The sequence below is a fragment of the Epinephelus lanceolatus genome, chromosome 6 (assembly GCF_041903045.1).
Source record: "Epinephelus lanceolatus isolate andai-2023 chromosome 6, ASM4190304v1, whole genome shotgun sequence".
Classification (NCBI taxonomy): Eukaryota; Metazoa; Chordata; class Actinopteri; order Perciformes; family Serranidae; genus Epinephelus; species Epinephelus lanceolatus.
Genome location: NC_135739.1, coordinates 16,439,129 through 16,583,307, shown reverse-complemented (window position 1 = coordinate 16,583,307; position 144,179 = coordinate 16,439,129). Strand labels below are relative to the sequence as shown.

At 42.5% G+C, this 144,179-nt stretch overlaps 1 protein-coding gene across 1 annotated transcript; it reads right to left on the bottom strand.

Moving 5' to 3' along the window:
• Positions 1-34,065: 34,065 nt before the first annotated feature.
• Positions 34,066-119,833, bottom strand: trabd2b (TraB domain containing 2B). The gene is made up of 7 exons (XM_033621010.2): positions 119,576-119,833; positions 116,310-116,879; positions 74,206-74,352; positions 65,936-66,110; positions 39,796-39,892; positions 35,865-36,143; positions 34,066-34,584 (listed from the first exon to the last, which is right to left on the bottom strand). The coding sequence occupies exons 1-7, from the start codon at positions 119,687-119,689 to the stop codon at positions 34,350-34,352; spliced, it is 1,617 nt and encodes a 538-aa protein (XP_033476901.2). The 5' UTR covers positions 119,690-119,833; the 3' UTR covers positions 34,066-34,349.
• Positions 119,834-144,179: the final 24,346 nt, after the last annotated feature.

Genomic DNA, 144,179 nt, shown 5'->3' with positions numbered 1-144,179 from the left:
CCGCATGCTCTTGGCTTCGCTGACTAGAAACGTCTGTAATAATTGGTGAGCCGCCTCCACATTAACACGAAGCACACACAGAGAGGGGGAGTGGAGGAAGAAAAAAAAAACCTGCATCTCCTCTTGACTGCTTTCCCACGGCCATGATGAAAACAGGTAGCCTAGGCCAACACAGATGCTGCGCAGTTAGAGGAGGATTGTGGGAGTTGTGTGAACATTTGCGTGTGAAAATTTGTAGACGTGAAGTTTCATAATGAGGGTAATTTTCTGACATTTTAATTTGGACCTGGTTTTGCATAGAAGTTTTGTAACCTACAAAGTGAGGAGTTTTCTGCTGTGAGCTGACAGCAGGACTTTACATGGTAGTATCAACATTAGCATGTGGTAGGCAGGTGTATTATAGAGAGGAAGCAAACATCCTGTGCTAATATATTTCTGAATTTTTTTTTTCTTTAAATATTGGGTGTAAAATACATTGGGGTTACATATTATCTTTAAAGTGCAGATTTAAACCGATAATAGGCTACATGGTAATATGATGGATTGTGTTTACTTTTTTACATTGCTCTTGAATCCTCAGATAAATGAATAAAGAAAGAGATATAGGATATAGGAACTTAATTTGCTTTTATGAAAAGGTGTAGATTTCAGGGGGGAAGCACGGGACACATCCCCTCAGTATTTAGATGTATTTGTGCCCCCCAGTAAGAACATGAAAGTACAACAGGATCTTTATTTTGACAAATTTAAAGACATTTACATCATAAATTGATGCAGCAAATGCACATATTGTTGCATGGGAAATAACCAGAATGCAAGGACAGGTATTTATTCATTTAATTTTGTGGAGGACCCATAAACTCCCAATTTCATGTGTCCCCCTCAGTGTTAAAACAAAATCCACACCTTTGCTTTTATTAAATATATTTGTATGTTTGTTTTTAGGACCCACAGCATTGCCCCAACTTCGCATTTCTGCCAGTAAAGGTTTGAATTTAGATGCACAATTTTGTCTTTGGTTGCTTGCAACTCCTCTTTGATCCAACCTTTTCAGACTGAGCTACTCACCAGCTGTCGCTGAGTCACAGTGTCCTCTGCTTAGTTAATCGATAGGCCTAGTCGGCTAATTCATTGTTAATATGTCCATTGATCAGGTGTCCTCTGGGAGCAGATAGAGAAACAGCATTTAAGCCTAGTTCAACTAACCTTAAGTAAGACATCAAATAAATACCATCAAGTGATATTGCCATGCTGAGCCATGCCATTACAACTGACTGAATGGATTATAGCTTCATTAAGAAACAATATGTTGCTTCTAAATGTTGTTGTAACTATGCGACAGTTATTACTGTGAAGAAGTATTTAATACTATTAAAGTGATTTTAAAGGTTTCAAAAATATATTTATAAGTAAGCTTTATTGCATTTTCGTGTTCATATCAAGATGGCATAGCAGAAAATATGATTTTGTGTTTCCACATGCGTTCATAATGGATTACAAATATGTCAACATTTATTTCACATCTGACCCAAATATCCTGCCTCCCAAACCTCATCTGATTTTAATAAATCGCATCAAAATGAAAACACCGGTTACAAAACCATGAGCTTTTATTGAGTTAACAAGTTAAATTCCCCCACCCCCCTCCATCCTCCATCCTACATCCTCCACACTCTCAGGCTGAGGAGAATTTTCAGGACAAAAGAAACATTTAGTGTCTGCTTGTTTATTCCTGTGCTCGCTCTGTATTTATTCACTCCTGTCACTCATCTTTTTTTTTTTTTTCCCCTCTCTCAGCCTCGCTCTCCCCTGCGGCTTTCTCTCACACACAGGCGGTGTGATGGCGCTGCAGCAGAGAGAGAAAGATCTGGGTGACCATCTGAAACCAATTATGGCGGCGCTGCAGCCACCCAGAAACTCAGTGACGGATGGGGATCTTGTATTTATAGCCGGGGTAATTGGCAACACTCAGACACACACACATAACACGCGCGCACACACTACACGAGGAAGTACAAAGAAATAGACACTTTTGAACGTACACACACAAGGCACAGTTTGTGTTTACACTCTGGGATAGACATCACACACACAGAGACACGCATGCACAGGCCTCACAGGCAGCATGAAAGGTGCACACTCCCTCAGTGCATGTCTGTCTTGCAGGCAAAGTGACGCAGCCAGAGTATGAATCAAAGTCCTTTGTCATGGGAAGACAAATAAGGCTCAGGAATGGCCAGAGAGGCATGTTTGTGTTTTCCACGGTCTAATCAGAGCTGATGTTTACAGCCGATACTGCAGTCAGGACAGGGGTAGAACATCTCAGCTATCTGTCTCAGCCTGTCAACGCGTCAAACCTGCATGTGAAAACATATACAAAACACATCTGCCTCTTGTTAGGCACCATAAATGGCTGCCATGTGGTCTGCTGATAAATAGGCCAGTCTATTTATTGGAGCTCAACAAATTGGCTACAAACACTGACAAGGAATTGAAGAACTATAAATATTGGGACGTGATGAAATCGTTAAACGTGCTGCAGGTACTTTACGAGGGGTGCCACTCCTTTGCCTTTTTTATGCAGTTGGAGGTATTTCTTTTGACTGCTTTCTTCTTTCACACACCGCCTTGTTAAATAGGTGGGGGGACAATGGCACTCTCACACTGAGCAGGTCCAGGGCTGAGTGTGTGTGTGTGTGTGTGTGGAAGGCTTGGCCGCACTAAAGCTGAGCAGATCCGCCACTTGAGAACGATAAAGAGCCCTGTTACACCCGAACTCTCAGAGAGACGTAACCAGAAATTCCTGAATGAATCGGCAACAGACAAGCCCTAAACCCCGTGTAATTACATATTTGGAGTTTATCGGGGTTTATGCGAAAATGCACAAGTTTCCCTTCCCTGGTGGTCCTTAAACACATCCATATGTTTCCATTTCTGCTCCTCCCTCTGCTCTCTCTCTCTCTTTCTCTCTCCCTTTCTCTCTGTCTCTCTTTTCCCCCCTCCTTTATCTTCCACCTCCTATTTTCCCTCCATGAAAAATGGCTGCGGCGTACAGATGGATGATATGACCCGTTGGAGTGGTGTTTTCCTATTGTTAAGTTGTTGTTGACTCTCTAGACTCACAGTGTGACAGATCCAGTTTGGTGTTTTGGAGTGTGTCAAGGCCATCAGCACCGGGCCAGAGCTCTTGGTGGAGCTGTGTGCAAACAGAGGAAGCCGCAGCCTGTCCACATCGCACAGACTGGAACACACACACAAATCTGGGGAGGCCTTCTATCGTGTGTGGCCCAGTTTTTTTTTCTTCATTTCTTTTCCTCCCCGTCTGCGTCTTTCTCTCCTCCTCTCTCGCTCTTTGCTTCTCCCTGCTTGAGAAAACTGATCTGTTTTAAAACACGTGCTAAATATTACCATATTTACATTTTCCTGTTTCAAGAAGGCAGCAAAGGGGGAGTGTATGGTGTGGATTTTTCTTTTCTTTTTTTTTTCAGTGGAAAGGTCTCAGTCCGGGGTTAGGCTCTGTTTGAAACTTTAAACCTTTTTCATGCTTATTTGTTTTATGATTCTGCAGGGCACTGTGTTTACACTAAGAGTGCAACATCTGGATTAGATAATTTGTTGGGAATTAACCGAGCCCGAATGCTTATCGACCTCATCTGATTACATCTGTTTGATGTTTGCTGCTTTTCCTTTTTCAGCGTTCATTATTTTGCAGCCGGCTCACCGGTATTCAGTTTTTGCTGTACATTTTTGTTTGATGTCTTTTTAGACAAATAGAGGATTAACATTGTACAGCATTAATCCTGCTTCTAATCAGCGGCAGCAACAGGCACTCCATGCGCTGTCCCATCTCTCCAGTCACAGCAGTGCAGGCTTTTCCATAATGGCTTATTCCCAATTAAATCCCACTAGTTATGTTTGACTTTTCATTGACGCAAGAGGCTGCTGAAGTGGACATGTCAGCAACATTTCCCGCCATGGTTTTGCATTGCATTAAGAGGACACAGCAACTGGTTAAATCCTCAGCTCACGTCAAATAATACTCCACACCCTGATGACGTTAATAGAATTACATAAAATGCATATAACAACTAATGAAATATCACAAAATACAATGGACTTGTGACTCATAATGACTCTGAAGCAGCTGTAAAACCCAAGGAAGGATCTATTAGTCATTGTCAATACTTTCATCAGGATTGTGTCAGCGTTTACACTTGTAATAACTGTTTCTCCATTCTGTTTCTCTGTCCTCTCCTTTTTCATTCTTCCCTCATTCCTCATGTTTCTCTCTCCCTTAATCACTGTCTTTTATGTATATTTTATTAGCTGCAACCAGCAGCGAGGATACTTCACTCTGTCACACAGTTTGTGAGCTGGCTGTCCCAAATAGTTCAACAAACTTGACACAGCCATTAGGACTGTTTGAGCCTAATTGCTCTGCCACTTTAAGTTTTATTGGGGCTTTTAAGCGTAGTATTGCAACACTAGAAAACTCTAATCCTCAGTGAGGCAGTTAAGCACCAAACTGGTTGCATCTTCACTATTTATTTAGTGTTTGATGGAGGATTGGAAATCCTTCAGCTGTATAACTATTTCTCTGTTATCTTTGGGTGTGGTAAAGCAGGATGGGTATTGGAAAATATTTTATTTCTATTAGCATGACTGCTTTATGGCAATATCCTCCTGAGACCCAAAGTTTGTCTGGTATGCATTTTTAATTTCTCCAAGCTATTTGGGATTAGTAGGACCTTATATGCATATAAAAATTAACATTGTCAAGGATAATGAAGTCCCAAAGTCCTTAAACAAGACGTCAATTAAGTCCCAACGTCCTCAAATGAGACCGTAATAAAGTCCCAATGTTACTGTTGCTAAAATGGCTAACATTTGTATGGCATACTACAAACATTATTAATCATAAATAAACAAGTTTCAACCATAAAATCTGATCAGGTTTTGGACCTTGTCCACTTTTGTTTCAGGGTCGGCTGCAGACTGACTTGGTAGACATACCATCTCGTTTTTACATGGATTAGTGTATGGTGGTCTTAGTACCACTAGATGGTGCAAAGAAGTGTCCACGAATGAGGACAACAGGTCTAACTTAAGCAGAAATAAGTACAAGGTCCCATAAACCTAAAATGAAATGTCCTCATATAAGGACACAGGGTCTCAGGAGGATAATGGCTTAATATGGCTGTTGCATCAAAGTCATGAAATAACTTGATTTAGTTAGTTAAGGAGTAGCCAAAGACATTAACCTCTGTGTTTGTCTTTTGGTTTCTAAAAATCAGTTTCCAGAAAATTCACTGTATTGCAATACATGTTGATACTGTGGTGGAAGATTTTATCCATAACCTCTGGTCATGGTTATGTTTAGACAACAAAGCTCCTTTGTTAGGCTTTGAAAAACCATTATCTTTTGGGTTAAAATAAGTTCATAATGTGGCACAGTCTCCTGGGTGAAAGTCTGTTTGTTTGACCCATCTGCCTCCCATCCCTAATGCCAAAGGGTGCCTTTAGCGTCAGTTTCACATGCCAAGGGCTGTGGCAAAGCGTCTCTATTTGACAACCTGGGAATGAGAATGAGCTGAAATTGTAACTTGACTTAAATAATGGCTTGATGAACACTTTAAAAGGGAGCTATTATGATCTTTTTCAGGTTAATACTTGTAGTTAAGGTTTCTACTAGAACATGTTTACATCCTTAAATGTAAAAAATACACTTTAATTTCCTCATCTTTGCTGAAACACCTGTGTTCAACCTCTTTTGAAAAGACTGTTTTAGTACTTTTCTCTTTAAGCCCTCCTCCCAAAAAAAGCTCTGTCTGCTTTGATTTGTCGGTGTTTCCGGGTCTTATGCATCTTGGCGTCTCTGAACCATCACCACAGCCTTGTAAACACAACTGGACATGCTCCAGCAGGAATATGATCCAAAATCGGGAAAAATCAAACATCACTGGCAACAAAGACGACGTTTTCCTGACATTAGCATGTAGCTTCATGTAGCAGTGTTAGCTACATAAAATAACCACTCTGGAGCGGATGACCATATAAAGAAATCTGTCACGATCTGACATCAGCTTGTCACCAAAGTAGAGCAAAATGTTGGAAACAGAGTGTTCAGAAGGTCTGAAACCTGTAGTTTTTACTCACAGGGATTGCTTTTACATATGTCTACCTCATTATTTGAACTTAGTAACATTACATATATAACAAAACTAAACATACATAAGTCCCCTTTAGAGAAGGGTTTCTCGACAGAAAGCTAATGGACACAATAGGACATTTATTTCTGGCTCTTATCCATGCTACTGACTCTATCTGACTAAAACAAGTCCCCCCTGGCCTCTATCGGGTTTTTATCTCCTTTCTGCGATCCATTACAAAGCTGCCTTCAGTCCCCTGGGTGATCTGCCCTGTCCCCTCTAATCTGGCCGAGCTGCTGTGATTCCATCACTCCTGTGGAACCACACAGAAAGATTAGTCAGACTCTACGTACAACAGATGTGTCCAACACTTGATTTGTGTGTGTTTTATTGACTCTGGCCATCTGTTAATACAGTTGCTGGTTCCTCCTCATGTGTTTGTTGATGCACACAGACAGGGGAGCTGAGTGCCAGAAGAAACATTCAGCAAAGGAGAGATGAGAGATAGAAAGACAGGGAGAGGGAGAGAATGGAGTTGGAGGTAGGAGGGTAATATTTCATAAAAGACTGCTGGTTTAAGTGTTAACCTGCGACCTGCTGTATTCCTGCATATAGAACAGAAGCGTTTGTCCATGTTTTTGGTAAAGTTGGAGCATTGATTCAGGGTAGCACACAAGCGGCGTACGTTGATGAATGAGTCTCAGATGTTCGGTGCTTTCACAAAACAGTAAGAGCTTAAATTCCTTCACTAGGAGGAAAGTGAAAGATTGCTTTAGATATCTGAAATTCCTCACGGTACCATTCCTTAGATTCCCTCGCAACACTGAAGGCGCATAAGGAGCAGTTGCTGTCAGCATTCCTTGGATTGTCCATTTGTGTGTGTATATCTGCGCATGTATGTGCCTGTGCATGCTTATACGCATTGCAGGAATTTCTGGCCATGCAAAAGGATGATAATGCCTAACAGTTGCAGTCACTTGTGTTGGGTTGTTGTTTTCTTGGACATTCCACCCGACTCCTTGTCTTCCTCCTTTCTGTGTCACTCCTCCTCACAGTCTTCACTCCCATGGTGTCTTTTTCCCCTCTCCTCCTGTCTCACATAACATTTGTACGAATGCCTTGGAAGCCAGAGAGCTTATGAAAACTTTTGCCTCACATTAATTATCCCCTGTCTTACTAAAATGCCTAAAAGGTGAGACAGATTACATCTTAAAGCTTAACCTACTCACTCAGCAAGAATTACATCATTTAGTCATCTCAATCTGAGACAATATTTTTACTCTTTCATCCGTCCTCCACTCGCTGGCTGCCTCTTTCCCCACATTCCTCCCACACGTCTCCTGTGAAGCTGCCCGTTTGCCCACTGAATGGAAAGTTAAGAGCGGTCTGCTTTTAGCTGCCTCGCTCTTCATGACAGTGGTAATGTTGCTTCTCGCTACCCTCTCTGCCATGTCATGATGATGTGATTTCTTGACTCAGGCGTCACTGGGCCAGTTGAAACCCCAGAACTCCATGTGAACCTGCTGAAAGGGAGGTGGCTCCCAGCCTGGGTAAACACAGTGTGAGGGGGAGCCAGGGACACAGCCTGTTGGTCCTAAATGTGGAGGAAAAATGTCCAATAACTGGTCCTGTGGGGAGCGAGCAGGGCCAAGGCTAACCCTTACACAGACTCACTGGGAGCAGGCATAAGAGTGAAGTTGGACCACAGCTGCTCTGAGGGACGTATAGGTAACAGACAGGATTTAGGCCCGGGTCTTGCAAACAGGAAATCATTTTCCAGGGGGCAGTATCCCCTTTGCGAGGCAGCAAAGTTCAACTCACTTCTAAGTCTACCTACCAAGTACGTTTTCTTAAAAATAAAATTTGAAAATAACCATAAAATTGCTGCAATAACCTATAAGGAAGTTATTCTGGATTAAGTGCATGTTATCATTTAATGAATTGCAGTTTTAAGTTACATGTTAAACTGAGAACAAATTGACCCCAACTCTACAAGGGAGACATTTGAGCTTTACATGGACATGCACTGCTACTTATGTATCCGCCCTTTGTTCTGTACATTCATCCCTCTGAAGAGGTATGGATATCGTCCTTTATGCTTTTTACCTCATTGACTCTCAGTTCCCCCTTCAACTCTGACCGTTGAAGGTTTAAGCACAGTCCAGGCAAGCAGCAGGGGTTCGTGGGAGAAAAAAAGTCACACACAGAGAGAACACTGTACTCAGCACAGAGCTGGAGGTGTTAACAGTAGTTGTGTCTATGTGAGGGATAACATAGCCAGACTTGGGTCAGATATTCAGAAGTAATTCTTGTTGCATATTTTAATCTGCATGAAGTGTTACGTGGACTGGGTTTACCCACTCAGAATAACTCAGATGGTATCAGGAAGATAAGTATACTTAATTGACTTTCAAAGAGTTCTTTATGCTTGTCTAACTTGTTGGCACTGCCTGGAGCAATAACCTCCACCCACACAGCACCTGCAGGATTTAACCATATATCCATGTGGACAGGTATATGAAATTCAAGCAGTGTTTATTTTTATCCACCAGTGCAATGTATCCTCATACAGGATACGTATGATATCTTCTGACAACGCACAAGCAAGGGTTCGTACGATATCTAATGAATTAGCGCCCCCAGGAATGGTGTCCTTTTAAGTTCTTAATGTAAAGTTGTGTGAGTTAGGTTTAGGCAGTTTAAGTTATGTAGGTTAGGTTTAGGGAAAGAAACGTGGTTGGGTGTCATCACATTACGTGCTTAAAGTAAAGTTATGCACATTTAGGCATACTCCTATCAGTGTATTGGTCACATGATCCTTCTCGATTACATGGGTTAGGTATAGGCAAATTTAGTTATGTAGGTTAGATATAGGCAAATAAAGTTACATAGGTTTAGGCAAATAAAGTTCTGTAGGTTAGGTTTAGGAAAAGAAACATGGTTGGGTGTTTAGGTATAGGCAAATAAAGTTATGTAGGTTATGTTTAGGAAAAGAAACATGGCTGGATCTTTAGGTATAGGCAAATAAAGTTACATAGGTTAGGTTTAGGAAAGTAAAGTTATGTAGGTTAGGTTCAGGAAAAGAAACATGGTTGGATGTTTAGGTGTAGGCATATAAAGTTTCGTAGATTATGTTTAGGAAAAGAAACATGACGAAAATAAATCAAAGTTCACTTGGTCTGACATGAGACCTGAACACCAGTCTCCCAGGCGGAAAGTCCTGTGTTTGTTTGACCCATTCACCACCCCAACACATCTCTTTACACAGACTTTCGCTCTATATTCTAATTCCTTCTTTACTCCTGTAAGCATATTGGTCACATGATCGCAGCCTTCTCGATTACATGGGTTAGGTATAGGCAAATTAAGTTATGTAGGTTAGGTTTAGGAAAAGAAACATGGCTAGATCTTCAGGTATAGGCAAATAAAGTTACATAGGTTAGGTTTAGGAAAGTAAAGTTATCTAAGTTAGGTTTAGGAAAAGAAACATGGTTGGGTGTTTAGGTGTAGGCAAATAAAGTTACGTAGGTTAGGTTTAGGCAAATAAAGTTATGTAGGTTAGGTTTAGGAAAAGAAACATGGTTGGGTATTTAGGTGTAGGCAAATAAAGTTACGTAGGTTGGGTTTAGCCAAATAAACTTCTGTAGGTTATATTTAGGAAACGAAACATGACGAAAAACTAAACTCAAAGTTCACTTGGTTTGACATGAGACCTGAACACCAGTCTCCTAGGAGGAAAGTCCTGTGTTTGTTTGACCCATCCACCCAACATGTCTCTTTACGCAGACTTTCGCTCTATATTCTAATTCCTTCTTTACTCCTGTCAGCGTATTGGTCACGTAATCGCAGCCTTCTCGATTACATGGGTTAGGTATAGGCAAATAAAGTTACGTAGGTTAGGTTTAGGAAAGTAAAGGTATCTAGGTTAGGTTTAGGAAAAGAAACATGGTTGGTTATTTAGGTGTAGGCAAATAAAGTTACGTAGGCTGGGTTTAGGCAAATAAACTTCTGTAGGTTATGTTTAGGAAAAGAAACATGACGAACCCTTATTTGGTTTGACATGAGACCTGAACACCAGTCTCCTAGGGGAAAGTCCTGTGTTTGTTTGACCAATCCACCACCCCAACATGTCTCCTTACGCAGACTTTTGCTCTTTATTCTAATTCCTTCTTTACTCCTGTCAGCGCATTGGTCATGTGATGCTAGTTACACTGGAGTGGTGTTGAGCGTGTCATTTTAATTTTAACAATGCATCAAGTAATGGTTGAAAATGATCTGCATTTTATTCTCTGAGACCTGTTACCAGGCACTGACGGCATGTTAAATATATTGAAGTCATCCACTCTCCCCACACCGGGCCACCTTTTTTCTTTACCGTTGTGTTTCCAGGAAATTAAACCCTTTTGAACTTGTTCTGGTTCAGCCCCATGGCCACTTGCTGCATGTCCCACCCCAGTTCTACCTCACAACCTCTGGGAAGCAGTTAATGCTTTAATTGGCACTTAATTAGTTAATTGACCCCAGTGTTGTCGGGAAGGGGGGGTAACGGGGGGATGGGGGCTCGGGGGCACAGGTGAGGGTGGAGAGGATTGGCCCAAGGTGCTTCCTGTGTCACATCACCAGTGGAGGTACCCATCAACCCCTTTGAACTGGGACACAAACACTGGAAACACTTTCATCGGGCCGATGTGTCATCACAGCCGGGTCCCATGTATATGTATGGGACTGTCTGAAAATATACAAAGTCCAATTTGCCTGGGACAGGCCAACCTCAGGATAATGAATCACATGTGATGTGTATCTGATATGCAGCCTGAGTCATCACCAGATGTTTCAACAGGATTACTTCCAGTTCTGGAGAAGAACAGTGGATTTTTAAAGAGAAACCAACAACGCACCATCAAGAAAGACAAAGAAAAGAAGTCAACAAACATTGGCCACTACGATAAGAGTTTATAAAAATTCAGTACTGGAATGCACTTGGTGCCTCCTGAAGGCAGACCAAAGTGTTTCTTATATCTATAATTGGGGGTACACATGCCAAATGAGAGGAGTTTTGAGGTCAAGTACAGAAGAGGAAGTAACTTGGGCACCAGACCTTCAGATAAAAGCTTACAGGTGGAACCAAGTACAGTCCTACATATGTAAGCAAGCTGTGGTGCTTGTTTGTTCTGGTGTCTGTTTGTATGTGGAAAATGCAGCTCCCAGCGCATAATGTGTTTGCTCAGTCGAAGCATAGCATGTACTCTGGATAACATTCCCTGTCTCTTTCACTTGGCAAAAATACATATGAACCTGTGTGAATTTGTGAACCCATGTGCAAACCTCAGGACACTGACATAACCACACAAACAGAGAAAGCACGCACAAAGGCTTGTTGTTTCTCTGTAGTTCACTCACAAATGCAAAAATAAATCAGAGCTAAAATTTGCCTCAGGTCTCATCCTGCTTGCTGTTTCCTTAGAAATTAATAACAGTTTTAGGGGGAGCTGGATCTGTGTGTGAATCTGCGTGTGGGTTCCTGCATTTGCCCCCGTGTGTTTGCACCCATGTGTGTGCATCAGAGAGGGACGCCCAGCAGGCAGTGTTGTTGTAGGTGAGGGTGAGGAGCCCCCTGATGGGCAGCTGTGGCAGAGAGGCCAGCTTTGATCAAAGGCCCAAGGAGAGGAGGAGGAGGAAGGAGGGGAGAGCAGCAGGCTGTCCGGAGGAGAGAAGAGGTGAAGCAGGGCCGCAGAATGGGGGATGACGGTGTCCTTAAGCCTATGGTGGGACCCTCCCAACAACCAAGGAAAAACACCTGCTTCTCTGCTACCACCACTGAATCACACTCCTGTGGCAGCACTGAAATAGTGTAACTTGCACAAAATAGTGCCGAAAGTCTGAATTAATTTACCTTTGTAACATTTGGAGCAAAGCAAATCTGGCTCTGTTTCTACGTTAGATTTCCTCCTCTTGGTGAGATGAAAAAAAGGGGGATGCATGCTGCGGAGTTTTCCAAATAACTGAATAATGTATTTATTCAATAGGCTCTGGGCAGTGTATTGATTGTCGACAGATTGAGTTACGCAGGGAATCTGTGGGAAGTCTCGCAAAAGGAGACGACCTAACCAAGGGCATGTGTGCAAGGAGCCGTGTGGCCAGACAAATGTATTCAGACTGAATTCATGTCGCTTAGGTCATTCTGGCTTCACATTTTCCCTGAGGGAGACGTATTTAATTTAGGCCCTCGGTTCTTTTTGCTTTAATAATCTTACTTTATTTCTGTTTTTTGTTTTTTTTTTTTAAAGTAAATGAATAAAGACACCCGGACATTAAATAAGACACTGCTGTAAATTTTAATATTTTTTTTTTTTTTTATTTTATTTAATATTGTCTTAGGTCGACCATTTACAGCAAATTGTGCCACACTGGAAATTCCGCGAGGCTCCTGAGCTGAGAAATTATATATTAAAAAAAAAAAAAAAAAAGAAAAAAAAAAAAGAAAGAAATAAACTCATAGAAGTAGACTTTGAAACACGAGGTCGCAGTGTCGACACCAGCCAGTTTTCTGTGCCAAGCACAACTGCAAACATCCCTCCAAATCCAGGCTTCACTGGGCTTGACGCACACTGAGAAAATGTAATTTGATGAAATAAATTAATTCCAGTTCGCCACTTAGGCGGACCTCAGCTGCTCTGTCATGGAGCTCATGCTGTAAGAAAACATTTGGAAGAATTTGTTAGTTTTAAGGCACCATTTCCTACTTTGGATACTGAATTTTTAAATAATAATACCGAAAAAAGGTTTTATTATGAATGATAATAATGATTATTATGCTTATGTTATTTTAGCCCTACTAATTTAGTGTAGTGTAGTGCAATTTAGTTTTTCCTTATTTTTTTTCGAATAAATATTAAATATATTTAGATAAATGAATGGTCTGCTCAATTAATCCCCCATTTGGATTTGATTGTTATTATTAACTCAAGCAAATTACAGTAATAAAATAAAGATTTTTTTTAAGTCTTGCAGAATTATGTAATGTATTATGTTATATTGTGGCCCATGACTCGCTCTCAGCGTCAGTGACTGTGGAAATGGAGAACATGTGTTTCAGCTTTGACTTGCATGATGCAGCTTTCATGCCGTTGCGCGCTGGGTACAATGATGGACAATTATTTTCTTAACCTCTGCATTCACCTGCATAATGTTGTTTTTTTTTCTGCTTTACAATAAATGGCGTTTAAGTATGGATAAAGACGGATTAGGGGGTAGAATTGTTTTTAAAGAAGAGAATGTAGCCCGGCCTCTGCTGGACCTTGAAAATAGGTGTTAAATAGTCAGATCGGTCTTTGCTGGCAGGAGAAATGCTGAATGCGAGAGTTAACTTATGACAAATGAGGTGGGGGTGCTGGTGTGTGCAGCCTGGCAGCAGGCACACATAAAGGCTGTGATTTACCTTCCAGATCCACGCGTGTCATTGCGCTTTGGAGACGGACTCAGATAGGGACGTGCCAATCATTTGGCTTCATCTTTGGCTCTGAGTTAATTTGGATTTTACCGAAACAAACATCGTTATTATTAGGGTCAAGAAAAGTGCCCTAATTCTGCACAAAACGAAATCCCCGCATTATTTTAATATTGTACAAAATTACAATATTGAGAATGGATGCGTGACTAAACGGCGTGTTATGATGCAGCGTGTATTTCCAGGGTTCTTCTTCATTGATGCTAAAACGGACATTGACTTCCGTGATATAATTATGGCCGTGTTGATCTCCAGAGAGAAAAGAATGACGCTTGTTGGGCCACAAGCCCGAGCCTGCTGCTCTGCATGCAATGGGAAACGCTGGCCCCGTGCAGAGCTGTTTAGTGTGGTTTCAGAGGAGTACCGATGCCATATGCGCTGTCTGTCCTGCATGATGCATGTGCGCCTTGTGGGGTATACTAAAAAAGAAAAACAACAATTAGACATGAATGTGTGTGTCCAAACAAACGAATCAAAGGCCCCGTTGTGTTTGTGGGAAGATGACTGGTGGGGGAGAGATCTCCCCCCCGTCTCTCTTTCTCTCTGGGCTGACCCCACGTTTGAGTCCTGCGGTGCGAGGCCGAGACACACAGATGGGCTGCAGTCTCTCTTTCTGTCGCTCCCCTCTCACTCTTTCATTATCTGTCTTTTACTCCCACTTCAATTCAGATGAATTCACTTTAATTCAACTCAATAACTCAATTCAGATCTTCCGCAGGGACTGTTTTCTGCCTCAAATGCTCGTGTGAATTAAGAAAAATAAAATATCCGTGTGTGTCTATAATGAAGCAGAGAAGATAAAACGTGCGTAAAAGCATCTTCCTGTCTGCCTCCTGCCCACAACAAACACACAGCAGTAAGTCGGTCCCCGCCTGAATGTCCCAGACAAGCAAAAATACAGTGCTGTTATGGTTTTTCCTGCAGACACGTGAGGATGTGGTTGCACTCCATCAAATATAATAACAGGACCCAAACAACCTGTCATGCTTAGGTCATAATGTCCAAAAACAATATGACGCGTGATGATTTACTTAACTTGCTGCAAAATAGAAAATCTAGCAAGAATAAAAAATAAACAACAACGATGACAAGATGTAATTAACCATGGGGGAAATAAATCTAATTTCAGAGAATATTTAATATCCCTTGTTGGTTTATAAAAATAGAAAACTGCTTTCTGCTCCATGTTGAAGAGGCTACTAATTTCTGTTTTGTGTGATTTATAGTTATTTGAATTCATGTACAGTCATTTCACTCTGGGTTGTGACACAGTCGCTGATTTGAAGTTATTGTAAAGCAATAAACATGCGTTGTTCACAAACTCGCACTTGAGACGTGTGAAGTCTGCGCACAGCTTGTGTGGGCCCGCAGCGGTGGAAAACCTCATGTCCGTTTAGCTCCGCTGTCCCCGACACCAAACTGTCTGAGCCTCAGCCACGGTTTCTGTCCCTCTCACAACCTCCCAAGCTGCTCGGAGATGATATAAAGCTCCAGAAGTACACGGAGCCTGAATAGACCGTGGGGCCAACAAAGCCATGGAGCCGTGGGGCCCCGGCCGTGCGGGGTCTGTGTTTGCAAGCCTCCGGTGGTTGAGACGAGGCGGTGCGTGGGGGTGGGGCTGGGGGGGTCCCACTGCATTAGGCAGTAATAGGTTTGGGATGACTTAAACGATTTGTTGACTGGGACAATAAATCTGTTGTGTGTTTCTTGGCATGCTGAGGGGAGGATTACAAGTTGTCACACAAAGGAATGCAAATTGCAAGCCAAACTCTCCGAGAGGCCTGTGGAGTAGCCAGCTATTTAGAGCATTTGTGCGGATCTGTGCTTCTCTCTCTCACTATTTTATGTTTCTCTATTAGTCCTAATAACTGTGAAGGGCCTGAGAGTAGCCACTGTATTCATCCCAAATCAATGGCTTTCCCGCACCAGGCCCTATAGACCTCCGCATTTGCATTCCATCGAGTGAGATGACCAGCAGGACAATTGGCGTTAAGTCTCTTTCAGGCGGCCAAATGGAAATCTTGAATCCTAAATGACATTTTCTCTCGGCCCTTTTTTATAAAATCCACTTTCCATATTATGATTTTTTTCGGTAGAGTTTCTCACTGGTTGAACCATGAGGAGGCCAGAGGTGAAATTCAATTAATATATATTATTTCATTATTTATAGAAACATATATTTATATAGCCTACATATATAATTCTTCGCATGTTTTATTTATTTATTGTATTATTTAATATGTAATTTATATACTTTTAAATAGTTAATATTTATTTCTAGGCATAGGTGCAAAATATTGGGGGGGGTGCAAGGGGCATGTCCACCTTAATATGTTTTTTTATTAAAGTAGCAGACAAGGTCATAGCCATGGAGTCAACATTGTGGGGGCCAAATCTGCCCAGGCCCCCCCCCCCAGAAAAAAATTTAAAGTTTAAAAACTCATGTCCTGCTGTATATTATTTATTCTAAGCAAGCTCAAGCATACAGGGACGTAGTATACCATATCATAGTAGTATATAACAGTATAACAGTAGTAGTTGTAGTTTTTTTTTTCTTGTTTTTTTCCTCCACATTTTTATCAATATATTTTTGAATATTAGGGGGAATGTGTCTCCTCCAATTTGTATTTTACTTGCTGCCTTGGTAGCAAAGGACATTTTTTGACAGACCTGAAGACATTTACACCATAAACTGATGCAGAAGAGGCACAAACTTGTGCTTAAAATTCACCAGAACGCAGGAAATTAAGTGTTTGATGCTCAAGATTTTTTGGGCCCACCCCAGTAAAAACATTAAAGTAGCAGACAAGGCCGTAGCCATGGAGTCAATATTGTGGGGGCCAAATCTGGCAAGGGGTCCACCCCCCTGAAAAAAATTCAAAGTTAAAAAAAACTTGTGTCCTACTGTATTATAGTATTTATCAAAAGCAAGTGCAGCTCAAGTATACAACAGCTATACAGTATACTGTATGAATATGCAATAAATAAAAGCAAGGCTACAACTGTCGACATAAATTACATATGCAGTGAAACATAAACGATTGACACTTTACTCAGACTTAATGCATGAAGTAATAATAATTGCATTATAAATTAAAGTGATTTTAAAGTAATTGCCAGATAGTCCACATAACATAATAAACTCATTAGTTGAATTCGCCCATGAGCCATGTTGGGGTATGGCAACACCACTTGTACAAACCACATGCAGAATGGCAGCACACATTTATACTAGAATCAGTATTAATAATAATGGCAATTTGCTCAGTTTATTTGTGATTCTGGTGACATTTGCCAATGATAATTTCAGAAAGTGGAATTATTAGTCAAGATTTTATTGGTTTAAAAGGCTCAGTAGATGACATAACCTATATACATATATATATATATATATATATATATATATATATATATATATATATATATATATATATATATATATAGCATACATTTTTCTTTATGTACAGGAGTCCACCTCCATATTACAAAAAATACATGCCTTGTATGCTTGTATGCCCAAGAAATATGACCAAATAAGTCTAGGAAAAAAGAGAAGGAAACAAACAATAGATAACATGTCACACATATGTCCTCATGCATCACTCTATAGGGTCACATCATCAAGCAAGTTCATAATTATGTAGGCTTATTTTCCATTTTGATATGAGTCCATAATCAGTCCTGAGGAGATACTCCTTTCTCCTGATCGCCATTTATTCTACTGAGCACATTCATAAGATGCAGTTTCCACCATTGCATTAAAGTATTCTTTCAATTCTGGGGCCTTGTTTGCATTATTATCAATATATTTTGAAATATTAAGGAGGATGTGTCTCCCCCAGTTTGTATTTTACTTGCTTGGACTTTTTTGACAAAGCTGAGGTGATTTGCATCATACATTGACGCAGAAAAGGCACAAGTTTGCTTCAAATTCAGCAGAATGCAGGAAATTAAGTGTTTGATGCTCATTTTTTTCTGTCAGAGGACCCCCCGTTTCATAATGTCCCCCCACCAATGTTGAAACATGACCTACGCCCGTGTTCCTGGAGTCATTTCTCACTTTTGGTTCCGGCTTTACCCTTTAATGGTTTCACTGAGGCTGAGTTTGCAGTTCTCAGTCCTCTCTGCACAGAGCAGCAGTCTGTCTTCATTCATACCTCCTCCTAGCGACTGCAGGCTGAAGTACAGGGACAATAGCTTCCGAAATTAGAGCCCATCAGCAATAACAGCAGGTCGACCCGCGATTGCATGAACAGTAGCGGGATTATTCTCTGCGACGTGTCTCACAAGACAACGCCGGACTGCAGGCCTATTTTGTCTCAGTGCTGCTGCAGGTTAAATCTGGACTGCCGGTCTGTGCGCCAACTTTCTGTCAGGCAGCAGAAAGCAGATGCCTGAGGCCGGGCGGACCAAACCGCAGGACACGGATCAGCACGGAGATAGCGGAATTATTCCTCTCAAATCTCAGCAGCAGTCGCTCTGACCTACCGCTACCAGAGCTGAGAGAAATTACAGACGGCTGAAGCTGCCGGGTCGAGTTACTGGGTTCTGCATCATGCAAGCATCCTGACACAAAGTCATGCTGAAAGTCGCAATGAATTCCATAAAACATCCCTGCAAATTTGATTTACACCTAAATGTCTGACTATTTCTCTGTCAGGCTTTGCAAGGCATTGTGAACAGGCCTAAATCAGAGCATCAGCATGATTTATAATTAATTTCTGCAAGTGTGACATCACAAGTAGCCTAGGTTTCATCAACAATAATATTATTGCCAATTATGAGCAATAAATAAATACACTCAAGGCAACTTTATCAGCCCATTCAACAAAAATGAAAGCAATAGACCAATTATAGTTTAGACTTTTTGTAGTTTCAGTGCTCAGATATCTACATTTGCATACAGTAGATGGTTTAAAACAAACAGCAGACCGATAGAAAAAATATTTGAAGTATCTAAAAATCACATGCAGCTTTATGCATATACAGTGTGTCTGTTATTTCACAATGTGGTGAGACCACAGCGCCGGGTCGTGCACAGTGTTTAATCGGGACAATATTCTGTTCCAGGTTTTAATCTTGTAAGTTGAAGCTGCTTCAGAGGCCGATCACCTGATTCCTGTAATGAGCTCTGATGGTTGATTCATAACTGTGATTGCAGGAGTCAGTTTCATGTTTTCGCTGAGCGGAGGGTTGTTTTAATTGGCAATCAGTCTGGAAAGTGTGCATACACTCACACACATTATATTACACACACTTCTAGTTCGTCCAAATGCATGGACACACACACACACACACACCGCTACCACACAAAGACCCTACAATACTCAGAATTCATAATGCCTTGTTTTGCTCAAGGTTACCGTACCTATTTGCCTTCTCCCCCCGCTCCTTTACACTGCCTGCACAGCAGAGATAGTTTAATTAAAGAACAACATTATCTTAGGGCAGCTGCACTCCTTGCAGTGAGGAATGCCTTGTTTTCAGTGCTGTGTCAGGAGAGAGAAAGAAGGCATGCCACCTACACTAACTGCCGCTTGCCCTCTAGCCTATATGGCCCGTGCTCTCTCAATAGCTTTTAATGGTGCGATTGTAAAACATCCTGTCACATGAGGGAGTTACAATGATGTTTTACAGCCCCCAGCTTTCAAAGATGAGCCATAATATTGCCCTCCGTAACTTTTAAAACAGGCTCGGTGTGTGTAAAGAGTTGCATAACGCAGAGGACCATTATTTTTAAATGCACACTTCAAGACGGAGTATGTGTGTCCTGATGTGTATCATAAAGTGGGTACTTAAACACAAGGCCGCTGATATGGACATGCTGCACATATGGGCCTGACCACACTTACAGGATGACTACCAGCTCACACTCATGAGTTTATACATAGCAGAGTTAGAAGGAGAGATATTATCCAGACTGAGGAAATATTTGGAGCATTTTTGTACATGGTCAGACATGAGCACAGGCAGACAAGGTTAGGGGGGAAAATGGAAGAAATTGAGTCACCTCTGATCACCTCATCTTGTAAAAAATTATTTTACCAGGACAAATGCTTTTGAATCCACTGGTTATTTATTTACTTTCCATTATCCCCCCCCCCTGTGTGTTGAATGCTGATCTGTTGGCCAGGTGAAGCCCTGTCGGCCACATGATGTGTGAGGCCAGCCGAGAGGGCGGGCCGTTTAAACAAGATTTTTTTTCCACTAATCAACACGATTGTAACCCCTGCAGAACAAAGGCATGAATATCCATTTCCAAGGAAAAGGGTGAGTGCCCTCTCCATGCCCCCCTCACCCTCCTCACCCCTCGGTGTACTGTACTCGTTACCCTGGTAACCCCATGGGCAGAATGCAGATCAGGGGGACCAACGAAGCGGCCTCTTGTCTCCCCTCACAATTCACCCTGATGATGACTAACACTTTTGTTCATGGAGAGGGCAGGTGGGAGTTACAATACGCTTCAAATCATTGCCCACCCGAGATCGCCCCTTTACTCTCCCTCTCTAACCCCCCCATCCGCATCTTTCTTCCTCTTTTCCTTTCTTTTCATCTCTCCAACACATTCTCTCTTTCTTTAACTCGATCTTTCCGTTTGTGAATAATACATTTTTCTTTTTTTATGTCCCTTTTTTGTTCATCCTCCCACTCAGGGATGACAGTGAGTCTCGCAGCAGACGTGGCGGTGGTTTGCGAGAGGTCAGTGTTATCTAAACAGACCCATTGGGCTATTTGCTATAGCACCCTCCATCAGGCAGGAAGCTCTGAGGAATCAGCCCATCACTTCAATCAGCCACGACAGCATACAATGAATTTATAATGGCCGGAGCAGGGTGAGGAATGAAATCAGAGAGAGACAGAGACGGGGAGGGGTTGGGGAGGACAAAAGAGCAAAAAAGATGGAGAGTAAAAGAGAGAGGAGCCAGAGGAGAGTCTGTGTCAATGACCACTATGTGGGGGAGTGGGTTGTTTGTTTGTGGTCTGAAACAAACAAGTGATTGTTGAAAGTGAGGAGATGGACTGTGACCGTGTTTGACAGTGAACTGTACAGTATACATGTGTGTGCAAGGTTACGTCCATTCATGTGTGCTGTACATGCTTGCCTGTATACAGAGTTTTTATTTATGTGTACAAATATACACGTAGCATGTCGAAGCGGTTCACATGCGTGTACATGTGTGCGCACGAATGTGTTTATTGGCCTGTGTGCAAAGAGAGGTAGTAATCTTATCGCTGTTCAGAGGGTAAGTACATGTGACAGTAGATATATACACAACTCTTGATCAATATCTTGATAGATTGTCAGATAATGACTCTTCAGGCAGATATGGACAATTGCTTCAATATGTATGTTTTCCTGGCTTGTGTGCAGACAGCTTGGCTAAGGGCCACCATCCACAATTCGCGGTCCAAAAGCCGAGTACGGTCCAGTCTGGACTTGGACTGACTGACTGCAGCCGGCCCCTAACTCCCCAGCACAGCCTCTGCCCTTTGACCACATTAACCGGCGCAGGCAGACTCATCTCTCAGTCTTCTCTTATCACCTGGAATCAAACATTAAAAGAGGGAGGGAGTCGGAGTTACTCATAAAGTCAAAGAAATATGGGAACTTGGAAGGGGGAGAGGGGAGATAAAGACAGTGAGAGGCAGAGAGTGGATTACAAAAAACTAAAATGATATCAAAAGCTGAAAAGTTAAAGCAAGTAAGAGAAGGTAGACGTGAGGATTGGTTTGAAGGCAAAAGCAGGTTATATGAAGCACAAAAAAGAGAACAAGCACGACATAAAGCAACACCACGCCATGTCACCTCGTCCTATGAGCTGTCGCTTCTTGCCCCTTCATTTCCGTGTTCTAAAACGAGCGGGGCGGAGTTCAGCTGTAGGCAAACAGGCCGTTTTACGAGTACCATTCCGCAATTACCTGTTACCTTGACTGTCGTGGTTTTAAGAGCGGCCTGGCCTTGGAGTTACCTGGATACACCTGGAGGAGAGCGATAAAAATAGCCGGGGGTATTAGAAACACAGGGTGGGGAGTGATCTCCCTATCTGAGCAGCCACAGTCTGCCCCCAAAATTATATCTGTCTGTCTGCTGTGCTACGACTGCTGGCGCCCACACACACCTCGCCTATCTGTCTGTCAGCCTGCCTGTCTGTGTGTCTGTCTGACTCTGTGTGTGTGTGTGTGTGTGTACTAATAAAGCCAAGTTGTCTCAGCTAAGCCTATATATGTCTCTCAGCCACCCTCTCTTCCGTGCACACACACTTGAAGATTTCAGGCAGGTGGTTTGCTGATAGTGATGGGTAGGAAAATATTTGATGTCCCCAGCTTGGCCGTTTAACATTCTCACCCTGTGCTCTGACCTTAAAGAGTGTGCATGCATGCATACAGCGTGCGTGGGTTTGTGTGTGTGTGTGTGTGTGTGTGTGTGTGTATTGTGTGCTTGTGTGGATCAGCGCAGTGCATAGCTGTGTGTTTGTTCGCTTAGCTTTTAGCCCTAGTTAGCCGGTCAGACCCCCACAATCCTATTCAGACACACATACATGCGCCGTCCTATTAGCAGGACTTATCAAAGCCCATTTGACCTCCACCTTCTCCCTGACCTCTAGGAGGTGGAGGTCAGAGAGGCGAAAGTGTGTGTGTGTGTGTGTGTGTGTGTATGTGTGTGTGTGACAGGATGGGGGGCTGCTCTGCTGTCTGACTGAGAGCAAACACTGATGGTCAAACACACGGCCTCCTCCACCCCCCATGTATTCGCTCTCCGTCCTCCTCAGCAACAAGCAGTGCAGCATGTCACATCACCTGTTTTTATGTGTCAAGTATACCAGTAAAATTTCACTTTTTATTGCACATGAAATATATGTTAAAGGGACAGTTCACCTCAAAACCAAACACATATTTTTCCTCTTACCTGTAGTGCTGTTTATCAGTCTAGATTGTTCTGGTGTGAGTTGCCGAGTGTTGGAGATAACGGCCTAGAGATGTCTGCCTTCTCTCAATATAGTGAAACTAGGCACTTTGTTTGTGGTGCTCTAAGCGCCAAAAAATACATTTGAAAAACTCAACAGCATGTCTCTTTCTAGAAATCGTAACACACTTAATCAAGATAATGCACAGACCTTGTTGTGAGCAGTTTCATGTAGAAACTTTTTTCTTTCTACTAGGTGTGGGGGAAAAAATCAATACAGCATGATATATTTTGCATAGTGATATTGTATCGATACACAGACGCCAAGAATCAATCTTTTGTTATATACATTATTTTTACATAATTTTTGCAAACACACATTTTAATACAGCTTTTGGTACTAGAATAATAAAATCAGTTGCTTTTTCGGTCCATTAGATGGTGCTGATGGGGGTTTTTTCCTGGTGAGGACGACAGAGGTCTCAATCAGTGGCATTTAGCAGGAAGTTCATCAAAACAAAGATGGCAGCACTGGAAAAAGAAATCAGAAATGGGCCGTTGGCATTTAAATCAAACGATACATTTTTAACACGGATTGAAAGATCTCATTTTGCTGCTATGAAAATGACTAAAGTCAGATGAACAGACTGAAAACTTTACCTTATGAGGTCAAACTGATGTTGGCAAAGTTTTCCTTTGGGGAAATAATTTGCAGTTAGAAAAAAAGATAATAAATCGCGATCTCGCAATACTCAGCATATCGTGACCTAAGTATCTTGATAATATTGTATTATGTGTCCTCTTGGGATTCCCACCCCTACTTTCTACCAAACTGCTCCCGCCTAAGATATCACCGCGCAGAAAGAAGCGTGCATCTACTGCTAGCTCACCTAGCAACATTGGGCTAGCTAGCTTAGCCCAGGTGGACACCATTAATTTTAACATCTTGCGCTGTCACAAAAATTAGCCTCTCATCCAGGAGTAGATGCACACTTCCTTCTGCCTGGTTAACAGGTGTAGTAGTCCCTATATCAGTCCCTTTTGCTGGCTTTTTTGGGATTATTGTGGTCTAAAATAACTTATGTCACAACAGCTTTTTTTAATGTTGTTTAATGTTTAATGTTTTTAGGCGTTTTTTTGTTTTGTTTTTCGTACAATTTATTAAAAATCAAAGGCAGCTTGTTCCAGTAAGAATAAAACCACACTGTTCTGAGTTTATTCACTCTAACTTACCTTGACTCTGTCAGTGCTTGCAATAGCAAGAATATCAAGAAGCAGCAGCCTCTGTCGTGATGATTTGTCTTGACTGCTGTTAATGCATTTCAGCCATTCTCTGGATGTGTTTTGGTAGGAAAGTGTTTGTCATTTAATGACTTTTGTGTGTATTCTACCACAATGTTGCACGTGGTGCAAAACAGTTTACCCCCACTTTTGTGCAGAACATCAGGGAGTTGCCTTGCATGGTCTTTAGCAGTAATTTTTGGTTTTAAATGTGAGACATTTGTGCTATACATGTCTGTATCCTCACAACCAGAAACAAGGAAGTGAGTTTGGTGACATTGTGTGGGAAACTGCTATGATTGGTGAAATGCGATTGGAGGTTTTTGCAGGATTGGTTGAATTTGCGTTAATTGTTGTGAGTGTGACATTGCTCCATCATGGAGAGGCTGCTTTATTGTACCTAACTGTAGGTAACTGTATCATAGCATCTTCCAAGAACTGCTTTCCCCACTTTAGCAACAGATTTCATACTGTCTGACCAAACTTGGCCTCTGGAAGTGTTTTATAATGGTTTTAGCTTTATTATCCATTCTTCACGGTTGCAAAACATTAAGTTATGATAACAACAGTAAGATCTAATTTATACTGACAGGCTCTGCTCCCAGCCATGCTGTGCATTTCACATTCTTCCTCTGTGCCATCTCTGCTCCGTCTCCCTGTTTCTCTTATGGGACGTCTCTGTCTGTATCTGCAGAGAGACCACTAGCGCTCCAAAGCCAAATTGTCTCTCATTCCTCCAACAAACCTACCGCCAAATTTACCATGCATCCAAGCCTGCCCCACTCACCAGCTTCCAGCCCAATCATGCAGCCATTTCCGTTTGTCAAAACAGTAACTGACGATATATCAAGTTGTGGTCCCTCTCTTGTGAACTTTGATTTGTTTCCCTGGGTAATATCTAAAACTGTTGGAGCTCGACTGGAAAATACAAGCATATTGCTCAAATTTCCATTGTATAAACTTTAAACATAATATGTTCCTTTTAAACGTCTTACCTCCCACAATCAAGTTACCAGTTTTTCCACAAATGGAGCTTCTGAGGAGTTCGATAGAGCCAAATGTTTGTGCTGCAGAGTCAGTTTTGCTTTCCAGATTGGGTGAATTTCAAATCAGGAAAAAATATCTGCTGCTGCAAAGAAAGGGGCCTAAGTTAGAGCCACAGAGCACGGCACATAGAGTACTCTCTTTGGAGGTCTTTTTTTTCCACACTCCTCCATCCTGTGTTCCTCAGCAGACAGGGTCTTGTATTGAAAGGGAACAATAGGCTTCTTAATCAGCAGACCTTTCCCCCTCGCCAGTTCCTGGGTCAACTGATGGCCCACACTGCTTTGTCGCAAGTGAACGGCATAAAATATATGTTTATGAAAAGGAGAATTAATCACAGTGGGTATCTTTGGATAAAGTCATATTTGTTGTTTTTTATACCCTTTCTCCCGCTCTGTCTAGGAGGGCTTTCATGTGGCTGTAATTACCATATTTCATTAGCGTGTGGAGTGTCACCGCTGGAGCATCAAAGCGGTTGGCTCTTCGCATGTGCGGCAACCACTGCCAGGGAAGTACACAACTATCTGTTTTTTTCCCAGAATAAATTCGCCCGCGCCTGTTTTTGAGTGCACTCTCTCCCTCAAGCTGCTGTCGATATCAAAGAGAACCCATTCCGCATGTGAAGTGCCCCTTGTGCAGAATAATAAAGCAGTGCATCATGGCAAAAAACTGTGAAACACAACACTCTCACCACCATCCTTCAATGCACACACAAGGACACACACGCACATATACACATGGACACACAAGCACACATGGTATTCCTCTCTCCTTTGTACCTACTTTGCTCTCCTTGGTACACATTCGCTCCTTCTACCTCTGCACTCGAAAACAAACTATTTTGCTTCACTGCATGTTGGAATAGAGAAACCAGCGGTGCAACACATCTGTATCTATTATTCTCATACTTTAAATGAAGGTTTTTTTCCAGGACAATATGCATGCAGTTTGTATTTGCAACAATACATAAGAATCTTTGGGAATGATGCTAGGATTATCTTTGTATTTTTATTATTATAATCCCATTACAAAAAGGTAAAAACTAACCATGAATAGTGACATAACCACAACCTGACGCAGCTTATGCCTCTGTCCCGTTGTCTATAAACTAAAAACATATCAAAGAGCTGTACTGTTGCATTGGTTCACATACTCATTTAATACAAATAATAATATTCATTTGTATAGCACTTATCTTAACAAAGTGTTGTATAAAGTGCATAAAAATAAGACAAAATAATACAATATTTCTGTAAGAGCTTAAGAAAATAGTGTGTATTGGGGCAAAAACAAAAGGAAATATAACACAAAAGTTACAAATCACAAAAGGCATTAAAAGGGAAAGCTTTCCTATAAAAATATGTTTTATAGGAAAGACAATAATCCACTAAGACAGACACTAAGACAGACAACTAAGACAGAATAAACATGGAGCTGTGTACATGCTCAGTGATGTTCTACAGAGACTGCAAATGCACTGACAGACTTTTTCAGAACAAACAATACCGGTCATGGTCATTGTAATGTAAGAATGAGTCACCCAATGCATCATAATGGCCGCTGTATGTGCTTTAATAGAGCAAATCAACAAAGAATCACTTCCAGGAAGACAACTGGCATTTGATTTGAGTTGCAGAGATATGTGAAATCTGTAAACTTGTTTATTCTCAGCTGTAACTGTAACGTTAAAGATATTTGCCGAACATGGTGGTCAGATCTGTCTGAGGTTTCTGCTGTGCTAATTTTGTGCACTGTGTTGCTTTGCTAGCCACCAAATCTAGCGGCACGGAAGCTAAGCAGTGTACAGCTGCTGCAAAACATATTGTAGCCACTTTAAGAATAAAAAGGTGGCTATATTTAAAATATTTTCTCCGCTCGACCTTACACTAACCAATCGAGGCAGCAGTAGACCAGCAACTCCTCTGTTCTGCTAAGTAAAATTACTGCTTCTGTCAATGGAGTCTGGTGACTTTGAGATATCGGCTTCAGTTCCCCATTGGAAAGAGTTGTCGAGGTAAAGCAGTGAAAAATTTGATATAAATTGATTCTTTTTAGGTGGCTAAAAACCAATCAACTGATGTGAAGTTTGCTCATTCTATATGTGACACTGGGGTTTTACCCAGAAGTCACTGTAAACCAACATTATGATCATGTCTATAGTTTCTGGATAACACTGGGGTTAAATGGCATTGAGTTCCCAGCTATGTTAGGTTGTAGCTACATGGGCAAATGTGCTATGCAAGTATTAATAGAAATTTATTGCTAGTTCACAGAATTGACAAAAATTAGAAATAAAATAAAACCAGCTTTATCCTCAGATTATTATTGCCCATTTTGGTTTTAATTATCAGGACCAGGCTCATTTCCACACTGAATGTAATTACGCAAAATCAAAACCACACAGTCCAACATGACCTCTTTTTTATGAGCAGATCTTTGATATGCCTTCACCAGACGCCGTCTTGCCTCAGAGACTTGCACCTGACCTGTGTTAAAGCACCACAAGGCCACAGCTCAATCCTCCGGCTCAAAGCCACACATCTTCAGGGGGACCGGGACAATGGGAGAGAATAATGTCTCAACCAGCACAAACACTGATGAGCTGCAAGTTAGCAGAGCTCGCCAAACAGCACCGCTTTGCCTCTCGCTATCAGCAGGATTATCTAAAGGCAGAGGAGCTATCAGCTGCGGGGCTAAACACACTTTTGTTTTCCCAGAGCTTTATGGCTGCCCTCGGCTAGACAGAGAATCAAAGCTCTCGGTGAAATGTGGGGTAACGTCCACCACACAGGACATGGTTAGGGTAGACAGACGCTCCCAGTAACTCATAATTACAGATCCAGTGTTAAAAGATGACGTTTGGTAAACATCCCTCAGCAACAACCAGACAGAGCCGCCACTCCTCTGCGTGGCTTTTAGTGCACACATGTGTCGCCACAATAGATCTGATTAGCTGAGAGACAATGCGTCGCTGCTGTGAATGTGAAAGTCGTGTGTTGTGTTGGGCCCCCGTGATGACAAACTCCTCGGCGTGTTATTGCTGTGATCAGCGTGCGCGCTGCAGCTCAACAATCAAAGCGACACACACTTGAAATGCTCTTAAAGGCTCCAGCTGCCTGAGATCGATGTTCACCTTGGCTCCGGTGACTTTCAGTCTCTGTGAGGTATCGATCAAAGACGAGGCGAAGACGCAGAAATGTGAAAACACTTCTCCACTTGTGTGTCTTTGTGCATTTCCTCTTCTTTTTTTAGTGATTTTTTTGCACCACATTTTTCACAATCATTGTAAAGGAGGATGTGATAATAGCTTCTAGGTGCGAGACCTTGGAGGGAAGATAACAAATGATCCCTTATCTTGCTCCTGTTTCTTCCTCCCCATCGAGTCAGTGACTTACTGAGAGCACCTTAACGGTCTCTCGGGGCAAACACAGCAGTTTGATTCTTAATCCTTTAACCAGAGGTGATTTTTAACAACTTCCTGGTCCCCTTTCAGTCAAGTCAATGGGTCTGAAGCCTGATCCACTGCAGGCTTCCTCAGGCCCAGTAAGCCTTAACCTTGGAGCACCCCCCCCCCCCCCCCCCCCAAGAGGCCCAGGCCAACAGGGAAGGAGATGGAGGGGGGGAAGGCAGGCCAGGGGGTGGCGGAGGTGTGTGGAGAAACCAAGGACCTGCCACATTATATGCTTTAACATGACTGGCAAATCCAGCACGGTTAAACAAACTTAACCTTCATTTGTGAAACGGTGCAAATCAAAGGGCAAAAAACGACTTGTGCAAGTAATTACCACCGGGGGAGAGCAACAGGGCAAAGGAAGGATGGAGGGGAGAGGGGGGAGGGGAGGGGAGGGTGGGATGAGGCAAGGCAGCGGTGGTGGTCGGTCTCAGGGACAGCCAGGCGTTAACAGGTTGAATGGAAGGAAATGGGAATCATTTAAGGCAAGGGGCATTTTTAATGAGTTTGCTCAGAAATTGATTTTCCACTGTAATCTTTTATTTATATGCGGCTGGCGGCGTGTCCCCAGCAGAGTGAGGGTCAGCCCTCAGAGCGCCCTGTCAAGGCCCCCACTCCTTCAAACAACACCCCAAAGTCCAGGGAAAATGGTATTCTAGCTAAGGCAAATATTGTCCTGTCTCGGCTTAAGGGGCGAAAAAGCTGTTTGTTCTAAAAAACTTGCTCCTCGCTGCTTTTTTTTTTTTTCTCCCCACGTTTAAGAGGAGGCTGTTTAAGACGGGAAGGCTCTCTTGAAAGATAAGTGTAAAGTTAAAACCGAAAGAAAATTTGCTCTGTAATTATTTATACAGTTTAATTAATATTAATCAGAAGCATTTAATTACAGCATCTTAAGAGGTTTCGGTAGCATCTTACCAGTTTAAAGCTGTTTCAAAATGACTGTACTTAAGACACATATTTGGTTTATTCACTTTATTTGTACTGATTAATTTTGTCACATCAATCCAGTTAGTTCACCCTCCAAAAATAGCCCATGTTTAATGTATGTGGTTGATTATTTTTATTTGCTCTGCTCTGTTGAAATATTGAAATGGATGTTTTGAATTTTTATTGTTTCATGAAACTGTTTGCTTAAGACATCCACACGCTGCAGTCAGTATAATGAATCTTGATTTAAGCCTAACCCTTAACATACGCTGTTTAGTTGATAAATTTAAATGACTTAGACAAACAGAAAAGATTAAAACAACTCTTGATCCCATGTCATAAATGTGGGAGTGAAATGAGCCATAATGCTCCTTCCATTCTGTTATAAATTATTACGCAATCAGACATGAAATAACATCTCTTGTTCTGAAAGTGATAAGAAATGTGAACTGAATTTGCACAAGATATAATATATTATGTATATAATAACTGTTTTGAATAAGTGAAATTTTCTTGTAAAAACACAACCTAAAATATTATTAAATGTTTCTGTTTCTTTGATATTTTGTGACCATGATTGCAAACGTTGCAAAATATGTGTGGTTAATTTAAAGAAATAAGTAGTTTTTTTATTCAATTAAAATTTGTTAAATATTTGTGAATGTATTTCTGACCATAGTTTTTGTTGTAATTTCAAAATACAACATAAACACTATCTGTGATTTTGTGGACTACAAAGTTTGAATCTGATCAGCAGGTCCAGTTTTCATCCGTACGATTAAATATTATTTATTGGGTTGATTATCATGTGACATTTATTGTGTATTTTCTGATTAAAGTATAAACATTTTAATTTAGATATGGTATCCAAAAAGCAAAGCCTTCCTCTGTTGCTGCATGTGCTCAGTCTCAGGCTCTGGTCATGAGGCCTTTACACAGTTTCAGACAGCACACTGTGCACTATGAGCCATCGTTGAAGTTATTCTTTGACTGTGGCGCCACTTAGTGGTAAAAGTGCGAACTGCAGCAGTGCAACGCATTACGTGTGTTTACTTTTGTATTTAAGTTTTGTGAGTGGTCACTATGTTGACATTATAATACATGTTCAACACGTGAATATACTTGTGTACAAGAATAAAAATGTGCTTTTAATAGTTCAACTGGAGCACCTTGGGGTCACATGTTGTCAATACGTGTTAAAGAGAGTCTAAATTATTTTCCTGCAGATTGTTTGATGTGTCTTAAAACCATAAATACTAAGCTGTGTGACTGTAATCTTGATATCCAGGGGTAGTTTTAGGGTTCTCATCCCCTTCAGGCTCCCAAAAGGGAAAATATGCACTATTATCACAATACTGCAGATACTGTTAAAATTCATTTAAAAGCCCAGTCCCACTTAAACTTAAAATTAATCCACATGAGTATTGTTTTAACAGGGTAAAGTGGTGTTGTGTTGGTATGCTGGGTGTTGTAATCCTTTAGTATCGCAACTGTCTCTCGGATGCTTTGTCTATCAGAGTTAGATGAAATGAATCATTCATAATTATGTTATCTGAAGCCCAATTTTTATACAAGTAATATTCATACTGGTTCAAATGAACAATTTGATTATTTCCCAATCTTTGCTGAGCAACTGTTTTATGTGAAAGAAATTAAAGGCCTGTCCCATACGGACGCCTGTCCCAAATATAGGCTCATTGACTTCAGTGATTTAAGCAAATAATAATTGAAGTTTTATGGTAATCTAACCCTTTTATAACCATGTAATTAAAGCCTGCTGAGAAACAGTTTACTCCAATGAGTCAGATTGTATTTTTAAACGAAACCACGCTGATGTTTTGTTTCTGCTTTTTCTCCAGGGTGTTACTGCAGTTATGTCAACATCTAGACATCTAACAGTGAGTACACAGTATACTAACCTGCTTTTGCCCCATTTACCCCATTTTTACAGTAAATCATCAGCTCTTTTACTAAAAGAAAGCTACTTTGTTGATGTAATATAAAAAGATCAGACGAATGTTCACTAGAATCATAATATTATTTATCATACGATCAACCCATCAAAAGTTACTTTACTATTCAGGCCAATTTTCATTTTGGCCCTTGTTAGTAAACTGAAACCTTGAAGGTTAAGTGATACTTTTTCTCATAGTGAACATAACTTCAAAAGTGTGGAGATTGTACAAATTTAATTATCAATCATCAATCACTTGAAATGAAATTCATCATCAGAGCGGAACTCCGCCATGCAGACTCAGTTGTCTTCAGACTAAGATCGTTGCATCAGCAGAATGACCTTGTTCCCTCTGCAGACACACTGAACACAATCACAGCAACAAAGCCCTCCGCCTGTCACTGATATTGTTATTGTGCAGTCATAGAATAAGCTGCTTTTATGCTTTCAGTACACTCTCAGTTCAACTTGGTTTTGACCTTGAACGGTTACAGACTGGGCGCTAAATTGTCATCAGTTCAAAAGATTCGGGGTAAAATGTGGAGTTAGTCAGTAGCCTGCTGATAATGGTCCATCGGAGAAGTTTCTGGTTTCTGGCTCTGGTTTCAGAGCTCTTCATTGCACTGAAATTTTGAGCCCTGACCACTTCATTTCCTGCACTCTGGTGAACTTTAATGCACCAATGTATGGTAGAAATTATTCATGTAAAGAAAAAAACAAAATTCAGTTGCCAGGTGTCAATTCAACATATAAAAATATAATGGAATATAATGCAGTTAGGCTCTGAGCAATCTGTATTGCTTTCAAAAATGTATTCTCCTGTAGATTAACGTTTCTCATTTCATGCTAAATTATTTCAGTTAATTTTGAACCTCTATATGTGTTGTCATGTTCACAGAAAGAGAACAGAAAACTTAGACAAGATGAAGCTGTGTCTTTTTTTATTATTATTTTAAAGCTGTTTTTAAAGAGTCAGTAGGTTAGGGGAGATTTTTTTCCTTTTTGCTTAGCTTACTTTTTTTGGCCAATGCACCTTCTTTTCTTCTATACTTACACTGTATTGCATGTTTTGGTATTGTGTTAACAAACCTTTATCTAGGTGTTCACATCTGCTAGTTAACATTTCTTGGTGCAAGCTATTTTTTAGAACATTTTCAATAGATAAGTATGAAATTATACATTATTATTATGCTTTTAAAAAGTGAAGGCAACAAAATTGGCCATTTTAAAAATGTGATGGGGACATGTCCCCAGCATCTCCAATATAAATGACACCTTTCACATCTTAAACTCCTCATATCACTGTACACTCTCAAGGAAAAGCCTCTCACTTTACATGTGCCCTTATTAAACCTTTTTCACTGCATTTGTCAAATCAGATCATCAAATCAATCACATTTATTTGTCACATAGACAGCCATGTACAGCATAGCGTGTAGTGAAATTCCCTTGTGCCTAGTAGCTCCAGAAAGCTACTGACAAATACAAAAAGTAGAATATAGTACTGTAGATTAGAATATTTGATAAAAGAAACTAGGAATTCACGATAATATCGGCACATTATCGGTACTGGCCATGAGAATCACCCAATGTCCTTTTTCTTATTTTGCACAATGAATAAATATTACATACATTAAAAATGACTGTATTTCATGTCTTCATCTGCTGGTGGGCCATCATGATAACAGCATGCATGTATGATATAATGTTAATTTCACTGCAGAAGAGACTTGATGATCACTAAAATCAGGTGGGGAAAAAGCAGATTTATCAATATTGGTATTGGTTATCGGCCAAATGAGTTGGTGTATGTCAGCATATTGGATTTTGGCAAAAAATCCAATATGGTGCATTCCTAAAAGAAACAATAAAACAATATAGCATTATGCTTCTGAAAATTGAAACCTGCAATATATGACAGGTGGATGAATTATTACATTGAATAATATGTACAACTTTTTTCTAAACCTTTTCACTCTTGAGGTCTGATGACTTTGACTGTATGGTGCATTACCCTGAGTGGTATTTCTCTAATGCCACTGTAGCACTTCATAGTTGTATAGGCTCAAATTGGCGAGCGGTGTTTTCTTACTTTCAGCCAGCAGGTGGCAGATGGAGATCACCTGTTGCACGTTTCTCTTTCTATACTCTATGTTCAACTAAAATGCTGTTAACTCGCAAATTGTGTTTTCAGTATGTGATTTATGTGTATTTATTGTATGCAAGAGTTGTTAACTCACAGTCTAACATAATGTACATTCACTTTTGTTGCTTATTTATTTAATTTTTACAATCTAAAAAAGCATTAACATGTTAAACAAAGCATGAATCATAAGCTTTATGATTTGCCAACATGAAATGCACACACGTCACTAAATTTATTTAAACTGTTGTTATTAAAATAGTGGCTGGCCCTCTCTAGGAAGCTGTGGATGATTCTATTTTGCCTCCAACATTTGGCCATGAACCTCCCAAATGTTTTCTCCACCAGAGAGAAAGAAATCTTTGCACACTTGATTAGTTTTCAAATTTTATTTTTGTCATTTATCTTCAAAAAGCAAGAAAATATACTCTTTTCTTCCAGAAATAATAAATATACAATATTTCTTTATGAACAAAATGCACAATTTACAAAAAAAGTGGCAACTGAGTGCTCCACCTCCTACACAGTTCTGTTTGACTGTATGCATTCAACTCATTTATCACAGAGTTATAACTGCTATTAGTACGTCCTACTCTCATTATTAATGTCTTATTTTTCTATACAGTATTACAGTTTTCATTAGGTAGAAAGTTCCACCACACAAACTCTTCTTAATTACAGGTCTTCATTGTGCTATGTGTTTGTTATTCTACCATAATACTTTCACAAGGTTTGAAGACTCCACAGTCAGTTCATTGCTTGTGTCGTGGCTGAGAGCTTATTCCACACATTTTGAGACAAGTTTGTAAAGACATCAGCCGGCTGGAGCTGATCCCTCCCTGTGGGTGGAGGCTGACAGCAGAGTCAGCCGTTGTTCCTCCATCTCTTTCCTGCATGTGTTGATGGTCATTCCTTGTTTATCAGGTGCATTCCACTGCTCTGGTATGGAGGCAGTAGTGTCTGTCTGTGAGATAACGCTGTCTTGTGGTCACGAGGTGAACAGCATGTGTGATAACAGCCAGGCTAAAATACAGGACAGTGTGAGAATGCTGTGGACTGAGGCCGGCTGGGCTGAGCTGGGGTTGGGCGGAGGGGAGGAAGCTGGACTGGGATGTCTCTCTGTGGCGTAGATCTCCACCCGTTGGTGCTGCTCTTGGTGGGTCAGCGGAGGCTCCACTGTCACATAGCCATTGATTATCCTCACGTTAGGTGGTGGAGTCGTGCTGGAGTAAAGGGGACACAAGAAATCAGGGTTTAACTCAAATACTTGAACATATCTAATACATTCTGAGGCAACCTAACCAATAGTGGTTTTCGACTTCCCCTGACACACACAGATCTTACTTTAAATTTTATTCATCATATATCTATGTTCAGGTCTTCCTTGACACGAATATCACCCAAGCAGCTACTTACAAAAAACTTAACAACATGTAAAGTTACTGTATTAAGCTGAATATCTTTTGAAAAGCTGAAAATAAGTGGTGTTTTCTTTCTATGTAAAAAAGCGACTTGTTGTCTGTGTTGGATTATAATGATCCGTTATATATACATACCTCCGCTTAGTGTCTTAATATGCTTGACACAGCTTTACATGCCTCCTTGATCCACGATACAGTATTATCACGATACATTATTATTACGATTTTAAATATGTTTTGATATGCCCTCTATTGCGATAAAATATATATCAGAATATGTTGTGGTTTATTACCTTTTTTTAACTGTAAAATTGTCCTCAAAGGAAAACTTTGTCAACATCTGTTTTATCTAATAAGATCAAGTTTTCGGTTTGTTCATCTCACATCAGCCATTTTTCTCGCAGCAGCAAAATGTGTCTGTGTCTGTGTGAATGAATGCAATTGGTTATATTATTCCAGGCTACCTAAAGTTTAATTTGTATTTGTAATATTAATAATTCATCTACTAAAAAAACAAAAGAAAAACAATACTTAGCACTGTATGGCGATAAAATATTGTGATACTATGCTGTATCGATTTTCTCCCCCACCCCTACTACCTGTGTGTCTTTATCACGCATAAAAGAATTAGACAATTCTCTTTGCTTTCTCAGTTTCTCATTATGTTATCTGTTCCAAATGCCCAGGCGGAAATTGGCAAAAAAGGGCATTAATGTATTCTGCACCCTCGGCATGATATATGTTGCAGAATGACTTGAAACCCAAGGCATTAATTTCGTTAAATGCTTTAAAAGCCTGGAGGTAGACTGCTCAAGATGTCAATTTTTAATTCACCTGGTTACGAAACCTGCTCTTTTAAACTTCTCATTTGAGTTGTGTGTTCCTTTTGCTTTACTTCCTTTTTATTTAGTCTCTTTTTTTTCTGCTTGTAACTGTGTGTTTTTATTTATGCTGCTGCCTGTCTTGGCCAGGTCTCTCTTGAAAAACATATTCCCAAACTCAGTGGGACTTCCTGGTTACATAAAAAAATACATTAAATAAAAAAAATCAATATAGTAAACAGATTATAATCGGTATCTCACCTATCCCCAATGCGAACCCACAGGTCACTGAAGAGGCGGGGCCTCCCGTGGCCGCGGTGAGCTTTGCGAGGCCGCTTGTGTCGTCCAAATTCCTCCAGCTGGCTCAGGCTGTCGGGGAGCAGAATGTGAGGCAGCTCCTCGTCTCCGAGGCCAGGCATGTTCTCCGGTTCGCCCAGCTCCATCTCTGAAGGACTGGTCGACCAGCTGTCAGGAGATGCTGTGGTGGTGTCGGTGCTCTCCTCGCTGGGCTGCGCTGCAGGCTTTTGAGCTGGATCATGCCTGGAGCAGAAAAAAACAGATAGAGAGGATATAGAGTCAGTTTACACTCAGCCCACTCTGGGTTTTATTTTTGGCTAAATGAATCCTGAGCATCACTGAAACCTTTGACTTATAGATGGAAAACATGCTTCCTTTGTGTCTCTGAGCTGATCGTATTAGACTGTTCCACTTTTCAAATGTTATTGTTCGTGGTTTCGGACCAGTCTCTTACTTCCCACTTACATCTCTTGACTTGAATCAAAGACATGACTACCACATAGGATGCCTTGCCCCATAAACGCCGCACTGAGTGGCAGAAATACCCAGCAGGCAACTTTAGAGGAAGTTGTAACTCTTGTGGCCGTACTGTAACGTCAAAACTGACATCTGCCCGAAGCAGACCACCCAGAATCGCCGGCCGCTCCTCAAAAACTTTTGCCGTGCTCCTCTTTCTTCCTCCCATTACTCATACTTTCTCCTTTCTTGTTCTTTTCCTGTCAGTATGGCTCGCATGTAACTTTGCGTTTGAAGGTAGGACATCAAAAAGAACTAAATGTATTCATCATTTAGAGGTCCAGTGTGTAGAATTTAGGGGGATATATTGGCAGAAATGTAATATTATACACCAATCAGCCAAAACATTAAAACCATTGGAGGGTGAAGTGAATCACATCATCTTGTTACAATTCAGTGTTCTGCTGGGAAATCTTGGGTCCTGGCATTTATGTGGATGCCACATAAAGCGCTCCACCCACCCAAACAAAAAATTCCCCGATGGCAGTGACCCTCTTTTCAGGACAATGTGTCGTGCCACATTGCAAAAACTGCTCAGGAATGGCATGAAAAACATGACAACGAGCTAAAGGCCAAGACCTGGCTTTGAAATTCCCCATATTCCAATCTGACCAAGTGTTTGTGGGACATGCCTGTACCCCAGAAGTACCCTGATCCTCGATAGGGCCTCCTTGGATTGAACTAGGCTCCTACCTATCAAGGCATGGACACAGGTTCTTGGGGGTGTCCTGAGGTGTCTGGCACCAGGGTGTTGTTGGCAGATCCTTTGAGTCCTGTGGGTTGTAGGGTGTCCCACGAATGCTCTATCACATTGGGATTTGGGGCTCTTTGTCACATTTCTCTGGCCATTCCTGAGTACTTTCTGTGGTGTGGCATGGCACATTGTTTTGCTGATAGGTGGAGCATGTCACATGGCATCTACATGATTGCCAGGACCCAAGGTTTCCTAGAAGAACATTGTGTTGTAATGAGATGATCAATGGTTTTAATGTTGTGGCTGATCAGTGTATAATAAGTATGCTTCCTTTAGTGTATAATCACCTGAAAATATGAATTGTTGTGTTTTCGTTACCTCAGTATAAACCATTTATATCTACATAGGGAGCAGGTCCTCATCCAAAGAGTCGCCATGTTGCTACAGTAGTCCACAACGGACAAACCAGACACTAGCTTTAGATAGGGCCATTCGTGTTTTCAATTAGTAGTTAGCAGCCTCTCCTCAACAAGCATCATTGAGAAAACACTTATTTTAACGTGAAACAGCTTTATTCAGTGGTTTTACTGTGTTATATCACTGGGTCTGTTTGTGTTGGAGAGAAAGAGACCTCTGTGGATAATTCTCCTCTCATTAAAAACCTGAATGTCTGGATCTGAAGTTGTCAGAGAAAAAAGGTGAGCACATATTAAAAGGTGCTGGGCTAGTAGCCCCCCTTGAACAAACTGAACAGCATTGGAGAAACACTGATTTATAAAGTTAAACTGCTTCAATCAGTGTTTTCATTGGTTTAAATCACCTAGTCCATTTGTTTCAGAGAGGGAGAAACCTCTGCGGATAATTCAGCTCCTGATAAAAACCTCCTGAACACTGAAGGAATCCTTAACCAGGAGTTCATGCTTGGCACATAGGAGAAGTTTAAGCTGCCTGCAATCTGCAATCCTCACCGTTAGATGCCACTCAATCCTACACACTGCTCCTTGAAAGGAGTTACATGGAAACAAACAGTAGAAAGTTCAGAATTTTCTGTGCTCATGTTAAACTTTTTTACCATTTCACATTGCTAAACATGATATGATGGATCATAGGATGGATCATAGTCATGATTTCCACAGCTCACTCATAATTACCATACTCATTTTGTCCCTCCGGTGATCATAAATCCGATGGTCTGCACTTCTACTTCCACAGACATGAAAACCCCCCTCAGTCAGGGTGATGATAGCTCCAGGCCTGCGGTCAAGCTACTGTGGAGCCAAACCCACCTCCAGTCTGCTCTGTCTGTCAGTCATATAATCGCTCTTTGAGACCTTTTGCCAGTCGGTCCGAAACACTCCAGGTCTGAGGCTGTCATAAACACCTCTCATTCAGCCATCTTGTGGTGTTTTTCCTCGCCTGTCATGTCACCTTGTATCAGGGAGCTAAAAGTGGTTGTGCACACGTGTAAGTGTGTGGTCGCGTGGTCGTGTGTGCAAGCGTACGCAAGTGTTTTGTGACCACAGTAAGGCAGTCCACTTGTCAGCTTTTAAACCAGAACCACTGGCTAAAGCCCACAACTCTGCAAACAGGGCGGAGGGAGATAGAGAGTTTACAGCTGTAGTGTGCAAGGGAGAAGTTTGTAAAAGGCTGGATGGATGGATGGGGATGCATTTAGTGTTTTTAAAGGGATGCCCCTTGTTGTTTCCATTTTAACCCTGATTCAAGTGGCTTTTGTTACTTTTTTATGGGCCCATGGATCAACCCCCTAGGTGAGACGGGAGCTGCTCTGTGCCAAGGAATGGCACACACACACACACACACACACACACACGCAAGCACACACACACACTGAGATATTAAGAGGGCTTGTGGAAGGTTTTTGTGGAGAACTACTGCAGGACGCCAAGCCTCTGTGTGAGTTTAAGTGTGTGTACAACCCCGCTCCTTGGCACTGTGCATCCCTCCACTCACCCTGCATACACATGCACATGTGTGTGTTTACCAGTGGTACCAGTGGCTGCTGAGAAGAGGCAGAACCACCACTGGCAGCTTGCCTTTGGCAGGCAGGGGAGGGAGGGAGGGAGCAGGGGAGGAAGGTGAGGGAGTTGATGAGGTATCAAAGGATTCCTGCATAGCTTAGCTTTATTTGTTACAGAGCACAATTTGGACCGTATCTGCGTTGCACTTCAATAAATCTACCGAGGTTAAATAGCTCGACTCAAGAGAGACTAAGACGGATGTGGACTGGCTGAGTCTTTTCTCGTTTTGATGGGCTCTGTTGATGGATGTCCACATGTATCTGCATGCCTGCCAAGTACTAAGAGAGCACAAATGCTCTGTTTCACAGTCCATATTACCATAACATTATTAGTGTGATGCTAGCACAAACTCTTTGTCTTTTTCCATTCATCATCTTGTCAGGATCTCAACTGTAACCTGTGAATGATTACTGCGCAAAACAAAAATAATACATCTGTTCTACTGTATTATCAACCTTGTCAGTTTGGTGATGTCAAACAATCTCTGTAATTTTCTCATCAGACATATATATAATTAGTAACCCAAGCAATCATCTTCGCTTTTATGTTTTTCCACAACAGATTTTTTGTTTGTTTCTTTGTAACCACGGTACTTCAATCAAATGACATGCTCTGTCATCTCTTACACTCTGCTCTGCTTACTCACTCTGTGACTGGCTCTTGGTGATCAGGTGGCACATGGACGATCTCGTAGCCCTCCTGCCTCAGGATGTCCAGCACGCTGTGGTTCCCCAGGAAGTGACCTAAGAGTAGACAAAAGGCCAAAAGTCAGAACAGATCTAAGAGAAACGAGACAGAGTTAAAGCCTTTTTTAATTTTTTTGCAGAGCGTGCATTTGGTCTGTATGACTAAACATAACCTGGAAAACATTCTGATGCTAACAACAGCAACTTAAAGGAACAGTTCACCGCAAATTCATAAAAAGATATTCTCCTCTTACCTGTAGTGCTCTTTATCAATCTAGATTGTTTTGGTGTGAACTACTGACTGTTGGAGATATCGTCCGTAGAGATGTCTGACTTCTCGCAAATATAATGGAACCAGATAGAACTCGGCTTGTGGTGCGTTTCAAAATACATTTGAAAAAATCAACAGCAGTCTCTCTTCCCAGAAATCAAGACTCAGATACTCAAGATAATCCACAGAGCTAGCTATGAGCAGTTTCATGTAGAAAAACAATTTTCTTTCTACTGAACTACACCTGCTAACCGTATCACTGCGCAGAAGGAAGTGTGCATCTACTCATGGACGAGAGGCTTATGCTCATGACAGTGTGTGATGTAATCATTAATGGCATCCTCCTCGGCTGAGCTGTAATGTTAGCTAGCTCAATGGTGCAACGTGAGTCTGTGCAGTGATAAGGTTGGTGAGTGTAGTTCAGTAGAAAGAAAATAGTTCCTACATGAAACTGCTCACAACAAGGTGTGTGGATGATCTTGAGTATCTTGGTCACGATTTCTGCAAAGAGACATTGCTGTTGAGTTTTCAAATGTATTTTTTTGACGCTTTGAGCACCACAACCCGAGTACCATCTGGTTCCATTATACTGGAGAGAAGGCAGACATCTCTATGGCTGATATCTCCAACACTCTGCAACTCACACCAAAACAATCTAGACTGATAAACAGCACTATGAGTGACAGGAAAAAATATGCATTTTTGATTTGGGGTGAACTGTCCCTTTAAAGCCAGTTTTTTGTTAGCATGCATTTTGTCTGTTTGACTAAATATGACCTGGAAAAATGTTTTGATGCAAATAACAGACACTCAAGTGTATCTTTAAACAGGATCAACACCAGATACACCCAACATTTAGTCAACTGCCCCAACCAAAGACAATATTTTTCCATCATAGGTCCAGGGATACTTTTATGTAGCAGCAGATGCAGTCCTGCTGTAAACAGAAGTGAGAAACAGAGTTGTGGAGAATCTGTGAGATAACAAGGACTATTCAAATTGTTGCTCTGTAATGATGTCGGCACTCAACCTCCAGCCCCCTCTCCACCCCTCTTTCCTTCACCTTGTATATGATTCCTTCAGACTGACATCAAACATGCAGGCCCCAGCCCCACGCTGATAAAAGCTTTTTTTATTTCTCCCATCAGCCGATAATCCTGCGTGTCACTCAACCCAGCAATAAGCTGTAATGTAGCTTGACATCACCCCCACTACACACACACACACACACACACACACACACACACGCATACCCTAACAGAAAGAATTCATATTTGTGCACATGCAAAAATTTGCACACGCTCAGGAATTCGCACACTCACACACCTCAGCTCTCTCCTGCAGCTTATTAACAACACGTTGACAATATTCAAGCCTCTCGCTGGCTTTTTTTTTTTTTTTTTGTCGGGGGCCTTCTGCTCCCACTCAGCTCCTCACCCCCCTGCCAATTTTATCATTATAATGTTCCTGATCATTCCTGAGAGTCAAAGAAAGAGGCACGCGGTCTTACACTTTCTTGGCAGCCGAGTTCAAAGGCAGCGCTGGGATAGGCTGCGGAGTGAGAGGAGGCTTCTAACAACAGAGTGTCGGCGAGATCAGATGGGATTACACAGAGGGGAGAGTGTGAGGTTTTTGTCTGAGTGGAGGTGGGTGTACGTATTTGTGTGTGTGTGTGTGTGTGTGTGTGTTCCTGTTTTTCTATACTTAAGCAGACTTAATGTCCTCACAAGTGCAGAAGTGTGGATGTATTTCTCATGCCTGTTTTCTTAAATAATTTTCCAGGGTTAGGGAACTTAAACTGAAACATAAGGCAGTGACAGCTACAAGTGATTCTGTCAATGCAACAGAAAACAGAGTTCAAATTAAATCTCTTGATAGAAACAATAACCACAAAATAAAGTCATGGATTGCCTTGAAATATGGTACACACTTTCATGTCCCCCTGAGGATGAATTATAATAACTTTGGTGATCCCTTAACATTTTCTCTAGCGCTACCATCAGGCCAAAATTTCAATTTGTCCAGTACCTGCAAAACTAATGACATCCTCATCAGCCTCAGCTGTATTTTGTATAAAGTGCCCATCAGAGACTGTATTAAAGATGGACTTAGTTTAGTTCAGTTGATTGACATTAATCATTTACAAGAAATGAAATCATGGTTGCACCAGATTTAGCGAAATGCTAATTTCTCTCTGTAGTCCTACACATAACAAGTGGACGCATTAAATAAAAATAAAATTCAAGGTGCATTGCAGACTACAGTAGATAGAAGATTAGTCTGTATAATGCAGTATTAAAACATAATGATATATGAGAAAATGGCTGCTAAAATCTATACACTCAAAAAAGTCCCACTACACAAATACCTACTTAATTACTACCAATAATAACTCTTCTCTCCTCTCGCACATTCTTCTCTCTTTTCTTTCATCCCTTTCTCCCTAACAAGACTCCGGGGCCAAAGTCAGCTCATTCAGTGACCGCATGCTGACAGATTCAACCACCCTCATATCTGTGTCAAGCAGCTATTTCATTAATTTCTGCAGGCTGGGGGCAGAGAAGAACACCTCCTGTGTGTTCAGCTGGGTGTGAGGTCAAGCTGCCTGTTTGATGTGCTGACTTGATTTCCTCCGCTCTGCTGTCATGCATAACACACACAGACCGAGCAGTTTGTGTGTGTGTGTGTTTGTTTGTTTGTGTGATTTAAATTGTAGTTTTCCTTCACAGCCGGCAGACGACCACATGTTTTTCATTTCTAAGACACACCTGCTGTAAATCTGACATCCTTAAAGCATTCAATTTGCTGAGTATCCCCTTCAGTTTGTTGTTTTCGGGATTCTGTAAACACGCACCCACTTCTTAAACAACCTACTGAATCCACAAACAAGCAGGCCAGCAATGCAAACACTTTTGTCTGCAACGCAGGGCTAAAAAAAGACACACATAAACTACAAAGGCTGCAGACATGCACTTACGCTCACTTGCCTCCTCACACACACACAAGCAAACTGTCATTCTCAGGGTGAAAACCACCACTTCTCAAATGTTGGAAACTTGATGTTTGAACTTAAATTGAGGGATTGCACAGTTCCCCATGAGTGGGCACAATTTGTCAAACAAAAACAAAAATGTTTATCTTTCTTCCTCAAAATTTGGACTCATGGAAGAGGTTTATTCGCTTTTCATCTGACAACAGTGGCATGTGTATTGTTTGTCTCTGTGTGTTTTTGTGGGTCATCCCTGTGTGTGGGTGAGTGATTGGGTACAGAGATAATAGCTCTTTCCATACAGATGATTGTGTGTGTATGTGTGTGTGTGTGTGTGGGGGGGGGCGGGGGGAGGGGGGGCTGGGCTAGTGTGTTTGTTTTTGGAATATCCAAACAGTAAACAGTGTGGTGCTTCTGAAGCAGGGAGCAGGCCCAACAAACAGCTGCGTTAGCCAAGACGTAATGAGAGGTCAGATGACTACTAATCGCTCCCCTGCTGTACGTTGAGCTCGTAGGCTTACTGCACTGGTAGTACGCTGCAAAACATGCCGCTGATGTGTAGGAAACACTTACAAGTTACTTATAGTAGTATTCTGTGACATTTTGTATACAACTAAAGGTCTGTGGAAAGCTGTGATATCTTCTGGTGTCTGAGTAGCATTTCAAATCCTCTTACGGACAGGAAGTCATGTGCCTAAACTGAACGAAAACGCCAAAACCAGGGATGTAGGATTTGTTTCATCTTTTAGGGGGGGCACATATTAATCCTCCCTGGTTGACTGACGTTATGAATTCTCAGCAACTTTTTTTTCCACGAGCTTTGACCATCCGAAATCACAAAGTACGTGATCCGCATCGGGAGGGAAAACCACCCTCACCAACCGACTGATCAAGAACCTGCCGAACTGTTGTGTGGTACATCAGGATGACCTCTTAAAGCCCCAAGATCAGATTGAAGTTGCTGAAGATGGCTTTAAGCAGCACTATGTCATCACTGCTCTGCACATGGACGCCATAATGAGTACGGTCTATGCATGGTTGGACAACCTGGTGAAGTTTGAGAAGTCTTACGGTGTCAATAACACCCTGGATACTGAGATCATCCCAACGTCTGACCATAAGGAGGAAGGAACTCACATCCTTATTGTAGAGGGCTTTACACCTACAGGCCTTTGTTCAATGTGCTCAACCAACCAACCAACCAACGTTACTTTAGTTCCATCCCGTACCCCCCTGGCCTCTTTGACGACCATGTCTGGCCCATGTATTTGAAACAAAACAAGATTTTGGGTGTCAAACACTTAATGTCCTGCATTCTGGTGAATTTTTATGCACCAATTTTCTGCATCAAGTCATGGTGGAAATGTCATGGCACTTCCTGCTTCAATTGTGTATAGTTGCTTCTTTCTCTTTCCTTTTGATGGCAGATGCAGCCATTGTTTTTGAGGTTGCATAATGCTACCACCCACTTTACCAGGCATTACCACTGTAGGCCTACGTCTATGAGTTGCATTCTAGCAGTACATCTAAATAAAGTCCTCTTATGTTTTTTATCAGTGGAGACAATTGCACATGTTCTAAATATTGAGAGAGACATGTCCCCTGTGTCCCTTCCAAAATCTACGCTAGTTCATCTAAAACAATTAGAAGAACAATGGAAGTTATTATGAACAAAGGAAAATACAATGCAGGAACATATGCAGTGTCTAAATGCCATACTACTAATTATATTCAGTATGTGCTTTGTACTGTACTTTTTCTGTTTTCTACTAACTAACTTTAATAGCACACTGACCACATGACTTTGGAAGGCCTCTGCCAATTAAACTTTACAACAAGAGGGCAAAATGTTATTCCAAATATATATATTTTTTCCTTGGGCTGCATCACCATTAGCACATTGTTTTGATATTTTGCAGCTGTGAGCGCTTCCTCTATTTCCATGGTTAATGTTTTTATGGTTATGTTCAGGCACTCACTCAGAGCCCCTGGATAAGGTTAGGGGAAGATCACGGTCTTGATTAAATACTGAAAAAGTAAAAAGTCACTTGAAGCACGAGGCGGGATGTGTTTACTTACTCACTTATGTTAAATCAGAACCACAATCTTTCCCTAACCTTAATCAAAGAGAGTTTGTTGTCTGAACCTAACAGCACACTGGACTCAGGATGCTTTGTCTGACAATGGTTTAGAGGGACAATAAATCAACAGGGCAAGTGATTTTAAAGGGACAGGTCACCCCAAAATAAAAAATTGATATTTTTCCTTTTACCTGTGGTGGTATTTTTCCAACACATTCTCACTCCGACCTCATCACAAATTGACATTTGGTCATAGACTCTCCATGTCCACATATGACATACAGGGTACCCTGGGTGCGTTGGTTGTTGAGGTTCTGGGACACCGTGTCAACCTCTGCCTGTTACATGCATTGTCTTCTTTCAAAATACACTTCTTTTCACAGGAAAAGTAATGTTTACCTACTGTCTCTTTTAAAATATACACACTATGTTGGTACAACACTGCGAATTGACGTTTTTTTTCCTTCAATAACAAACAAACATGGTTGGCTTTAGGCAACAAAAGCAAAAGCTCTCTCAGGTGAAAGTCAGTGTTTGTTGGACCCATCGACCACCCCTGCCGCCTGCCCCAGACGGACTTTGCCGCCTTAACTTTCATCCTTGTCCTGCTGCATTCCCCCCTGACACCGCCAGGCGCCATTGAACTATAACGGCAACTGGCCACGTATCATGCTGAGTTAAAGGACTCCTTTTTCCTTGGTTTCTGATGCTGCAAGTCACTGCCCAAGCGCTGGATTTTAATGACTTTTGAGTGAGACCAGACTTATTTATCAGTCTGGAATGATTTGGTGTGGGTTGCTGAGTGTTGGAGATATCGGCTGAAGAAATGAATGCCTTCTGTCAAATATAGATGCCACTCGGCTTGTGGTGCTTAAGGCCCAAAAACATACATTTCAAAAGCTCAACAGCAATGTCTCTTTCCAGAAACCGTGACTTTCTTTCTCAAGATAATCCACAGATCTTGTTGTGAGCATGTTTTAAATGTAGGGACTATTTTCTTTCTACTGAACTATGCCCGTCAACTGTATCCCCATGTAGAAGGAAGCGTGCATCAACTGCTAGCTCACCTAGCTAATGTTACAGCTCAGCTGGGCTTAACACCAGCCCTGAGTAGATGCATGCTTGCGTCTGTGTGGTGATACGGTTGGCGGGTGTAGTTTGGTAGAAAGAAAGTAGTTCCTACATTAAACTGTGAACAACAAGGTCTGTGGATAATTTTCAGTAATGGGGTCATGATTCCTGGAAAGAGACATTGCTGACGAGTTTTTCCAATGTAATTTTTGGTGCTTTGCGCACCTCAAGTTAAGTGCGGTCTAGTTCCATTATATTTGAGAGAAGGCAGACATCTCTACGGCCAGTATTTCCAACACTCAACAATCTAGGTTAATAAATAGCACAACAGGTAAGAGGAAAATATGTATTTTTCATTTAGGGGTGAACTGTTCCTTTAAGTACTGACTCCCTTGAGTATGCTTTAGTATTATTTACATTGTGAGCTATGTTCAAAACGTACTTATATTAGTACGGAATTGGGACCAAGCGTCAGTATCATCATCATGTTCATCACTGTGTTTATTCTGCCGAGTGATCTGTGGTTGAGTTTAAGACTGAAGCAACATAACTTGTGGTAATGTGGCTTCGAACCACTTACAGCCACTTTCACATATCACCCAGCCCTCCGGTCTTTCTTGCTGCTTTGCTGTCATCGCTCTAATAAAGCAGATATACTTTAAATATTTTCTTTGCTGAAAAAAAAAAAGATTGAGGAGCAACCATGACTTTTTGCAGTGTGTACACTACCTTACAGGGTGTTTCCCCTCCTGTGGCTCCTGAGAGCAGAGTTAATGACCCAGCTACTCCTCTGTTTAATAACCTTTCCATCCTGATTTCCACTTACAGTAGCGACTTAATGTACTCCACTTCTCCCCCTGTCTGTCTGTGTTTACTGTAGCCACCTCTTGTCTCAGGCGTATCTCTTTATCTGTCTGGCTTTCCAGACTTAATCATGTCTTTTTAGAGCGTCTGTGCTCGTCTGGTTGTCACCACGGCTCTGTCTTCCATCCTCTGTTTGTCTTTATGTCTCAGTTTTTCCTCTCGTCTCTGTCCATGCAAGGTTGTGTATGATGGCAGTAGTGTTTGTTGCAAAAGGAGGTGTTGCAGCCTGTCTCTCACTGGTTGCCAACTGGGTTCGACTCCAGCCATGTCAGCACCTCTTTACTCACACCCAGCATGGGCCTGCACTCCTTCTATCTCTAGCCTCTTCTTCCACTCTCCATTACCATGCCTCTGTTTATGTCTACTCATCCTTTCCTTTCTACGTCCCTCTGGACAACTTCTGAAGTGCAAAGACAAGCTGGTAGTACAGCAGGGTAAGAATGGAAACAGAGAGCCAGTAAGCACTGGAGATCGGTCCAAAAAAAAAAAGAAAACTCACAGGAAGAGAATTATGTTATTTTTCATTTTTGCGCAAACAAATGTGTTTGCAATTACACTGTGTAAACAATGGATCAACTGATGTGCGCTTGTGGTTTAAAAACATCCCACATGGCTTGCAAGCAGACCACCTCATATGAAAATTGCAATCAGAGCACAAACCGTAAGAAAACTAAGAGAGAAAACACGAGGGGGGAAGTACAAGCGGGCATTTTCGCGGTGGATTGTGTGAATAGGATGCAGACATAATAGCCAGATATGGAGAATGGCTCGAGGGAGCGAACAGAGGTGAAGGAGGAGGAAAGATGGAAAGCGTGATCGGAGGGTGAGGATTGCACTGACGTACATCCTCCACCCAGCCAGAATGCATGCTGGGTGCTGTTGCTACATTTAAGGTCCAAACAAACACAAGCTGGTGCCCTCCAGCCATTTGAACAACAGATGAAAGAGAGATGAGAAGATGATGGAAAAAGAGAGAGGGAGAGAGAATACAGTGAAGAGAGAACCGAGAGGAAAAATAAAATTGACTTTATAGTTGACAGGGGTGTGTTCTTCTTTAGATTTGTTTGGAAATGCGTTCCAGTGTGAGTGTGTGCACGCTGAGGTGATGGGGAAAATTCCTCTCATCTCCATGTGTTTCTGTGTGTGTAGGTGTCAAATGGGTGACAAATTAGAGGAAAAACTAACATGTAAGGTGTTGGACCACCATCAGCCACCAGAGCAGCTTCAGCTCTTTTTTGCTCCAGGTCTCTAAAATCAAGTGGGGTGATCAACGCAATTCTTTCCTAAAATACTCCCTCATTTAGTGGTGGTGGAGAACACTGCCTACCACGTCAGTGTAAGATCTCCCTTGGTCATTTAATTGACCTGTTTGCGAAATCCTGCCCCTAAACGGAGACTGTCTAATAATACCTTAGCACTATATCTCACTTTAGCCAGCCTGCATCCTCCACATGCTGAAACAGTATGATACTCTCAGTGTTTGAAGGGTGGTGTTATTTTAAAAACTAAAAACATTAGCTGCCTGTCAAATTGCATACTTTTTCTTTTATGCTTTCAGTGTGTCTGCAGCTGCCCTTACAACATCCTTTCTGTGGCATGGAGTATGCATACAACTGGGTCATACTACTTTGTTATAACATTGGACCCTTAACTTTGAACCTCTTGCTCATGAATCTGTCGCAGTTCATAGTGTGAAATTTGAATTAAAAAGAAAAGTAAGCGATTTGGAATGAAGCAGGTCTTAACTTTATTACTTAACGGTACTTTGCAGAAACAACAATACACCATTTGCCGTGCTCACCAGAGATGGAGGTTGACCCAGAGAGCTCTGCTGTTGATACTTTTAAATGTATGTAGTTTTAAAGGTAGGGTTTGGAGGATTTTCCAGTTGCTGTTTGTAAACACACATTCAAATTCGGCCCCTCCTATCAGGCTCAACTCTCCCGGGTGTACGGAGCCCGGAGGTACGGAAGAAGGCTTCACAGAAGAGGTTCAGGCAAGGCTTGCGCTGGTGCACGCTCGGACACGCTCGGGCACGGCACCTGCGCTCTCTCATTGGCTGGGGAAATCTCCGCCCAGAAGCGGTCCGAGCTCACAAAAACATCAAAATACAGTTAAAGGGCAGGAGCTCTGCAAACAGAGTCACCACCACACATGAGTAGAAGCCCATAGGTGATGATTAAGCAGGATTTCATTTGTATATGTCTATATTTTGTTTTGTTTGAAAATCATCCAGATCCTACCTTTAACTTTAAGTTATAATTGATTGAAAAGTTAAAAAAATTAAATTACCCTCAGGGATTAATAAAGTATATCTTCTTCATATTACACCTTTGCCAGAAGCCTACAAGTATGGTAGCATGGGTATTGTAACATACCATGATTGTTAACCTGGTCCAACATAAGCTGCAATCGATAGCATGCCCATCTTACCAGCTTACTACCAACAATAGTATTCACAAACTAAATGGGCACATCATTAACTAACTGCATTGTTTTGTGGGGTTAAAGGTTACGCTAAAGAAATGCCTGTCTAGGACTAAAATATCCAGCCTGCGGGAGTGAAAATGCTCCTATATTAGAATTTAAAAGACCAAAACCAGCTCTGTCCTTCCCTTGAACTGGTTTAGTTTTAAGGTTTAAACTCCAGCAGCTCCAGCCAAACTTTAAAATTTTCTATTTAACAGCTGTGATTTCAGCCAACAAAATCATTTATCATCAGCTGGAAATAAGAAGCCTGTTCTTGTGTACTTCTAAAATTGAAGTCCTATTGTTTTAAAGTTTTCTGCGAGCGTTAAATTTGCAACTGTTGTCAGTGGAAAGAGCACATGTGCCATCAGAGAACAAAAAGCTTTGCAGGTGTAGCATCTATAACAAAGTGGGATGGGGCTCAGTGAAGGGAAAGTTGGGTTGAAGTCTCTGAACGCATCGGCTATCGTGATGATGATATGGCCTCTTGGGGCAATGGCCAATATTTCTGATTCCGCGCACTGCTTGCTCAGCATCACAATTTACAGTTACACTAACATTTTGTTCCTTCTGGACCATCGTCAAGAGTATTTTACATTTACTGCATCAATCTGAAATAGATAACTGACAGTAAGTGATAGTGACATTTGTGCCATCTGTCACATTATATTCCACTTATTAAAGCCACAGTGTGTAGGAATTTCTCCCATCTAACATTGAAATCATATATTGCATTCAAACAGATGGCGCACTCTAGCGCCTCACTGTTTCAAACACGTATTGCAACAACTGTAGCCGCTGTGTACCAAAAAGCTATGATAACACTGATGAAACCATGTCATCCGATACTACATGGAGTATTCATTCAGGCTCCTACACAGACACACGTGACGCGAGTTGACAAACCCCCTCCTCACCATGCTGGCTGTGTTTACAATGTAGGACTGTTGGGGCGGATGTAAATTGAAACAAACCAATCACGTCTTGTCCTTTGACAAGTGGCTCAACCTCACACACCTCATCCCTCTCCTCGCATTACTGCGCTGCTAACAGCTGTTAGTGGCCAGCAGCACTACTGCCGCATAACAAAGTCCCACTATTTGAGCATAATGCAGGATCATGTATTATGCAGCATCACGGGAGACGGAATCCTTGTCGCCAAGAAAGTGCAAAAGGGACTCAAAAAGGCAGCGTGACCGGCGAGTTAAAAAAACAAGGGTCAGCATTGGGGTTGCCTTTCCCAGGTGGAGAGAGCTGCTGAAGGAGAAAGGTAATACAATCACAGGCCAGCGGCTAACAGCGGCTAACAGCTAACAGCGGCGCAGTGATGCGAGGAGAGGGATGAGGCTGTTAGCGACTGGCCGCTAACAGCGGCTAACAGCCAACAGCGGCGCTGGCCTGTGATTGCATTACCATTCTCCCTCAGCAGCTCTCTCCACCTGGGAAAGGCTACCCCGATGTGGGCCTTAGTTTTTTTAATTCGCCGGTCACGCTGCCTTTTCTATTCCCTTTTGCGCTTTCTTGGCGACAAGGATTCCGTCTCCCATGATGCTGCATATGCATGATCCTGCATTATGCTCAAAGAGTGGGACTTTGTTTCAAATTTGCCAGGGTAGTAGCGAAGCGCCTCTTGCTCCTCTCCTTCGGCTCCTCAGTCACGCAGTGCTGGCCCGGCTCTCAACGAAAACGCCGAAGGCGGTGCTGTATGTCCCTTGCTGGCGGGTGTATTCTCAAGATGGCGAAACGTAATGGAACCCCACAGACGACTTACCCGCACAATGTACAAACAAATCCGAAATTCTCCTTTTACGAGAATAAGTCAGATTATTGGTGGAGGTAATAGTACACCAGTGATGACATATTTATGAATCAATTTTTGTCAATAAACAACTGAAAATGTTACACAATGTCCCTTTAAGAAGAATGCTCATCTTATGAATGAACATATCGACCTTGCAGCTTTCATAAATCATGTACTATAAGTAGGTCTATAAGAACCCAAGATCCCTTTCAACACCCCGTGCCACGTTATCATATCATTTAATCCTTTGGGGTTCTGGTGTAGCCAGCAAATATCTGTTCAAGACCTCCTCTTCTGTCTGCTGGTCATTGTTTACAGTTTCATCATCAGCTGGAGACAGGCAGTCCAGACAACATTTCGGCTAATCTCAATAAACAGATATCTGCAAATGAATGCAGATGAATTAGGGGAAAGAAAGCTAATTAAAAGCTTAATTGTTGTCAGACGATAGCCGATGGGCTGTGAGATTGCATTTCAGCCAATGCATTCCACCTGTTTTGCTCTTTGAAGGGACTGTTTGCCTGCATGTATCCAGAGCCTGCCCAAATGGTCAATATAACTCTGACTACTAACGGAAACCAGAATCTTGTCCCGTCAGAGTCTGCACGCTTATGATCTGTTTACAGAGAATACTCAGGTTAAGATCTGGTGGTCATCAAATAGTTGAGTGACTCCTCATGCCTTGTATGGAAGCATCTACTTTGTAATGATTCAGTTAAGTCATTGAGCTTTTTCTTTTCTTTTCTCACCCGTTAAATTGGCAAACCAGTGTTGTTGTCTGCTTGTAGCAGCAGATGCACGTGTCTATTTGTGTACCTATGTTTGGTCTAAGTCTTTGTCTTATGCTGCGTAGCACCACCACGCTTCAGTAGAACAACATATGAGTAATGCCACAAAGATTTTAATAGGCCCAGCATCCCCGCGCCTTGCTGTGCATTTCCATTTCCAGTTTTACAATACTGGGATCCCTCTATAAATCACACAGCGGCTTTTGGATTAACAGAGCTGAGCCAGAGAAACAACTACCCACGGCACTTCAGAAATACTTGAACCATTGCCTTAAAAATGGAGCACCACTTTCACTTAATGTGTAAATCTAACAAGGCAGGACAGTAAATTCCACCTCTCAGCTCAGCTCTGGGTTTGTCGCAGGGGAATAATGCTGGAGTCTTGTCCCCCACCTCACCCTCACACATCTCACTCATTCCTCATCTCCATAATGACTTCACTTCCTATGCATGCGGCACGACGTCCGTCTGTCTCCTTGCACCATACTGAGGTGACAGCTGTTGACGGGGCCGTTCACGTCCAAGTTATAGTTAACGTTCTGGTCAAATACGAAGATCAAGAGAGTTGGGAGGGGATCGGATCCAGAGGCTGACTGCTGCGTGCGGTGGGCCTGACACTGGTCCATGTCAGAAAGGCTGGAGGGCTGGGCTCAGTGGTTCAGTGTTAGAAGCTTTAAAGTGATTCCCCACGTTTAAATATTTAGACTGTGTGAGCTTGCCGCTGCAGTCTGCAAAGCTCTCATGGTGGGCAGAGAGAAAGTGGGTGAGGTGAGGGAAAAACAGATGGGTGCAGAGAGGGAAAGAGAGAAAGTGGAGCAGGAGTACAAAGGCACAAAGAAATGCAGAGAGGAAGGGAGGTGAGCTGAGTGGGGCGGACAAAGTTTAGTGGAAATTGCCCCCATTGTTTGTTTTTGTTCCCGTCAGCTGCGGTCTTTACCATTTCTCCCTGCTGGGATGAGAGGAGTATAGTAAGCAGCTGGCCAATAGTGAGGAAAGACACACACACATTGTACATGTGATGGAAGAAGCCTTGGTATCCTAATGGAGCTCTGTCTCATGGCGGTCTTTATCTCTCTCATCTCATTCTTGCTCTGTCGGTTCATTTCCTCTCCTCCACCCTTCAGTTAAAGTTGCAGTTTAGACAGAGGCACATTGAGTTTACATGTGAGCGAGTAGAAAATATCCACAGGTCTCCTTTCATTACAAAATATAAACGCTTACATGCATTTCCTTGTTTATGTGTCTTTAAGGAGCACATACTTGAGCGCATGTGTTGATGACGTGGTGTGTGTGTTGCTGGTATACATTACGCAGACATGCTGCCCAGCAGGCATGAGCTCAGAGATAAGACTAAGTGTGTAGGCATGTGATTGTGTAGGTTGCTCATGGTATGTATGTGAATGCTTGTGTGCAAATGTGAGTGTTGCGTTTTTGAGTGTGCACTGATGTGCGCTGGCAGAAACCACAGTTTCACATCAGTTGTTTCGCAGGACCAGAGGCCGGCTGGTTTTCATTCTTACCTTTTAATCAGGGTCTGATATACACCTGGGACACCAGGTGAATGCAATTAACTACCAAGTACGAAAAACAGTCCAGCAGAACTATAGAAACTAAGAGGTGAACTTTGCATTGTTGTACTTTGGTCTCAACAGTTTTTGTCTGTGTGCATGTAGGGCAACGTTAATGCCAAAAAAAAGATCAAAGCAAGCAAGACTACAGCATTAATGTGTTGATGAAACGTAGCATTACGCATATTGGCTCTAAAAAGGCTGGGATGTTCTTTCAGTTGCTAATGAAGTGTGTAATCTTTCAACAAGCTAATGAGCTGTGTTGATTTCATTAGAGGGAGGAATTCAACCAGTGTAAGAGTTACCACAAGACGTTTTCACGCAACCTCACAGTTATACTCCTGAACATTTATAATATGACATAACCTTACAGTGGTATCACAATAGAGCTAATGCTGTTTCTACAGCTGCAGTAGTTAGAAGGTTATGTGCGCTTACATCCTTCGTCAACTTTGCTCATATGGGGCAGAAACAAATTGGGTTTATTTGAATATTTTCCTTTACAAATAGAGTACATAAGCCGTGCTAGAGATCAGATCTTTCTATAGGACACATGGCTATCTTAAAGAGAAAATCTTATCTATCTACAGTAGAAAAAGCATAAAGGAATAAGGTAAAATGATTTATGTCATATACTACTAAAAGGCCCTTGAAAAAGAAATCACAAACTTTGCACAGTGGGTCTCATTCATGAAACATGAGCAGAACGAATTGTGTTTAAACTGTTCACAGAAGGAAATTTTGTATTGTATTGTGTTCTGTTATGTTCACAATACACAGATGCCACACAACAACGCATTTAGCTAAATTAGTTGGCATTTAACAGATTTTAGCTTCAGATTAGGTGTCTTAAACATGTGAATGAGTTATTTAAATTGACTTATTACATGTTTTCTTCATATAGATACATAATAAAATATTGTTGTCTTCCCAGTTCACCCAAAAATTTCAGTCTGTGCCAGAAAAGCTTCTCTCCTCTCTTTCTTTGCTCCATGTCGGCAGGTCATGGACAGGGATGTAAGCAAATTGCTGACTAGCGGAAGCACACTGTCAATTTATGATTGATTGGCAGTCATGAACACACACGCGTACCTACAATCAAATCCAAGTTTCCCGTGGGGTTCATGAATCTGGTGTAGGTTTTTATTACCAAGGGGTTTTTTTATGTGCAGATTTACAAACATTTCATGAATGACACCAAATGTGTTTGTGTCAGGGGGTGCGCTACATTATATTCACAACCCAAGTGATTGAGATTGGATGCATATTTTGTATTTTACTTGTGTTAGGGATTCGAAAGATAGCAATGTGAGTAAGTGTCTTTGCACAACACTTGTGCTTTAATAATTTTCATTTTAATTTCAAATGTATACAACAAATAACTGTAAAAGTATGTGCAAAACGTTTGGCAAGACAGTTTAAAGTGTTCACTGTTTCATGCACTGTAAACACACTGGAAGTAGAAACCAGAAACAAAGAAAAGTGCGCAGCCTATCTGTAGGTTGTGTTTTCATTTTGAATACTTGGATGGAACTTATCATCCTCTTTTGTGTATGCAACAGACCATCCACAAATGAATATAAAAATAAAGTTTGAGTTCTTGAAGATAGGAGGTTATAAAATATTTACGAGGACATGAGATGAGAAGGGTGCACTGCTGGAAGGGACATTGTCACACTAGTGGACACTGAGGGAGGACAGAATAGCCCTGTGTTAGACCAAAGACACGTACCGACATACACATCACCCCGCAGGAAACAATGGTGGCTTCTCGGCCAAACTGCACTCCATTTAAAAATAACTTTAGATGTGCGCTAAGTCCAAAATGTCAGGAGGAGAGCACTAATGATATCTCTCTGTCTCTCCCTCTCTGTTTGTCTTCTCCACCGAGCAGAAGACAACACATGACGCACATGCATGGCCTCTCCGCCACTTCATAAAATGTCCCTGCACCATGCAGAGGTTAAGACAGCATGAAGCAGAAGAGACAGAGCTAGACGGCTGTGAGGGGTGGCGTCACTTTAATAAAGACGAGACGGCAGCAAATGGACCAGAAATACAGGAGCTTAAGACAAACATACTGGCAGGCAGGACAGACAGACAGACAGACAGACAGACAGAGACAGTCAGGTAGAAAGATGGAATTAGAGCTAAGGACAGACTGGAAAGCAGGCAGCAGACAGATGAGAAAAAGGGCTGAGAGAAGCAGATATGTACTAAGAGAGGAAGAGCCACACAGACAAAGTGACATGCACGCCAAGCAGGCTCTCTCCCTCAGTCATCACTTCAACACCACAACACCACAAGCGACTGCAAAACATATGGGCCCGCTCTGCCTGCACAATGGGCTATTATGGGCCTGTGCAGCAGAACATACGCACAAAAATCAACTCTCAGCAAACGGACCCAAAGTGGCTCACGCCTCAAAACAAACAATGCTACATGTGTATTTTTGATAGTAACTACTCTTTTGGGCGATAAATATCTCTGCAGATCATATGACTTTGTGTAGCAAACATACACAGACACACATGTAAGCGTGTGTGTGTGTGTGTGTGTGTGTGAAGTGGTGTCTAGGCCGTGGCAGCGTCAGGAAATTCCATGGGATGTTTTCAATAAGGCCGGGCAGTGGCAGCCAGAAAACTGGCAAATGAAAACCTGCTGAAGCACACCACCACACAACTCCAACAACACACTGTGTACCCTCGCAGCACTCGTCCACTCCTCAGCACAAATGATAACTCTTTGTGTACTCGCAAATGACAGTGTATGTTTGTTGTTTGCACGTGATTCAATACAGAGAGGGCGACTGAGAATGCATATTTTGCTGAGTGAGTGGTGGAAAGAAATCACATTGGCGGCTTGTATCTGTTTACAATAGCAACAGAACAAGTGTCCAATGTGTGTACAGCTTGTCTGCGAGCATGCTTTCCCTTTACTGCTATCATCTGGTGCTGCTGTGTCATTCTGTCCACAGGGGAAACAATGATGAGCTCACTTGGCCTCACAAAGGCCGCTAACGTCATGCTACGGTGGGTGCCTTTAGTCCCCATTACATAATACTGATAGTGAACAGCAGTGGTGGTGTAAAGGAAAAGGATGAGAGACTGTGAGGAGACAGACCGTTTGACATTTTCCCCCATTTCCACTCTTTAGGCTTAGCCAGCTTACTGGCTTCTATAGTTTCATATTAACAGACTGCAATGAGAATGAAGTCAATCTTCTCCTCTAATGGTGCATTCACATGCTCCTGTGATCCCACTTCTCCAGTTGGGAACACGTTTTTGGGACTTTCGTGTATTCATTAGCTTGAAGTCATGATGTGGAAACATCACTGATGCTACAAAGAAGATGCGTTGTATTTTATAGATGCAGTCAGTATTTTAGGGAACACCCACAAAACGTCAAATCCTTTTACGTCGAGGGAGAAATCAAAGCATTCGCTACCACACTAAAGAATTGCTATGTGGCTTCCTGCACGTCAAATAAACTTAAAAATCTAGAATTTAAGGGTATTTTTTTTCAACATGGACTGCATTTTCCCACGGTTTTGAGACTAAGTGATTAATGGGAATGACAGTTTTTTAAATTGTTCCAGTATTGAGGGGGAGCAATAGCCAGGCTTCCGTGTAAACACTCAGGGCATGTTCGCACAATCAATTTACCTAGTTAAAAATGTGTGTTTTTGGCACTAACAGGCTCAGATTATTTTTGTAAGTGCCTGACAAGATTACTTAAAGGATCCCTACAGAGATAGACTTTTTCTTAAGAAATAAGACTTTTTCTTTTCAACCCAAAACAGCCCAGAAATTGCTGTCGTCAAACCCACCAGACTCCATTTATATGAATAGTAACTTTATCATCGTAAAACACAATTCATTCAAAGTCGACAGAATGAAATAAAACTTACAGAAGTAGTGTTGGTTCAAATTCCCACTGTTTTAGCAATCATCAACTGACAACTTGATTGAAATAAACCTTAGATTCGCACAGTTGGATGTGAAAATATGCAGGCTCAACACACACTAAAATTACTGTTTATTTACATGGAGTCTGGTGTGTTTGGCAATGGCGATTTTTGGGCTGTTTCTGGTCAAACTAACAGGATCTAACACCCTATCCAGACAGTTTTGGATTGTGTAGCCACTGGTAAAAAAGTTGTGAGCCTCTACTGACCTGTAGTTCTTGAGGTTGCAAATCCCATCGTCAAAACATAGGCTAATGGCGTTGCGTAATGTTAGCACTGCTCTACTGTGTCAAAATGTGCATGGAATTTACCAAAACATGACGCTAGTCTATTACTTCATGGCATACTGATATTATGGTAGGTCTAATTAATTATATGTATTTACAGGCTGGGGAAATGACTGTTTTCCCCTCTCTGGCCACGCCCCCCAATTAAGACTAGTCACCAACTGTCTTAATTGCTCAGAACCTTTAAACAACATGTTACTAGCATTTTCCTGTATTACAGGGTTAATACTAATAATAACGTTAACTAATCTAGGTCACTTTAGGTGGACAAAAATTAAAAGATACAAACTAATAGCTTACCATATTACAAATAACATGTGAGCAAAAAAAAAAAGATATGCAATACACAAATGAATAAAAAGTTGCTTGCCATCAAACCAACACTGTCTTTCATCCATCATGTTTCTGCGTAACATGATGCTAACTTTGCAAGGTGTGTACCAAAATTTTAGCCAACTGTAGCTGAGCTATTGTTCCGACTTCAAGGGGCGTTCACATGAGTTTTCCCAACCACATGTATTTACACTAACTCTCAGCAAGAGTTAGCTTATTTAGCACAATGTCAAACAAGCTAACAGACACAGAGTGTTAATTTATTATTAACCAACTAAGTTAGTTGCCTTATACATCCAGCTGATACAGAGGAACTTACATTAGAGGTCATGTTTATGGTAACTCAGTGAATGTCAGTGAAGGTCCAATAGTCAGTCTCCTTTTAGCTCTGTTTAGTTTCTACTAGCTAACTCCTGCTAGCTTTCTTTACCAGCTAATTTCTAACTTTGCCTTTTTGTTTGTTGCTATAGGCGAGAAGCGCACAGTGGCTTCCGCAGAACAAACTTTTGTGGCTTAAAACTATAAACCAAATTACTGTAAACGAGGTTAAATAGCTGCCTAGAGCTGCAGGGTTTGGTAAAAAGGTTCATGACTGCGAGCAACCACTTTAGCATTAAATCTAGTAATTTGATATGACGTCAATAAAAAATACTGACTAGCAGAGTTTTGATGTATTGTAGTGTTACGGTAATGCAGCCTACAGGCACTGCGAAAGATTTCAGCTATTCAAAATATATTCTGCATTGCTGACTGGCCTGAGATATGACTGTAACATGTGAGACCAGGAGACTCCAGTTGACTGAGTTGCTTCTGTGGACCATCGATATCATAAAATCTTGGCCCAACAGTGGGCTCCAGTGAGGGAGTAATACTGCTCAGTCAGTCTCTTTTATACTGCCTGGGGTAATTCAATTATGCCTGCTGGAGCTGTTTCACGTCTGTAATTTGTATTAATAACCTGTTGGTGAAAGTGAGGAAAATAAAGAATGTCTGTTACAACATGTGTGTGCATGCAGATGTGTTCAGGAAGGAGGAAAAAGAGAAACTGCTCTAGCAAGTACAAAAGCATACATTTTGCACATAAAAGTACTTATGCTACAGGAAGGTGTAGGTGTACAGTACAGCGAGAGGAAGAGGGGGAGGCTGGGAAGTAAGGTGGTGAGCTGAGCAGAGATGGATTTCCTGCCTGAACCACTTTATACACACGTCGTATAGTTTAATTACCCTGTGAAAAAACTCCTGGACCGGACTACGACATCGGTAACTCTAGAGGGCCTTGACCTGAGAGTTGCCCCGGCTCTTTCCCGACAGTCCTGTTTTCCTTCTACGCTCTGGACATGGTTCAGACTGAAGGTGAGGGGTCCAAGGGAAAGGCAGCTAGAGGGGCCATTAAAATTTATGTGTTGTATGGCAAAAATGCAACCTGATAAACACAAAAACAGCCACTTGACACAGACGTGGATAGACATAACAGAGATCACTGCTCTGGCAGAAAAACAGCACCAAGGATCATCACAAGTCATACATTTTATAATCCAGAAGAAAAAAGCTGCGTACTATGAGCCCACTGCCCGCAGTTACACACGTCATGTTAATGTGATTTTTGAGATCTGACCATAAAGATTGGATTTTATGTGATCACATTATTGTACGCCCACATTTGGCCTGAAAATTGCTGTTCCATGTCTCCCAGGGCCGTTATTTATTTTAAAATATGTCTGGACAATCTTAACCCTCACACCTCCTACCCTCTTTATTTCTCTTCATCACTCTAAATATGCACTGTGGTTAGATTGTAATCAGACTTTCACAAAGCATGCCTGACCACTTCCAGAACTACTTCTTAAAATCAAGAAGAGCGCAGTCAGATTTCTGGGAGTCCAGGCTGTCACTTAATACCTCCTGGCATCACTGGATGATAAAATTTCATGGCTGGTTACAGCCATTGGGAAAGTGGGACCAGCAGGGACAGTTACAGGACCGTAAAGACATGAGTCAGCGTACTTAAGACAGAAATAAGAGATGAGAGAAAGGAAGCTTTGTGATTAGAGCATGTGAGAGACTTTATTAAGGCTGATTTATAAAGCCTTTTTGCATCCTGCTTTTGGTACATTTGCATCTAGAGACACGTGTGTCAGCTGATACAAGCAGTGGCGCCTTCGGAAATGTTTTATAGGAGTGGCTCGATGGGGCGACTGAAAATCTTTAGGTGGCACAGCAAAATCAAAGGCCATAACTGAATTTCAGGAATACTATCATGCTGTTGTATACTGTATATAGGCTCGTACCGTATAGCCTAATTGCCCCTTGATGCAGACTGGCCAATCATAACATGGCAATGGGCCGACTCAGATGAGGGTCCGACAACAACACAGCTGTGCTCCATTGACTCTAATGCAATCGTTTCAGATTTCCTTCATTTTCAGGCTGGTTTTGTGCATTTCCAGCTAAATGTTGTGTATGGCGCACGTTGTGTATTAATGATACTCGTTACCTGGAGAGGTTGGAAAAAGATATACATCTCCCTTTGCATTGTCTCCTGTCATGATCAGCAGTGATGTGGTGGTTCACTTTTACACTGTGATCTGTAGCCTATAGTTCGACTTTAGCTTCTAACTATCTTTGTCTTTTTAACCTGTTGTTGCTGCTGAGTCAGTTTGACATCCTGGATATATCCTTCAAACACAGACTGTAGACCCCTCTGTCTGCTTCTCGCTGGAATCTCTCTTTCATTTTTCCAAAAATATGATAATAGTTCTTCAGGGGGTGCAGTTAGATACAGCGTGGGCTCCATGCTTACTCTGACAGCTTGTCGGACCATCACAAAGGGGTGGGGCTTAGCGAAAGGTCAAGTGAAAACTATGGCAAGTTAAGGGGAGATGCATGGGTCCCCATGGAACTAATTTTCATTCAGAAATCTTGAGGTGAGAGTTCAAGGGACCCCTTTGAAAATGGCCATAACCATTGTTCCCTGTCTAAAATCTTGCCTAACGTTGGGGTGATATTTATCCCCCTTATGTACAAGCTATTTCAAAACAGTTGCTAACAATGCATGCCTGAGGTTGTCTAGTTTCACAAGATACCACATTCCTTGTGCTAGCTTAAATAATGAGTGTGTCACAGCCTCTTAAACACACTAATATCAGCCTAACATTGCCCCTTAGAGGGCTAGTTTGTCACCTGAAACACAACTCCTGTTAAATAGTAGTAGTGCAGCTCTCTTCTTTTTGTATGTGAATTTACAGGAGGATAGAGACTATTGGTAGGAGACACGATGAGTGTGGTAGACAGATGTTCAGCTGGATTCATTATAAGAGCAGGAACACAGTCGTGCTGGTACATTAAGTAAACGTTGTGGTGGAAAAGATTTACTTTTAATAACCTGTATTCCAGATCTGCAATGAATTAGTGACAAGTTTTAACTGTGTGGTCATAAAATTTGAACTTTGCATGGCATTGGCGAAAGCTTTCAAGACAGCCCAGTGAGTGGCTTACACTTTTGGAAAAGTCTTCTCTTTTCTCAGTTGTTACTTTCAATTAATTTATGTTTTTTTTCTTTAAAAAATATTTAATGACCTCTATTGCCGCAGGCTCACAGACCTCTGAAATCATCATCATTTAATCAGTATTTCTTTTTCAGTAATATTTTAATTGCAGTCTTACTAATGTTTTGAAATGCCCTTACCATATTGTAATTGATATGTCCTTTTTTTATTACCAGATTTTGATTTCTTTCTCTAATTTTGAAGTTCTCCTCGAATGAACCTAAAGGGCAGCCCCAGTATCTAGTTTCGTAATTAGCCTCTGTCGTAGTAAATCAGACACTAATTACATGCAGATTGTGAGTGCAAAATTAAACGAACGTGCAGCACGATTTTTTTTTTCCAGCTCTTTCATGTACGTAAATCTGGCCCTCATTGACTCTGCCTTCCCAAGGCCTTCACTGAGACTTCTGTGTTTTCTCCATGTGTATGTGTGGGTAAATGTGCTTGTTTGTGCACATTATAAGGCATGCACATTGCACATGTATGTGCAAAAGTACTGAATTCAATTTTGTGTGTGTGTGTGTGTGTGTGTGCGGCATGCTATAACTGTAATGGTTCTTATCACTTCACACTAGCTGTCAGTTCTCTCACACACAACGCTGCAGCCTGTAGGTGACCCCACACACATGTTCACCTCCAGTCTACCCAGGCCAGGTTGGACACATTGGAAGGCTCACACATAACTACCGTACTGATGGCGACCTGGAAAACATGAGGCTGCAGTCGAACAGATTTTAACTACGAAATGTGCCCTTTGTATGAGGCAAACGTGAAAAAAATGTCAGTTTTATGTAGATGAGTTTTAAACACCATTAAATACCTATCTACTCTCAGTTAAAATGCTCACAAGGAACTGTTGGTAGTCTGCTTAATGTAAGCTGACAACGTGTGAGACTCGCCGCACACACAGTCAGTATTTATCCACAGAAGAGTTCTTGGCTGAATACTGTCCTTTTTTCAGCACTGCCCTTCTGCACATTTAAACAGATATACATATTCACATCCAGGAACTGCCCAGTCAACAAATTATGCTTGTGAGGGAAATTTATACAGTAAGTGCCTCAGCAGTAGTATGTTCAGACTTTTAAGCAGAGGAGGAAAGAGAACCACAATATTGTACTCAAGTAAAAGTACTATTAGTTATAAGAAATATTACTCAAGTAAAAGTAAAAGTAGGCCTCCCTACTTGTGTAAGAATTCACAAAAGTAAAAAGCTTCATCACACTGTGACCTCCAGCATGCACTGGGGCAGTTTGCAGCCAAGTGTGAAGCAATCGGGATGAGAGTCAGCAACTCTAAATCTGAGGGAGTTCAAGTATCTCGGGGTCTTGTTCCCTCATGAGGGTAGAATGGAGCGTGAGATGGATCGGCAGTTTGGTGCGGCTTCTGCAGTGATGCGGGTGCTGCGCTGGACCGTCGTGGTGAAGAGGGAGCTGAGCCATCTGTGTCCCAACCCTCACCTATGGTCATGAGCTTGGTTAGTGACCGAAAGAATGAGATCACAGATACAAGCAGCTGAAATGAGTTTCCTTCATGGGGTGGCTGGGCACATCTGGAGGGAGCTCAGAGTAGAGCCACTGCTCCTTTGCATCGAAAGGGGTCAGTTGAGGTGGTTCAGGCAGCTGATGGGGATGCCTTCTGGGCGCCTCCTGTTGGAGGTGTTCTGGGCACGTCCCACTGGTAGGAGGCCCTGGAACAGACCCAGAACATGCTGGAGGGATTTCATATCTCATCTGGCCTGGGAACGCCTTGGGGTCCCCCAGGAGGAGCTGGAAGGCGTAGCAGGGCAGAAGGGTGTCTGGGGTGCTTTGCTCGACCTGCAGCCCCCACAACCTGGCCCCGGATAAGCGGATAAAAAATGGATGGATGGAAAGTAAAAAAGTAGGTCAATTAAAATGTACTCTGTGTACATGTTACTGCATTACATTTTTGAGAGGGAAGGGCAAAGGGAGGCAACATGACCCCTAATGTCTAAACAACACTAAATTCCATTTCTATATCTATCTGGTTATCTCAGTTTGATTACATTGTTGTGCATTTGTAATGTTCACTAAATACTGAGTCACGGGTGTGACTGCCATTCTCGCCACTCACTCCCCATGACCCTTGACCAGTGAACGTAAACATTTACAACAAGTATCTCTTTCAGAGTGTCAGCTGAGTGCAGTGTCACCTCGCTGTTGCCCCTCCTTTCTGCGGCCACAGAAACATCTGCAGCTTCGTCTCTGCTGAAGTTCCTGATTTATCGCCTTTCTTTTGTTCCATTCTCACACAGTTAATGATGACTTATTCATGTAGCTTTTGATTTTTACTCAGTTACAGATGCGACTTGAAATAAAGCAAAGAATAATACTTGTGATATGTGCAAGTAAAAGTACAGATTTTTAAAAATGCTCAGTGAAGAACACAAAAAATAGCATTGTTACAGTAACGTGAGTAAATGGAATTTCCACTTCTGCTTTTTAGACTTTGGAAAAAGTGCTGTTTCACTCTCTATACCCCATGAGATTCAGTCATTTAATCATGTAACCACCCCCCCCCCCCCAACCCGCCCCCCCCCTCATAATTTTAATTTACGTACTTGTTTGAACTGAGCTCTCACACAATAGTACAGCACTGCATCAAAGCTTTAACTCTGCCTAATTGGTATACAAATCATATAGATCCTGCAAATAATATAACAATAACGTAACACCTCTTTGATCTTAAGAGCAATACTCTGTATTTTCAATATGCTTTTGACTGAAGCCAAAAAAATGTCCTCACGCTTATTGCCTTAGAAAAATGTTGACATATCCTACCCATCTCTGTGCATGTATTAAACAATACATTGCTAATAACTTGTAATAGGAAACATGTCTGTTTTCTTTTTCATTTTCTTGTATCCCTCTACTCCAACTCTTCAGTGCTTGTTTTAGCCTAAGGAGTTAGACTGGGTTCGTTGACTTTCTGTGGTTCACATGAGTTTCATTGTTTCATAAACACAGTGTGGAACATGAGAGGGATGTATCATCAGCCCTTATTTCTTCATCTATACGCACTTTAGAGAACCACTTATTTAAGTCTTATTACACAAATTTATTCCTCCATCGCAGTCATAGTTCATATGCTAACTTCAGCCCATACACACACGTAGCAGCTGGATAGTGCAACAGCGGCCTTGTCCAAACAGCACAAAGAGCGCAGGGAGCGAAAAATGCACAGAGGAAGGACCGAGGCATTCAGCATTAATCATACACTGTGGCAAACACTCATGAATGCACTCACGCACACACACACGCACACCCTAAAGGCGGTACCACCCATTCTCAGATGCACAAGCGCAGACACAAAGTCATACAGTAAACAGACACCCACCCACCACCTGCTTTTGTGGGCAAACACACTTACATGTGTATACACACACACACACACACACACACACACACACACACACACACACACACACACACATCCCCCAGGACACACTACACCATTCAGGAAACATTAGCAGCATTAGCCAGGAATGCTAATTGAAACAAACAGCTCATGGTTTCTTCATTTCTGAGGTGGGAGCTGGCTGTAATTGAGACTTCTGTGTGTGTGTGTGTGTGTGTGTGTGTGTCTGTGTGTCGGTATAGACACCAACCACCGACACCCACTTTTTCATGCCAGAGATCTGGTAACCATTGTACACTATTATTGTCCTGCTTTTTCTCCGGCTTTGCTTTCAAACACGAAAGAGCGCAAATTATTCACCATAAACACACATTAGTGCTGACAGATTCAGTGTTCCAGACCAAAGCAAACCTGATCTCTCTTTCACTTCACAATTACATGCAAACACACACTCTCAGCTCCAATCACAATGTGTTTGGAGAGACCTCATTTAATGCAAAATGGAGATTCAGGTTGGAGTCACTGTCATGATGGATTCTTGTAGTGTTTGGCCTGTTGTTTAGAGAAACATCCTATAACCAGCAGGGCAAAGGTCAGCCTCTGTGGCCTATGGAAGAGCCCCAGGGCGGGAACTTTATCCTAAACCTCACCCTTAACATCCACCATTCAGTATCTGAGGTTCCCTTACCGGCACCAAAAGCAAAAAAGTAGGTCTGGTTGGGATTTCTCTGCAGCAAGGCTGACACACGGCGAGCCATTCGCTCGTTGCGTTTGTAGATGAGCTCCTGGCGGAAGTAGCTGTCGATCTGCAGGGCGGTCATGCGGTCATGAGCTGGCAGGGAGCTGTTGATGAAGTGAGGCAGCTGAAAGAAAGAGAGAGCTTGAATTCAGAAACGTTCATGATGAAATCCACAGCAGAATAAAAAGCTCATGAATCATTTGAAGCGAACATCAAACACAATAAAGAGAGAACTGGTGTTAAAGAAATTACGAGGGATAGAAAATGAGATGGAAAGAAAGAAGAGGACGGTGTTGGTGACAACCTGGGAAATGTGTGTGCCCGTGTGAGTGTGAGAACTGGCAAGCGGGAGTGTTTGTGACAGTTTGACAGAAAATGACCAATGCAGTTCTCAGGCTGGTTCCTAAATGAGACAGCATCAATGAATGGAGGACAGAGAGGGAGGAGAGGAAAGTGTCAACACATTTTTGTATATCACTGTGTACACTAATGTGTTTACGTATGTGTGTGTGTGTGTGTGTGTGTGTGAGTGAGTGAGTGGGTGCACTGTGCGAAGGCAAGTGCTTGTGTGCACGATCAAGTGTATCCACCCGTGTGAGCGTGTGAATGTGTGTTTAATTGCTGTGTGATTTATGAAGAGCCAGGCAGGCAGAGACAGACCACGCTGGCTCCGCTCCACTCTTGGCTGCATCAGTGTATTCAACAGGCTGTTAATCTGTGAGGATGAGCGGGGGTCGGCGGTGGGGTAGCGTGGGTTTGGCATCAGGGTCTAGCTGTCCAACTCGGAGACACACAGACACACCTAAACACACACAGTCTGTATTTCAGGTCTTTTACTTCCTGTCAGGGTATCACTGTACCTGTGTTTGACTTTTTTTCTGGCTCTGTCTCTTGATATATATGCAATAAAAAATAAAATATTACAGATAGGTGAAATCCCAGTACGTTCTATTTGGTCCGGTATGCTGTTCGCTGTCTTTTCTTAACTTAGGACTGTTTTTACTGTTGTGGTGCCAGAATCCTTATCGTGTGAAGGTAAATGCAATTAAATTTTTTGTAGGAAAAATGTGAAACATTAGGCCTTTTTTATTATTTGTTCTTGTTTTTTGTCACTAGTTTTACTCCCTGCAAATCAGCCCATGAGGATGCAGTCGGCTTTAATGCCTCTCATCCTCTGTTTACTCTCCTCTGATAGAGGACTGACCTCAGAGCAGTCCTCCTCCTCTGTAGGATTTCTGTTTCTGTCCTGATTTCTATCACTGTCCTTCACTGGGGTCTCTTGCACAATCATGAGTACACATGAGGCTACCCAGCCTTCAAGTCTTTTTTTCCCATGTTGGAAAGAATCAAAAGATGCAGGGACCAGAAAAAGTTTGAGGTTTTTGTGCCGCTGTGTGTTTTTGAGTCTCCATCGGGTGTTTGAGTGCACATATGCAGATGTGTTTAATCTGGAATTGTGTTTGAGTGTGACAAGAACACATGCATACATAACAGTCGCTGTCTAAAACTGAGTTACAAGTTGACACAACAGCAGAACAGCTGCGAACGGTGCATAAATCAGTGTGTGTGCGCGTGTGTGCGCGTGTGAATATGTCAATGTGTGGTGTCTGAATACTGAATACATGGGGGGATTTATTATACCACATGTGAACAAGGTGCTGCTCTCCAGCATCCATCCAAAATCTGTATCTGACACATTTTCTCTCACTCCCACGACTGCCCTCGTACAGTCTGTTTCAAATAATGGTTGAAAGGTTTTAATTCACACCTCCATCGCATATTTCTTTCTTTCATTTGTGATGTGGATTAAAGGAGAACTCCACCAATTTTACACAGCCTTGCTTTGGGGCGTGTCAGCGTGGGTTTTCTCCAGCTTCCTCCCACAGTCCAAAGACATGCACGTTAATTGGTGACACTAAATTGCCCATTGGTGTAAATGTGAGTGTGAATGGTTGTCTGTCTCTATATGTCAGCCCTGCAATAGTCTGGCGACGTGTCCAGGGTGTACCCTGCCTCTCGCCCAATGTCAGCTGGGATAGGCTCCAGCACACACGCAACTCCTAACAGGATAAGCGGTTACGGAAAATGAATGAACACATGATGTCACTTTAGTCAGCGTTAAGGCTGAAGACAACATTTTGAAGCTTACCGGACCTCTGTAGCCCACTATCTCTGCTTGAGGCTAGCAGCTCAAGACGAGGCTCTGGCATAACAACTAAAATTCTTAAATCTCAAAAACAACTCTTGGCAGTTGTGTGTAATGTAGGGACAAAGGTTTTAACCATAGACTCTATGAAAAAGTGGACGTCACCTATTGGTACAGGGACTACTGTTTTGAAGACTTGATTTTTGAGTTGTGGCCATCGCCATTTTTGTTTTGTGGAGCCAGAAGTGATCGTATTTTGAAGAGAGAATGGAACTGGAGGATACGCATCGCTACGCCTCTATCCTCTATATATATGATGACAGATCATCATTGTAGCCACTAGTCTTGTCAATCACAAGGTAACCATGTCTGAAATCATACCTTGCTTTTATTGTCTATTTTACTCTAAATGGGACAAAATTTTGAAAAAAAAACAACAACAAAAAAACCCCAGAAACATCATATTGCATATTGCAAACTCAACAGGAAGATGTTTGATGAGGTAACAAATCAAGTGAGAAGTAGGGTCATTTTTTCAGACTTCTATACAACTCAGACTTCTTTTTGCAGCCAGTGGAGTCGCCCCCTGCTGGCCAGTAGATGTGCATGTTTAGGGCACTTTTGCATCTGCTTCACTTTTAAGACTTGGAGGCTACCTCCATTTCTTTTGTACAGACTATGGTTTTGACATAGAAGAGGATTGTCCATCTTGAGTCCAACTATGTCATAAAAAAAGCAATGCTAAATCAGTGGAGTCTTCCTTTAAACACATTCACATTAAATGTGTGTGCAGTAAGTTAATGCCAGTGTGTAGGAAGGTGACATTTTGTCAGGACTATATAGGATGGCCATGTTGTCTATTTTGGCAAGCTGCCACAGAAAAAATTCTATTATATTTTTGCTTTAAATATATCACATGGAATTTATGGTCATTTGCTATTTTTTTCACAGTTTACAATTGTAAAACAATGTGTGTAGATTCCCATGTCATTTAGATTAACTGTGGCAGGCAACATAATGATGTTATCTACCACAGTTAGTTTTTACTCACATTTGGCAGGTTGGTGGTTGTTAATTTTAAGACCTGATGAAATCCAAATGGTTTGTGTGACTCACTCATCTCTTTACATATAGTTTCTCAGTAAGGAAAGAAAGCCAGAAATAAAGACATTCACACAGATATGTGTAGCCTGAAGCCTTGTATTGTCTGTCTGTGTCTTTTCAGGGTCAGTGATCCAGGTTCATCCGGATTGACAGCGTTTCATTATTCACTAGTAAGATGAAGCAGAGTTGGATGATTAAGTTAAAGAGAGAGGTGGAGAAGGCGTGCTTCATCATTGCTCTGATGAGTGAGGATAGCGTGAGGGTTTCATGATGAGAGGGAAAAAGTGTTCGGTTGGAGCGGGGTCAAGGTGGGAGTGTAGTGGTAAATGCAGATAACTTATCACAGGAAAGGCCATTAGCTGCTCTGTATCCCAACCTGAACAGGAAATGTGGAGTGACAGGGAGATATTTCCTCCCTTCCTCACTACTGGTATTCCTCTGCACTGACTCGCTCAGTCTTTCCTGCCAGCAGTTCACTCTCTTTCATTCGTCCTTTATGATTTGGCTCGGTGAAGTCCTATTTTCTCTTCTGTTCTCTTCTTTTATACTTTACTGTCTTTACCCTTCCTTTCTTGTCAAAATGTTTGCAGCAAACTAACAGTTCAGTCCTTTGAAGTTGCTTCTTTCCATTTTTCCTTTAGCCCTATTCTCACTGGACTAGTATTGCCAGGGGAACTCATGTGAATCACAAATACATCTGTGTTTTTGTGCAGCACATTTGCACAGAGTAAAGAAGTCTGCATTTTACTCACATTTACTGACATTATCCCCCAGATATGATGCACACAGTCAGCAGTAACTTCACTCTACACAAGATAGAAACACTGTACAGCACAAGTAGTGGTGATGCACAGTTTTAACCTCCTTGTTAGAGCCATTTCTAGCAAGTCCTTGTTTCCTATTATTTTTTTGAGTCACTCTAATGTGCCACCTCACCTGGCATCTCGCGGAACCTTTAATTAAAGGTGTGCTGAGGTGAGCTTGGAGCATGGAAGACGCCACAGGGTTACAGTCTTTAACAGCCATGTTTTGGTTAAGTTTTTATTGTTTGATGAAGTCGTTTCCCACCCCATTGATTTGAACTTTGTTTTTGTAAAGGCCTGTTTGTTTGGGTATTTTTGTTTTCATTTTTTTCAACACGACAGTGAAGACAATCAGTCCTTAGTGTCATCTCGCAACTCTCCATATCTCCTGCAAATCATCCATTTTCGTAACCGCTTCATCCTCTTGAGGGTCGCGTGGGGGGCTGGAGCCTATCCCAGCTAACATTGGGCAAGAGGCGGGATACACCCTGGACAGGTCGCCAGACTATCACAGGGCTGACACATAGAGACAGACAACCATTCACACTCACATTCACACCTACGGACTGTGGGAGGAAGCCGGAGTACCCAGAGAAAACCCATGCTGACACGGGGAGAACATGCAAATAACAACAGAAGGGCTCCCTCCTGGGATTGAACCAGGAGCAACAGTGCTAACCACTACACCACCATGCTATTTGCTACTCAGTTATAAACACTGAAACTGACTCACAGTATCTTGCTTGAGTGGACCAATATCTTACCCAAGGATACTTTGACATGCGAACCGGAGCTGGGGATCGAATTGCTGATCTTCCAACTAGTGGATTACCTCCTGAGCCACAGCCACCCACGCTAACGTCATAAGATCACAGACGACCCTTGCAATTACCACAAATAACCAGAGGTCCCCAGGACATGCTAGTCCCATACAAGTAGGGCTGTGTTCTTTTTAATCTAAACTTTTACCCTTTACCTTATTTCTTTTATGTCCCTGTTCTTTCTTATCCATCTCTTTCTGTTTGTCTGTCTTTGACTTTGTGTCTGTGATGGATCAGGGACCAGTTGAGTGCTGAAAAGCATTACCCTGTCCTGCACCACTCTGCTGTGCTCTGCTCTGAGTCCCGTCATCGACCTCTTTCTAATATGATGAATATTGAACTGGGAGAGAATTCGGGGTGTTGGAAGCCTCTGTATTAGGTCCTATCTATCAAAAAACACCTGCTCTTTTACAGCCTTAGAAGTTCTCACACACACACACTCTCTCACACACACAAACCTGCTATAGATCACCAGGCTACAGAGAAAGACACCACAGTCAGGCGTCTGATTGCTCTAGCATGTGCTGGGGAATGTTAATACATGTTATTATGACACGTGGAGCAAAGGCGAGCTGGTATGATTTAAAGCGCTCATGCGGGAGACGACTGTAGCCGCGACTGCAGGTGAAACTGTGGCTAACAAGCTCTTCATGGCCCTCAGAGAGACAGAGATGGATAGACACAGACAATGTGAGGGAGAGAAAGGGAGATATGTGTCTTAACAAGAGAGGCATGGTGAGTCTCTCACTTTGAGTGTCTCTGCTGGAAATGATGTGGAATCTGCAGTTGAGCGGTGAGTTGAGGTTACATGGTGTGTTAGGTTTAATGAGACTTGAGGATCAGTGAGGGAGGTTGACACAGCATAATTGACTTCTGAGGAGGGCTTTCGAGTACATCTGCATGCAAAGTGCAGATAGCTACAGCTACTGTACTGTGTGTGTGTGTGTGTGTGTGTGTGTGTGCACGCTATATATTGAATGGCCTTTTGACAGCTAGCAGAGCTGGGTGTGAAGACTGATGAGGAGGCCATCGCTGAAGGAGCAGAGGCTATGTTGGGAAACACAAAGTTAGAGGAGGTCAGATGGCATGTTTACGGCTGAGTCCAGAGCTATTAAAGTGCCAGACTATCAAGTAACTTGAGGCTGAGAGGGATTAAGATGGCAATGTGCAGTTTTGCGGAATCAATGTGCAAGCCTAAAAGTTTGAGGTGACGATAGCGTAATGGCAGAGAAGTGGGTATGAGAGGGTTGCCAACTCAAATCGAGGGTCTGACAGATTTGGGTTTTTGAATGCCGTTACAGATGTTTTTGGACCAAAGCTGCAAGTAGCTGGAATTTTGTGTGACTATTTTATTATATCAGAAACGTCACCTTCCTCTTGCCCAACAAAACAGAAAGAAAAAATTACAAAGATTGATTTTCACTCTTATATTCTTGGCAGTGAAACGGCCTCTGGTCGACTAGAACTCTGCTCTGGGTTGGCCCTGCTAAGTGAATAAAAATGGGAAAGTAGAATTTTATATGATGCTAAAGGTGCAGAGACAGTCATTGCGTCAGATTAAGTAATCACTACAAAACGAATGATCAATGAGTCATAAATTCTTGCCGTGACTTGTCCAAAAGAAATGGATGAGTACAGGTTGGACCCCGACCAATCCGTAGAACGCTCCTTGCTCCATAGAGCTGTCCAATTGGGTCACAGAGGGTGGATGCTGCATTGGTTGTCTTTAACTATGATACACTGCACAGGATAATAAGAGCAATTGTTTTTGTTCCTGACACACAAGAACAAAAAACACCTACGCATGTTTATCTTGTTCCAAGTTCCTCTTTAAATCTCCATGGACATGACAAGGTTTCAATTATAAATAGACCAACTATCCAACATTTTGACAAATGTTGATACATCCGCGTAGAGTTAAAGGGAAACTGGGAAGATGATCTTCTGTGTGAGGAGTATTGTTGCTCAGCACTTGCAAAAATTAACATGGAAATGTATGAATTATGGCGTATCTGATGGTGATTGCCCTTTGTTCCTGACTCACAACATCTGTCGTGTCAGACAATTATCAGGCTGACATGTGTAGTCTGATTCCAGCATTAACATTATAACATTATCTTAGTATGTGAGCTCTTTTTATTACAACTTAACATAATCTAAGGAAGCAGGTTGTTGAGAGCATAAAAGCAGCAAGACCGTCAACACAGATTGTTGTTGGACTATGTAAAACTTTGTAATTGGGAAAATATGGGAGATAATATTAAAAAAATGGGATTTTTTTTGGCAAAGTGAAATAATGGCATCAGATCATTTGTATTATTCTTGGCAAGTGGTTCATACTCATTTATGCTGTTTATATTGCCCTTTTTTTGTACCAGCTCTTTTGATTGACTCTTTATGTGCTCAATGCAAGCACAAATCCAGCTCTTAATGCGAAACTCAGAGCGTATGTGTTGCCTGGACGTAGTTCTCAACATGGAGGTGGATGAGCTGGTGGCTAGCAGCTTACGATTAACTCTATGAACAGTGCTGAACTATGGCAACAGTGCTGACAGAGTTAGGAGGTGATATCCAGGGAGGGAACCAGAGGGTGGGTGCTATGCTTCTGTGACAACAGCATTCCAATATCAGTAATGACCGCTGTGTAAGTGCAGTGCAAAGTGGCAGGGATGAGCTAGCCAGTGAAATACATATGTGCACAAACATACATGGACCAGCTTAGCAAAACAAAGGACAGAGAAGCTCGGATTGCGACCCGCACAGGGGGAGCGTGACTTTGTCTCTGCACAGGACGTCATTACTCCACTATATCTTTACATAGCAAATAGTGGTTTGCTGCTATGTTAATGTACTGGGCGGCACAGTGGTGCTGTGTTTAGCACAGCAAGGGGGTTCCTGGTTCGAACCCAGGGTGGAGGATTCGAATCCCAGGGTGGGGGAGCCCTTCTGTTCTCCCCGTGTAAGCTTGGGTTTTCTTTGGGTACTCTGGCTTCCTCCCAAAGTCCAAAGAAATGCAGGTTAGGTTAACTGGTGACCCTAAATTGGCTGTAGGTATGAATGTGAGTGTGAATGGTTGTCTGTCTCTATGTGTCAGCCCTGTGATAGTCTGGCGACCTGTCCAGGGTGTACCCCGCCTCTCGCCCAACGACAGCTGGGATAGGCTCCAGCCCCCTGTGACCCCAAACAGGATAAGCTGTTATGGAAAATGAATGCTATATTGATGCTCTCAACGTCATATACAGAACGTTTAATGAAGCTATGAAAGTTGAGTCTTAGCTGGATCTTTAAAGGTGAACCTTTAAAGAGATATTTCTGCAGATTATAGGTGATGTAAACTAGACCAACCTGTGAGGTGTCATGGTTGAAGATGATGGAGCTGAGGTCTCCACAGTTGTAGTGAGTAATGAGGTCCTCAGTGGTGTAGGAGCCCTGCAGGCTGCCTGCTCGGACGCCCTCGTGCTGCAGCAGCGTCTGGTTCAAAGCAAACAGCACCTGCAGAGAGGGAGAGAGAGACGGAAAGACAGGAAGGGAGCTGTTACTTTCTGCATCCACAAAGTCAGTCTTCTCCGCTCTGCGCTCGAGAGGAATTTGCCATGAAGGGGGAGAAATTGTGCAAGCGTGGCCAGTGTTCCTCTTTTAAAATATAATGTGACCTTAATATACAATGAAGCCGTTATTCCTGAGTGTCGGCGAAATATAAGTTGTTTTGCAGCGTTTTCATTTCTTTCAGGATATTTTCATACACTTTCCATACAGGCTGACTACAGGTAAAAGCAGACCACAAGAGACATGGCAAAAATCCACTGACTTTCTTCTGAGGGAAGGAGAAAACAGAGGGAGAAAGGGAGGGGTGAGGAGAGAGAGAAGCCCTTTAAAAATAACCCTTCTTTCTCTTTCACCAGGCCAGGGTGCCGTAAATTTACAGCAGCCATTAAAATCAAAAGTAAACCCTCTTTAGAGAGAATTTATAGCGTGCAGCCGCCAGCCAGCCCAACAACTCCACAGCTGTCCTAGACACCAGGGGTTAACCTAGCTGCTCCCGCCCTCTACAATCCCACGCCACCTCTGACTGGCCTGGCAAGCGGGGCCAAGTTGTCAATCACTGTTATGCACCCTATAAGGAACCAGAGGTGTGTTAAAGATTTCTTTTCTTTTTCTGTACAGCAGATTTCACACAGTGCCACATATACACCTAGTAAGACATTTTCAGTCGACTTGATTAGAGCAACTGACTCAGCTCATCATATCTTCAAACACCACCAGACTGATCCAGGTCTATGATCCTAATTACCCCGAAACCTGAATAGAGCTTCGGAAAATACTACAGGGAGAACGTCAGCATCCCGGCCCAGATGATTTGTGGAGCAGCTTAGGGCCGATACAGCTGCACAACTGATTGAGCCCGATGTCAAAAGTCTGGGTCGTAATTCACGCAATTAAGTTATGCTTTTGCAATCATAAATGCCCATATCGTGCATATTGAATGTTTCAACTCCAGGTAACCCTTACGCCAGGATAATCACAACCAAGCACTAAGCTCAACCTTGTGACTCCCTCTCTCTGTCTCTCTGAGGTCATTGTGTTTGCAAACCAGTCTTGTGGGCTCATTCTTGCTTTAGTGCACTTTTTTCCATAATGCAAAGAGACAACTGATGAGCTAACGGCACATATAACTCTCTCATTGTCCCCCCTTCTTTTCTTTACTTCTCTCTTTCTCCACTTTCACTTCAGAGGAGTGCCCATCCTCTTCTCATCTCTCTGCCAGTGCCAGATCCCGAGCCCTTCCTCCCACTCTACAGCCAAAGAACTCCAAGAGTCTGATCTTATTTATTCTTTTTGACATGTTTCATCGAGCGTATTTTCTGCTATGCTCAGCGCCGTGTTGTCACCCCGCCAGAGGTGCCTAATCCAGGAATGGGTCTTGATCAAACCTGTACCCATTTCAGACCTGGAAAAAAAAGGACTTTCATGCTTTTCTCAGCTCATATCTCGGTACCAGATTTCCCAAAACCCAGAAGCCCCCCTGCTGTTTGAGTTATGACACTATACCTCATTTCACTTTCTATTTCCATCTCACGTAAGATTATTTTATAGCTCTAAACTTAAGGTCATGCTGAGGTGTGATGCCAGGCCCAGGGAGGCCTCGAGTTCTGCCTGGTGGCTAACTAGCGGTAGCTAATTCTGCTTCTGCAGATGCTGAGTCTGTGCCAATATGTTGCCACTGCCCCAAGTCCTTGACCCACAGGGCTCTCTGCCACGTCTCGAGGGTTTTTCCAAGAGAAACACCAGAGCAGGCCCTGGGTACAGTCAGGGGCTGGAGCTGGCAGAGCAAACACACCTGCCAGGCAGTTTGTAATGCTGCCAGCTCCGGTAGTTTCCCTTAGCACGGCAAACTGCACCAGACACGACAGACAGGAGGGAGAATGCAATGAAGGATGAACGGTAAGAGAAAAGGGGTGTGTGTGTGTGTGTGTGTGTGTGTGTGTGTGGTTGGTTGTGTTGTTAAGGGAGTTGTTATTTCAATATTGTCCGTCTCCCGGGGAAAGAACATCTCTGCAGCTGTAACCATGGCGCCTGAGTTTGTGCTGGGCTGAATGAAAGAGCACGTCAATCACTGCGGGAGAGGCTGAAGGGGAGAGAGGAAAAATGCAAACATTCCCTGTGTATGTGTGTGCTCGCATGTATAACGTGTGAATATGTGTGTGTGCACGCACGCATGTGTTGGCTGACAGAGTGGGTGTTCTCATGCTGAAGTGGCCCACTCACTCTGACAGACTGGCGCTTTTACAGCCAGGCCTTTTCAAAGTAACTAACATTGACTCTGCTCACCACATAGTTTACTACTGCAGGTCTCTCTTCTTTTTCTTTTTTTTTCTTCTCCTCATCTCATCTAATACATGCGTGAGAAACTCCCATTGTAATTAAATGAAACCTTTATAAGAACAAAGCTGGAAGGAGCAGAGCACATGGATGGACTTGGAACCTGCGATCTGAGCGCAGCACTCCAAAAATTCATTAGCGAGCGTTGGAAACAAATCAGAAAAAAGGGGTAGGGCAGGAGTGGGAGCAGCTTAAAAAAAAAAAAAAAAAGAAAGAAAGAAATCAGAGGGATCTTTTATGTTTCAGAAAATGTCATTTATCAACATGTGTGTGCATTGCAGCAATTGACCTTGAAGTGCGTTAAATCCTGGCTGTTTGCTAGCAATAGTGTTAGCTTGTTTGAAGGTTTTACGGGTCTGAAGCATGAGTAGGTGCCGATGACAAGGAGCTGGAACTGAGGGAGCTCACTCTTGTCGACTACATCACTCCCCTTTTATACCTCCTTAAATCTGAATCGGAGAATGTGAGTGATGGATAGTGCTAAAGGGCTTCGGGCTGCGATACAACAGAAGGAAGTGTCAAACCATGGAGGCCAAACGCTGAACTCTGGCAAAGAGGAGAAAATATAATACCCAGGATTGTTTTTTACTTTGCGGCTGTAGGAGTTAGTAAAAGCAAATGAAAAGCACACATTAACGACAGCAGTAAATACACAGATAAATCACAGTATGGTTCCTGTCAGCTTAAATCTTACTCCCTCCCTCATGTCCACCTTCCCCTAGCCACCCTTTTAATTTCTCTATCCATTACTCACTTCATCTTTTTAAGATGTGGCAAAACAATGAGACACTATTCGGTCATCCTGCAAACTAACGGAGAAAGAAGAAAGAAAGAACAAAGGAAGGGAGGAGTAACGGCAGGAGGAAGACGGAGAGCAGAGAACAAATGCCGGAGAGAATTGAAAGTGTGAAAGAATGGTATAAGACAAATAAAGCCTTGTTCTCTATGAGAGGAGCATGTGTTGTACAGATGGAGGTGATTCCTCTCAGTTTGCGCAGTACAGAGTTTGGGTTGGGTGGTGCACACACGTGTATGGCTATAAACCTGGCATGGGCAGTGGGTATAACCAGGCGGTCAGGTGCATGAAAGCGTGGCAGTGTGTGCCAGCGTCAGGCAGGAGATCTGAGAAGATTTGTTCTTTCACACATTTCCATCTTTATGCCAGATTTACTCAAGTTATTTCTCTCAGTTTATCTGTTTGTCTCTTTTCGTCTCCTGGTTTTGCTCACCAGTTCTTTCCTCTCAGGTGTTATGTGTAACATCCATGGACTGTATAAAACTTAGCTACTTTGATGTCACCCACTGGTTTGTGCACTGCTGTTCTGAAGTCTCAGGTTTGGCATTTTAGCCGTCGCCATCTTAGTTTTTTTTTTCTTTCCAAGCTAGAAAATTCTTATTCAAACAAGAGGGTGGAGCTGTGAATGACTTAGGGGTGGATATTACTCATAGACTCAAGCAGCCCTGCCCTTAAATATGCATAACCTTAAGCCACGCATATGGTTGAGTTACTGTAGGTTGAAAATACCTACAGAGCCACTTGGTAACAATACGACAGTAATAAATCACCACTTTTTTAGGCTTCTGATCAGAATGAGCATGTCTTTTTGATGTCTTTTTTTATGACAATGAAGCATTTTGCTCGCTGCTTTTGCGTTAATGAGTGTCGGCCATTTTTCCGCTCTCTGCTTCTCACATTTTGCAGAAGCGCCTTGAACGCCTTGAGTTAAAAGAACTACAACTTGGATTGGAAAAGCGTGTTTTTCCCCATAGTCCAATCAGATGAATTGAGAGGCAGGCCTTCTGTGGTGGCGATGACAACAAACGGTAGTGTACATGGTTTGTGCGAAGCTAACTTTAGCTCACTTTCAACATCGCCTTAGGCCAGTGGTTCCCAACTGGTCCAGCCACGGGATCCATATTTCTCCTCAGTCCTTAGTTCAAGGTCCACACAGTTTAATAGATTCAGCGTCATACTTGAGCGTCATATGAGTTTGACCATTTTGTCAAGCTAGTTTACTGTCTCTGTCAAGTAGCTGTCTGTTATTCACTCCCTCTACAGCAGGGGATGGCACTTCAAAATAAAAACTGTGCTGGAAATTCATTGTACTTGAAAATAAAGTGTGTTTTTAACAAACTTCAGTCACTTGCGGTCCGTTCAGAATGGACCCGCGACCAACTTTTTGACCGTGACCTACTAGTTGAGAACCACTGCCCTAGCCAAAATGCAAGACATATAAGAAAGAATGTAGTCTCAACTGCTTTCTAACTTTTTACCAACTAGGCTCAATGATTGACAACAGACTGTCAGATTGTCCTGGCTCCTAAATCCTATAATATCCTAAAATAAGCCTTGAACCGACCATCATCCAGACAAAGCTCCAGGACCAGCTGGTACTCCCTATGATTTCTCCTTTTTCTGAGGGTCTCATGTAGGCTACCCGCAAAGATCTTCATTTCCCCGTGTCTAGTCCCCAGGCGCCCTCCACCTGATTTAAATTTTACATATATGTGAGTTTACTTACTCAGAAGTCTCAACCTGCAAAACCCGCTCTGTCGAATTTGGGCCTAAATAGTCACATTGGCTGACACTGTCGGAAATGAGATGAATTGCTTTACTCAGTGGTTGCCATTACAATGAATAGTCCTGGGAATAAAACGTCCTGAACCCTATGTTGAGCACCACTGCTTTCCTACACAAACACATTATTTTTGTAGGTAAAGTGCTAATATCTGTTTTTTTCCTTCCTCTTTAAAGGAAGCACATGTGGAGCTTAGGGAGGAGGAACAAGCAGCAACATTATCTTTGTGACAGAAAGCTCAGCACCAGTTGATTCTTTAAAACGTTGTAGTATCTAGTATGTAGTAATACAGACCATCCACACAGAATGGGAACGCAGCTCTTTCTCTGTCTTTATCTGTGGTCATTTAATCAGCCCCCGATAAAGAAAACAGTACAAACAGTTTGAGGGTGGCGCGTTCCCCTCGACCGCTCTCGTCTCCCTGAGAGCCGCTTGTGTTTCATCGCCTGAGAAAGAGAGGAGCTAGACCCCTGACCCAGGACACGCACTGCTGGGTTCCTCTGGGCCGAGCCAGCTTCCCCTCTTGGGCTCCGGCTACAGACGGCATGAGGGGATTGGGTTCACAGCACCCTGGGGTGACTGAAGGGAAGGAGGTAGGGAGTTGAAATAACATCCAGGGCAACCCAAGAATAGGAGAAGTGCGATAGCTCATCCCTGTTCCCCACAGAGCAGCCCCAAAAAAGGGTGGATACCAAATTTGTGTGAGTGTACTTTCCCTTTCATGGCCACAGTAGAGGACCATGAGAGACTTCATAAAAAACAGCCTTGTGTCCATTTTCTTTTAACCTGTACTATCTCAGTATGACTTCATGCTCCAATGCATGTAGCAGTGGTGGGGGTATTTTAAAAGCCTACTGTTGTCTGACCTTTTAGTCCATGCTAGCTCTGAAAAGCACCTTGAATACATTAGAGTGGAAAGATGGTGTCACACAAGACTACATCAAAGTCGTCTGGACAGTCTCACATGATAGCCTCACTGTTGTCTCCTACAGTTTTATCAGCAAGGTCCTCAAAACTTGTTCTTTCCTTTTCTCTCCGAGGGAATCATGTAACCTGTCGAGGGCTTTAAAGGCAACAGTCGAGCATAAAAATGCCTCAAATGCGACCTCCAACGTCAGAGCCTTGCCAAAATAGTTTTACGGCCCTTCGGCGCCTTTCTGCGTATATCGTTTGCTTATTTGAAGGTAAGCAGCACTTTCAACTCATCACATCTGGCATGAGCTACGGCAAGCCAGAGCCCTGCTTTCTTCCAAATCTTTATCCCTGTTAATACCCACGATGCATACACACTCGAAGACACATATACAACCACCCATAAGCACACACGCTAATAATTATAAACATCACACTCCTCTTTGAGCAATACCTGTATACAAACCACATATTGCAGAAAATGAAAGGGAAGACATTTCAGATCATCTGCACTCAGACAGCACCAATATTTCAAAGTACTGTTTCTCTTTTGTCTCTGCCTTTCTTTCTCTTCCCACTTCCTTTCTCTCTTCTCTTATTCTCTCTGTTTCTCTGTCTCACTAAGTCCCTCGCCCTGCCTGGTCTACCTCCTGTCTCAGCCTAGGAAATCCAGGGATTACCAGAGGGACAATCCCAGTGGCAGGGGCCTGCTGCTCCCAGCTTCCACAGAAAGCCCCCTATTCTTCCCCCTCCTTCTTCCTTCCGTCCTGTCTTATTTCCTCTCTGAGGCAGGGGGTGAGGGTCTAATGATGGGAGATATCCCTCTCCTAGTTTGGAATGGTAAAAGTCCTCTAAACATCCACCCCCTCCTTGTCTTTTTCATACCCTTCCTTTCTCTGACTAAAGTTCGTTCTCTTCTCCTCTACTGTCCTCCTTTCTCTGCTTGCTCTTCTCTGCTTGTTTTGTTCCTCCAATAAAACTAGACCTATAGGCACCCATACAAACACGCATACTGTATACGCCCCTCCAGTCCCCAGAGCCTCCTGTCTCTCCTCTTAATAAGAGTCTCCAGTGAATGGGGGGGTGGGTGTCGCCCCTACACTTGTCCACAAATAAACCCCGCTGTTTGACTTGGCAGTGCTGCTGCTGCGCCAGTCATCCCAGCTTTCCTGCCTCCCCAGAAAACAGAGAAAATAATAAAGTATCACTTGATCCGGACTGAAAAAGCACACAGCTGGTCCCTCACTGTGAATGCCCACAAGCAGAGGGTGTGAAAGAGTGGTGGAAAATTATGGAAGGAAATTGTGCTAATTTTTGTTTTCTTTTAACATCACAGGGCCCAGAGCTGTTTAACAGGAATAAGTCTGGGTGTAAATATATAAGGACAACACAGCAGAAAATTACAGAAGTAAAGTAGATGAAGGTCACAGGTGGAAAAGGAAAATCTGTCACATTCCACCTAAAGTAAATAGGCAAATTAAAGCTGCACTTATCTATATTTTTATATGAACAACAGATCAAATTACTTTGATACTTGGTATTATTTATGACAGACAGACAGGCAGAGAACTCTACAGTTCCCTTATGCTTTACAGAAAGTTTTAGTGTCTTTCAGCTTGTTGTTTTGGTTTTATGACCCATAGCACTTTAATGTTTGGGTTCAAACTGCAGCAGGCAGTTGGTTACAATGTAAAAGCTCAGCACCAATCAGCGGACAGACAAGGTAAGCAACTAACTGGTGAACATAGTTAAACTTACATTTATCAAGTGGCCAGAAACACAACCTTAAGGTCCTGATACATCATAGTCATTGACTATGTTTACATGCACACCATTCTGATTAAGGTCAATATTCTGGTTAAGGTAATATTCTGAATAAGGTGTTAATATGCGGTGCAGCAACTGGAATATTCCGTTTACATGTTAATTGACATATTCCCGTGTTTTGGCGTATTCCAGAAAAGACCCTGGCCTACTGGCCTACCAGAAACGCTGTTATTTAATGCAACACTCAACCTGCGGGGGGCAGCAATACGCCTATAGGCGTCTGGTCTGCTGGAAATACAGAAGAAGAAGAAGAAGAAGTTGTGTTTATAATGAACAGAAGCTGTAATGTTTGTTTCCGACATACTCGTGTTGTCCTACTTGTGCTTTTGCTCCACAACTTAACTACAACACTCCTGCTGATCCAATTTGTCCTCAACAATGACAGACGAGAGCGAGAAGAAAAGGCAAATGAGTGTATGGACCTTTCCTTCCAGCTTATACCGTTCACGCCAGCCAGAGCCCCCCGGAGTCTGTGGATGAAGGTACGAAGCCAGTTCTGCTGTTCTCCCCGCTTGCCATAACCATAACAACACCGACAACCCAGGATTCCTTGTGAATCGTGCATGCGCAGACATAACTGAATATTCAGTTACGGGGCATTTCCCGATTAAGGTGTATACATGTCACAATGTTCTGGTTAAAACAGGCATATGCAAGGGGTCTTATTCGGAATATTCTCCAACCGGAATATGACCTTAATCAGGTTATGCACGTGTTTACATGACTTGAGCGCAACCGGAATATTGAGGATATTCTGAATAATACAGGAATATGGTGTGCATGTAAACGTAGTCATTGATGGCATCTACGTGAACAGACGTAAAGTATGGCAATAATGGTATCATCACAATGACGTTTGCCATCAATCTGATGGAGACAAAAGCATGGACACTCACGATTTATTCTATTTGCAACTTAGGTTCATTCTATCAATTGATCAAACAAGCCATCAAATAAAAAAGAACACTACTTTATTACCAGGCCACTAATGGTGCTCTGTATGCTTACATTAGCAACCTATGCTCTTACATGTACCCTGCCAATCTGCACTCATATTAGAGGAGCAGTAACAAATGCAGCAACTTTGCCTCTGGACTCTGGACTAATTTTCGGGTATCATATGCCATCAGAGAGGGGGTGACATGGAAATATGTCCAAGTGCGAGACTGTCATGCACAGATCAGCAATACAACATAATATACAATGAAAAACAACGTAACATTAGCTATCTAGCTAGTTAGCTACTGAAACATCAGTCTGCTACTAGCGATTTTCTTTCATTATGCTTGTTATAAAGAAAAGGACCATAATACATTTAACGACATCAAACTAAGATAATAGGATAGGTATCGTAATTTTTAAAAACTCTAACGAAGAAAACACATTTGTGGGTTGCTTTTGTTGCATGTGTAGATATCTTGCAGGTGATTTCATATAACACTTGGTTTGAAGTGTGCTTCCAAAAAACACTTTGCCTTACCCTTCTATCCTCACAAGAATCGGGACACCCTACCCCTAGACATAAACGTGCAAAAGAGAGGGCTAAGTAGTAGGGGCAAGGGATGTATTGTTATTTAGCCAAAATCAATGCTAATGTTGCTTAGTTTATCTAGGTGTTAGCAATCGTTATTAATCATTTCATTAAATAAAAATATGTCAGTATTAAGACAAAGTTTACAGGCTGTTGCAGTGCTCATACATGGCCAAAAAATCTATTAAATGAATGAAATTTTCTGCAAAAAGATGCTAATTACTGCAGCTTTTACAATATGCTGAAAGTGCAGCCTGTACCTCAGCTGTCAGGGTTGGTAATAGTATCCCCTCTGAATCACAGAGGAACTGAAGAAAAACACTGTGTTTGCTCGAGTATCATTTTCGTCATCCTTAATAGCGTGATTCACTTTAGTTCATCGGATCACTGAAGCAAATAAACTGCAATTGAAGTAAATGAAATGATCTCACCCACCATCAGATGCGTCAGATTCCTTGAGCTGTTTTAAGGAAAAAAAGATAAAAGGACTCGCTAAGATCTACACTAGATCAGGTCACTCTAACCTTATCTCCCTCAAAGCTTGAAGTCCACCTCCAACATCATGGCCTCCACTAATCCAAACACATTTCACAGTCTGCTTTTTTTTCCAAGAGAAAAACTCTCATTGAATTCCATCGGATTTATCCGGCTCCCATTATGATGTGTGATGCTATCCAAACCAGATGAGCTGGGTCTTCTCCGCGGCATGAGAAAGGAGCAGGCAGAAACAGCCGTGTATGTTTAAAACATGCCTTCCCGGCCCCTAACCAGGGTCCAACCACTCTCTCTTATCTCTCCCTGCCTGCTTTGGTTGGACTAATGGCTTTAGACAGAATAATTCCCAAAGAATGATTTGTCCTTTGCAAAGTCCACATCTGAGGTCCGGCTGAAACATGAGAGCAGCACATAATCTCCTGCATGAACATAAATTGTGTAATGGAGAAAAGACCGGATCCAGATTGAGAAACAGCAATTGTCCAAACTGTTTGTAGGAGCGGGTCCAGGTGACTGAATTCATTTCTTTTTAGATGGAGGAATCCTTGGTTTCTGTGTGTGCGTGCGAGGCGAGCACACATGCAGCCTTTGAATCATCACACATCATTCTCATGATGTTCAAATGATGTAATGCCTGTCAAACTGATTTTTCCTTTGTGAGTTTGTGTGTGTGCACCTCAGCAAGCATCCAAGATGGAATTGTTCTCGTTTGCACTGTTTGACAGGCAGATTGTATTTCCCTTGCAGAGTGGTGGACACTTTAGGAGCATACAGTGTAATGCAGCGGATCATAGCTATAAAAGATAGCATATTTTTATATCAAAGAGATATGATTTAGAGGTTTTATGTATGACTTAACATCTGCATGTTGTGCATGTGTGTTTCAGTAGTGGAGCAGAAGGTAAAAGGCAGAGGAGGAGGAGAGAATAAATTAACTGAGAGAGATGGAATAAAACAAGAGACAAGAAAAGAGGGAGAAAGAGGAAAAATGGAAGAGACACAGTAGGGGGGTGTAATGTAAAAATACGCAAGAGTCAAAAAGACAAAAAGGCCAGATGTTTACGGTTAACCAGGAGAGGTAGAGAGAAGGGAGGAGGGAGCAGACCTCTTGCCCCTCACCTCCTCCTCCTCCTCTGTCTAACAGGTCTGGAGCACAGCTGGGCAGCTCTGTCCTCCACCATCTCCCTTCTTCATCCTCCCAAAGCCCCTCCATCCTCAGCCCTGTCCCCATCCCTCCAAAGACAACTCATGTCTCTTCATCTTCCATCAATTCTCAAAACCCTCAATCACCAGCCTTCCTCCCTTTCCCCACCCAGGTTATGCGCTCTCAATGACAAATCTCTAGATTATACAGTTCAGCAACAAGCCCTTCATCCCTCTCCCACCCATCCCTCGTTCTCTCTTTTCTTTCATATGATGGCGGCTCTCCTTCCACCACTGTCACTGATCTGTGTTTATTTAGCTTTCATGTCCTTCCTCCTTCCTGTGTCCCAGTTCGCACACACACACACATGCGCTTATACCTCACTGCCTGTGTGCATACATGCATGCATGTGGATACTGTGTGCTTGTGTTTCCATATGTGTCTGTCTTCACTCCAGAGTTTGTCCAAATTGCACAGTGCTCCGACTGTCTATTAGACTGGAGCAGCAGCAGAAGGAGGAGGAGTGAGTGGACCAGACTTCCTCTCCTCTTCTCTCCTCTCCTTCAGTCACGGCTCTATTAGACTCGATGCTGAAGCTAACGCGGCATAATCCCATACAAGCGCACCATTTCACGGCAAATCAGCGGGAGAGATGTTCGATTTCATGCAAGCGTATTCAGCCTGCAGAAAAACAGAGAGAGGCAGAGCAGGATCGTAACGTATACACAGAGAGACAGACTTTGAACAAGCGGGATACGAGTGTGAGTGAGTGTTGAATAGAAGTTTTCAGGGGGGTTCTGAGGAGGAGTGAGGGTCATGCTGTCATTTCAAAACCTCCTGTCAGCACATCCATGAGGAAGCAGAGTCCAAATCATTTCCCCGATGAAAACAAGCTGTCTTAGATGAAGCGTGGAAAGAAACACAACAAATATATACAACTTTCCCAACTATTGCCCGCCACGGTTTGCCAACACTTAACAACTGTGGGACCACCAGAGAGACTTCTGATGTGTTTGACAGATATAAAAAGTATTTTTAGTGTTGGAAAATGTTTATTGGCTGCATCTTTTCTTACAGTAATGAGAGGGAGATTAACCCCCTGCCATCCCATACAGCTTAATTTTTAGTGTGTGTTGGTGTGTGTGTGTGTGTGTGTGTGTGTGTGTGTGTGTGTAATTTCGTCTTTGTGCATTCAGTGGAGAGACCAGACCAGTCCAGGACATGTTCTTTAGCCTCTGCCAAAAGAGGAGGAACGCACCTTCCAGTAACTCCTAAGATGTCTTTTTGTTGTGCATGCTGTCTCCTTATCTGGCGAGCCACTGGTAAGCCCACGCTCAGGAGCCAGCTGGGTTTTGTTCAGAGATGGAGGGTGTGTGATCCCAGCGTGCAGTCACTGTGGCTGAGCTAGCTGTTGTGTGTAGCCAGAAAATGCCTCCAAACTGTAAGCTGGCTGCTTGAGTACAGTACGGAAAAGTATGGAGGCTTTGGAGCTGTCAGAAGGCGCTTCATCAGAGCTGAGCTGAGCAACAAGTAAACTAGTTACTTGTGCTGATGAGGAGTTAGTAAATTGATGCACCAATCAAACCAATATCTGTCACACACATACAAACTATTCGAGACAACCTTTCCGTGCTGCCCGGCTTTGATTACAGACATGATGCAAACTCCTGCTGTCTCTCTTTCTCTGTCTTCATCTCCTCTGCTCTTTTTCTGAATGAAAAGCAGATGAAGAGCAGACTAACAGTAAGTCTACAAGGTTTCATGTGCCGGACTCACTGGAGAAATCTCGGTACACTTGAACACTTCTTAATCCACTTCCACAGTACTTGGACCGATCATAAGGAGCGATATCACACGCTCACACAAAACTCCACCATCCTCACAGAGGCCTTTAAACGGCAGCCAACATCCTTCACAGAGGAGTGAAAGCTCAGCTGGTGACAGAGAAGGAAACGTAAGAAGAAATGCAATATGACAGCTGAGGATGAAAAGGAAGGAAATGTGAGTGTGTAAGGCCCTGTCTGCACATATACGGCTATTTTCCTATATGTTTAGGCTTATCGTCCACACACACACAGAGCTTTAGGTCACCAACTTGGAGATCTGGTTATTGTTTATCTGTGTGGACATGTAAAACAGAGTGATATTGTCTAATGACTACTTTACACTTAAACTTAGTATTGCTGCACCAGTAACGGATTAACAGAGGCATCTGCTGCATCCAGTATTTTTGCTCTACCTTAGCGACCACGGTTTAAGTCTGCCAGAAATGCAGATTTGGATCAGAGTTGGTCGAACCTGCAGATAACGGGACACTTTCCAGAGTGGGATTGTTGTGGATGATGAATAGAAGGAAAACTTTAGCATGTCCAGAGCATCTCTCATATGCTTGTCCTTAAAATAAACGTGAATCAAAGGTGATGAGATCTCCAGTAGGTGTTTTGAAAAAGGTAACATCAGCCTGTACACTTTGACAAACGGAGACTGCTGAAGACGGCTAGCACCGGCGAGCGTCTGGAGTCGTTTTTGCGTTCCAGTGTGGACAGAGATGATTTGAAAACAAAGGTTGTGTGGACAGAGATGATTTGAAAACAAAGGTTGTGTGGACAGTTATTTTTTGAAAACAAAGGGGGGAAATATCTTTTTCAAAAATATCTGTTTACGTGCAGACCGGGCTTAAAATTAAAAATGAGGTACTTACCCATACATCGAATTTTCTTCACAAACAGCATTGTTTGAAAAATCCAACGTAGAAAACAATAAAAAAAAAAGGAAAAAAAAAAGACAAACCTGGATACCCTGACAAGGAGAAAGTTGTGGAAAAAAAGAGATTTATGAGGTTAGGACGTCAGCCAGGAGGCCTCCAAAGTGCTTCTCTTAATTACTGTGGTTCGTAACTTTTGGCCTCACCTCACCATTAATTAAGAAAACCTGTTCCTACTGACGGCTAAAGCAGACATCAGGCCTGCTCTGAAAACCATACTGAGGAGGAATTAATCATTTTTACGAGCAGCCCATAAATGATTCTGCCTGCATCATCACAGCAACTAATCAATGTTGGAGGAAGGAGAGTTGGAGAAAACAAGGATTTGTGTTCATTTATATGTGACAGACAGAGAAAACAGAGACAGTGTTTGTGTCTGTGTGCGAGGAGGAGAGAGGCCGGAGAAAGAGTTAGCGAAGCCAACATGGAGACAGAGCAAAACAGACAAACAAACAGACAAGAAAACTCACAGAAGCAGAAGAGTGGGAGGCGGTGAAGGCGGAGGGAGAGCCTAGTGATAGGATATGGGAAATAACTCCTCTATGCTGCCAGTGGTTTGGAGGTGGAAGGCGGCGTCTCGACAGCATGTGGTGGAGGGGTTACAGTAACACTGGCCATAGATTAGTAGCTCTTCCTCTAGCTGGCCTTGACTAGAAGCCGTGTTGGCTGTCACATCAGAGACTGGGCATTTAACTGCCCTCATAAGACTCTCATTATTTCATAAATCTGCAGTTTAGGCGCTCAGCTCTGTTGATTTGAGGCTACGCCAACACTTAGAGAATGTTTTTACAATCTCCTTAATTTATTTACAACCTTGATTCACTTTTGTGTGTATTGTATATGCATGTGTGTGCGTGGGAGGGTGAGAAAGAGAGAAAGAGGTCGAGGTAGTCAGAGAATGGGAGTGGATGGAGAGAGATCCTGGTGGAAGCGATTGAGCTCATTGCCGGTTTGCTTGTTGTTTGCGTGGCCGCCGCATGTGTCTGTATGCACCATCTAATGTGATAATTCTAGAGCAGCGCCAACAGGAGAATTAAATTTCACTATGTCTGGTGCACACATGAATATATTCCCTCATGAATCAGTGACACATATTTGTACGACCAGTTTTATTTTACTCTTGTCACATTCTTGGCTCTTCCTTTATCTCTGAATTGTCTTTGTTATCAGGACTCTGGTGCTGTTACTGCATGCTTTAAGTCTGACCTGCAGCCTCCTTATGTCTTGAAGCACAGTTTGATAAAATGCACAATCTACCATACTCAAAAGAATGCAACTGCATAAACAGATGCATACTGCTAGAGTGTAACTGTACTTTCTATCTCGTCTTTCTTGCTGGCTTGCTTGCAGCACTTCCATATATATCCAACCTCCAACCACCCAGAGCTCTCAGCGCTGTAGCCTCCCAGAGAAAGTGCTTGGTATGAAGAAATCCAATATGATTAAGGCTACGATTGCTGCCTCTAATAGTTTTAGCACCCATACCCTCTATTAAGAAAAACATTGGGTTTGGACCACAGCTCAGCGCAGGCTTCTGACAGAGGGGATCAGCCTGTGGGAAAGACCCATAATTCAGTATTTGAGTGTGTGTACTGTATGTGTGTGTTCAGTAGGTGTAAGTTGTACATATGGGCACCTACATCTGTCTTTGTATATGCATGCTTTTTTCTCTGTGTGTATGTGTGTGTGTGCTTGTGCAACCCACAGCGGCTCAAGGGCAGACTTGGTCAGCCATGCTGAGGGTTTGTGGTCACCCCGACCAACAGATCACAGGATTGTGGCTTTAAATGGGCCGCAAATCATCAAACAGGCCACACGGATGGAGAGGAATGCTGAAGCAGACGGGAGGAGCACTAGATAAACAAGATTACCACTTCTGCAGTTTGTCTTTTCTGGAAGCCAAAGAAAAAAAACTTTAGAAGAAACAGCTAATAGCAGAGGTGTTTCGTGTTATATACAGTAATGTGTATGGGCTGCTGTAAATGAAAGATCATAATATTTTAAACAGCATGCATAGTATAAGTTTGCTTATTGTTTTCTGTGTTAGTGTACAGTTCTTTTTCAGTGAAAACCATTTACTTCCAGAGCAGTTTTTATGACATGCAAGAGAGGGTTTCCTCAATTAATATACACTTTTTCTAGCCTAAAGTCAGACATATTGACAGGTTTTTGACATTCTAAGCTGCTGACAAGTATAGTTTCAGAGACTTTTTCTTTAAAAGAATTCTTTTTTTCATTTTTAAAACCTTTTAAAGGCCCTGACACACCAAGCTGACAGGTTGGTCAAAGTTGGGCTGTTGGTGAGCATCTGTTGCCCTTGTCAGTGCGGTGTGTCCCGCACCGTTGCCCCTCATCGCCCCACTGATACAGCATGTTGAATTGGTATCAGCGACAGTAGAGCTTGCCAGTGAGCTCAGCCCAGGAGAAGAGAAATGGAAGTGAGGAATGTAAACAAAAAGCTCAAGTCAAGAGGAAGTGAGGTCAAAACAAACTTGTTACTTGAGGTAAGATTGTTTTTTCTTAGCCACTGAGCTCTTTAGCAGAAGCGTTTCCTGATGGTTAGTGTTACTGATCACTGGCGCATGGTAAATTTGCCCTGTTCTTTCAGCATCGGCTTGTGTTGATAATGTGCTAACTGGCTAACTAGCATCAAGAAGGATTTCCAGTTTCCCTTTTTGAATGAGGATTACAGATGACTGGTCTGCTGGTATAGAGAGCTATTTCCCGTCAGGCAATGCAGTAGGGGGGCCTTCATCACTGCCAGTTCTCTGAAGTTGCTTTGGTGTGTTTGGGCCCACAAGAAAGTTTTAAACTTTTTTAAGTGTTGTGTTTTTGTTGTTGTTGTTGTTGTTATGTTTAAATCTCACTGTGGTGGGGTTTGGGCACACCAGAACTTGGAGAAGCAACATAGTTAGTGAACTGTTTTATTAGGCTAACAGCTAACATCCAGCTGGTTAGGCTAGTGCTCTGTCACAATAGCTCCAGGAGATTTTCTCTGTTTTCTTTCTACTTTATTTCACTCCCCCTGACATTTGTTTACCGTCATTCACCATTTTTCTTAATAAAAGGTTGTAGAAGTAGCTACTGTAACTCACCTGTTAAATTAGCTTGGTCGCTAAAGGGACAATACGTTTACACAGTTTATTCAAAAGACATTTTTGTACCATCAACCCTTGTCTAATAACTGTCTGCAAATATTTTCTCTTTTGTGGAACAGTTTAGACTTTGACAGAGGAGGTTAAATCAAAGTGAATGGTGCAACACAAATTTTGGACTCTCTGCCTTTCCATGCCCTCAAAGGTCAGCACTGTCGAGATGACTTGCCATCGGTCAGTGGCACAAATTTCCAGCTCACTGTTAACCAAAGTTAAACTGGATGAAATTTTGCCATTGTAAATGATGATGGGCTTCATCTTTGAGACAAACCTTTACTGTTAAACTAAGAGTGCAGGATTGCAGATTTACTCTACATGTGGCCAGGCAAAGTTTCAAATCTGAGTTGGAAAACTGCAGCTTTTTTTGTGTTGTAGGAAACACTGATTAAGAACTTTAAGTGTAGTTCCTCTTAGAGGCCAATATAATGGTGCACAGACACAGAACAGTTGTTTGGATGCAAATGACCAAACATGTGTAACTACATCACAGTTGATGTGAGGACAGTGCCTATATGCACACGCACACACACACTACTTCTTTGTGACCCTGGCCTAACCTTCATGTTATCTCGCTCTTAATCACTGCCGGAGACTTCAGGCCAACTGTCTGTCTGAATTGGCTCTGAAGCCACAGACACACAAACAAACACATTCAAACAGTCCCACGTCCACATGTACACACACACACACAGACACACACACCTCAGCTAATGGGCCCAGTCTCACCACAGAGGAAACAATTTCCCAACAAAGCTGCTGTGAGTTTCCAGTTATTTATTGTAAGAGATGATGTGCCTTCTATATTCTGAGCTACAATATAGACCCGTGTGTCACCAAACTGAACCTAACTTTGTGCATTAAAATGAGCTGAAAACAATAATTGCGTCACCATGCCCCTATCTAATTAATTATATGTGTATCACTGGTGGTATTGTCTAAACAAACAAGCTTTTTTTTCCACACTAAGCTTTCAGTTTCCATTTCACCACACTCCCTGCTGGGCCAAAGCCTATATTAATTAACACTGGGATTTTACTAGATCACTGTTGGTTTAGTACCAGCTACACATCAGCTGTGACAGTAATTAAGAGCTGAAGTCGAGGCCGAGGCTCCTTGAAATGAGAACTGCTGTGTGTGCTTGATGTTATCGACTCGAGGGTCACTGAAAACAATATCTGTCAAAGTCAATTGAGTAGAAACAGAGCCACATCAAGCAGTGCCACAGTCTCTGTGTGTGTGTGAGTCTCTGTGAGTGTTTATGTGTTCTCCTGCATGCATGAGTGTGTGCCAGTGACCCAGTCGGCAGCGTGTGGTTACGGGTGAGTAGCAGTGGTTTCAATGGCTCCACACACACAGAAAGGGTCCTGCTGACAGATGCCTTACACAGTTCAGGGTTACAACAGAAGAATGGAAAAGAATGATTGTACTCTGTAGCTCCCACAAATAAATACCCTGTCCACCACAGCCATTGTTGTGAAAATATCATAGAGGAAGTAACACACAATTAAACACACACTGGTATAAACAAGCATACACATACAAACACATGATGGACCTGAAAGATAAAAAAAAAAAAAAAAATCAAAAAAAAAAATCCCACAAACACACACTGATGTTTGCAGACCAGGGACATTACCTTTTGAACAACAGGAACAAGCTCAGGAATGTTTACCCTGCCAAAACAAAGCTCTCCCTCTCCCAGCTTCCCTGCTTTCTTTCCTTATCCTCGGGTCACCATCCCTTTCTGTCCATCTCATTTCCTCTCCCTCACCGACTCCCTGCTCCCTCTGTCCGCACCCCCACCCTCACCCCCACCTGGTTCATTTCAGGCCAGCCTGACAGTGGCCATGGCAACACTCCAAGAAGGTGGTTGAGTCAACAGAGAGCCACAGAGGCCCTTCTCTTAACCTCCGTTTCTGGGGGTGAGAGGGTGCAGTGATGGGACCTCAACTTTTACTGCAGAGATCTCTGAGGGAGAGGAGGAGAGGAGGAGGTGAAGGAGACTGGTGAGGAGAGGATAAAGGTGTAGAGGAAATGGGAGAGACTGTTCAGAAGACAAAATTATGTCAACACTTGCGATAAAGAGACATTTAACTCTGAAGTTTCTTGATCTCAACAGCAAACACTCCCACGGATGTGAGTCATATTAGTTTGAATGCCAGTAGCAGTTGTGCTATAAAAGAAGTCTGGAAATCCAGACTGTTATGTTATTGTGATGTTGGCTCATGTGGACTCTGAGTTTCTAAAGCAGCGTGAGACAAATAGGAACGCTCTGAAGAGGCCAAGTCATGTATGCAGATGAAAATGTATTCAATAAGTCAAGAGAAACAGTCTAAACAAAAAAATAAATATGCCTGCCAAACAAAGAAAGAGACACCTAGGGTTCAGTCATAACAGAATTTATGATGCTGAAAATCTGGGGTGAAATTTTGATTGAAACATCATGACCAGAAGATTGACTCGCAGAGGAGTAAATTTGCACCATGCTTTTGTATAGAGGTCAACTTGAACATACAAATACACTTTTTTTTTTTTTTTTTTTTGTGGTTAAAGATTGCTGTTGGATTTTTTAAATTTAGTGTGGCTGCAACTTACATTTTTTTGTCATAATCAGTTATTCTCTTGATTATTTTCTATTTTCTGTTTAATTGATTAGTTGTTAAAATGCCAGAAAATGGTCAAAAAAATGTTGATCAGTGTTTCCCAATGCCCAAGATGACGTCCTCAAATGTGTTTTTTCTTTTTCCACAACTCATAGATGTTCAGTTCACTGTCACAGAGTAAAGAAACTAGAAAATATTAACATTTAAGAAGCTGCAGTCAGAGAACAAAGCTGCTTGGCTGGCAATTAATTTAGTAATTGACAACAAATTGATTAATTTTTGCAGCTCTAAAATTCACAATATGAGAGTAAGGGGATAGATGGGAAAATATGCAAGGAGAATGGGCGATGGCATGTGACAAAGACCCCCAGCCAAATAGATTCCAGACAGGGATGCTGCAGTTACATGGTATGTATATGTATGTATATATTCCAGTATGCCAAGGCCACCATCATGCCTTGCAAGGTTGCGCCATTGACAAACTGCAAATCATGTCCAAAAATGGAAGGACATTATTATATTGGCTAGTGATACTCAACTTAAGGCCTGAGGGGCAGATAGGGTGCAGAAGTGGCCTGCTAACCCTTTTATTTTGTGTAATATGAATGTAATTAAGGTGCCAGAGTGCATCGAAAAGCAACCAAATATAGCTTGTTTGTCAAAAAAGTGCCAGGGGACAGATCTGGGCAAAGTTCTGAATGTCCTAGAATCCTAAATCCTAGGCACGCCCCTGTGTACACTTGACGTGTGGCTCAACTGCCTTTTGGCAAAGATGAATAAAGTCAGGAAATGTCAAAAAAAATGAAAACAGGCAGTTCATTTATTATATATATGTATATATACTGATAAATATTATTTGTTTATTAACTGGCCAGTTGCCTGTCATTTTGCAAAAGAGGCCAACAGGCAGAGCAAGTTGAGTATCTCTGATAAAGGTGGTGTCCTGTGTCGTGTCCTATGTAGTACATAGTACAGGATTTCGGGGGCAACATTAATTACTTCTGGCTCCTGTCTCTCTTTAGGTGTTCAAGCTATTTTGTCCACCCTCTGAGGGTGTACGTGAGCGGCAAGTTGGAAGGCGGATGAGGTCAGGACTGAAGGAACATAGAGGAAAAGATAGGAGAGGAGATGAAATGCTTTGCTGTCTGGCTCTCGTGTTGTTTCGAGGGTGCGATGGCTTTTGTCAGTTAACACTCATGCAGTACGTTTCCCCTGCCGCTGCCACAATGGTGGACGAGGTGTCGGTGTCAGAGTGTCTGTAACGGTGAACAACGCAGACACACATAAATAGAGCAGAGTCCTGGGATGGGCGACACAGACACATGTTTATCATTGAGGGGATTGGTTGGATTCCTTTCATGTGAAAATGGCTGACTGTTCCCTCGCTCCCAGCCTGACCCCTCAGCTGCCTTTATCTCCTTCACGCTCTCTGTTGTACTCTCGCTTTCCCCCTCTCTCCGTGACCTCTTTGCCTTCTCCTTCTCTTACTCCCTGGACGATTTCTCTTAAGCATTTTCTCGTCTCTCCCGTCTAGCCCTGACCCTGTGGCCTTCATCTGACTTTACACCCATTTTAGTCCTCCTCATGTCTCTCTTCCTGTCTCTTTCACTACCCTCTGACCCATCTGCTTTTCATCTGAGCTCAGATAGACGGCGCGGAGAAGCTGGTGGTTATGGCCATGATGGAGTTAGGTGGGGAGACACATCCTTTAGATTATTATTGCTGACTGATTGATGCGTGCGAACAGCGTGTCTGCGCGATTGTGTGCAATTTAACAGTTGTCGTCACGTGCGCTTATGCGGGCGCATTCCTGCATGCAACGCATGTGAAAAAATAAGTGAGTTATTAAGCTTCACCAGGGATGTTTGCCTTCTCATAATAAATGCACACAGATATTTGGCACGCTCCGACACCAACCCCCCAACCCTCACACACACATTTACACACAGCAGTTCTCAGTGCGATGAGCTGTCAGTCCCTGTTAGGCTTGGCATTCTCGTTAGCACGCGGTTTGGATCCCCTTTCAGAGGAGCTAAACTCAGGACCTTTTTCCCCTCAGCATTCCACAGAGCGGCGAACAAGAAGGGAAGAAGACAGACAGGACCTCTCATGATATTGGAGAGTTTGTATTTAATCATTTGTTGAAATATCTCTCGTGCTGCGTGAGTTTTACAATTCACAGTGAGTCAAACGGTTTCAAAGCCCACCTCCACACCGCCTCTAATAATCATGTCTTCATCTAAACTGCCGTGAGATCACCCTCGGGTATATCAAAGGCCAGCTGTGGGAAAGAGAAATCGAGCTTACCGAAGCACATTTACCTTATGAATAACTTTACCTTAAGTTTCAATTACATTCCTTCCAAATGAGCCCCCGAAGAACCCACGGCTGATTAAAAGGAATTTATTTGTGTTACTCTGGGAGAGAAAGGGGAATAGAGTTGCTTTTTACAAGAGCCAGATCAGCAGGTCCTCTTGGGTGGGCAGTGCTGCCCCAGAGAAGCTGAACCCAAACCAGACATCCTTCAAAATGATTTCATCCACAATCACTGGTGCACTCACGACTGCAACCAATCCAAGAAAAGCTGCTTTATTTTTTTTTTGAGAGAAAGCGAGAAAATTGCTTGAAGTGAAGGGGAACTTCCACCATTTCAACAGACATGCCCCAAAATTTCTCCAAAACTTGGCACCCCACCGACCAAAAAACTCCCGTCTCCATAGTCCGCACCATGCCAGGTTAGCCCGAGTGAAGACGGATGGAATTCCTGGAACATCTTGCAGACTTAAACCAGACTTCACACTCTCTTAGTTCTTTTTTTTCCTTCACAGAAGAACCTGCTGATGGTTTTGACAAATACTCTGTCTGTGGTTGGAGTGTGGGTGTCAGTGAGGTGTGAGGAGGAGCAGCTTAAATGCCATATTTGATGCCACAGGGTTCAGTGGTTTGGGGGCCCTGGTGGTTCAGTGATTCAGGGTTTGGTCTCGTCGTTCAGCCAGACAACGTCAGGTTTGAAGGGAAGGAATGATATGTGATGATAAATAACTCATCATGTTCTTGCCAAGCTTTGGGGATGGTTTATATCAATGCCCAGAGTGAATGATTCAGTAAATGCCAGACAGTGCTTCCTGCTGTACACAAGTACCAGTAAATACTTCAATAACAATAAAATAGAAATGCCTTTGAAAGATACACATAAAAGTATCATGACACACACAAAGAGAAACCCGAGTAAAGTGAATTGAACAGTTTATCAGATGTCTCAATCTCAAAGTCAGTCAGCAGTAAAAAAAAAAAAAAAAGGAGCCTCAAGTTTTTGTCTTCCTCAGAAAAATGTGAACTCAAAGTGAAAAAGCACTTTTTAATTTCTCGGTTTGTTTTCTTTCTCCTCTTTCACCACCTCCTGTGATTTCTTTGTCTCTCTTCCCCCTCCTCATCATTCTCATCTTCTCTTCCCATAGTTTCCAGGGAGCCTTCCAGCTTTTGTTTGAGTCAGGGGCCGTTTTGTGTAAACAGCAGCCGGGTTGAGGTAAGATAGTGAAGTCTGTGCGGTTTATACGACCTGACCAGTTTCTTACATCAGTATTCCTCCTCTGATAAACATGATAAAAATGGATTCTGGCTCTCTGTGGTTTTCTTTTCTTTTAATTTTTTACATTTGGACTGATACAATGCATAGCAATTCATTACATATGCGTTTTATGACCCCAAGGCCAATGAAGTGATTTACAAAATCTTTTGTTATACAGTCAAAGCATAAGTATTCATTTATTGAAACCTTTTGGACATGCAAGTTTGCTTTATTCAACAGCAGCAATAGACCCCCTTTATTTGGCTTAACTTGCTTCCTTGGCAATGCGGCGCAAAACTAATCCATTACATGCAGCGAGTGATTCAACGTATAAATGATGTACTGTACTATTTGTAGAGCTAGCGTGCCATTTTTTTATGCCTCCATGTCGCAGACAGCCGTGGTCAGAGGCAGCATATTTTCGGGTTGTCTGTCCGTCTCATTCTCGTGAACGTAGTATCTTAAGAACGCCTTGAAGTAATATACGCAAACTTGGCCACTTGGACTTAAAGATGAACTGATTTGATTTTGGTTGTCGAAGATCAAGGTCACTGTGACCTCACAAAACATGTTTTTGGCTGTAACTCAAGAATTCATGTGCAGATTGTGACAAAACTTTTTGACATCATAATGTTCTGCAAAAACACTTGTCTGAACATTATCCAATGTCATAACTCAGGAACAGAAGAGGAGACATTTTGTCAGATACTCATTTGGCGGCACTACTCAGGGCTGTCGCAGTGATGGAATTTCCCTTGCAGTGATTAAGGGTGTCATTTTTTGCATATTACTCCATTTATCCTGATTTTAGTGCTTTATAAATAAGCTTTACCAGTAGGCTATTATCAGGTATATTGTTGCATAACAAATTAAATACTTGTTCATTGTTAAATGCAGAACCCAGAAGGGCGATGAGGTGCATAAGAGAGGCAGCTTTTTTTCAACCTGAGACGCTTCAGTTGCGTCTGGTGGTGATGATACAGAATATCCATGGAGGTAAGAATGTTAGCACAAGTACTTTAATTCAATTTATTTGTTACATGAAATCATAAATATGATTTCAGTCAAATTAATAGTTGTCAGTTCCTTCAATATTGTAGTAATCATTCAGTATCCTTGTAGCTTGAGGATAGAAGCTCCCCCTAATGTAACCGGTACCTTCTTCCTGACCTCAGCAGGGTGAAAAGGCAGTTATTCATGTGGCTGGGATCTCAAATGATTCTCCTGGCCTTATTTTTGCAGCGTCTGGTATAAACATCCTATATCCAGAGTAGGGCAGCACCTATGTTGTGTTCAGCTGAATGAACCACTCTTTTGGTGCTGTTTCTGTACCAGGCAGTGATGTTCCCCGTCAGGACATTCTTAATGGTGCACGAGTAGAAATTCCTGAGAATTTGAGGGGATAACCTGAACTTCCTCAGGCGTCTCAGGTAAAGGAGTCTCTGCCTAGCCTTTCTCACTGCAGAGTCAGTATGCAGTGCCCAGGTCAGGCTCTCAGTATTGTGGTAGTTTAGCTGACATTTAGGAGTAGGTTTATGTCCAGACACCAGTGGGTCGGGTCCTCTACTTCTTTCAGGTAGACCTCCTCATTGTTATCTGCAAACCTAATGACAGTGTTGGAGTCTGAATTGGCACAGTCATATGTACAGGGAGTACTTGCTCTGGATGAAGGGAAGCCTGAAGCATGTAGGGAGAGAGGACAGACCCGCCAGTCTGTGTGTGCTTAGTATTAATTTCTCCTTCATTGTTGTTGTTCAGCAACATTACCATCAGCCTTAATAGCAGGCTATTTGTCTTGCCTGTTCTCCACTGTGACTGGACGACGAGGCGAGCAGCTGCAGTGTCTTACTCAAAGTAGAATATTTTTCACCTCTCTATGACCAGAAATAAACAGCAATTGTGCAGCTCTCAGGGCAGAGTAGACGCTCATCATCTTGTCACACTGCTGGCATTTGTAGCAGAAGATAAATATGTGGCAATCCCTTGAAAAAAAAGTAAAAACATGAACATAACGGTTGTGGTGGGTGCTCGCCATCCCCTGCAGTTGGCTTGTCAGTAGCGCAGTAATCCAGTACTGCGGTTATCTGGACAGCTCTACATTAATCTTGGGTGTCTATTTTGGATATTTGAAGCATTGTCTACTGTCATGGATGCATATGAGTCTAGATGGACACGATGGCTGTTGGAGGCCTAAAACAGTGAAGCGGTAACTCTAGTTTTATTATTAAAACTTATCAGTGAAGGTCAAAGGTTGTGCCTTTTTATACATACAATAAATGGTTCTTGCAGGGACACTCAGCATTCATATACTTCAAAGTACAAATTGCCTAATGTAGAGAAATGTACAAAGACACACACACACACATACACACACCATGGCCATCAGTCTTTTATATAATTACTGATGTTCACTATAAACAGTCGTAGCATATGTGCCGAATTCTCCAGAAATTGGTCAAAAGACAAAACAATGAGAGTAATTTGTGATCATTTCACTCCTACGCCTTCCTTTAACATACAGACACATTAACAGGCATATTGGGTTTCATCAGAGCTATTGTGCTGAATGGCTTTTGTCTCAAGGCAAGGAAAATGTAGGAAAATGTAAATCAGCACTGTAGTCATGATCAACTTTGTCAAGGCCAAGACCAAACAAAAGTCAAGTCCAAGTCGATTTGAAGACGAGCCAATGCCTTACTTCTGACCACTGCCACAATGGGGTGCAAATTTGTCAGGATTGTTATTGATAGTGTACGAGGCTTTGTGTTATACTTGTATTGGACTGCATTTCTCAACAGCATATAAATTCAATTTGAGAGAGTCTATAATCAGTAGCCAGCTGGACATCCATCTATAGACAGCGGAGCAATAAAGGCAATTACGCCTGTGATTTCCACATAATTGAGACTTCATTTGTGTCAGTCTCAGGCAAAATAACAAGACCTCAAGAAAAATACTGAGACAAGACCAAGATAAATGAGGCTGGAGTCAGAGAAAAGACCACAGCTTTAGGAACTCCGATTGCTAACAGCATGAAACCCAGACTGCGCTCGGGTCCAGCGGCACTACAGAATATAGTGAGGGCAGCGGTGTTGCAGCAGCGGTCAGCTGGGACCTCGTGTCCAAACATTGTCGTCACTCTCATCCTTTCTCCATCCCTCCCATCCTTCACCTTATCCCTTCATCTATCCCCCATCCCACTAAATACCCCGGCTGTTAGCAGGCATTAAAAAGCCATTCACACTGCTCTCATGTGCTTGGGTTGGCCGTCACCAGAGCTGACTACAGAGGCTTTGAGGGGGCCTGGCCTCTCTCTTTGTCTCTCTTTCTCTGCGTGTCTCGTGCACTCTCCCCTTCGTATTTTGGCAAGCTGATAAAATAGACTTGTGTTTCCATTCCAATACTCACTCGCTCTCTGTGAGCTTTTCACAAAGATCTAGCTTTTGGCTGTCAACAATGGCACGCACGCCTGCACCGTCTGTCTGTCAGGCTTCTGCCGGCTGCCCGAGGCGTTGACACTACTACCTGAGAGAATCAGCAGCAGAAAAATCTATCAAAAACATGGGATTTGTTCATGCCGATGCAGAACATTGCTTGGCTGACGCAGCGCCCGGTCCATATTTTTCATATTATCAGATGCTGTAAAGTTGCAGCATGACATAAGACGCTGAGGGCCACATCCGTTAGAGACCAGTGGCAAGGAAACGCTCTTCACCACTGGCGGACACTCCATCATGATAAAGTATGGAACAACAGAGGCAAATGCCATGTATGGCAAAACCAAATTCCACTGTGTGTTATGAGCACGCTGCCAACAAAACCAGTGGAAAAGTGCCCTCTTAAAAAGTTATTCACAAACTCTGCTCACTTTGGGACCATGTGTTTGATGTAAAAAGAAAAACATTTTCTTCAGTTTATCATTTTGATCATCTTACTAACAGAAATACTGTAGACCGGAAGTTTTATAAGTCTACTGTGGGCTCTCCCTCAGACAAAAGTGAGAGGAATACACTGTGTATAATGTTCTGTATAATGTTGCCATTGTGTCAGTAAGTCAGCTGTTGGCTACTTGAGCCCTGTTTTTTAGTTATATATTTCATTGCCTATTAGTTTCCATTTTGGCAAATTGGCACCAATTAAAGTATGCCGAATTAGCTATTAGCAGCTTCTATTTGCAGTGCAAGGATGTACACACATCTATCACTGGACAACATGGTGGCTCTAACTGTTGCACTATGGTGCACTAGGTACCCCTCCAGCAACAGTTTTGGATGCTCAGGGACTGCGTGTCACTTTACGCCTGTTACATGCATTGCGTCTTTCAAAATAAATTTTTGTTTTTACAGAAAAAAGTACAGTTTCTGCTTGATAAATGCATGCAGTCTATTTTCAAAATAAACTTAAACGTTAGTAAAAAAAAAACACATTTTAAGGTTACATCCTGAAGTTAAGGCAACAAAATAAGGTGGTTAGGTTTAAAAAAAACATCATGGTTTGGCTTAGAATAAGTACATTTGTTACTAATGTAATGTAATATCACATGACATTCGTCACTAGCGTAGTATGCTACACATTTTAGCTCACTGCATTTATTAAAGTAACTCGACTGACTTTTGGTTTCACATTGGACACAAACAGCGGTCTTCCAGATGAAAGTCCAGAGTTTCACCTTCCCTCCCATCCTCCATGCAAACTTTCTCACTCCTTATACTATGGCTGCTCGGAGTGTCAAAAAATGCTGTCGTCCGGTGCATCTTACACTGTAGCTAAAGGGTGCTTTGATGCATCGGTATCTGACCCCAAGGACCACTGAGCAAGCGTCAGTATGTGATGAGTTGGGAATGAGACTGGGTTGCACTGGATTATTTTGATACTCTAAAAGCTTATAAACTAATGATTCTCAGGCAAGGTACGATTTCTGAACAGATTTATGGTTGTTTATTCAATAGAAAATGTAGATAATGATATCATCCTAAAGTGTCAAACTGAATAAAAATATCTGTTTTTATTAACAATCATAGTTGTTAACGAGTTGTTAACGATCATATCAGGGCTGATCCAGGCATATTTTAATGTCATTAGAAAGTTCTACCAAAAAACTTTTACCTTTAAAATATTGAAATATTTATATTCTATGCCACAGAGTAATCCAAACAAGACACCTGCTGAAAGTGACTCTTGTTAACAGTGAGAGACGGACATAAATAGGTATTTCAGAGCAAAGTACGGTTGCCATTCACATTGGGTGGTATATTGTAGGATGCTGTTACTACCCGAAGGCAGGTGGTCTGGCACAGAGCTGACAGGGGCATCAGAAACCAATAACTGTGTCTGCTTACACACCGACTTTCCTCTGCCAAGGTAAACTCACATATCTGTCTGTTCCCAGAGTCAACTTCAGCTGAGAGCACTACTGTATTTTAGTTTAATGGACAGTGCCTTTCTTTTCTATTCTCTGAATACCTTGAAAAGTCCTCATGGGACTCATAGGACCCTTAGGACCAGCATCTCTGAGGCTCAGTAATTAACACATTGTATCATGTTTTTTCTCCACTGGTTGTCTGGCTACCTCCCAGTGATGGCAAGATTCCAAAAAGTCACTTCTTCCAGTCAAGAAATAGGCCATGACATAAACCCTGTCAGACTGCATATTGTCTTTTTTTTACACTCTCTGTTTGTACGGATTAAACAAATGAGATATAACATGTTAATTAGTCATGTGTAGATGTGCTGCTAGGCAGATTTCTCAACATATGGACAGAGCCTGGCTTGCAGTTTCCCCCATTTCCAGTCTCTATGCTAAGCTAAGTTAATTGGATGCTGACTGTTGCTTAAAGGGATATTTTGCCAATTTTTAATGAGCTTTGTAATATATGTGTAAAAACACTATTGTAAACTTCCACCCATCTTACCAGTGCACAGATCTCACTGCTTATCTCCCAGCTCAAAATCAAAGACTATAGCTTGGACTACAGATTATATTTTCTCATTTTCCACGAAACAGAAAGTATAGAAGTGAAATGAGAGAGTCAGACCAAACTCCAAACAAATGGTTAAACTCAGCAGTGTTGAGTTCATCAAATATAATCCAAGATTTTGGCACTACATTGCCTAGTTCTCATCTAAAATGTTCTTAGAAAGATACTTTAGTGCACTGTTGAGCTGTAATATGAGAATTTGTGACCAGGAAGTTTACGCCTTCCTGTAACGTGTAAACGGAGTCTGAAAAAAAAAAACAAGGATCAAAGGGTAAAACTAGGCAGTGCTGATCAAATTTGAACCAAGATTCTGTTACTGCATTACCTGTTTCTTGCCTAAAATGTTTTCAGAAACATATTGGAAAAATGTCCAAGCTCGCAGTACATTACCCACCAGTGGGAGCGTTTATGGGTCCAGTGCGGTGCAGTTGAGCAAAAACAATACCACAGCCCTTTTCCAAAATTATTTGCATCTTCCCACTGCATAGACAGCCAACGTTTATGAAAAAAAGCATCTTTCCAGCAGTGAAACACTTCTTTAAAAGTGAATGAGTGTATTCTCCAAACTGTCAAACTAATGCTTTAAAACCATCAATACACTTATAATATAAAAAAGGTGTAAGGTGGTGTGCGGTGTGTGTGAGCTACAAATGTGCTGTGAGAGGTTTTGGAAATACCGGGCTGATCACACAATGAACTTCTGTTCAGTGAGTGCAGTGGTGCAGCTTAGCCAGGCATTATGGCAGAAACCAAGATTTGTATCCTCAAGTGTCTTAAAACCACACTAAACCTCAGGAATATGTGGGTAGAGTGAAAACATAATTTAATTTAGCAAATGCAAATGAAGCGTTGAAAATCTGAGTATGGATGAATGTATTCAATATCCATGTGTAACTGTGCATAAAGACTTGAGCGCTAGACGTTCCCCGCCTGCCCATGACAACAAATTTGTCTGCAACAAAGCCGACTGCCCCACCTGTTCACCATTAATAAAGGTTTTACTCCATCAAACTGTTTCCCACACAGTCCCACATCTGTGATTCACACAACACACACATTCACCTCCGCAGCCCTTCAGGCTGACATGTTTCCCTGCTAATCTGTTTGCACAACTCTAGTGTGACCACAGGCCAATTACACATCGTCACATGATGCACGCCCACAGGGGAGAACGAAGAAGAAAAACGAGCAAAGAGCCACCCACTGAGAGCCCCTCTTTTTGTAACTTCTCCCCATCTCACCCCTCTTCTCTCCCCCATTCTCTCCCCCCTCCTGCCTCACTCACTCATCCCATCCCCTCCATCTCCAGCTCTCCCACTCAGTTTGTGGCTGTAATTACAGCTGCCCATCATTTTGGCTCTCCCTAAACAACGGCACCCCTCAGAGGCCATGGTCTCGCCACGACTCTCTAAGCAAATTTGATTTCTCATCTCATTTACGTTCCATAAACTCTGCCATATGTTGGATATTATATTTAAACTGTTCCAGTGGACGCCAAGAGAGCATATGCCTTGGGAAAGGTAGGAGAACTGTGTTGGAAAAACTGCACTGGTGAATGACAGGTGAAATTAAGCGTGATGCGAGAGAGAGAAAAGTCAAAAGCCAAAAAGAAGAGAAGAGAGAGAAACTTCACAGCAGCATCCTTTATTTTTTTTTCATTGTTGTCTTTTTTATTTTGGCACAGAGGAAACTGTCGAGTGGAGAAAGTGAAAGGTTTCCTCTGTTATTGTTGCTCTTGCGCTCTCACAGTACCACCAAATTGAACCATTTTATTTTCCTCTTCTCCCATTCCTGTTTTGCCGGAGCGGCGTGGGGGTAACTCTGCTTCCCCCACTCCCTGCTTCTCCACTTTGCTTTCTCGTAATCCCTTTTTATGTTTCTTTTTTCTTTTGGTCCTTTCTCTCGTGCTAAGGATTGACCAGGTCACACACAGGGCAGCCAATTGTATCATAACTTTTTTTTATCCCTTTTCCGTGGCAGATTGATAGGAATTTTCACACAGGACTACAGAAAGTGTGCTAAAGAGTATTGTAAAACATTTGGACATTACATTAGTGTACTTTTTGCCACTGCCCTGATATAGTGAACTCATCTTACAATGCAAAAGAACAAGAAATAATCTTAATCCATTCATCCGTATTCACTAAACTGCTTATCTTGTTAAGACCAAATTTTCAGAAACTAATTGACTCAGGCCTGCGTCGTTTCAAGGAACTGAAAAAGTCATGTTCAACAACAGTGCAGAGGGGGGTTGGGGAGGGGGCGACTGGGGCTTCAGCCAAAGAGATGGGGTCGTCCAGAGGGCAAGGACAAGGGCAACCAGCTCCCTCTGTCAGTCCGGCTCAGAGAAGCCCTAATTTGAGAGGTGAAACAGAGGCCTGAATGCAAAATTCCTGAAATCCCATTACACTGCTGATGAGGGGCTGAGGGTTTTTGACAAAGGCTGCTGTAACATACATAAATGTGCAACAATATCCACATCTAGATTTCAATATGTTTGATGAGTTACAGGAAGGAACAAGGTTGGCTGAGAGCAGGTCTGCAAAGGGGGGGATGAAACCACATACAGACGGTAACATCCTTCAACTCTGTGACTCAGTTCAGTTTGACCTGCGAGGTTCTGTGTTTGTGCTTTCACTTATCTGCGCAGTAATCTATCCCTGCAAAACTGTTTGTGCTGGTACCAGAACATCTGTGTCTGAAGTCTCGTTAATGGCACTGGAGCCTGTCTCCTGCCTCCCCGTCTCTCTACCCGTTGTCGTTGCTTTCCTGGCTGCCTGCTGGTTTGTCTGTCTGCCTTCTTCAACTGAGAGGTGCTCTTGGGTTGAGAGGTGTGTAATGGGCGTCACTCCACCCAATTGCATCGTGGTGGGGCGGGGGGCATGGAAGAGATAGGATAGATAGTGACAGGATTTATGTGCTACCTGATAAAATTTAAAGTGGAGCCTTGTTTCAAGAGCTCCAAATAGGAGTTTTCACATGGGGCGGGGAGTTGGGGAACAGCGCCAGGCCCCAGTCACGCTCACTCAGTTAGAGGCAGCAGAAAAGCAGCCACTGGATTGGAGTTGTGCTTCTAAGTTAAGATCGCTATCCTCAGTAGTGGAGAGTAATGAGGTGCATTTACTTAAGTTCTGTACTTAAGGTTGCAGCGATATACTAGTTTCAAGGTATACTGTGATATAAAAGTTGACGGTTATCATACCATGTACATTTGCCTATGTACAATATTGGGAAAAAAATGCAGCGGGATGGAGAATACTGATCTGATATATTGGTAGAAATGGATATAATATATTAAGCATATTTTCTTTTGAGTATAATCACCTGAAAATACGAATTGTAGTGTTTCCGTTACCTTAGAATGAGATGTTTATATCTACATAGGGAGCAGGTCCTCTTCCATGGAGTCCGCCATGCTTCTATGGTAGCTCAGAACAGATAAACCAAACACTGGTTCTGGTTATTCAGTGTTTTTACCAGTTGTAATCACCTGGTCTGTTTGTTTTAGAGAGGAAGAGACCTTGGCGGATAATTCAGCTCCTGGTAAAAATGGAATCCTAACTAGGAGGAGTTTCACCAGGTTGCGCTCTGCATTCTGCAATCCACACTGCTATTTTAAGTAAAAGATCTGAGCACTTTTTCCACCACTGACTATACTTTTGAACATGTATGAAATCATTAGTTTGCAAGGCCAAGCGGGTGTATCAACTGCTTCCAGACAGTGTCAGCGTAATGCAATTCCGGTTCACCTGCTTCACAGACTTTCAGAGAGGTTTATGAAATTTTACTTTGGGCCAATAATGTCAGTGGTTGAAGCCTTTATGATTGCTGGGAATACTGGTCATGTGAACACAGCATTGCAGATCATAGCTTTAACAAAAAACTGTCAGTGCTTATTGTCATTTTTCTCAGCTCTTACATGAGGTGCTTGCTAAGTTAAATTGAAACAGTCTTGACACAGCACAAGTAGCGCTACTCAGTGGCGCAATTGTTTAATCATGAATAACCTACATTTGAACCAAATCAACACTTCTTGTATGAGACTATAGAATTAAAGTGTTTTTCCAAGTGTGAATATGCATCACCTCTGTGTGAATGTGTGACACACAGCGTTTGCCAAAAAAATGACGTACATGTTCCCCACAAGTCTGACTGGATAAATAAACATAAAAAGCAGAACTGAAACATCATTATTTGACTTGCAGGTTAATGCAAGTAAAATGGTGTGAAAGTGAAAATGAGCGTGAACGTGCAGGTTTTTGGAAAGGGGGGATGCAGGAAGGTGAGAGGTGTAAGCAGAGCTGAAGTGCTCCGCTGGGTTGTGTGTAATGGAGGACAAGTCAGAGGGGGCAGAGAAGACGCATGGGTCACATTAAAACCGGATTCAGTGAGAGGGCTCCGCTAATGCTACCTAATCCCCGACAAGCCTGCCTCACACAACACACACACACATACATGCAGTTGTTTTCTTCTGGCACCCATTTATGAGCGTTGGCCAATGTGAGTGTGTGTGTGAGAGAGGTGTGGTAGTATGTGTGGCTGATGTCACAGGCAGGCCGGGACGCTGAGTTCATCTCGGACCACCAAACGTCCGACATGGAAAGTTGCATGCCATGGTGCACTGGCAATCTTTTTTCCATGTTCGCCCACGCTGGCCGATATTGATACACCACATTGTCTGGTTATTTGTCTGGTGCTGCTCTTTCACTCTATATGTCTGTTAGCACTATATAGCATATATAATGGCCGCTGTGCATTTCAGTTTGGTTCCTCAGTGACTTTAAAGATTGATGGTGTGGATAGAAATCAGTCATGGCACTAACTTTGTTCCATTTAGCACCAATTGTCTGTGTCTGTTAATGCATAAAATTCTTGCTACTGCACTCCTGAGGAAGAGGAACTCAGGATTTCACATTCATAAGCAACCAAAGCAGTTCATGTTTGGAAGCACATTATTCAGGCCTTGTCCACATGTAAATGGGTATATATGACAACATAGCTTTTTCTATGCGTTTTGGCCCTCCGTCCACACGGAAACTGCATTTTAGGTCACTGAAAGTTGACCTTTTAAAAATCTCCATCCAGGGTGAAAATTTTCAGAATCTCCATTTTCAGTGTTAATGTGTATAAACGGAGAAAACAAAGCTTTTGTCTTGTGACATCAGAGTATGCGCCGTCTCCTTTGTGGAGAGTTAAAGAGTTAAAACAAAACACAGTAAAGCAGCATTTCATCATCATGCAACACAGACCTCAAACAACCTCCCAGATGATATCAGACAAGCCACAGCTCTGATCACTGTTAAGTCAGAGCTAAAAACTTTCCTTTTTTACACTGCATACTCTACACATTAATTGTTTCTAATTTAATTTACTTGTGCATCTAAAAATGGGAGTATTGAACACACTATTTTATTTAATTCTTTTATTTTCACCTCACTACTTTGCATTTTTAATTTGTAAATCTTTTATCTTTGCTGTATTTTAATCACCCTGTAAAGCACAGTCAATCACCCTGGTGTATGAAATGTGATATACAAATAAAGTTGCCTTGCCTTGTGAAGCGTCATAAATGAGACAGCATGTTGTGTAATGGCGGACATGGCTAAAATAGTGCTGGACATAATTTTGCTAACCAGACTTTTTACATGTTTACACATAAATGTGCAGTTACACTTTCACTATTGAGGCAAAGAGGTGTGAGAATCCGTTACGGAGGCCACTGCGCCAAGTTGCTTTTGTTTTTCAGGCTTCTGATTTGCAACATGTGTGTCTTTAGGGTTGAGGTTGTATCCCGGCCTGCTGATTTGGCATGCTCTGGACAGCACTTCAGTTGTGTTTTTGCACAGAGATTTTTTTAGAACAGTGAGTGTGGATGGGATTTTTTCAGGAGGTTAAAACCCTCTTTAAAAAAATATCTGTATATATGTGGACTAGGTCTCAGACTGTCCTTAAAAAAGAGAAGAAAACATCAGACATTTCAGCAAATGCCAAAAAGCTCCATGTGTTTAAATTTGAATATCAAGTGAATTATGGCTGTTTTCTGTCGGGAGCAAACGAGGACTTAGTGTGACAATCTACAGCCAAAAAGTCTGCAGAGGCAGGAGGTCAGGGTAGATTTTGACTTAGGAGTCCCGTGTTTACCTCAAATAACCTACCAACAGTTAGCAATGATTTCTTCTAACACTTAAAACTATCGTTCTCTAACACTAACCAGGTTACTACTGAGCCTAAGCCTGTAGATAGCACTGTTAGATCATAAAATGATGTTAAACATTCTGTATTTGTCTTTCCGGAAGGCCTTTACATATCGCGCATTTGTCACTTGTTAGAATTATTTCATGGACAATAGATAAAGGTTAAAGGCTGCATTCCCACCTGCAAGAAAATAGTGTCTGGACACCCTATAAAGACTAAGAATATGCTGGAAAGAAGTGCATTCCATGTATTTACAAGCTGTGAACTGTGGTGCCGCTTTTCAGCCTTATCTCAAACTCAAAATTGGATAGGGAAGAATGTAATCGTGAGTGGTAGCATGCAGAGAGAAGCACAAACTCAAGCGGCGCACACATCACTTCTCAGAAACATGCAGTGATCGGTGGTTTTAGTTAGGGTAACCTGGTTAAACAAAGGTTATAAAACAACAACGTCCCAAAAGACAACAACATTCCAGAGGGGCCAAGTGTGGCTCTCTGAGGAAATCAGTCAGTCACATTCCTGTCTGTGATCAATCAGCCCCTGGCCCAGACAACCTAAGATTAACCTCTGCCATCCTGGAAACTACCTGCCCTTCCCATAGAAAACAACCTCCAGCTCAGTACGATTTACTGCAGTTTCCCTTGTTGTGATGAGCAAATATGTAACGTAGAAATATGATGTGTGTGTCTTTGAGACAACCTGCCTGCAGCGAAACACGCTCAATCACCATTCACTTTACTGCATTTTCCACTGTTAAAGATGACAAAATAATTACACAGACACGGAGTGCAGTTTAAGCGTGCGTGTGCTCATGTAGGCGTGTGTTTTGCCGCTTCGGTCCTCATTCGAAGGGAGGATGGCTGCGGAGTGAAGATGGATCCACAGTGTGACGTGAGGCCGTTTAAGCAGAAAGGAACGCTCATTCTCTCCACCAAAGGGAGAATGTGGGCGAAGGAAGGAGGGGAGGATTTGGCACATTGAACACTAAAGTATGGAAGAGCGCTCCGACCTGCCACGCTTTGCTCACTACCTCAGAGGCACTCAGCTCAGTGACAATGTGGTGGAGTCATTACTTCAGGTCTCTCAGGTATGGTACTGAGTGTGAGGAGGGATGTGACCTCTGTTGGATTCACTGAATGGAGACAAAGCAGCGGGTTTATAGAGGAGCGCAGAGATTACAGTGAAGTTAATAGTTCACAGAAAAATAAAAAAATCTACTTTTTTGGTTTTCCCACTTTCCCTGCATGTTTTACTTCTACCTCAGCTCCTGAACTTGCCACTTTCAACTTAAGTGACTGAGTGGAGAGGGTTATCATGATAGCCCTGATGACTCGAGTTTTCCAGTTAAGGAAATGCTAAAATTGTGGCACTTTGTTTAAGTGGAACATTTCTTGTAGCTCAGTCAGAGCTTTAACTATTTTTTCTCACATTTTTTCTCCTCACAAAATATGAATTCCGTAAAAGAAACTGTGATTTATTCAGTTGTCAAGTGCACAGCGCCCCTGTTTTCTCAGCGTCTGCGTCCTGCCTCTCTACCTCTCTCCACCTCGCCGTCAGCCTGCAGTGTTCTGGCCAGCACATAATTGTCTAAGTGCTTCTGGATGGCAGCGGGCTATTTGGTCATTAAGGGGCCTATTAAGTCATTAGTGCAACAGTGGGACTGCCGTCTGCCTGCCGACAGGACCAGATGATCGCCCTGATACGTGTTCCCTCGCAGTTTTCCACATATTTGCACAGGTAATTATAGCTTAGATGTGAAACACCCTTAGATGTCACGCTTAAAGAGGGGATACATGTCGCCAGCACACTTTAAAGGTAATCTCCTCCTCCCCTTCTCCTCCACCTCCACCTCTTTTTCCACTTGCCATGTGTGCAGATGAGCAATAGGTTAGCAACGGGACAACCAGAGCCTCGGGACATGTCAGGGAGAAAGATAGGGAGCGAAAAGGAGGGAAGAGGGATCCAAAAAGAGCGAGGAGGTCAGAAAAAAGACGAGCAGACAAAGAATTACTTTTTCCATCAGTCAGCCTCTGTGGCCAACACATCACTTCAAACTCGCACACCCGTCACGGAATGTAAATATTTGGATATGGGTAAGGTTGGATGTTACTCAATTCCTCCCTTTAAAGATGTCCTGTTTAGGTGAACACGGTCCAAAGAACACAATGCAAAGTATTCTGCATGATTTGATACGACGCATGAGAATCTTATTATGATTTCAGTACCGCTGTTACTCTTAGCAACCCCTGCCTGGCCAGGAGACATTCACTACCCTGGGCTCACAATATTACATTCACCACTTACCATAAATGCTCATCAAATAACTGCCATGTTCAGCCAGAAACCTCTGGATCTGTACGCAGAGAGACATTCCTCCTGGGTATGTGCTGTATTTTACTTTTACTGTTTTCAAATAATCACATTGCTCATTTGTATCCTTGGGCCATATATTTTATGAGGGCCAATCTGAATTGGAAAACCAAACACAAATACAAATCAAATTGAATATCATATAAAGTAATAGCGGCTTATGGGAAACACAGACTGTGTGGGTCTAAACACAGTTAAAGGGAATTTCTCTGGCCCAGAGAGACAAAACTTTCACTTTATGACCACTGTGTGTAAATTCAGCAGTTGCTTTCCCAGCGCCATGCACTTTTCATTATATATTGTGATGCAGATATTGGAAAAACTAAATGTCATATTATATTACCATGAAGAGATAGATTGTTGTGATAGTTTAGCCACATCTCCGGGCCTGAGAGTGCTCCACTGTAACCACAGCATGATATGTGAAGCTGCAGTGTCAGCACAACACAACGCCTCAGCCTGCCGTCCCCTCTAGAGGAGGGACGACACAGGAGGTTAACTGATTGAAATAGACATGCCAGGTTGTCACTGAAGCTGTAAACAGAGGACGCCCTCCTGCTGAGAAGAAACTGGAGTCTGTCACCGACCGCCCTCCTATCGCTTAAAACCTTACCCGCTTCCCTCTGTAGCTCTGAGATGACAACACTGGGGTGTACCGACAATCCGCCATCTCTCTCTCTCTCTAGAGCCAAACAACACTGGCAAAATACCACCTCTGTGAAACTGTGTAACATGTCATCAAAACATCACAGTCGTCCCATCCTGATGGCTCACACTTTTTACACAGACATCGATTCAGTCAAGGGTGTATGTTTTGTTTCAATCTCAGTGAGAACACATTAAATGGAGGTGTTTGGGGATCCTCTACCAGAACATTTTGAGCATCAACCACTTAATTTTCCTTCATTCTGGTGAATTTTGTGCCTTTTCTGCATCAATACAGGGTATAAATGTCTTTAATTTTGCCAAAATAAAAGTCCTCTGCAACTTTACTGTTTTTACTGGGGGGGACGAATGCACATGTTTTAAATATTGAGGGAGACTTGTCCCCTGCGTCCCTCCAAAATCACCTTTGGATTCAGTGCTGTTACTACGTCCACTGCTGGCTTAAAGGCGAGACAACTCAGTCCCCCCTTTCCGGGATCATACTTTTTATACAGAACAGCCAGGCAGAATAGCGGTGCAACATTCCCCCCTTGAACAAGCAGTGTAAAAGGGGCTTCTCTCTCACACACACACTCACAAACACACAGTTGCACGAGTCGTAGCACAAAATAGCCCAGGCCAATGGAAACTCAGAATGGTCAGAGGCTGAGCTAGGTACGCTATCAGGCCGGGCAGTGCTTGCCTGCTCAGCAGTGCCCAGACTGACCCCAGCAGACTGCCAGTCTCCTTACCGCTCCGCTGCTCCATGGCTCCACTACCACCTCCCTCCGTGACCCTTGACCCCTGCCCAGGAGACAGGCGCCACCAATATGATGTAATTTCTCTCCGACATGGGCCAGTGGCCTCGGCTGCAATGCGACCCAGGGAAAATAAATATGGGTGTTTATTTGGTGGGAGTGAGAGAGGCCCACAGGCTGGAGCTGCCCTCAAGTTTCCCAAAAACATTTTTGCACCGGAGCCATTTTTGCTCCACATCTTAACTCCAATAACAGACAGTATCTGGGTGAAAATAAGCCTGTGCAGCATAAATACATGGTACGCCTGTGATGCTGAGACTGGTAACCTACTCAGTTTTGCTAGTTGCAAAAGCACCTTGCATCATCTGATTTATTATTACCTGATGATAAGTTATGATGGTAATTTGCTGATCCACCTTTAAGGGAAGAGGCTGTTTAGGAGTCACATCCTGGAGCTGTGCAGCACCAAGCCTACTAAGCATTCGCCAGCCATTCCCACTCGCTGCTCAAAGCATTCACAGAGACATTGGTACTGGCCGGCCCGCCCAACTGTCAGCCTACATCATCCTCCAAAGAATTGAAGAAAAACCATGCACTGTGACCCACCTTTGTTTCCACAAGCTCTAAACTGCCTCTCACAGAGACATCCGCACCTCTCTGTGATCTAAAGAGCCCATAGAGAGGTCTCACACAGACAGAGCTCTTGTTAGACCACATTGGTCTGAAGAGGGCTCTGGCACACTTAACGTCTCTCTGACCCTCCCACACTACCACCAACATCACCACTACAAAGTGAAGATTGATGCATTGAAACACCCGCTCCACCTCCTGCTATCCTGGACAGAGTGAGGTCACGGGTCCCCGGCAACCTGTGGGCCCGGATCAGTGCCGTAAGACCACTCATCTGTCTGTGGTGTTTGCCTCACTGCACTGGCACCGCTGGGACCAGGTGCCTATGAGAAACCCACAGTGTGACAGATGATGAATCACCAGCCTTTATGTTTCTAAGAGCCTCTCGGTAGAGTCAAAGTTACAGGATATTGTAAGCAACTGCTTTTATTGGGAACAAATAATATGTGGGCCGTCAGGGTTTGGAACCTTTCCCAACTCAGATCTCCCTTTAAGCATCGCTCATGTTTCAGATTAGCGTTAGCGGTGAGACGATGCACATCAGTCTCCCTGCATTTTCAACCCCGCCACTGCCTTTACACTTTCCTTATTCCTCAGTCGGTCTCTATCTCTGCCTTTCTCTCTCTCTCTGCGTCTCACTTCTCTTTCTTCTGACTCCCACCCACGCATTCTCTCTTTGACTCTTTCTCTATCCATCCTCCTGACCTCATCCTTGTTACAGTCGAGCGTAGAGGGAATCAATCAACCATAGTGTTCAGATTAAATCACAAATTATTATAATTGAGAATAATGGTTTCCATGTCAGCTTCAGTTCAGCTCCGAATTGTTCTCATGCATATCTGGAAATGAGGGGGTTGGAAACTCAGAAGTCCAAGTCGCTTGTGCTCCGGCGGGGTGAAATTCAAGTTATCCATGATCCAATTTTGACTGGATATCCAATAAAGCTCTTATCTGAATTTGAACACCTGTCTTGTAAAAATGTAACCCTCCCTTGTAAATTCAGAGCCTGTTCTTTTCCCTGAGCAACGATAGATTATGTTTATTGCAGTGGAATAGAAGTTCTCGGAAAACAAACACAGCTTTCTAAAGTTGGACTCTGTACTGCTATTCAATGCTGTTAGGATGAAATTTAAAACAGTGTTGTTTTTAGGGGCAACTGCTGCACCATGCCACACTAAATAGAGATCAGTTTTAGGGACAGTCAAACTGAGACTACTTTATGGATGAAGAAGACAGAAGGCATGAATCCCTTTAAGATAACAGAAAAATGACACACCTACTGGATTTAACTATACAGATTGCAAAGCCCTCATAACGGCATTAGCATGTCTCCTCTTCATTACTGAGCGGTACAGTGTGCCTTGCAGAGCTTATTTCTAGGGGCAGTAAAGTTCCCAGGCATGCAGTGGGACTTTGACAGTGTAGTTAGGAGGTGCTGATGAAAGAGGAGAGGCTGGGAGCCCATTGCCTCTCAAATTAGCCCCTGAGCCCTCCGACCTGTCACATGGAGGCTTAGGCACTGCCAACGTGCATGTATGGAGCTTTGCATGCGTACAGTGTGACTTCGTGTGTGGTGTGCCGTGCGTGCACAGCACATGTGCTTGGTTGTGAGTGCTGCATGAATACACATACTGAGATTATTTCCCTTCCTAATGTAGATCAAAGGTTGCATCAGAGCATAAATTAGAACCGAGCATCCTCTGCGTGCTGTCGAAGCTCATTGCAGATTTTTGTGGGACCCCCCACAGTTTGAGAAATGATCTCCAGCCTCCAACTTAGGTGACTCCCAAATGACTAATTCTTTAAATAGCTGCATGTTCCCTTAATGTCTCAATCATCAGACAAGATATTAAAGATGGATACACTCCCCATGTTTTGCTCATCAAGTAATTAGGTTATTTCGTTCATCTTCCAGTCTCCAATTACAGCGCGGGTCCCGCAATACCGCAGAGAGCCAGACAGACAGTCTGCATTAATGAAAGAGAGAGCTCTCTGCTCTTCTCACCTTCTCTAATCTGTTCTGCATGTGCATTGCTCAGCCTGACACCCTCTCTGCAGATTCAGCTGTTGAGTGTGTTTGTTTAGTGAGGTGGATGGACATCCATAACCGTAAAGCTGTCTCCAGCATAAAAGATTTAATCACTTTTTTTTCACCTTACAGTGCCTTCTCCCACACCCTCTGACGCTCGTCTCGGAGACGGTGCAACATTCAAAATCTGTCAACTTTTGTGAATTCCAGAGTTCGGCCTGCTTGTCTTCAAACTACAAGCAGAATGATACAGAATCTTACATCTACTCATGCCCCCTCTAGGCCTGGCTTGTTCTTGAGATTCCTTCAGCTATTCCAGCTGTGTACACACACGGAATGAAATGCAAAAAAGAAGAAAATAAACAAGCATTCATTCCTCCTCTTACCTGAGAGAAGTTGAGTCCATTCAGGGGGTGACACTGCTCCTCCACCCGCTCTACCGCCCCTGTTGTCTTTCCCATCCTCTCAGCCTCTTGAGCCAAGAACAGATCCAGCACAGGCGTCCCCCTGGAGCGAACGTCCCACTCCGTCAAAGAGTTGACCATCAGCATCACCCACACCGGCCGTTTCCTCTCCCAGTTTCCCGCAATGGCGTTGAACAGGTAGTCAGCATACAGCCCTCGGCCACGCTGGTCAGCGGTCATCCAGTAAGGCATCATGTGTTTGACGTAGTCCAGATGGCGCTTGAGGCGGCGGTACAAGTCTCGAGGTAGCAGGGTCTGCAGGTTCTCCCCGTGGGGCAGCAGCTGGCAGCTGGTCAGCTTAGAGATGGTCAGCGGGTCGGTCAGGTCCAGCTCAAAGAACACATTGCGGCTGTTGTGAAATGCCTGCTTGGACCTGTCGGGGATGAAGTCCCAGACTCGAGTGTAGGGCACGTGGATGGTACCAAATAAGTACGAGGGTGGGTGAGGAGAAGCACGCTTTACTCTCCACAGGAAAGAGTTCATGTCACTTTGCTGTGGAAGTAGGCAGAGGAAGAGGGGAAGGGAAGAAAATAAGAGATGGAGGTAAAGATTTTGAGAGCGAAAGGAAACAAAAATACCAGAACCATCATCTTAGAGCGATTCAACTATAGCTGACACATTTTTCCTCTGTTGTGGTTTACTGGCTCGTAGGCTCGGGTCAACAAGTTAAAGATTGAAATACCATTTTAAGATGACGGCAGGGGAAGTCTAGTCAGCTCGGGGCTGTGCTGTGAGGGCTTGCTGCTATGGTGTGGGCAGGGGGTTTATAGAGGGGCCTCCGGGGCTGTAAACAGACCCCCGTGTATTGTTGAGGATACCTCGGTTGCCAAAGCCTCATTCGGCCTGGGAAGCATTTTGAAGGCTGCAGTGCAAATATACTGCACTGGAGCTCATAAAAGCCAAAAGCTGAAAGAAACCTGCTCTCCATTCTGACCCCACTGTGATACTTTTGTTTGTGATTTTTTTTTTTTTTTTTTACACCAGGCAGGGAGATGTGGTGCTGACAGCCTTAAGTGCGGCACTGTTTTTGTCCTCTACATGGTTTATGTTACAGGAAGTGTTTGTCTAGTGCGGTTATCTTTATACAAAACAATGTCACAATGGATATGAAATAATCACAGCCATTCTAAATGAACATACGGCCGTATTGCGTTCTTAAATATGTTTCTTGTTAAGTGCTCCACAAATGTGCTGTGCATGTGTCACGACTTTGATGTTGGCATTATTCAAATATGAAAAAAGAATTAACTTCTATAAACAATATCAAACTTCTGGCTTCTGAGACACAGTGTAATCAGGCATTTGAGGGATGAAACCCATTACAGTAAAATAAAGTTATTCTTAGAAAATGTTTACTTCTAAAATTTAATCAAGATTTCCTTCAGCTGTGTTCCAATTATACTGCAGGCTGCCAACGCTGCCTTTGTCAAATAAAACGTTTCAAACGGGCTGCCAAAAAGCGAGTGAAGTCGTCTTGTGGGATGTTCTGTTATCATCCTAATTAACTGCAATGAACATACAGTAATTTCTGGCGCAATCTCTCCCTCGACAGAATAAATCGAAAGTGCTACGTATAATTCCAGAGCAGCGTTTCTTCTCTTCAGATAGACTAAGATGTTTAAACAGATTGTTTCTAACTCAGTTTTCACATTGGCAGGGTGAAGCCGACACTGCAGACTGACGGGAAGGCTTTGGACGGCATTAGATGCATTAGTGCGCTCTCCGTCATAATTCTGAGACACGGAAACTTAAAGAGCAGAGCTTTTTTGGTATGCATGTGCAGCTTTTTGTCATTTCGTTAACTTGCACGTGTGCGCCTAGGCCTCCCCCCCTATAAGTGAAGAGGTTTTTCGACATGGAAAGTGTGGTCGTGTCCTGAGGAGAGGCGAGATCCCCTCTGCTAAAGCTGCGTGGACTTTTCTGGAGAGCCTTGACGCGCAGGGCTCCCTTTTATGGGGGTAATTACTCTTAACAGAAAACAGAGACCACTGTACTGACGCATTACAAATCACATGAAGCGAAGGAGCACCAAGTCTTCAGTGATCTCTGACAACAGATCCATTATCCGCGGATAGGATATATCGCACTAATGAAACAAAAGCCTGTGATCTCCAAACGACTCCCTAATGATATCCGCACACTCATGCGCACAACCGCCAAGAGTCATATTTAAAATCTTGCCTGTTGCTGACTTCATTTTTGTTTCCAATAGGGGAAAACACGTTGGGTGTGATGAGTGCAGTCATGATTTTAATTAACTTACCCCTCCTTATGTCGAGGATGCATTCACAGTGGGTGGGAAGCAGACAGACAGACAGTCAGACAGACGCATTAACTGAGCTGGAGTTTGGCCGCCTGCTCTGCACTGCTGCACTTCCTCACAGTGAGAGTTCAAGCCACATCCGTAATTTCACCAATATGCCCCGATAAGTGTTTTAATAGGCCGTGCGTTGCGCCCGAAACATGATCACGCCTGAAAGGTCAGTGAAACTTTTCCAAATGAAGTCAAGTCACCCGTGGGTGTTCCCCCACTTGCGTTTGTCACATAAACAGCCATAAAGTTGGCGAGCTTTAACAATTTCTCTTGGCAAAGGCGCACATTTCTAAGGCCTGGATCTCCTCTTGGAAGTTATTTCAGGGGCCAGTTCAGAGATACCTGAAGTTAACAAGTATGGAGATGACGCACGGTTTTTTTTTTACCACTGACCTTTAATCAAATTTAATACAGAAAATACAGGAAAATTATTATTATTGTTGTTGTTGTTGTTGTTGTTACACATTCTAGGCATTTCCCATTATCCTGCAATTGTAACTATTATTTTCATCCCCGTTTTATCGTTCCTTCATCATTGCGCATCAGTTTATCAGTTAATAATAAAAGATATTCCGATGTTTAGGAGGTTGCAACCTTTGGCCTCATTATAGAGCACAATTGTGATAATTAATAAACTAGTCTTCATGAGGTGTGATGATGCTCTCCTGTCGTAAAGTTACGCGCAAAATTAAAAAAAAACACTTAATTTAGATTCAGTGTATTTCTACAAATAGAAAGACACTTTATGATGTTGACAACAAGTGTGACTATCTAAAATGTATGATTCTGTAGGCTGGGTAACAGTGAGGGTCAAATCTTAATGTGTCATGCGGTTTCGATCCCGCGTCTGTGTCCTTGACCCAACACGACTCACCGACTTTGGTGCGTCGCACTGCCTCGGTCTGTCCGGTCGGTGTGCGCCCCAGGGTGCGACGCCGTGCAAGAGAGCGCTCAGGAAGACCCAGCTGAATCCCGGCAGACAGACCATCGTGTCGAGGTGACAGGGACACTCCTGACAGTCAGCGCTCAGATGTCTCCTTCTATATGCTCTCCTCTCCTTTGGAATTAAAAAAAAAAGTTACCGGTGGCCTCTTGGCTCACATGTGCCGCACGGCTGGAGGACCATTCCGCCCCTTCCCCATTCCCGACGCTGTCCGCGGCTGAGTTTAGTTTCTGTCTGAAACTTTGTCCGTCTTGTTTCACTCGGCGCGCAGTCCTGAAGCACGAGCTGAAAACTCTTTGGAGAGTTTCCGCGGTGCGCTCCGAAAGTTTAGAGCGTCTTGAAGTGGAAGAGAGGGAGGTGGGACGACTTGAGTACCCCCCCTATCCCACCCCGGTACACACAACACACACTCACACTCACACACACTCCTGCTTCTTTTAAGAGGAGGGAGCGCAGGTTCAGAGAGGGATGACAGGTTTGCGTGAGTAAAGCCCCACAAGACAGATCTGAAAAGAGTGCAGAGTGAAGAATGAATGTTCTTATAAACTCCTGTAGTCTGAGTTTGGACATTATTTTATTCATCACGGTCGTTTTCCTATGGTTTCACTCACTATTAGGCAGTATTCCATACACTAGAATATCTGTAATGCTCAGTAGTGAGTTTATTTGGTTGCTTAGTATCATATATCTCTTTGTTTTTAATGAAACTAATGGAGCAATCAGTTGTTTTATACTGGACTTGTTTAGCTCGATGGAATTTTTTATATTCAATTACTGCAGTGTTTTTTCCTGTGGTATTATTTATTTGTTTAAAATAGCATCTTTATATTTAGACCAAAAAGAAAAAAAGTCTACCCACTACATTTCTCCAAGGCTTTCAGCCTCATCTCACAGTCTTCATCTGCAGATGGAAAGCCTGATGTCTAGTCTCTGTATGTCCATTGTACTTTCCTGCAAAATCTCACCACAGTGCTTTTGCATTTGTCTCCTATTTCCTTAAATGGTCTCTGTAGCTCTTTATTTTAAAGGAGCAATGTGTAGGATTTAGTGGCAGCTTGCTGTGAGGATTGCAGATTGCAGCCTGCTGAAACTTCTCCCATGTGCCAAGCATGAATTCCCAATTATGATTGCTTCAGTGTTCATTGTTCAGGAGGTTTTTACCATGAGCTGAATTATCCGTGGAGGTCTCTTCCTCTCCAAAACAAATGGTCCAGGTGATTAAAACCAGTAAAAACACGAAGTAAAGCAGTTTCATATCACAAGTCAGTGTTTCTCTAACGCTATGAGCTCATCGCAGCTGCTAATATGTGCTCACCTTATTTCTCTGATAACATATGATCCAGCTCTTCAGGAGGTTTTTAGTGGGAGCTGAATTATCCACAGAGGTCTATCCCCCAAAACAAACCAGTGACTTTTACTGGTAAAAACACTGAAAAAAAGCACTTTCATGTAAAAAAAGAATGTTTTCCGGATACTGTTTGGTTCATCACTGAGGGGCTGCTAACTACAGTGGCTGTGGCAAAAATGCGAATGTCCCTTTCTCCCTTTGGTTACTGTAGAAACATGGCGGTGCAACATAGCAGACTCTGTGGACAAGGACCCGCTTTCTATGTAGAAATAAACGGCTCATTCTAAGCTACCAAAAACTCAGTGATTTTTATTTTCAAGTCATTACTCACTCAGTAAAACTTATCATATTATATTACATTTCTGCCAATATATTCCCCTTATACACGCTGAACCTTTACAGAAAACTCTCTCCCAAAATGCAGAGCTGAGAGGTCAGGTGGACGCAGTGCTGTCAGCCAGAAGGTTTGTTTGGTTTGCTTTTCAACAGAGTCATCAGAGCCAAGATGTAAATGAGCAATATTTCTCATGTTGTCATGTGCTTCCTCCTCAGGAGGATTACATCTATCTCTGTCCTTCTCTGTTTGACAACCCCGCAGCCATACATTTGTATGAGAGTCTTGCCGCAGCAGAGAGCGTATGACCTTATACGCATGATTAATGGTCACAAATAAACAAGTCCAAGTAAAGACAACTGTGAGAAGTGTTTTATTTATTTTCAGTCCAGCGCTCTTCTTAAGACTTATTAGTCATGATGAGGAGCGGGCGGATCTGAAATAAACGCTGGTGTTGAGAGAAAGTGGCCCCCTCTCTGTGCAGGCCCGCGATGTCAACGCTCCACTACTCTGCTATGACCTCAGTTATTGTCCAAGTGGCAGACAGTGTGACAGAGTCAAGTAGTGGGAAATTTATCATGGAGACCCCTCAAACAAGTGGCACCGGACCCCTCCCCGCAGGCTGATGGCAGACAGACCTCGGACAAGCAGCTCTTTGTCCTCGGCCATGTTCTCCACTCCTCTTCTCACCACTCTTTGCTCACTTCTGTTACTGGGCAGCTTTGTTAGCGGCCGACAGTCCCTGCACGCTCATTGTGTTCTCCGTTCAGATGAGGCGGATTGGGCGTTTCTGCTGAGTGTCTTTGATCAGCTTGTCTTTTAACACAGTTTCACGTTGTAAAGCTGCAACACTTCTGCCCTTTGACCCTTTGACTTCTTTTATTGCGCGCCATTTATCAAGCTTTGAGAATCTGAAAGGCCGAAGAGTCAATATTTCTTTTGTTTTACACATCTGCACAATACTCCAATGCAGCCGCAGATGCTTTCAGATGCATGAAAGCAACATAAATCAGAGGTAATACAACAGAGCCATGTTGATCTAATCAAATCTTTTTAGCCTCACTACTCTGTTTCTTCTCCTCGCTCTGAGACAGGTGTGGGAATTCAGTTAGCGGTTTCATCTGCTCTAATATGACCACCTGTGGACTCAGGTACTTGCTTTAACCACACCTTGCATTGGGCTTCTCTTTGAAGGAGCTTTTCCACATTCTTGGCTGGTTAGAAGAGGGCTTATGAGCGGCTGGCTGCAGGAGATTCCTGGACGGGGGCCAGCGCTTACAGCATAGTGCACATATAGCCGGGGACGAAAGAAGACTTTAAAGTTAATGTTCTGTTAGCAGACCGCAGAAACGCTCACTTGCAGAACGCACATCTGGGGAGGCGTTATACAAAGAGTTTGAGAGAAAGAAAGCTCATTTTGATCTGAAGGTATTTTCAAAATGTTACACAAAGTATGTCTGTGACTGGGCCCACCAATTCTGATGCTTTGCACTACTTTTATTGACTTTCTTGAATGTGTGCAGACTGTAGTACCCCATGTGGACAGATGGGAGGTAGGGAGAAGGAAAGAGAGAGTGAAGAGACCTTGTTAATGCTTGTGGCCCCTGCAGCTCTAAGGATCCTGTGTCTGCTTGTCCTTGTGGCTCCGCGGCTGCCTGTCTGTCTGATGTTGTGCAGAAGTCCAGCCGCAAAACCTCAACATTAACTCGCTGCCTCAGCCTCAGCATCATTACTTGTGTATCAGTATGTAATGACAGAGGTGCTACTTCTATTACCACCACGGCTACCACACCACATGAAGAGGAAATGTGAAATGCCACAGAGATAGCGGTAACTGAGTCCGGACATGTGTGCAAACTGTTTACCATGTACACAGGGACCCCTAGTGGTGTGAGGGAGAATTAAGCTTATGCACAGTGTGGACAAAGGTAAGGACATGAGAGAGATGGTTAACCCCGAGGGCAGAGAGATAGCGCTTCAAAGAAAATGTGAGTATGATGGATATGAAGGAGTGGCTCATAGCTTTAGGCAGCCATACTTCAGAGACTGACTGTCAGACTGACTGCGAAGGCCACACTGAACTCTCCCTCTGTCTCTGTCTGTTGGCTCTGCTCTCAGCTGGAGCACAGACACACACACACACTCCCTCACTATCTCCGCCCGTCTCTTGCTCGGGCTCCAATATCCTCTGTCCTGCTTTGAAGATGCAGAGGAATAATATTGACTGAGTCTTTGGTGAAATGTTATTGTGGTATTCCTTTCCGGATGTCCCGGGAAAAGGGGGGGAAAGGGACGGGATAGTTGGTGGTAGAGGAGGAGGAGGGTGATGTTGGGGGTGGAATATGTCAGAGAATGTCAGAGGGGGGTCTACAATGAATCTGCTTAAGCCCAGATGCATATAAGTCATATAGAGAGACTAAATCAACCAAAATCTGAATTGCTTTAGTACATGTTTGGTTTGTAACTGAGGCTTTCACCCGGTGTTTGCGGAAGAAGTACGCACTGATTTAGATGGTGCTTAGTGACAACAGCAGGTCTGTATTAAGTTGTTTTCTCCACGGTCTCCGCAGTGACGTCCCATGTAGCGTGTCAACACATGCAGTGGATGGCTATCTGTCTATCTTCATCATCCCAAGTGAGCAAAAGCAGGAGGGGAGAGATGAGAGGAAGAGATAAAGTGACAGGGGGTCATGGTCAGGGTTGTTTTTCTGGAAACAGTGTGTCTCAAATGTTTTGATTTTTACTGTCATTGTTTTGGGGTGATGTAAGGAAAGGGCAACATGAATCAGAGTTGCGCTGATTATCACTCACAGTTGGAGATTAAAGCACTTCCGTTCAGTCAGATAAGAGGCAGTTTGTATACACTAGGGATGATGGGGCACCTGATAATTCAACCTGACATTTAATTAAAGTTGCAACACAGACGACAAACCAAAGAGCGCAGCTAAAAGCAGCACCACTTTTTTAAACTTTGATTACATTCTATCTCCATCAGCTCCTTACTGCAGACTGCATGCATCACATGGGTGGATTATGAGGCAATGGACCCCTGGGCACAGACAGGCAGAAGGCCCCACCACCTCTTTTACATAGGGGCAAGACACACAGACTATAGTTGTTCAGTCTCTTTTTATTATTGATTTGCACCTCTTTATAGTTCTTAAGCATCGCTCTGTTGTGCCTCATTTTAGTTGTTTTGTATCTGAGGTTGTTTTGCCTCTTTTTTGTAGATGTTTTGTGTATCTTTGTGGTCATTTTATTTCTCTTTGTAGTTGCTTTACGCCTCTTTGTGGTTGTTTTACCCTGTTTCAAAGTCGCTTACAGTCTCTTTGTCTCTGCAGCTGTTTCTCTTGGCATTCCTTTCCTACAAAATGGAATATAAAAGATTATATGTGCTGCAGAACTGTAGATACACAGACAGGAGGAAAAATTAAAGGAACGGTTAAACATTTTAAAAAGATGCTTATGATTATTATTTTCATTACTTACATTTTGAAAAGAGACGTTTGTAAATCAGTGGAGAATTTTTTGAAGCGCCACAACCTCTGCTAAATGACTTGTTTCACTATCAGGATTTGACCTGTTTGGTTTGCTAACATTTTGAAAGTTGAAAAGACTGGCACGCTTAAATCATTTTATTTCCATTCAAGTTAGCAGAGTGCTAAATTGAAAGTGAGCCACTCTGCCGCACTCTAAAACTGTATGTCTCGAGTGTGCTTGCTCTATGGGCCCCACAGTGTGCAAGATCCGCGTGATTTCATTGAACTTTTTCTGCTTCATGCACCACTGAGCAACTTTCATAGGAATCAACGGGGCCCTGCCTCCAACATTGTATCCAGCTCTCTTTAAACATCCATGAGCTGGCTGGTAACAAATGATCTCATATTACAGTTAAACAGTTAGCAAAAAATATGGTAATGCAAACATTTGAGGTGAGAAATAGGCAACATAGAGTCTTGGTTCATATTTTATTTTATCTAGTTTTACCGTTTAATTCATTTTTTTTAGCCCCTGTTTTCACAAAACAGTGTGGCACCCAATTTCTGTTTTCAAACTCTTGTACAACAGCTAAACAGTGCACTAAAATAAGCTTTTGAAGGCATTTTCTGTGAGAAATAGGCAACACAGTAACATCGTCTTGGTTTATATTTGATCAGCACTGCCTAATTTTACCATTTGATCTGTGTTTGGTCTGCTTTGAGTCTGGGAAAGATCCACTCTTGTACTCATTGTGTCTGTATTTGCGGCAGGCATACGAAATAGAGAACGTACAATCGATACTTAGAGCAACAGCCCAAGGGCTAGCGAAATTTTGCTGGATGATGTAGGGAGACCTCGGCACTGGAGGGAAGTTTTTCATAGTTCAATACACACACACTACTCACATTGTTATGATACAAAGCAGGTTGAAAATTGTCATAGTATTCCTTTTATGAACGGACATGTGAGTGGTGTCCATCCTTTATTATGTCACCCACCTGTAGATGACTTTCTATTTAAAGGCAAAGAAGGTCTGCCTTGTTAGTCACAAACATACCATGCAGGTAGTGTCTGTCCTGAGATTTTAGTAAAGCAACAGTTTTGATCATAGTGTTTATTTTGCTTTTTTTGCACAAATACACACATACTTACCGACTCTCCTCACAGAGAGCCATGTTTATATTTGTTTTCTAGAGCTTATAATGCTCTCACATCAAAGGCTGGGCTGGCAAAGTCACCCCATGATGTACTGTGTTCTCTCCCACTGGTCATTGGCGATGTGAGTAATTGTATTATCCATATCGGGAACCCCCCTGCTATCTTCTCTCTCATTCTGCCCCATTTACCCCTGAGAGCCAAAGCAGGAGGGGTGGAGGAGTGAAAAGACCCCTTCTGCTTTTAAGCAGATCTAGCCTCTGGCTACTCGAATGGGGAAAAAATAAGATATGGAGGAATAATGATGTTTCCCCTCTTGTCATTTCAAAAACCATAGTGACACTGCTGCAAATCTCAGCACCGGACAATGGATGTATTCAATTCATAATATTATGGAAATACGATATATATATTAAAGCTAATGTTGGTCCATATAATACTCTTGGTGTTCATTGTCAATGTCCTGTTTGTGGTTTATCCAAGCAGGGGTTCAGCAGAGGCTGCCAGTGCCAAATAAGGCCTTTTGCTGTGACTGGGGAACGCAGTATAAACAGCATGTGTTATGATACCATTAAATCAAAGCCTCTGGTCTGCGCTGGTGTTCAGGAACCACACATGAATTCCAGCCTCAAGGATCAGATGAGCTCTACTTTAAGTCGAGAAAAATCTGGATTTGGACTTGACCTTCTTTTGAAGATGGTCATCTGCTCTAATGAGGTTCTTTGAAGATTATCTTATTGTCCAAGGAGCTTTTATGCTACATGTATAGTAAATTCATGGCATCAAAGCTTGCCTCTGTAAAGAGATACCATGCTTAAAGATCAACAGAGATGGGGAAGCATTGCTTTAACCACAGTCTGCCCACATTTTTTTCATACATGGTGCTCTTCCTTGCTTTTGTAATGCGAGTTTCCAGGACTGACTAGAGAAAGCAAAGACTTTCCCTGCGTCTGAGTCAGTGCAGCCTCCGTCTGCTTGACTGCGGAGAGTTCATTTGGGTGGCAGCAAAACCCTAACCGCGTTTATCCTGCATTTATCCACGGTTTATTTGGTGTATGTCTAGCACATATCTGTCTGTGGTGGTATTGTACCTTGGCTGCTTTGGCCTGTGTTGGATGTGATTGTGTTTGAGGGGGTAGTCTTAGTCATCGGCTGTCTTCAGCTTTGTTTACCCACATCTGTGAAGCCAGGTGTCCAAAATACCACACAGTGTGAACGCAGCACACAATGGTCACTGTCTTTGGATTTAAACTGGTGGGTGTTTTGGAGCGAAATGTGGCTTGAACATGTGTGTAGAATTATTAAAACCCTTCAAATGCCTTACCTGTGTATAGGCGTCCAGAGGTGAGGACTTGAGTCACAAATTTGATGACTTTAGACTCGATTTGACAAAATTGACTTGCAACTCAACTTGGACTTTGACACCAGTGACTTGTGACTTCACCTGGACTTCAGCCATTTGACTTAAAAATATTATAACAATATTTTAACAAATAAAAAAGAAAGAATGAGATCGCCAAAACAAGCGACCAAAATGAGTTTCCTCTGTGGAGTGACTGGGCTCAGCCTTAGAGATAGGGTAAAGAGCTTGGACATCCAGAGGGAGCTCAGAGTAGAGCTGCTGCTCCTTCGCGTCGAAAGGCATCAGTTGAGGTGGTTTGGGCATCTGATCCTGATGTCTTCAGGGTGCCTCCCGTTTGAGGTGTTCCAGGTTCATCCCAGTGGTAGGAGGCCCCGGGCAGACCCAGAACCTTCTGGAGGGATTACATATCTCATCTGGCCTGGGAACATCTCGGGGTCCACCAGGAGGAGCTGTATAGCGTTGCTGGGGAGAGGGATGTCTGGGGTACTTTGCCTGGCCCACTGACCCCGGATAAGCAGATGAAAATGGATGGATGCATGTAACAAATAAATACAAATTTTGAAAGACATTCATGGATTTTTGTGAATTTAACATATTATTCTGTTGTTAAAACTGCAATACACTTGGTGAAGAGCACAGTATGACTTGTTTTGGACTCAAAACCACATGTTAGGACTTGAGACTTGACCTAGAACTTGTCAAACTTGGGACTTGACTCTGGATTTGCCTGTCTTGACTTGGGACAAAGACTTGAGACCCCCACCTCTGTTGGCGCCCTTTGGATCAGTGTGGTTAAACCAGAAATGATTTGAAAAACTGCACAGAAGGGTAAACATCTTGACACAGCTGCCCTGTCAAAGAGAACCATATGATGTCTTCACAAGCTCTTCGATCTCTGGTGACTTAAACTTCTGGACTTCATCGGTGAGGTCAGAACCAGTGTGAGGCCATGGGAGGGAGACGATGAATAATGTGAAAGCCCCCGCCATGCATGTAATGTTGTTTTGGTAACACAATATGACATTTCATTCTTCCTCTCCATCATTTGCTCTTTTCTGAGTCTCCTTTTCTGTCTTCTTCCCCCCACATCTCCTTTTGGTTTTCGGCACTGTTTATTTTCAAGATCAATGCGTGGTTCAGTAACACTTGGCTGGTCTGTTCCCTCAAACCCAAAGACTTAAAGTTCATGTGTCAGCGTGGATACACAGTCATCTAAATATGAGACATGAAGGGAAGAGAGTGAGAGAGATAGGGGGCAGGGAGACGAGAGACATTAAAAGACTAGAGACACTAAAGGAAAAAAGTGGTGATGGAAAGCAATTGATGTGAAGAGACGCAGGAATGCCAGAGTGGGAGACGATTAGGTCTGATTGATGACTCTTTATTGATACAACACAGACATAATTTATAGCTTTAAAGGGCATTTTTCAAGTGTCTAGAATTAATGGTTTGTAGAAAGAGGGCAGAGGAGGAGACGGTAGGAGCTTTCAAGATCTGTCTCCATAATAACAACCTGGCTGTGGAGTCAGATAAACACACAGACACGCATAGACAGCAGCACAGGTACACACACATGCACACACTCCAGACTTCTCTCTGCTCTCTGGGCATCGTTCCTACAGCTACTCTTCACTCACACATAGAGCTGTTCTGGTGCTTGACAGGGAGCAGAGGAGCTGTCAACAGGCCCAGAGCCTGTCAAGAAGCAGACTGCGCTACCACGCTACACCGGCACACACACACACACACACACACACACACACACACACACACACACACACACACACACACACACACACACACACGCTGATATAAACACAGATCCATACGTGCACACACAGTTGAAACATGTCAAACAGCATGGCTTCTATGACAAAACACACACAAACACACATGCAGACGAGGTCAAGAGACACACGTTAAACAGCACGGCTTGTACGGCTGAACTGTAACACACAGACAAAGAAGTGAAACACATTAAACAGTATGACCCGTATGACTGAATACACAAACACACACACGCAGAGACAAATACACAGACAGTCCACCCATGAAAGTTGTAGAGAGGTAATTTTCTGCTTCTTCAGCTGATCCTGAACATGTGTCAAGGTTTATACTGTAATCTACTGTAAGAAACTGAGAAAAGAAAATATACCAACTCCGCCTCTCCTTTCGAGATTTATTTATGGTCTTGCCTGAAGCTCTGTTTGGGCTGCCACAGGACGTCTGTGTTGCGCTGCCATGTGTGTGTACGGTATAATGATATCATTAATCGCTTACTATGTCTTACCTTGGCATTAACTATTTCACTGCATCAGGCTGACCATCACTGACTTAGATTGGTTCCAAAAGCATTATCATCTCATAGAGTCATGGCCTCTGCGAAGTAAATTCATTTAGCAAACAGTATAGGTCAGTTTCTTGTAGCTGGAGTGCACCCCATCACTAACATCATGATGACAGCCTCCAGTCTCCACCTGGCCTCATAGAAGATAAATTATAGCCAGAATCTGACTGACCTCTGATGCTCAGCTCCCATGGAGAGCATACTGGCAGCCTTAATGTCCCACCAGGGACGTCACTGATACTGTAGAAGAAATGCAGATGCATATACAAACTGTATCAGCAGACACATTTAAACTGTAACCTGCAAGCATTTGCACGTATTCTGTACAAAACGTACGTGAACTTTTGTGGTAGAATATGTTTAATGTGGACAGAGAAACTGGAAAAGATTCAGCTGCTTTGTTACAGTTTTTCAATGATCACATTTTTAAAAAAAGTCAACCGCTACAAGTAGCTCTGTGAGGCTATACTCATGCACAGAGATGCTTTGAGCTCAGGGTAGGGATCCTTAAAAAGTCTTAAAAGGCATGGAATTTGTTAATCTAAAAATAAGGCCTTAATATGTATCAAACTTAAAAATGCTCAGACATTGGAAATAGGATTTTACGCATCATTTTTTCTGACATTACACTGTAAAATCTCAAAATTATTGGTAACATATATATATAAATATTTAACTTTTTGCATATCGCATTAACTTCAAGTAGATCAGGATAGTGGAACCAACAACACTCACATTTGGTTTCTGGCTGGAATGTTTAGAGGACCCACTGTCTGCTAGCTGGCTGTCACTGTACCCTGGACGACATGGGAAAGTGCAACATCAAGGCAGATTGGCTATTGTGTATTTTATACAAAACATTTTCTGAACTCAATTGGAATCAAAGTAGTGGAGTCCCACATGCAGAGTGAGAAACAGAAAATTGCCAGCCCTGTTATGATCCCAGTTCTATTCTAGCTTTGTCTCCGCTATGAAAAAAATAAGGTCATGTTTTATGTTTCAATAAACATTAGGGCAACATTGTCCCCAAACTTAAAGTAATTGATGTCTGTTCTTGCCTTTTTTTTTCTTCCAATTTTTGTTACTGTAAAAATTTATCTTGAACTCGTGACATTAAAAAAGTCTTAGAAGTCTTAAATCTAACTGTAGAAAGCTGTGAGCTAAATGCCAAAGTCAGCATGCTAATACGCTCACAATATCAGTTCTAACATGTGGATGTTTGTCAGGTATTATGTTTATCATGCTCACCATCTTAGTTTAGCATATTAGCATGCTAACATTAACTTAGTACAAAACACAAAGTGCAGCTGAGGCTGATTTGAATGTCAATTGCGAGTATTAGTCGTAAATGACAAATTAAATAGGATCACCGACATTATTAGCCTACAGTTGCCTTTTTTTTTTTTTTTAAAAAAGACCCAATTATATTGGCATTTTTGGGCAGTGAATGAATTTTTGATTATGAATTTTGAAAGCCCACTGTCAGAAGCTCTCCCTCATTTAAATTGAAGGATCTGTTATCAGTGAATTAGTTTATTTAATACCCTTCACAGTGTCTTTTTTTGTCTTTTGCAAAACACAATGAATACTTTCTCAGAACCATCGTTTGTGAAAACAGAATACAGCATGTTAAACCTCTGCACTCTTCCTCTTCTGTCCAAGCTTTACCTTCTGATGAACACCATCATGTACAGCACAGCACATGAGACATATTACAAAGGGGGACTCTAGCAGTGACCCTGCTGACCACTGTGGCTTTACACAGTCCTGATGAGAGCAGCCTGGTCTGACTGCAGAGGGTTAAATCATATGTTACACTCTGGGGAGTTCAGAACTCTGCAGCAGACTCAGTGAGACAGTCAGTTGATTTATGAGCCGGAGCTGAGCCTAGCGCAGTCTACTGGGTCGAGGCACGCCACCATGATTGAAAGTCACATCCGAGCCAATGTACGGGCCACTCACTCACCACGGGGCACACGCCCAGAGATAACTGTGCGCTGTTTTGATATGGTAGGGTCTCAAATGAAGTTGACAGAGTAGCATTTACAAAGTAATTTGAGCACACAGGATACAGAGTCTACTGTTCCTGTAAAGCGGTGTTCGAATTTTGTCCCTCGTAAGTTTCTCTTTTTCTCCCTTCCCCCAATTTGCTGCCATTTTTTTCGTTCCCTTCCCCTCACCCATGCTCTGTCCGATCTCTGCATCCATACAGCAATATTCACCTATACTTAATGTAGTACTTCATCATCAAAATTAGATGATGCAGTCAGAAAGTTGGCAGCAATGGAAGTATGTTGGTCGGTCTGTCAGTTGGTCACTCAGTCCAGACTCAAATATATTTCAACAACTACTAGATGAATAACGATGAAGTTTGTACAGATATTTATAGTCACCAGAGGACTGATATTAGTGATCCTTTGACGTTTGTTTAGTGCTACCACGACACTCACATTTGTAATTTTGAGTGAAATGTCTTGAAAGTGCCTCATACAAGTCAAAGACCACTGTTCAAAATGATTTAAAGCAGTGGTTCCCAACTGTGCCAGCCACAGGGTCCGCTTTTCTCCTTAGTTATTAGTTCAAGGTCCACACAGTTTAATACATTCAGCGTCATACTTGCATCTGGTCACGTTGTCGAGCAACTTTGCTGTCTCTGTCGTAGCTGTCCAGTAGTCACTCTACAGCAGAAAACAGCACTTCAAAATAAAAGCTCTGTACCGGAAATTCACTGTCCCTCAAAATAAAGTGTGTTTCGTACAAAGTCGATACGTTCGCGCGCCCACTTTTGGACCATGACCCACCAGTTGGGAACCACTGATTTAAAGGATCAGTGTGTAAGATTTAGGGGGGTAGAGTGGCATCTAGTGGTGAGCACTGCAGATGCAACCAGTTGAAACTTCTTCAGGGTAGAATACCTTTAGTTTTTATTGTTCAGGAGGTTTTTACTGTGAGCCGGATAATTGGCAGAGGTCCTCTCCTCTCCAAAACAAACAGGATCCTGTGATTTAAACTGGTAAACTGCTTTTGCACTATCATCACAAAGGGGTTGTGAACTATTGTAGCTGACATAAAAATGCGAATGGCCCTATCTAGAGCCAGTGTTTGGTTTATCCGTACTGGGCTATTGTAGAAACATGGCGATCTCCATAGATGAGGACCACCTCACTATGTAGATATAAATGGCTGGTTCTAAGGTGACGAAAACACAAGAATTCTTATTTTCAGGTGATTATACACTGAGGAAAACATACTTATGTATTATGTTTAATTTCTGCAAATATATCCCTCTAAATCCCACACACTGGACCTTTAAAGCTGAATAAAATACTGTTAATGTACTACTACAAATACTCAGTAATCTTTGAATGCAATAATGTGCATGCTTTCTCATTCAGGCGTTTGGTAAAACAGACCATTCTGTTTCTGCAGAGAAGCTGAAGAGTGCCTTTGGCGACAATGACATCACCTGGTCTGGCGACAAAAATGTCAAATGTCTGCCTTTATTTATCAGTTCCTATATGAAAACCCCCGTAATAACTGACCCTTCTGTACAACCTCCATTTAATTCAAATACACCATTCTGTTGCTTCTAAAATACAAAAATGCACACTTAAGAAATCATACTTGTTATATTCCATTTCTGTCAATATATCCTTCTGAGTCCTACACACTGAACCAGAATTTAATGGATATGATGTTATACTCAATGCAGTATTTTCATCCTCACATGACCAACAGTTATATAACTGTATTGATGACATGAACGCCCACATGTTGTTACCATGGGAATGTTTCTAATTTCTACCATCCATCCCATATGACACGTATGCAGCAAACGTACAGTCTCACAGAGCTGCTAGCAAGACTGCAGGCTCCTTGTCTTTTTTAAGCTTTTGCTGAAACTGGTAGCATTATGAACACTTAATTATATTTCAATTTAATTTCATGACAAAGTACCACATGTATGCAGTGCTATTCAGATGCTGATATAAAAGTCCTGGATCACACTGCTCCTGAACATCACGCTCTATCTTGATACTCACCCTCATCTCCTTGTCCTGAGTTGCTTGTGAAACATTGTGTTTGTTTTGGGGGGGGCAGGTCGTAACTGGAGTCAGCCAACAGCTACCTCACAGTATACAGTGATAATGTCTCAGAAGATTGTCAACGGGATGGCATGTTGACAACCGTGTGGTTTGGCAGACAGAAGAGGGAGATAACAATAGATGGGTGATGAAGGCTTCCGCAAAGCCCTTACACTGCAAACACAGCGACACAAAACAAAAGATTTTGCAACAGCGGTGACCAAAATGAGTCCTCTGTTGTGTAGTCAGTGGTTACGACCTCATAACTGTGCTGAATAGATATTGTAACTTCAGTAAAATTACACTGTTGTTTGATTTAGTTCCAAAACTTTGTGTTATTCTTCTTATTAAAGCAATAATTATTAAAGAATTTCCTCAATAAGAATTAAATCAGAGACGACTGTTCGGAGACTAAATAATATTATAGTTCTAAGACTGTTAACACAGGGAAAATTAATTTGAATTAACATTAAGTAGGTCATTTGAAGGAAAAAAAGAAATTATAATCACTGTCATTAATCACTGCACAGTCCAAATCATATTCCTCTGATGTTTGTTTTATTATTCTGTTCTTAGTTCAGCCTCATAAAAATTCTATTGGTGTAACTTGTGAAAACCAGTTGGCTTATAATTGTTTTTACTTGTAGTGCTATATTATTGCCAACTACCCAGTTTTCTCATGGAAATAATTAGTTTCTTCTACTGAATCTTACACTGTTGCCACTGCGTCTCTCACTCTCACTCACAGTTGGGTCGAATGTACAGAACATCTTTACTTTTGTCTCTGCTCTTGTCTTTCACATCCTCTATGTGTTGCGACATCAAACGGTACACATAAAAGCCTCTCCGCGGCACTGGAAAGAGTCTCTCCCTTGAAATGTGTTTCTCATTTCATGCTATTATCATATCACTGGACATGTCCACATGCAACTTTTGTTTTGAGGACTGTGGATTCGGAGAGTAAATGAGCCACAGAGTCAGTAATTTGAGCTCTAATCCCGCCGTAAGCCCTGACGGAGACTCAACTGTTTAGTGGAAACATTTCCGAAGCCAGACATCATTCGGGGAAGGAAAGTGAAGAAGATGTTGATTAAAATGACTGAATAATCCCAGAGTTCCTGTTTGTCTTGGCTTCGCCGGTTGCTATGTGACAATGGTGTGTGTGAGAGGGAGAGGAAGAGAGATGGAGAGCTGTAGAGATAGATGGAGAGAGTGAGTTTCTGAAGTGAAGGGGGGAAGAAAATGTGTTAAAAATCACAAGGTTTCTGCTTGTGTTGCTGTCAAGGAAAAAGTTATATATAACTGGAGGATCCTGTCATGAATCTGTCACAACTGGTTAGCGTAAAATACAGCGCCATTTTTAGAAGCAGTAAAAAAGTGGGAACCAAGTTGGTGCTTCCTCTCAGGTACTCTGGTGTCGAACATAATCTTGTGAACTATTTTATTCTTTTTATTTTTTATCGTGCAGCTGATAAGGTTGGATAAGGGCTGATAAGCAAATAGAAAATAGAAAACATACTTTTAGATCTAAAGAAGGATGCATTTTTGCTGAGAACAAATAATCAAAAACAGTTTTTCCACCAGAAGAAAAGGAATTATAAGCAAATTACATCAATGCATTTAGTTTCAACAAATATACGGAAATATGTATAATTAAGGGGGCGACTTTATTTTGTTTCAAATAATATATCCATGTTTTAAAAAATATCACGAAAGAAAAGACAAGGAAAGAATTTCTCAAACCTAATTTTCCAAATTTGGATCAAATGCCATTGACTGATTCCGGTGGCAGATAAGCCCAATTTAAAGGAAGTGAGATTTTCAGATTAAGTATTGAATTTTTAGGACTTTCTTTGATTGCCATATATCCACGGAGAGAACTTTCTGTAAAAGGCTCCACTGCCTTTACAGCTGAATGGAACAGGGATGACTGAAGTTGCAGGATTATAAAGATGAAGAAGTCATCTTTGTGATGAAAGCAATGCAGTGGTATTGAATTACTGCGCACTAAATCATTTTTATGCAAAGAAGTAACTCCAGCTCCATCATCACATAACTGTGGACGAACCCCGGGCTCAGACAAGGGCTTATGAATGAATCTTAATGGGTTTAGTGGGAACAGGGTGTCACCGAAAGTACTTCAGAATTAGTGATTAGAAAAATGTCTCCTCCGACTCGCAGGTTTGGACCGAGCTGCTAATGTATCCTTCGGCGCTGAAAACCTGAATCCTCTCAGCCCAATTTAAATGGATGTTCTGTCACACACGCCAGAGCTGAGGTGCTGGAAAATGGACACCTGCTAATGAAATTACTGTAAAACTCAATTGGAGTTGCCAGGGTGAAATTTGTGTGTGTGCGTAAGTGTGTTTCACTATTAAACACATTATGATGCAATTATCGTCCTCTGTATGTGTGTGTATGTTAGGGTCAGTGGGTGTGTGGTTCCACACAGAGTTTCCCACTGTTTTCTATAGTAGCCCTGTCGAAGGTTTGACTAGAGGCCGGCCTTGTGGGCTCCCCCTGCAGCGCCTGTGATTTATCAAGCAGCCAGCCCTGATCTGCTCCTCGCGGGGCTTCCCAGACCTCAACAAACCTCCATGAGCTTGTCTAAATCCAGGAGGCCATTCAGCTCTCAGGCAACAGGGCCATATTGCGGTTAACCATCACTCTTTAAAACAAATCTTATAATGATCCATGCTGTGGCTGCTACAGAGGCGGTGGATTTGGATTAGAGCCATATTCCCAGTTGGCCCAGTCCCAGAGCCACTCTGCTCACTGTCTGACCCCTGGTCAAAGCCTCAGCCTTGCCACCTACGCTGAGCCAAGAGCTGCTGCCATACAAACAATGCAGGGCAGCGATGGAGGTCCAAGTCTGAACAACCTCCACCCCAGTGTCGAATTCCCGCCCATAACCCGGTTTTAACCCCTGTGAAAACCTGGTCTGAACCTCAGCTTTTGGAAACCAATGTCCTGTGATCTCCAGGAGCTCGGCCAAGTCATTACAGGCTCACCCACCATTCAAAACATGTTCTAACAATCACACGAAGGGTTTAATTTTCTCAAAGAGCTTCATCGATCGCAGGAATACCGCTCTGGCACACTGTACCCACACATGGACACAATGAAGCAGCATAATGAAACCATCTATCTTCTTGACACTAAAGGCTAGCATACAGAAGGAGCTTACTGTCTTATAAATCTTCCTCATAACCTCAGCCAGTTTGGTCTGCGCCATCATTACGATCCAGATAAAATGTGACGCGCTCTCTTTCTCCCTGTTTTTCCATGTTGAGCACGGAGGTCCAACTGAGAGACTTGGCAGGAGATGTTAGGGAGATGAGACAAAGACGTGCAGCGGAGGAATTGGAGATGAAGTGTTTTGAAGTTGTTTTGAGAACCTCCCATAGCGTCCCCCTTGGGAGCTGACTCCATTTAACCCATAAAACTGGAGACCTCGGGTTCACTTGGTTAAGGATCAGCAAGCACACAGAGACGGCATGTGATGCTCGCACAGATATGCTTTGTGTCAACCAAACCCGAGAAGACCATAGTGTTCTTGGCTGTACATGTATGTGTGTGAGAGAGAGACAAACACATGGAAAGACAAGCTCATAAATAGCATTTTTATGTTTATGTGTGTGCATGTGTTTTGCATCTGTGTCTGTGCGTGATACTGTTGACAAAACCCACAGATAGCATGCATATGTTTGAATCAATTTGTATGCATGGCTATGTATTTGTACGGGTGGCTAAGCTGAAGCTATTTATATTAACTTGTTTTTTTGTTTGTGCATGTCTGTGCAAGTGATTGTGTTGACCAAACTCAAGAGAGCATGAATAGAAAATCCACAAATAGTATTTACAAGTTTGTTGGGTTTGTGTGTGTGTGTGTGTGCACATTCATACGCCTGCTGGTGCGTTTGAGAGTGTGAGATAGCAAGGAGCACTCAGTGTTCGGCCAAGGACAACAAGAAGTTCCATTTGGACAGAGGAGCTAGTCATGAATCAGGTGTGATACCTGCACCCAGCATCAACAGAAGGCCAAAATAAACACACCCAAAAGTGGAGCTGTGCTGCAGCTCGACTTCTCTATGTGTGGAAGTAATTACTGAGGTGTTGAAGTTGTCACTTTTCCTCTGCTGTTAAAAACACATTCATTTGAACTCTCACACAAGCGCACTTTATTTCGCTGAAGACTTTGCCCTCTGAACAGTTTCTCAAAGCTTACTGAGATTTGCATGTGCTTGTTTGGCCCGTAGTGATGGACACACCAGGTCTTTTTTCAGCTCAGACAGCTTTAGCTCTTTACATAATGTTTTGATTTTCTGGTCATTCAAGTTGCAGTAACCTCCTGGTCTCGACTCTGCCAGCTGACTGCTGTTCAGCTTCAGGATGAGAGGGTGTGACAGTTTCTCAAAATGTAATGGAGTAGCTTAAATTCAGCAAACATGTTGGAATTAATCATTTTCCACATAACTTCCTGTCTAACATTCAGGCTGTTCTCATGCACTGTTTGTACGTATACCTATGAAGAGTAATGCACCACTAGACATACAGTACAGGCCAAAAGTTTGGACACACCTTCTCATTCAATGCATTTTCTTTATTTTCATGACTATTTACATTGTAGATTCTCACTGAAGGCATCAAAACTATGAATGAACACATGTGGAGTTATGTACTTAACAAAAAAAGGTGAAATAACTGAAAACATGTTTTATATTCTAGTTTCTTCAAAATAGCCACCCTTTGCTCTGATTACTGCTTTGCACACTCTTGGCATTCTCTCCATGAGCTTCAAGAGGTAGTCACCTGAAATGGTTTTCCAACAGTCTTGAAGGAGTTCCCAGAGGTGTTTAGCACTTGTTGGCCCCTTTGCCTTCACTCTGCGGTCCAGCTCACCCCAAACCATCTCGATTGGGTTCAGGTCCGGTGACTGTGGAGGCCAGGTCATCTGCCGCAGCACTCCATCACTCTCCTTCTTGGTCAAATAGCCCTTACACAGCCTGGAGGTGTTTGGGGTCATTGTCCTGTTGAAAAATAAATGATCGTCCAACTAAACGCAAACCGGATGGGATGGCATGTCGCTGCAGGATGCTGTGGTAGCCATGCTGGTTCAGTGTGCCTTCAATTTTGAATAAATCCCCAACAGTGTCACCAGCAAAACACCCCCACACCATCACACCTCCTCCTCCATGCTTCACAGTGGGAACCAGGCATGTGGAATCCATCCGTTCACCTTTTCTGCGTCTCACAAAGACACGGCAGTTGGAACCAAAGATCTCAAATTTGGACTCATCAGACCAAAGCACAGATTTCCACTGGTCTAATGTCCATTCCTTCTGTTTCTTGGCCCAAACAAATCTCTTCTGCTTGTTGCCTCTCCTTAGCAGTGGTTTCCTAGCAGCTATTTGACCATGAAGGCCTGATTGGCGCAGTCTCCTCTTAACAGTTGTTCTAGAGATGGGTCTGCTGCTAGAACTCTGTGTGGCATTCATCTGGTCTCTGATCTGAGCTGCTGTTAACTTGCGATTTCTGAGGCTGGTGACTCGGATGAACTTATCCTCAGAAGCAGAGGTGACTCTTGGTCTTCCTTTCCTGGGTCGGTCCTCATGTGTGCCAGTTTCGTTGTAGCGCTTGATGGTTTTTGCGACTCCACTTGGGGACACATTTAAAGTTTTTGCAATTTTCCGGACTGACTGACCTTCATTTCTTAAAGTAATGATGGCCACTCATTTTTCTTTAGTTAGCTGATTGGTTCTTGCCATAATATGAATTTTAACAGTTGTCCAATAGGGCTGTCGGCTGTGTATTAACCTGACTTCTGCACAACACAACTGATGGTCCCAACCCCATTGATAAAGCAAGAAATTCCACTAATTAACCCTGATAAGGCACACCTGTGAAGTGGAAACCATTTCAGGTGACTACCTCTTGAAGCTCATGGAGAGAATGCCAAGAGTGTGCAAAGCAGTAATCAGAGCAAAGGGTGGCTATTTTGAAGAAACTAGAATATAAAACATGTTTTCAGTTATTTCACCTTTTTTTGTTAAGTACATAACTCCACATGTGTTCATTCATAGTTTTGATGCCTTCAGTGAGAATCTACAATGTAAATAGTCATGAAAATAAAGAAAACGCATTGAATGAGAAGGTGTGTCCAAACTTTTGGCCTGTACTGTATGTGTGTATTTATGTACTACTGTTCAGTACCTTGGTCAGTATTTTTCACAACATCATGTGTATTATTTATAATATAATATTCTTAAGTATCATATTCACTTGCCAATGTAGTGCAATATCATTCTCTCAGTCATGTGCAATACTACTTCTCATTGTTATATTATATTCAATATAACATTGATTATCAGAAGCAGTCTGTTTTTTTTCCACCATTTTAGTTCATTTTTAGTAACTCTTGTACTTATCTTACTCCTATTGTTACTTTATTAGGCACTGTTTTTTGCCTCTGCTCCTTGTAAACACTTCTGTCTTGTGTATTTGTATATTTTGCCAGATATTTAATACTCTGTTGTTCTAAAATCTTGGCCCAGTGAGTGACCCTGACCCTGTTGTGAATCTTTAAAATTGTGGTTACTGTACTTAGTGTTACTGTCATTTGAAGCATTCTCTAGCACAAGAATTTCCTTCGGGGTAAATAAAGTTCTGTTCAATTGAACTGAGTTGACCTGAATTGAATTTATATAAGTGTACCATGGGAAATGTCTTGATAAAATGATCAAAAGGCATTGTTGAGGTGAGTTTTATGCCTGGGGATTTTCCTTTGTTTTCTGTGAGCCAACAAATACAAACACTTCCTAGCTAAAATCAATGTAATCATCTCTATTCAACACCCCTTTTTTTCACAGGCAGTTTAGTGATACCCCTGCGGTTGTTGTCTTGACCATACTGAAATAAAATCCTGAGTCTTCTTTTACTGAAACTGAGACAAGACCGAGTAAAATGTGGTTGAATCAGAGACGAGACCAAGACCTTCAAAAAGTGGTCTTCAGACCAGTTTCAAGACCAAGACTGGTCTCAAGAACTACAACCCTGAACTGCTCCAAATATAGAACATTGCAAAGAATTTAGGCTCTTGAAAATGACTATACGGCTAGCTAGATGGGGGTAACCATCTTGGAAAAATGCGTGAACGTTCCTAAATTAGAAGAACAGGAGGTTTTCCTGTTCTGTCGACAATGCATGGTTGGTTTGCCATCTTTGTTTGGGTCAAGGACCTGTGGTACTTTTTGTGGACTGGACTAGAAACATTCGTTCACTGTACACTCAGGTGATATCTTTTGTACTGGTAGTGAAGATGAACTGCATGTCTTCTAAACACAGTCATGTTTTGCTAACTGACCTGATGGGATCACTGCATAGTGATGAAACTGTAAAAATGATGAGTACATATCTTTTTTTTAAAATAATTTGTGACAAATTCACAACAGCCATTTTCTCCTCTGTAGAGCACTGTGTTAATGTCAGAGTTATGTATCTGCATTCACTTATACTCCTAATAGATGCAGTGACCTGTTAAGTTCATCAGTACCTGGACATGCCTCGTAATGATGTTTCAGTAATCTGATCCTTCCATGTTTTACTGCACCAACAGGAGCTGTGATTTCACATTGTCAGGACTGATTTGCAACAGAGGTTGTCTCCAGCTGGTGTTCCTATAGATGTGAACCTACACTTGAATGTACTGATTAATGAGTGAGTCTGTACCTAAGACCTATCCGACAGTTATGGGTTCAAAGCTGATGTGTACTGCTGGGTTTACAGGGTAGGGCAGCTCCAGCCGGGTGTGACCCACAGCAGAGCTGAATGAGTCTGGACAGGCAGCTCCACCGTCCCCATCAGGGGTGGCCGAGGGGACATGGCCATTTTACAGGAGAAGAGGTAAGTGTTGGGTTTCAGTCTCATGCAGGGGTAACTCTCGCAACTACACTCTTCAACCCCTGCCCTCCTCACCCTTCCTCCCTCATCACCAGTATCCATTATGTCCCAATATATGCCTCACTCCCTTCCCCTCCCCCATTGAGCTCTAGCTGCCATCTCATGGCCCAGTGCACTCCCAGACCGTTCGTACTCTGTTTCACTGCTGTAAATGTCACCTGAGTTACACTCTCTCTGCTTTCCACAGACGGCCCTTTATTCGCCACCCTTTTAAAAAGACCCCCGCTCACATTTCATGTTTTCTCATTTTTACTATGTGCCAGAGAGCCCTTTTCCTCCCCATTCACTCAGCCATACGATAACACTCATATTTTTTTTGTGAATGCCAGAAGTTCTTTCCTAGCATCATATTTTTGTTTTCTACTCAACGCTTTACCAAGCTTTGGTGTTGTCTGTATTAAAGTAAACACACTCGACAGCTAGGGTGAGTGTTCACATGTGCATCTGAGGTTTTTCGGTCATCTAAATTTAAGCTATCCGCTAGTTTACAGCTTTCAGATGCAGGAAAGCAAGCTTTAAACAACACCTGCCACTTATAAAACCAGTCCACTCATAATAGCATGTAGCTGTGACAGTGAATGGCGCAGGAAGACACATTTTTAATACTAGAATGAACATAATCGCCCCTCAAGTCATGTGACAATGCAAATGTTTGCAAATGTGTCACCTGCAAATGAGTGGGCTGATTATAAAACAATGGGCCCCTCGGCACAGATATGCAAAGGGCCCCACCACGTCTCCTACATAGGAGTGAGACACTTTGTGGGGGTTTTGCATCTCTTTGTAGTCATAATGCATCTTTTTGTGGCTTTGTGTCTCTGTGGTCACTTTTTGTAGTCGACTTTGTTTCTTTGAGGTCATTTTGTGTATTTTTTGGTTGTTTTGTGTCACGTTGTGATCATATTGTGACTCCTTGTGGTTGTTTTGTGTCTCTTTGCTCGTCCTTTGCATCTCTTTGTGGCCTTTTTGTGTCTCTTTGAGACCATTTAGAGTCTCTTCCTGGTCAGTACATGTTAATTTGACTTATGATATTTTGCAAGTGAAGGCCAGTGAGGCCCCTGACACCCTGAGCCCCTGTGCTCGTGTCCGGTAGGTCCATTCATGTGCAAAGGTCTCATGTCAGATCCAAGTTGATGTTGTTCTACATATGGTTAATGCTGGAAAGTACCCTTTCTCTTGTGTCTTTAAACACAAAATGCAGATCTCTCGGGTGTTTTTAAACGTATTTAACATTTAACGTTACAGTGTGTCTCTGAGTTCAGTAGGAATCTGGGAAAAAGGCCTTCAGATCATTAAACACTTAACGATCTTGGATTTTGACTAAACACGATACGTTCACACTCCTTCCATGATGCAAGGTCCATACTCTGTAGAGACTGTGAGAGGCCTGGTCTGACAGTGATGACAGCATGATTAATGCCCGCCTCCGTTCCCACTCGCACACTAACTTCACACAGCACGTCTAAGTGGCCTGAAGAAAAGCTGAAGAAAACTGCCTGCGGGGCCGACAAAAAGTAGCCAGTGTTCATCTGGAGATAAGACAGCGTTTGATATTGGCAAGAAGTCTCACTCTATTCAGCTCTGTGGAATTCTGAGAAAGTGAAGTTTGGTTTCCTTTATTATTTTGAAGTTTATTTCTATGTGTTCAGTGCTTTACAAAACTGCTTTAAACCAGAAAGTGGTTGGATACACTGATGTAGCCACTATCCCTCAATCCGCTTACTTCACTTTTAACTTAGTTTTCTATAGCATTGCTTTTATTATTGATTTCCTAGTTTCCACTGGTTTGTATTTTTGAGTTTTTCTTATCATACTATATTTAGTCTTCAGGCATATACTGTTTTATATTTATATATATATACAGTACAGGCCAAAAGTTTGGACACACCTTCTCATTCAATGCGTTTTCTTTATTTTCATGACTATTTACATTGTAGATTCTCACTGAAGGCATCAAAACTATGAATGAACACATGTGGAGTTATGTACTTAACAAAAAAAGGTGAAATAACTGAAAACATGTTTTATATTCTAGTTTCTTCAAAATAGCCACCCTTTGCTCTGATTACTGCTTTGCACACTCTTGGCATTCTCTCCATGAGCTTCAAGAGGTAGTCACCTGAAATGGTTTCCACTTCACAGGTGTGCCTTATCAGGGTTAATTAGTGGAATTTCTTGCTTTATCAATGGGGTTGGGACCATCAGTTGTGTTGTGCAGAAGTCAGGTTAATACACAGCTGACAGCCTTATTGGACAACTGTTAAAATTCATATTATGGCAAGAACCAATCAGCTAACTAAAGAAAAACGAGTGGCCATCATTACTTTAAGAAATGAAGGTCAGTCAGTCCGGAAAATTGCAAAAACTTTAAATGTGTCCCCAAGTGGAGTCGCAAAAACCATCAAGCGCTACAGCGAAACTGGTACACATGAGGACCGACCCAGGAAAGGAAGACCAAGAGTCA

Bases quoted from the DNA above. Each gene is read 5' to 3' on its own strand.
- trabd2b (XM_033621010.2), bottom strand. From the start codon at position 119,689: ATGGTCTGTCTGCCGGGATTCAGCTGGGTCTTCCTGAGCGCTCTCTTG. The intron at 116,880-119,575 runs GTGAGTCGTGTT...CTACTTCCACAG, and splicing joins AGTGCGACGCACCAAAGTCG to CAAAGTGACATGAACTCTTT. The intron at 39,893-65,935 runs GTAAGGGAACCT...GTCTACTCTTAG, and splicing joins CTTTTTTGCTTTTGGTGCCG to GTCACTTCCTGGGGAACCAC.